This window comes from Centruroides vittatus, unplaced genomic scaffold (genome assembly GCF_030686945.1).
Source record: "Centruroides vittatus isolate TY-2023 unplaced genomic scaffold, ASM3068694v2 contig_12, whole genome shotgun sequence".
NCBI classification, from domain to species: Eukaryota; Metazoa; Arthropoda; class Arachnida; order Scorpiones; family Buthidae; genus Centruroides; species Centruroides vittatus.
In genome coordinates this window covers 807,321-951,499 of record NW_027120767.1, presented here as the reverse complement: position 1 = coordinate 951,499, position 144,179 = coordinate 807,321, and the positions used below count along the sequence as shown (strand labels likewise).

General features: G+C 30.2%; 3 protein-coding genes and 1 long non-coding RNA gene across 5 annotated transcripts; 1 reads left to right on the top strand and 3 right to left on the bottom strand.

The window, feature by feature from the left end:
* Nucleotides 1-25,637: 25,637 nt before the first annotated feature.
* LOC136983225 (uncharacterized) lies at nucleotides 25,638-31,729 on the bottom strand. Its single transcript, XR_010882001.1, has 2 exons — nucleotides 31,493-31,729; nucleotides 25,638-26,485 (listed from the first exon to the last, which is right to left on the bottom strand). It is a non-coding gene; the product is annotated as an uncharacterized lncRNA (long non-coding RNA).
* A 5,095-nt stretch (nucleotides 31,730-36,824) lies between these two features.
* On the top strand, nucleotides 36,825-38,685 carry LOC136983217 (uncharacterized). Its single transcript, XM_067279903.1, has 3 exons — nucleotides 36,825-38,073; nucleotides 38,154-38,243; nucleotides 38,371-38,685. The coding sequence occupies exon 1, from the start codon at nucleotides 37,017-37,019 to the stop codon at nucleotides 37,953-37,955; it is 939 nt and encodes a 312-aa protein (XP_067136004.1). The 5' UTR covers nucleotides 36,825-37,016; the 3' UTR covers nucleotides 37,956-38,073; nucleotides 38,154-38,243; nucleotides 38,371-38,685.
* A 6,025-nt stretch (nucleotides 38,686-44,710) lies between these two features.
* On the bottom strand, nucleotides 44,711-75,683 carry pav (pavarotti). The gene is made up of 24 exons (XM_067280338.1): nucleotides 75,527-75,683; nucleotides 65,910-66,099; nucleotides 63,624-63,729; nucleotides 63,298-63,434; nucleotides 63,102-63,214; nucleotides 62,866-63,030; nucleotides 62,564-62,798; nucleotides 62,364-62,466; nucleotides 62,224-62,303; nucleotides 62,015-62,134; nucleotides 61,705-61,846; nucleotides 60,829-60,887; nucleotides 60,627-60,726; nucleotides 60,503-60,561; nucleotides 55,723-55,872; nucleotides 55,530-55,640; nucleotides 54,041-54,221; nucleotides 52,651-52,742; nucleotides 52,489-52,579; nucleotides 52,108-52,250; nucleotides 51,924-52,024; nucleotides 51,803-51,842; nucleotides 45,064-45,104; nucleotides 44,711-44,855 (listed from the first exon to the last, which is right to left on the bottom strand). The coding sequence occupies exons 1-24, from the start codon at nucleotides 75,535-75,537 to the stop codon at nucleotides 44,840-44,842; spliced, it is 2,586 nt and encodes an 861-aa protein (XP_067136439.1). The 5' UTR covers nucleotides 75,538-75,683; the 3' UTR covers nucleotides 44,711-44,839.
* An 8,482-nt stretch (nucleotides 75,684-84,165) lies between these two features.
* cnc (cap-n-collar) lies at nucleotides 84,166-143,060 on the bottom strand. Of its 2 annotated transcripts, none has more exons than XM_067280325.1 (11): nucleotides 142,914-143,060; nucleotides 138,525-138,584; nucleotides 100,708-100,836; nucleotides 97,891-97,972; nucleotides 97,446-97,798; nucleotides 92,421-92,667; nucleotides 91,106-91,312; nucleotides 89,782-89,882; nucleotides 87,046-87,216; nucleotides 86,528-86,971; nucleotides 84,166-86,438 (listed from the first exon to the last, which is right to left on the bottom strand). In XM_067280325.1, exons 2-11 carry the CDS (start codon nucleotides 138,564-138,566, stop codon nucleotides 86,085-86,087), a joined length of 2,130 nt encoding a protein of 709 aa, XP_067136426.1. In that variant the 5' UTR covers nucleotides 138,567-138,584; nucleotides 142,914-143,060; the 3' UTR covers nucleotides 84,166-86,084. The 2 variants fall into 2 exon arrangements, with proteins under 2 accessions (XP_067136426.1, XP_067136416.1); XM_067280315.1 differs by lacking the exons at nucleotides 138,525-138,584; nucleotides 142,914-143,060 and adding exons at nucleotides 123,224-124,002; nucleotides 124,184-124,566.
* Nucleotides 143,061-144,179: the final 1,119 nt, after the last annotated feature.

The window sequence follows — 144,179 nt, the reverse complement described above, 5'->3', positions numbered from 1 at the left end:
ACAGGCCGCCGAAACTGTACAGTTTTCACTCACAGACGTTCAGGAATTCCTCAAGGCCAGGCCTGCACAGTTTTTCCTCAAAGGATTTCCTGAACGTGTATAGCAGCCTTAAAGACTCGCACAAGAAAACCCTCCCTTGTTCGTTCCACGCGCAAAACAACGTGTTTCAAGATGACAAAACGAAGATTTCTCTGTAAAATAATTAAGTCTTTGTGGTTACCGTTAAGACAATGACAAGAAATATGTTTAGAAAAAGTGATTGTTTATGAATTTATGTAAATTTAAAACAGGATAAGTAAAAAGTTGCAATGGAGAATGTTGTTGCTAGAACGAATTTACAAATTGTCTGCAATAATTTAATTCATTAATTATACATTAATATAATTGTGAAGAATTTGATTTATAAATTGCAAAAATTTCTGTGAAAATATCAATATACCGATTGACGAAACAATAAACAATCGACAATACAAATAATAAGAATGTAATATGACAATCGGGCGTTTTATTTGTTTGTCTTCATTTAATGTGGACAGACGAAATTCGCGTCTCCCCGGATTAAATGGGGGCGGAAACCAAAATCTTCCGAGCCTTGACCTCCTCGTGGTGCCCCCGGGGTTATCTCCTTTCTGCCGCACTCCCGTGTGATCTGACCAGGACTTTTTTCTTTTGTCATCTAACTTGGACACACTTGAGTCATCTAACGTTAGATGACAAAAGAGAAAGAAAAAGAAGAAAATATTTTGAAAGAGAAAGAAATTTAACTTTCTCTTTCTTTAACATTTTCTTCTTCACCCTGGTCGGTGTCGGGCAGATTGGAATAATGCAAACAAGGCAGGGGGTACTTCTCCTCGTCGTGTCTCCACCTTGTCGTGGTGGGGAGGCTTGGTGATCTGTGCTGTTGTGTCTCGATGAAATTTTTCGTCAGACTGTTGCGGCCGGATCCAACTAAGAGAGACACATGCCTGAACTTGGAAGGCACGGTGCAGAGGTAGCGTTCTGCCTCAAATTTAAAGTGCTACCCTTTTGCGAACAAATAGTACCGATAGAATTAATAATTTATTTAAACAAATTCAAATGCGCGTCATCCTATAAAAAGTAAAACTGAGGTAAATTCAAGGTTTTGCTTGTTTACGCTAAACTACTTCTTAAGACTAGAATCGGAATAAAATAAAATCGTAAGGAATAATAACAAATAAGTCATTACAAATAATTTAAGACAAATTTATAAAATATGATTAAAATTTGAAGAAAAATGTGCTTTTGGTCGAAAGTTTTTGAAAGTTTTCAGGCAGGGTTGTGTATTATGGTGTTTGATGCTATTAAATTTTGGTGATTAAAGATCGAGTAGGTGAGAAGATGAAGGGAGTTGCATCTCCAGTAGGGTCGGACTTAATGCCGATTTTACTCGTTATTAGCATTTACATTATCTTTTTAAAATAAAACCCATCACTACCCTCAAAATTACGCTTTTTGCCATGTTACAATAGTTAAAAATATAAAAACATTTGAAATATAATATCATAACAGATGGTGCCGCTAAATGTCGTTGGGAAAGTTAAGCAACTCGTTGCTGGATTTTTTGTCTCTGCTGTTTGGAAGTCTTCTGATGCCAGACATGCCAGTGCGACGGCCGGATGGCCGAGCGGTCAAGGTTGCAGCCTACCGCTCTGGGGGACCCGGGATCGAATCCGAACGGGTCGAACAATCCCCAGGAATTTTTCGGGGGGTGGTCCGTTCGGATATGTCGGGCCCCGTCCCTCACCACCCGGTCGCCCCATTGTGGGCCTGGCCGAACCCATAATGGGCCTACTAAAAGAGGCCCTCTTAGTGCCCACAGAGCGGAAAGAGTTTAAAAAAAAAAAAAAAAAAGACATGCTAGTGCGATACAGTCGAAGACTTCGTGTACGGCAGACGGAATTTGAGAAAGGCCGCATCATTTGGCTGAAGGAAGCAAGATCGCCATTTCGCCGAATTGTTTGCCATCTGCGGCATTTGATCTGATTGCGAAGTCATGTTGGGGCAGTGGATACGTGATGGCTCACATATATGCGAACTCCCGCGTATAAATTGCGCATTTTTTTCATTAATTTTTATTAGAGACGTTATTACTGACAGTTGTGAAAGATGACGAAGAGTAAAAATTCATAATGAAACAAAACTCAACAAAATATGGTTGGAAAAACTTGAAATTTAGTAGTGGAAAACTCGCATGAGAAGTAAGAATACATTAAAATGAGACCGTGAGCACCTTTAATAAACAGGTTTTTAACATCAGCCGAAAAATACTTTAAAAATCCAGCAACTACTGTAGTTGCTTAACTTTCCCGGTAACATTTGATGGCGTCATCTGTTATACTTTATTAAAATCCTTTTGTATTTTTAAGTATTATAAAATGGCAATAAACTTAATTTCTAGGGTGGGGACGGATTTTATTAAAAAATTGTAAATGCTACTAACGAGTAAAGTCGTAATTAAGTCCGACCCTATTCGTAATATGACACACGACTCCCTCTCTCTCTCCACCCTTCGACCTTTAATCACCAAAATTTAACAGCATCAATCTCCCTGATACATAAACCTTGCAAAATTTCAGAAGTTTTATACAGGAAGCACAGAAGTTATTAGGCTTCAAACAGTGCTCCATACGCTAATAACACACGTCAATACAGAAAACCCCAATTTTTTTTTTTTTTTTTTATATTTCTCGACGTTTCAAGTTTTCCTGAGTCCAATAATGTAAACATCTTGGGGGTTATTTTTTGACCGATAGCTTTCCCCCGCTCCGTTATTTATAACAGAGCAGAGAAAAGAAAAAATACAACGAGCAATTATTTATCGTGACATCGTCATTCCGGGTTGTAATTTTTAATCGTATTTTAAATATATTTAATTTAAAATATATTCTCTCCACCTCAAGTTAGAAGTGAATTGCCCTTGTTCATTATACTTTTCCTTTAACGACAGAGTCGTGCCAGCAATAGGGTCTAACACCTTTCAGGGAAACTTTTTGAATTGAAACAACATAACTTCCGCTTTGCATCGCAAGTTGTGTATAGTTAATCGGGGCCTTCCATCCCTAAAGTTCCCACGTCTGGTCTCTCTATAAATTTCATTAAACATTAGAACATGAATATAAATACGAAGAATAAGAAAATGCCACGAGCATTCTGTTACTCTGAAAGATAATGTATTTCCTACGAAATTGTTTCCTTTTATTAAGATTTGACAGCATCCAAATAACATTTATATTTAAGTAAATTTGTAGCTTAAAAGCCTGCTTTAATTTAAAAAATTTTCTTCAACTAACAATAAGAACGGCCCCTCATCCTCTGTGTCACTCATTAAAAACGGATGAATTCATTTTCTTCACGGCTGATACTTATTCGCGCTTCCTGGAGAGACAACGCTCTACTTCCGGAGATATCGGCTCCTATAGGGAACCCGAACATGTTTTTGAGTGGAGCCATCCGAGAGCAATGTGTTTTAACACAAGCTGAAGTCGCAGAAAAATAAAAGCATCTATTATAAATTTATAACTTTATTAATTCCGAAGGATTAAACTTTTCGTTTTAATGGCAACGAGAGAGAAATGTACATTTAAAACAATGATCAGACTTTGTAAAGAATTCTCCAAAAGGTCATTTTAATACGCGAATAAAATTTCATATATTTAATCACGTGATTTCATATTAAATGTAATTTCATAACAATGAATTACAACAATTCTTAACAATAAGCTGCATTTAACAATATTGTATTGTTGCTATTACGAAGCGAAAATGGTGCGCTGCCTAAAAAAGTTCTTTTCGAGAGTGTGGAGTAATAAGGAGAAGAAAGGGTAAATTTCCTCATTAACTACTTTTATAATTGAGATTTGTTTAATATTAATTACGATATAATCGAATTTCTTTACAGGGGAGATGATGCTGAACCAAGTGGTCAGCAAGTTACGGATTGTCCTACAAAGGTAAGATATTTATCTTTCTCTTGGAAAATCAGCGTTATTTATGACTAAAATTGAGTTATTATCTATTTTTCTAGAGTAGTTTTAAATACTTTTTTCCGATAACGTTGCAACTGTAAATGACTGTGATTATCGATTTTTCTTTGTTCCAAGACAATTTTCGTTCAACTAAGTGTTTCCCCTCAAACAAAGAGGATTCACAGTTCCCAGACAAGTATTCAAAGTGGAGAAAATTTATAGAATTCTGCAGAAATGCATTCTATAAATTCTGTTGTTGTTGTCGTATGTCGGGCAAGATTTCCGATTCACAGGTAAGTTCTCGTTCTTTATACAATCCTTGAATTAAAGAAGTTTATAATTAAAAGATTCTGCGATTTTAGAACTGCGAATCGGAAAATAATATTGATTCAAATAATCAAATTCGACTGGATTCATCAAAATATGACGAACACATTCTTAATGATAATTATGAGTTTGAAGAAATAGGAAATGGGAATTTCGGTACAGTTTATTTGGCTCGGTGTAAAAATTCAGACGATAAAGTGGCTTTGAAAGCCGTCAAGATGAAGCGCTTTTGTCTCGCACAGGTATGCTTTAAGCTTCGTTTTCGATTGTAATACGGCGTCAAAAAACAGATCACGTATATTAAATAATTCTTAACTTCAAAAATCATCAATTCACACATCATTTATGTTATTACACGTTTATCAAAATTTATTTAATTATTGATGATGCACTAAGCGATGTTCTATAAACATTAATTAATAATATAAGGAATATTCTTAATTAAGTGTAAATTAAGATAATTTTTTTATTTATAGAGGCGCGAGTTAAAGAGAAAAAACTGCATGGACGTCCGCATCGAGTCATCCACATATTGTGAGGACCACCATTTCCCCCCCCTCCAAAAATACCTCGATGTTAACATTTTGTGAACTACTGTTTACGACATTTGTAATATAATAATGTTTACTTATTTTTACCTTTTTTTGATAATTAAGTGATTATGTATTCGCGTGAACTTTAGTTGTATTTTAAACAACAACCGAAGTTGTAAGAGGAAATTTGCCTATTTTATCAATCTAGGGACCCCCCCCTTTTCTAAATTTTATTATTAACTTATAACGATTAGAATAAAATGGTTTATTATCCAAATCTCACAACATACCAATGGAAAAATGACAAAGCAAGCAATGAGTAATGATGAGAACTGCTCCAAAAACAAGATGAGTCACATCGACTCAACGATGACTCTACAAAAGCTAGATGTCATTGCCAAATAAAAACAACAGAAAACAATCATCTCAGCTGCGATGACAACACCGCAAATAAATCGTCACCCGATAATGACACCACAAATGAATCATCACCGGATGATGAACCTTTTTCATGCTGGAAGTATTTTAAAGGAGAGCTCCAGCCCGACAAAAATCAGTATAATTCCCATACTCAACACAGGAGTATCACTCTCATAGTCAGAGAGACAGAGATTCTCACCAGTATAATTCTCATACTCAAGACAGAGTATAAGTGAGAGCAGACTCAGGACAACAAACAAGAGAGAACAGACCAGAGGCGGTCAGACAAACACAGGACTTAAGCAGCCAGAGAGTGTAGTCCAGTCCAGACAATGCCAGAACAGTACAAGCAAGAAAGAGCGAGAGTGAAACAGGATCAAGAGATTGACCAATTGTCGAAATAGACGAAAGAAGACATCTTGTTCAAATGGTATGTTGCGAGTCGCGTAGTTCAAATACCCCCGTTAGGTACCCCCCTCGTTGTATAGATAAAGATATCCAATCCAATTTTGGAAATCCGCCTAACTTTGTTCTGAACTTTCAGGTTTTTTTTTTTTTTGCTAATAAATTCCTTTTAATTTATTATATATCTGACTATTCTTCCTCCTGAGAGGCTTATTCCTGGACTTCAGAGTGACTCTTACCCTCATGCCTTAGTCATTTACTTCATCCCAATCGGTGGTGTGTCCGGTAAAACACACCTGGTGGCAGGACCCTATCAAAAACGTACGTAATAAAACATCTTGACGGCCCCGAACCCCACAATATTGTGACGTTAATAACTTGTTTCAAAATGAGTGCAAGGTAAATTTTAGCCATTTTCATTTGAGTTATTAACAACACTATGCTTCTATGGACTAATAATTCTTTTCTCCAGTTTGTTTCGTCTCCGACTATGTGGACGGACAGGACTTGACCACTTACCTACACCACAACAAATTTCTGGAGGAAGCCGAAGCCAAAATACTTGCTGCTCAAGTGGCTTCGGCCATCACGTTTATTCATAACAAAGGTGATTTTCTAAATCTATTTATTCATGTTTTTACAAATGCAAATTGTATGACGAATTTGTTTCTGTCTTCGACAGGGATAATTCATAGGGACATTAGCTCCGACAATATCATGTTGCATAGGACAAAAGGAGCACAGTTAATCGATTTCGGTCTGTGCACAGTAAGTAGTGTATACTGTAAAGTACTATTTTTAGTATCTTAGGAAACCGACACTAACTGCGGCCTGTAAAACTTCCGTTAACCTAACGGGTACTTTACGCGGATTCGAGATTAGTTTGCCAAACCTGGGCTTTTACGCGTACACCGAAAATATTAGTAAGAATAACGACAAATATCAAGTCAAAGCAAAAAAAATTTCAAATATATTTAATTAGTAAATAGAATTTACTATGTACAATTGTCAATAATCCAAAACAAAATTTATTAACGAAAATCAACAAGTCAACCCGACAATAAACTCAGCTACTTAGCTTAACTTAATCTTAATTCCCCTTTGAAAATTCGACAAATCAAATGCTTATGAACTATGAACAAAATCTCTTCCGAACTAAACGTCTATCAGTCACCTCACTATACTAGGAAACTGTTTCCTCAATCTTTTCGCTATCGTCAAATCGTCAATCGAATTCCTCTTTAACACCGTGGATCGCCTAGTTCCCAATCTGGGCTTCGACCAGGAATAACCTCGCTCTGGAATTCACCTCGCTTTCTTCGGTTGACGTGCTGGTTTTATGCGGTGAGGTAACGTCACAACTCAGCTGGGTTACTCCCCTTATTTACGTACTTAGTTTTCTAACATTAAGTTTCTTTCTGGCAGCTTTAATTTTCCGACAAAAGCTTATAAACCGTTTACAAAGTATTTAGCACAATTTTCTGGGATGTTATTACGGTTTAGTAAGTATTTCTTTGCTAGTGAGTGTGAAGATTCCCCCTCCATTTTTTTTTTCTCCTAACTGTTTACTTCCGCTGGGCAGCACAAGTGCGCGAGATTTTTCCTACGGCGCTTTTTTTGTGAGTTGGTTTATCTTCTTTTTTCGTTACTAATAAGAGTGGTGGGGAACCTTCGTCCTAAATAAACATAAGCCCCAAACAAAACATAATAAAACGAATAATAAAATAAAAATAACGCTCGGACTCAGTTCCTTACAGTAATATCCTAAGTTACTTAGAGCTACACATTTGATATGACTTCGTCCTTTCTTTCCGTCAGTACGAACGTAATCCCAAAGACTATTGCGGGTCTATGTTCTATCTTTGTCCAGAAATTCTTGAGAGAAAGCCATACGGTAAGCTGCTCTATTCGAATTTAATCGAATCATTTCGTTTAACTCTTGTAATTAATACGTATTACTTACAGATGCTTATTGCGATTGCTGGGCATTTGGAATCGTGTTATACCAGAATATTAATTGGAAAAACTCCAATGGAAATTTATTTGAAAATATTTAACCACATTGACAATTTGGATCTGTCTGCCCTTATCGAGATAGCGAAAAGTAACTCATCGTTGAATTTGTTAAGAATAAAGAGAAACGTTGTGACTAATGTAAGCGTGTCTTTTCAGTGGCTCAAAATGTTCCGTCGCAGTATCCTATGCGACTGTCGATGAAGGCAGTAGACATGATCGAGGATCTACTACAAAGGTTAAGGTTATAATACCTATAAACGAGATGTTAATTGGAAAAACTCCAATGGAAATTTATTTGAAAATATTTAACCACATTGACAATTTGGATCTGTCTGCCCTTATCGAGATAGCGAAAAGTAACTCATCGTTGAATTTGTTAAGAAGAAAGAAAAACGTTGTGACTAATGTAAGCGTGTCTTTTCAGTGGCTCAAAATGTTCCGTCGCAGTATCCTATGCGACTGTCGATGAAGGCAGTAGACATGATCGAGGATCTACTACAAAGGTTAAGGTTATAATACCTATAAACGAGATGTTAATTGGAAAAACTCCAATGGAAATTTATTTGAAAATATTTAACCACATTGACAATTTGGATCTGTCTGCCCTTATCGAGATAGCGAAAAGTAACTCATCGTTGAATTTGTTAAGAAGAAAGAAAAACGTTGTGACTAATGTAAGCGTGTCTTTTCAGTGGCTCAAAATGTTCCGTCGCAGTATCCTATGCGACTGTCGATGAAGGCAGTAGACATGATCGAGGATCTACTACAAAGGTTAAGGTTATAATACCTATAAACGAGATGTTAATTGGAAAAACTCCAATGGAAATTTATTTGAAAATATTTAACCACATTGACAATTTGGATCTGTCTGCCCTTATCGAGATAGCGAAAAGTAACTCATCGTTGAATTTGTTAAGAAGAAAGAAAAACGTTGTGACTAATGTAAGCGTGTCTTTTCAGTGGCTCAAAATGTTCCGTCGCAGTATCCTATGCGACTGTCGATGAAGGCAGTAGACATGATCGAGGATCTACTACAAAGGTTAAGGTTATAATACCTATAAACGAGATGTTAATTGGAAAAACTCCAATGGAAATTTATTTGAAAATATTTAACCACATTGACAATTTGGATCTGTCTGCCCTTATCGAGATAGCGAAAAGTAACTCATCGTTGAATTTGTTAAGAAGAAAGAAAAACGTTGTGACTAATGTAAGCGTGTCTTTTCAGTGGCTCAAAATGTTCCGTCGCAGTATCCTATGCGACTGTCGATGAAGGCAGTAGACATGATCGAGGATCTACTACAAAGGTTAAGGTTATAATACCTATAAACGAGATGTTAATTGGAAAAACTCCAATGGAAATTTATTTGAAAATATTTAACCACATTGACAATTTGGATCTGTCTGCCCTTATCGAGATAGCGAAAAGTAACTCATCGTTGAATTTGTTAAGAAGAAAGAAAAACGTTGTGACTAATGTAAGCGTGTCTTTTCAGTGGCTCAAAATGTTCCGTCGCAGTATCCTATGCGACTGTCGATGAAGGCAGTAGACATGATCGAGGATCTACTACAAAGGTTAAGGTTATAATACCTATAAACGAGATGTTAATTGGAAAAACTCCAATGGAAATTTATTTGAAAATATTTAACCACATTGACAATTTGGATCTGTCTGCCCTTATCGAGATAGCGAAAAGTAACTCATCGTTGAATTTGTTAAGAAGAAAGAAAAACGTTGTGACTAATGTAAGCGTGTCTTTTCAGTGGCTCAAAATGTTCCGTCGCAGTATCCTATGCGACTGTCGATGAAGGCAGTAGACATGATCGAGGATCTACTACAAAGGTTAAGGTTATAATACCTATAAACGAGATGTTAATTGGAAAAACTCCAATGGAAATTTATTTGAAAATATTTAACCACATTGACAATTTGGATCTGTCTGCCCTTATCGAGATAGCGAAAAGTAACTCATCGTTGAATTTGTTAAGAAGAAAGAAAAACGTTGTGACTAATGTAAGCGTGTCTTTTCAGTGGCTCAAAATGTTCCGTCGCAGTATCCTATGCGACTGTCGATGAAGGCAGTAGACATGATCGAGGATCTACTACAAAGGTTAAGGTTATAATACCTATAAACGAGATGTTAATTGGAAAAACTCCAATGGAAATTTATTTGAAAATATTTAACCACATTGACAATTTGGATCTGTCTGCCCTTATCGAGATAGCGAAAAGTAACTCATCGTTGAATTTGTTAAGAAGAAAGAAAAACGTTGTGACTAATGTAAGCGTGTCTTTTCAGTGGCTCAAAATGTTCCGTCGCAGTATCCTATGCGACTGTCGATGAAGGCAGTAGACATGATCGAGGATCTACTACAAAGGTTAAGGTTATAATACCTATAAACGAGATGTTAATTGGAAAAACTCCAATGGAAATTTATTTGAAAATATTTAACCACATTGACAATTTGGATCTGTCTGCCCTTATCGAGATAGCGAAAAGTAACTCATCGTTGAATTTGTTAAGAAGAAAGAAAAACGTTGTGACTAATGTAAGCGTGTCTTTTCAGTGGCTCAAAATGTTCCGTCGCAGTATCCTATGCGACTGTCGATGAAGGCAGTAGACATGATCGAGGATCTACTACAAAGGTTAAGGTTATAATACCTATAAACGAGATGTTAATTGGAAAAACTCCAATGGAAATTTATTTGAAAATATTTAACCACATTGACAATTTGGATCTGTCTGCCCTTATCGAGATAGCGAAAAGTAACTCATCGTTGAATTTGTTAAGAAGAAAGAAAAACGTTGTGACTAATGTAAGCGTGTCTTTTCAGTGGCTCAAAATGTTCCGTCGCAGTATCCTATGCGACTGTCGATGAAGGCAGTAGACATGATCGAGGATCTACTACAAAGGTTAAGGTTATAATACCTATAAACGAGATGTTAATTGGAAAAACTCCAATGGAAATTTATTTGAAAATATTTAACCACATTGACAATTTGGATCTGTCTGCCCTTATCGAGATAGCGAAAAGTAACTCATCGTTGAATTTGTTAAGAAGAAAGAAAAACGTTGTGACTAATGTAAGCGTGTCTTTTCAGTGGCTCAAAATGTTCCGTCGCAGTATCCTATGCGACTGTCGATGAAGGCAGTAGACATGATCGAGGATCTACTACAAAGGTTAAGGTTATAATACCTATAAACGAGATGTTAATTGGAAAAACTCCAATGGAAATTTATTTGAAAATATTTAACCACATTGACAATTTGGATCTGTCTGCCCTTATCGAGATAGCGAAAAGTAACTCATCGTTGAATTTGTTAAGAAGAAAGAAAAACGTTGTGACTAATGTAAGCGTGTCTTTTCAGTGGCTCAAAATGTTCCGTCGCAGTATCCTATGCGACTGTCGATGAAGGCAGTAGACATGATCGAGGATCTACTACAAAGGTTAAGGTTATAATACCTATAAACGAGATGTTAATTGGAAAAACTCCAATGGAAATTTATTTGAAAATATTTAACCACATTGACAATTTGGATCTGTCTGCCCTTATCGAGATAGCGAAAAGTAACTCATCGTTGAATTTGTTAAGAAGAAAGAAAAACGTTGTGACTAATGTAAGCGTGTCTTTTCAGTGGCTCAAAATGTTCCGTCGCAGTATCCTATGCGACTGTCGATGAAGGCAGTAGACATGATCGAGGATCTACTACAAAGGTTAAGGTTATAATACCTATAAACGAGATGTTAATTGGAAAAACTCCAATGGAAATTTATTTGAAAATATTTAACCACATTGACAATTTGGATCTGTCTGCCCTTATCGAGATAGCGAAAAGTAAGTCATCGTTGAATTTGTTAAGAAGAAAGAAAAACGTTGTGACTAATGTAAGCGTGTCTTTTCAGTGGCTCAAAATGTTCCGTCGCAGTATCCTATGCGACTGTCGATGAAGGCAGTAGACATGATCGAGGATCTACTACAAAGGTTAAGGTTATAATACCTATAAACGAGATGTTAATTGGAAAAACTCCAATGGAAATTTATTTGAAAATATTTAACCACATTGACAATTTGGATCTGTCTGCCCTTATCGAGATAGCGAAAAGTAAGTCATCGTTGAATTTGTTAAGAAGAAAGAAAAACGTTGTGACTAATGTAAGCGTGTCTTTTCAGTGGCTCAAAATGTTCCGTCGCAGTATCCTATGCGACTGTCGATGAAGGCAGTAGACATGATCGAGGATCTACTACAAAGGTTAAGGTTATAATACCTATAAACGAGATGTTAATTGGAAAAACTCCAATGGAAATTTATTTGAAAATATTTAACCACATTGACAATTTGGATCTGTCTGCCCTTATCGAGATAGCGAAAAGTAACTCATCGTTGAATTTGTTAAGAAGAAAGAAAAACGTTGTGACTAATGTAAGCGTGTCTTTTCAGTGGCTCAAAATGTTCCGTCGCAGTATCCTATGCGACTGTCGATGAAGGCAGTAGACATGATCGAGGATCTACTACAAAGGTTAAGGTTATAATACCTATAAACGAGATGTTAATTGGAAAAACTCCAATGGAAATTTATTTGAAAATATTTAACCACATTGACAATTTGGATCTGTCTGCCCTTATCGAGATAGCGAAAAGTAACTCATCGTTGAATTTGTTAAGAAGAAAGAAAAACGTTGTGACTAATGTAAGCGTGTCTTTTCAGTGGCTCAAAATGTTCCGTCGCAGTATCCTATGCGACTGTCGATGAAGGCAGTAGACATGATCGAGGATCTACTACAAAGGTTAAGGTTATAATACCTATAAACGAGATGTTAATTGGAAAAACTCCAATGGAAATTTATTTGAAAATATTTAACCACATTGACAATTTGGATCTGTCTGCCCTTATCGAGATAGCGAAAAGTAACTCATCGTTGAATTTGTTAAGAAGAAAGAAAAACGTTGTGACTAATGTAAGCGTGTCTTTTCAGTGGCTCAAAATGTTCCGTCGCAGTATCCTATGCGACTGTCGATGAAGGCAGTAGACATGATCGAGGATCTACTACAAAGGTTAAGGTTATAATACCTATAAACGAGATGTTAATTGGAAAAACTCCAATGGAAATTTATTTGAAAATATTTAACCACATTGACAATTTGGATCTGTCTGCCCTTATCGAGATAGCGAAAAGTAACTCATCGTTGAATTTGTTAAGAAGAAAGAAAAACGTTGTGACTAATGTAAGCGTGTCTTTTCAGTGGCTCAAAATGTTCCGTCGCAGTATCCTATGCGACTGTCGATGAAGGCAGTAGACATGATCGAGGATCTACTACAAAGGTTAAGGTTATAATACCTATAAACGAGATGTTAATTGGAAAAACTCCAATGGAAATTTATTTGAAAATATTTAACCACATTGACAATTTGGATCTGTCTGCCCTTATCGAGATAGCGAAAAGTAACTCATCGTTGAATTTGTTAAGAAGAAAGAAAAACGTTGTGACTAATGTAAGCGTGTCTTTTCAGTGGCTCAAAATGTTCCGTCGCAGTATCCTATGCGACTGTCGATGAAGGCAGTAGACATGATCGAAGATCTACTACAAAGGTTAAGGTTATAATACCTATAAACGAGATGTTAATTGGAAAAACTCCAATGGAAATTTATTTGAAAATATTTAACCACATTGACAATTTGGATCTGTCTGCCCTTATCGAGATAGCGAAAAGTAACTCATCGTTGAATTTGTTAAGAAGAAAGAAAAACGTTGTGACTAATGTAAGCGTGTCTTTTCAGTGGCTCAAAATGTTCCGTCGCAGTATCCTATGCGACTGTCGATGAAGGCAGTAGACATGATCGAGGATCTACTACAAAGGTTAAGGTTATAATACCTATAAACGAGATGTTAATTGGAAAAACTCCAATGGAAATTTATTTGAAAATATTTAACCACATTGACAATTTGGATCTGTCTGCCCTTATCGAGATAGCGAAAAGTAAGTCATCGTTGAATTTGTTAAGAAGAAAGAAAAACGTTGTGACTAATGTAAGCGTGTCTTTTCAGTGGCTCAAAATGTTCCGTCGCAGTATCCTATGCGACTGTCGATGAAGGCAGTAGACATGATCGAGGATCTACTACAAAGGTTAAGGTTATAATACCTATAAACGAGATGTTAATTGGAAAAACTCCAATGGAAATTTATTTGAAAATATTTAACCACATTGACAATTTGGATCTGTCTGCCCTTATCGAGATAGCGAAAAGTAAGTCATCGTTGAATTTGTTAAGAAGAAAGAAAAACGTTGTGACTAATGTAAGCGTGTCTTTTCAGTGGCTCAAAATGTTCCGTTGCAGTATCCTATGCGACTGTCGATGAAGGCAGTAGACATGATCGAGGATCTACTACAAAGGTTAAGGTTATAATATCTACTGTAGTTATGACACATTCCATTTGCATAATTATTTTTCGTTACATCTCGAAGTATTAAATGTTAGTATATATGTTTTTTATACGAGAATTTCATAGTTAATAAGAAACGCGTTCATATAATGACAAACTTTACAGATAAAAATATAATTAAAACAGTATCAACTGTTGTGATTAATTTTTATGATTTCTTGTCTTTTCAGGATCCGAACAAACGTCTTCAAGAAGGAGACATCAGAGTACACAGATTTTTTGATGATGTTCCTTGGCCCGAATCAGTTCACACTTGATTAATTCGAACAAACGTCTTCAAGAAGGAGACATCAGAGTACACAGATTTTTTGATGATGTTCCTTGGCCCGAATCAGTTCACACTTGATTAATTCGAACAAACGTCTTCAAGAAGGAGACATCAGAGTACACAGATTTTTTGATGATGTTCCTTGGCCCGAATCAGTTCACACTTGATTAATTCGAACAAACGTCTTCAAGAAGGAGACATCAGAGTACACAGATTTTTTGATGATGTTCCTTGGCCCGAATCAGTTCACACTTGATTAATTCGAACAAACGTCTTCAAGAAGGAGACATCAGAGTACACAGATTTTTTGATGATGTTCCTTGGCCCGAATCAGTTCACACTTGATTAATTCGAACAAACGTCTTCAAGAAGGAGACATCAGAGTACACAGATTTTTTGATGATGTTCCTTGGCCCGAATCAGTTCACACTTGATTAATTCGAACAAACGTCTTCAAGAAGGAGACATCAGACATCAGAGTACACAGATTTTTTGATGATGTTCCTTGGCTCGAATCAGTTCACACTTGACTGATTCAATATACATATACTGTATATTCAAAAGAAATTTTTTTAAAGAATAATTTATTATATGATTTTCTTAATTATACTTAATTAAACTTTAATTGTATGTTTAAATGATTTCAACTAATCATTTCGAATTAAACTTAATTGCGTTCGATCGTTTTTGATAGTTTGTGTGTTGAATATTCGTATTGTGTGGGGGATATTAAAAATAATCGTAGGATTTGTATGGCGAATTGTGTGAACAAGCGCGAATAAAGACCAGGATAAAGAATACAAGAATAGTTAAATCCTTATCAATAAGACATCTAATGCAAAAGATATATAAAAAATACTATAAATACACGTTATTCGGTTATTTATAAATTAAATAGTACTTACTGTCTTCACATTGACAGAAATGGAAGGAATTGTCTTTAGAAAAGACTATTCATCACGTCAAAATGTTAGCTGCTGCCATATTTACGATATTTACATATAAACACATTAAGAGTCTAGAAAGCTGAAATTTCATACTTGAGCCTTTCTCGTATGCTAATTAGAACTTTTCATAACGAGTTTACTAAACGGCATTAGTAACATTACGATAATTTAAAATATATTTTGATAGAAACATAGATAACGTCATCGTTTTGTCACATTGTTTCTAACATCAAAGTTCATGTCAATTTCCGGTTAATGTTACCTATGGTAGCGAAGTCGGCCGTGGGGAAATTTTTTCTACCCTACATTCTAGACGGCGACCGGGAATTTTTTTCCTACCCTACATTATACGCGCCGACCGGAAATTTTTTTCTATCTATATTAAGAATACTAAAAACACGAATAAAGAAAATAGGATAAAACTTACTTTGTTACTGTGCTTTTCCTATTTTTCCACGTTTCCGGTCGACTGAACTTGATTTTCCGGTACGCGACGAGCCTTTTTTTCCCTTTCGTTTTAACAATGTTCTCGTTCTTTTCCAATTTTTTCTTGTTGGCAATAGGTGCGGGAGCCGCCGGAACAGTCTCCGGTTCTTTCCAACTAGGTATTCTTCCGTGATTTTTCGTCCTTTCTCCGTATTTTTTCGTCCTTTCTCGTATTTACGTTTACATATCACCGTTTCGTCTATTTCCACCGTTTTGCCAACACCTTCTATTTTAAACGATGTCAGATTGTGTAAGGACACTAACATAACGAACCGTATGTGGTTCTACCAGTCTATGCCTGCTTTTTTAGAAATACCAGAGGAAATTGCCGAATTACTCGTCGTGCACTCTAAACCAATATAGTGCCATATGAATGTCAAAAGATTCGCCCATGAAATATTGCCACATTTCCCCTCGAACGTTCCTTCGAATGCCGAACTATTCCGCCAGCTTTTCCGGCAACGCATCACGCAAGATTTCCGGCCGCAGCGATAACTCAATTTTTATGTTTGGCCCCATTTCTGGCAAACTTCCTCGGTGTGTTGGAGGCCTAATTTTACGGCAAATTTCAGTCCGCCATCAATTCTTTCGTCTACTCCTAACTCGGAAGACTCAGCTTCTATTAACTGATAAAAACGTCGCCCAGTACACTCTTTCCAAAATTCGTCTGACTCTAAATCGCAATTTGACATGACTAACTTGCAAAATATCTATTCCAAAAATTAGAGAAAACGCTTAGCCAACTTTTCAGTAAATAACTTCGAATCGCTTAAATTCACAATGAAAATTAATATTATTATTAATTACCGTATAATAGAAAAATTCCAAAAGTATCCAAACGTCACAGTAATCCTTTGGCACGACAACACGCCTACTTCACTATCGGGGAAAAAAATTTGCATAATTGCCGGTCTATCGCGATTTTCGGATCAAAGCGCCCTCTACGATTCTCATTAATTGATAACAAAATCCAGAAAAATTTCCCCGTCGAGGTGTAAAATTCACACGTTGCCGTCTAGAATTTCCCCACGGCCGACTTCGCTACCATAGGTAACATTAACCCTACAATTTCCTCACTCCTTAGAAATAAAAAATATGCCATCGAGAGAAAATAGTGCCTCGGCCGAAACAACTATAAAGGTTAGAAATCTAAAAAACCTTCGGAAGTAGGACGGTAGTTGGACTTCAACGAGATAGATTCTTTTAAAAAACACATTAAAAACATCCAAATTAAAACAAGAGTAAAAAATTCGGAAACTGGCGGATCTTACAGACATCTTCAATTTTTAACCTATCCAGTAGGAGACTTCCAGACTTTCATATCTACTTGAGGAGCGCTGTTTAATGTAGATTTCTGTGGTGTCCCTCTGGTGACGAATTAACTTTTAAAAAAATTTTTTTTAATTGCTGAATTTCGTCCTTAGGCAATTTTCTTAATCGATCCAAGAAGATAGATTCTGATCTAGTGGTAGTCTCTTTAATCCGAAAAATTGACGGTAGACTGTCTCACAGCTAAACGGATTCAAACTCCTTTATTGCCTTTTTACAAATGCATTTCGGATCAGTGTTATTTCTGATCCCTCTTCAGTGCTATAAAAACAAAGGTTTTATATTAACAAAACTAACGTGAGTAGGAAAAACAAAAAAACAAAAAAAAACTCTTAATAAACCGCTTTCCAATACCTTTAAGTTCTTCACATACTCCTTAACACCTATACAGTACTTTAGAGTTCTGTTTACATTGCCATCTAAAAATACGGTTATTTTCCCTTGCAACAGTGTACCACAGCAATACTACAAGTAATTACAAAGTTTTACATCTAATTAACAATTCAATATATTTTTATACAAAGTTTTAAACAATACATACGTACAGGCCTTTTTTAAAAATATTCCAAACCTTTACACATTTTTCAAAAAAGTTTACATGTAATCTAATTTTATAATGCTCTTTTAAAAAGATTTAAAAAACACCACGTTTTACAATTCTAGATCATTTTCCTCGGTACCGTTTTCACTCCTCTACGACGATTCTATTTATATAAACTATTGGCCTGTCGCGCCCTCTGTTCTATCACGTTATACCACTGCTGGTCGATTTGCATCCCATTTGACAAATTTACTAAATTATTATTATTATTATTATATTTTATTATTTCTACATGCTCTTTGAATTTACGTTTATAGATATTTTTTTCGTAGTGTAAAATTTTGGTCTTATTCCTAACTATTTGGCATTTACTGTTTATTATGTGGGTAAACCACGGGGAGGCATCATGTTTCAACCGTATAGCAGTTTCATGTTCCTTAATACGTGATTCCAACGTTCGCCCAGTTTCACCTATGTAATATTTCGGATGTTGGCAATTACAATTAATTTTGTAAACTAATCCCGTTTTTTCCCATATATTACTATTACTTTGCTTTGTTACCTTATATATTTGCTGTGATATTTTGTTTGTCAAAGATTCGGATTAAAGAGACTACCACTAGATCAACATATAATACAGCTACTAAAGAAAATTTAATAAAAAAACAAAAGATAGATTCTATTTCGTCGAGCTAGAGAGCGTATAAAAAGTTATAAGTGATGGTTTCTTCTTCTTCCAATTGTGAGACGAGTAAGATTTATCACGTCTTTCTTAATTACGCACAATTAACAGAGACCCAGATCAAAACAGTTCACTTTATTTCGTTTATTTAACAATGCATTTCGGATTGGTAATTTCCCAATCCCTCTTCGGGCTCATGGCTTCAGTGTCTAAAGTTGTTGTCTACAACATAAGATGAACTAGCCTTCTAGAACTAGATGAGCTGAAAAGTTCGTTAAGAACTTTTCAGCTCTTTCTGCCCTGTGTGCACTAAGGTTTTTCTAACGGGATTCCGGTAATCCCAGCTGTTTTTTAACCCGGGAAATCCACAAATTTCTTAAAAAGTTTACCTTTTTTCTTATTTTGTGTTAAGGTTGAGGAAATTTTACACCCTCTTTTATGAGAAAACTCATAAACTCTCGAAATACATTTGTATTTATTAATTTTAAGCCTGCTTATTAGTTTTTTAAATTTTTTCTCATTATTGCATGTCACAAATGGTCAATAATCAATACGTAGCTTATTTGTGGCAGGACTCCGAAATAAGATTGCTTTCATTTCTGTTGTGCAACGTGGCCTGTGTTTCTTGATATCAATTATGTTCGCTTCTGTACGGTTATTTAAACGCTAGAAATATGTACCAATAATCTAATATTTTGCAAATTGTGAAATATGTAACAATAAATGTAATGTTTGTGATCGTTTTTCCCTAATCTGGGGGAAATTTTTGGGATTACCCAGAAATAAAAGTGTAGTACAGTACATTTCATTTCATAAACTGTTCGAGTACTGCCCATCCCCTTGTATGCGCGGTACTAGAAAGGATGCTAGATTCTAATTTTAAACAGCACTTACTCTGGTGACTTCTCACGGCAATGTAATTTTTACTGTTTAATTAACTCGTTTTTAAGGTTTTAGTCGATTAAAAAATTGTATATTTTCAAATTGCGATATCACGCATGAAATTCGCATTACATTTTATTTTAAATCAAATACGTTATAATTTATGATTGAGCCTTTTTGTACATTTTTTTCGTTCTGCCAAAAGACTTTTCAAAAGGCAAGTTTCAACCGCAAAAGATATGCGACCTGAAACCAACATACCTTGAAAAATTCATTATTTTAAGTCCCTTGCCAATTAAAGTTCTACATGGCATTGCTAAAAAAATAAACCACGTTCTCGATGAATTTTGGATTACAAGGACTTGTAATAAACCATTACAAAATATGATTTTTCCCTCTTTATATGGTTTTAAAATCATTTAAACAGCGCGATCTCGATAACTTTGAAAGCCATAGGTTCATGGCAATCATGTTAAAACTGAATGTGGTAAATAGTTCTAAAACTTAGTTTTAACCAATAGTTCTGTCAATAAGTTTCTTAATCAAATAACTTAAAAATTAATGAAAATTTAAACTTTTACACTAAATAATTCAAACCTGGAGGTATAATTATATCCACAGTCTGGAGCCAACTTACTGATGATCCAATACGTTATGATCACCCTGCTAGAATCTTGTAGGACTCTCTGGCCTGCATACTGCTGCAACCTGTTGAGACATCAACACTAAAAGTTACTTGAAGGTTGATCCAAAATGAGATGATTGTATCCCACAATTCACAAGGTTCTGAGGATGAAACATGATTCAACATGACATTCCATAAATGCTAAATTAGATTAAGATAAGAAGACTTTGATGACTGAAAAATTATTTTCATGCTGCTAGAAGCATTCTTATGCAATATCAGCATTGTGAGAGTGCATTATTGGAAAAGTCCCAATCTATCTGAGAAAGTTAATATGTATGGATGTACTTGATGCCCAATGATATTGAGATAGCTATTTTCTAGTAAACATTGCTCTCTATCTGTTTTCAAATTATGACAGCTAACATCTGATCATACTTGCTGTTTTCAAAATGCTCTAACCCAATGTAATCTGGCTGCTTTGTGGGCAACCTCAAAAGCATATAAATCCTGTCTGACTCATTCTGTGATTGACTGATTCACTATTAAGTTACGACATTCATACATTGACTTTACATATCCAATCAGTTTCGAAAACTCATTTACATACGGCCTACATCACTACATCAGGGTAAAACAAATCTTCTCGATGTTTCATATTTAAGTGTATAAGTAATTAAATAATTTGCAACTTGATACAACAAGTCATTTATAAATTCTATTTTCTCATCATTATTTTATGTTCTTGTGAGTTTATTACCTCTAAAAACAACCAAATGTAAGAAATATCTATAATTTTAGTTGCAAAAAGTAACCCCTCATTTTTTTAATCTTATTTTTTCTATATTATTGTGACCGGAGGGTCGGGGTCTCTTTGACCCCTCGTCAGGATGTGACACCACCGAGTCGGTCAAGGCTCGGAAATCGCGACGCAGAGTTTACCGTCGCGCGAGCGGTCGCGCGGGAGCGGGTACGTTCGCGGTAGAGGTGGAGGTAGGAGAACCGAGGAAGTCACTCAAGACACCGGTTACGTAACAAGGCTAATTTTAATAAGGGAGTATAACAAAAGTACAACAAGACGCATAGCTAATTACGTTTAGATCCGCGGAGAGAGAGAGTTTACAAAGGATTCGCGAGTTGATAAATACCTTAGAGAGTCTTGGAGCCGACGTCGGATATCCCAGAGATGATCCGGTCCACGGACGGTCAACGACTGCCGGATTCGTCATTGTTCGTTCGTTTTTATTTTTTCACTTGGGTTTTTCCCATGAGGGTTGGGTGTCCAATACATAAATTTTTCGAAAAGTTCCTGGTGGCATACGTCCCGAGGATGGATCATCCTCAACGAGGAAGCAAATTCGTGGAAAATAAGTTTTTATGGGTTTCCAACTGATCTTGTGATAAAAATGGTGGAGAAAAAAAATTCGAAGTTTTGATTGAACACCTTCGTCCTTTCGCCCGTCACATTATTATTGGTATTAAAAAAAGTTCAGATTTTTCTCCAGAATTCTAAAACCTTAAAGTCTAATGCAATTTTTAAATTTAATTTCTTTAAAAACATACTAAAATTGAGAAATATTTTTTTAAGCATTTACAATGCTTTTTATTTTATCAAGTATATATACAATGTATTTTGGAAAAAACAATCTAATACAGAATATATAGTGGTATATATACAAAATATTGCAATAATAAAAGACAAAATATAAATAAACAAATACAGTAATTTGATAACAAAACATTTTAATAATATTCAAAATTATTCTTTAATTTGGCAATAGTGAATTTATTTACAATTAAAGTAAAATTATGGATAATAATAGTTACGAATTTTCCTATATCGCCTTGTACGCCTTGTCAGAAAAGACATATGGCTGCTGACAACCACTCTTTTTATTATTGGAATTTTATTACTTCAGTATTTATATTAACCGTAATAATTTATTTATTTCAAATACAATAAAAAATGTCGTTGGACAATAGATTTCACTTTGATTTCAATAAAAAGTAAAAATACCCTTTAAAAACAATTTAAAAGTCAAAATATATGCATAGCAGCAGATGAGCTCAGCGTTTCTCGGGCAAAAAGTAACGATAGCGTATGATTAAGATTATAGATTATAGTCGATCTTACACCTTTACACCGGGGAAAGAATTTTAGAAATTTCCGTGGACCCTGGTCTTAAAACGAATTAGCTAGAAAACAAATGATGGACAATCTACTTAGTATTAAGTTTAACATATTTAGATTTTCACAGCTATGGTGAGAAACGTTTAAAATTTACAACCCTGTTGCGTTCTTTGATATATACTAGTAAGCGACAAAAGAGGCATTTGACATTGACCGGTACTGACACCCTCGGGATTTGGCACGCACGCACGCACTGCACACCTACCCGACCGTCTCTGATTCCATCACTAGCCACTCGTATCGAGCTATTTGACTAAGTGGATTGTTTTAAAATTTAAAAAGTAAAGAATATTTTATGTTATTTTTATGTACGTTTCTTTACAAAGCTACATTTAATTATAATTTTCTTTAAAGTATATTAATACAATTGAACAATATATTGTACCAGGTATATATATATCCACCGCACATTTTATTTCACCGAGTAAGTTTTTATAATTTATTTTTAATTTTAGCCCTTATATCGTGGCAAGCGATTCAGAATGTAATTGTGATATTAAAAATACATTTAGAGAAGTCTACAGTTTTTACTGGCTTATCGAACAAATGAATACGAATGGAACCTAGACCAGGGATGGGCAACCTTTTTCTATGTAAGAGCCGCATTTTATGACTTTTGAACTGATGACGGCCGCATACAACAGAAAGAGAAAAAAAAATGTTGGTAAATCAGAATTATTTATTCATATATAATTATAAATTAGCATAGGTATACTTAATTTAGCTTCTGAAACTGATGTGAATGTAATATATTGGAAATATTTGGTTAAATATTGTCACTGCTAGTTTTAAATTAGTTTCGATGTGTCTGTTAGCCGGTTTCTTGTTTTAATTTTTACTAAATTCATTGCGGGAAAAACTATTCACATACATCAGTTGTAAAAATAACGTTTGAATTTTTGCTGCATACTTCCTTAAGCTGGGAAATTGATATATTTATTCACATTTTATGTGTCGCGGGCCGCAAAATATATGAATGCGGGCCGCAGGTTGCCCATCCCTGCCCTAGACCATCACTGACGCGTAATTAACTGATTGCCCCTGGAAGTCGGCTTCTTACAGAAACGCAGCTTCCCTGTCATCAAATGTCACGGCACGCCACTGATTCATTGAAACGAATAAGGCAAATCGATTTATTGACACAAAGAAAAAAGAAAGAGCTCTCTAGCAATTGCATGGGCTCAAGCTATTCAGCTTTACATCTTTATTCCGCTCGTCAAACAGTCCGTGTTTTACTTCTTATATTCTGATGACAATCGTATTAATTTCTATTGTACCCAATTTAATGTTTCTGGATAGGAAACTGTAAAGAGATTTATTCCAGTTTGTATTTCAATACAAAAGGCAACTTTGTGCTGTTTGTGCCAAGATCTTTTATCCAGGCCCATTACGAGACTGGCTGGGGTAATGAAGGATGCATTCAATATATCGAGTACAGACCTCTCCTGAAAAATTTCTGAGGTTGCTGACCCAGGCATGAGCAGCAATACATCATATTTGCCCCTTTGTCTGCCTACACCATATACAAAACCTATTATGACAACCTATGTAGGCTGTCATAATAGGTTTTGTATTATAAGAAATCAGTAATAAAAACAGTAACAAAAAGTAGGTTCTTGACTAAGTACCCAGTTTTATCGATATATCGTTAGTAAAAGATCTGCGCGCCCGCAAAAAAATTTTTTCGTTCTCTTGCTTTTGTAAATTCGAATTATTAGTTCTTAATTTTTAATTTTGTTCGATTAACTGAAGAAGGCTGATCAAATCAGTTGAAAACGTTTTTATAAGATTAAATTTGTTGCTGGAAATTTGTGAAAGGTGTTGATATATTAATAAATGTAAAAACAAAAAAAAATTATATTTTGAAAGTTAGTTTTAATATAAAAATTATAATGACTAGCGACATCTAGTTTCCAGGACGTTCCGGTGCCGAAACGAGATATTTTGGGTCAACTGGTCAAGTCATCAAGTTTCAGCCCGAAATATTTCGGGAGTACCAGGGAACACATTAATGTTGTTTAGAAGATTGTCGTTAGTCTCGAATCTCTGTCCTCCTAGCCATGTTTTCAGTTCAGGAAAGAGGTGGAAGTCTTCACACATTAAAGGTGTGAAGACTTCCACCCAGCTTGAAGCTTTTTAAACACTTGGTGTATAGCCCCAAGCAATTTCCGCCTCTTTGCTGAAGTGAAAACGTGGCTAGGAGGGCAGAGGTTCCAGACTAATGACGATCTTCAAAACAACATTAAGGCCCATCTCAAGTCGTTGGCGACATTTTATGAAGAGGGGTTGCAATGCTTGTCCACAGTTATGACAAATGCCTCAATCTTCACTGTGATTATGTTGAAAAGTAACCATGTTTGTACTTAACTTTCGGTAATAAATTAATTTTGTTCTTTACACTTGTCTTTGTTTTATGGACCATTGGAGATTGAAAAAACACAGCCTATATAATTCTTTTCTTTCATATAACAGTAACTGTTGGAAGATCATCAATATTGTAAAATGAATGCTAGCGAAACATCAACTTATTGAGAGGGAATGAAGCACCTGAATCTTCATTATGCTTTAATTAATCTCTATTAATGCGAAATCATAAAGTTTAAGAGTGTCTTATCTTTTGGATGAAAGTTTTATGGAATGTGCGTCAATTTTATAGCTAAATAATTTACATATAAATATTAAGTAATGTAAGATTGAATCACAAAAGCCTGAAAAAACTTTTCAACTTTTGATATAATAATCTAAAATATAACAATAAATTATCCTTTAAATTAACTTTTTACATAATAATTTATATTTTAATTTATAGTAAATATTTCTTTGAATCAATCTTCTTTACACACCGGGATTCATACAAAAACACACGTAAGAACCAGATAACCGGAGTGGTTGATATTAGGGTCGCAAACGTTTTCGTAGCCCCGTCTGGGCTCTTCTTCGGGCTTTGTATTAATAAATATAAGCCGAACGTTGAATTTCGAATATATTTCCCTTTTGGAAAGAACCGTGTTTCGAATTCAGCCACGTGTAAACGTTCCAACAAATTTTTAAATGAAACGATCGCCGGTCCGTGCACAGCGCATGCGCTTCGAAACGATGTTAATTTTTTAAAAATTATCTTCTAGCAGGATCTGCCACGCTGCTGAACGGGCCAACTCTTCTTTAAAATTGATGCACGTGGTGTTACATCCTGCTCTGTATATTTCCATAGCTTCCAATAATTTGAGATGTTCCGGGTGGTTAGTAGTGAGGATAATGCGGGCTGTGCTAAAGTCCTCACTACTAACCATCCGGAACATCTCAAATTATTGGAAGCTATGGAAATATACGGTATTTACGTTTTAAAAATGTTTGTTTTAAAAAAGTTTAAATATAAGCGCGTTTAGGTTATTGTCGACGGTCGCCATTTTGTATACCTAACACATTAACCCATTTTCTTCTGCTTTGGCTTTCGGTTTAATTGTCAGAAAGCTTACTTTCAACGTTAATTATAAATTAGACGAAAAATAAAACGTGCCGATAAAATATTTAAACTGATACACGTAATCAATTACTATAAACTTAAAAAGTTTTATTAAGTAAAAGTTTATATACATATTTAATTGTTCCACATAATTATAAATGTGGCTTAGATATATGCTGACAGTAATGTTTCTCTTTTGTTTTTATTTTGGTCCAACGTCGAGACGATACTTCAACAGTGTTTACACGCACTTTTTGGCGAAAATCCATTATTATCCGTCAGAATTTTACCAATCGAACATCCTCACGACCGAAGACGGTGCTAAGTTGTCGCCGTCGACTTTAATTAACTGAAGTGGAAGGACACGTCCCTCGTTAGCAATGACAAAAGGACACGTATCATTCCAAGTACCGTCAGCAGGAAAGGGAAGACGCCAAACAGCCACGAAAAGTCACATCCGATGAATGAAGTCGAGTCCGGTACATTAGGTCACAGCCAGGTAAAAGTCCAAATCCAGGTAAAAAAGTCACAATCGGGGGGAAGTCACATCCGGTGAGAAGACCTTGAAGATTTATTTCTTCCAGAAGAAGAAGATCTTCTTCCATCAAGGCTTCTTTTTCCTCTTTTTCAGAATCGATTTACACTCCTCTTCCGGTCCTTCCTCGCGTGCCTGTCTCTGCACCGACCACTCCGGAACTTCCGGATACCTCTTTTCCAGGTAATCGATGACAGACGAAGTGCTCTCATTAGGAGAGATGACAATGACCCGTTTCTTGTCGGGTTGACCAGATTTCTCCGCACCCTCCACCACCTCTTTCGGACGCACGCGAATCACTCGAAATGAAGAGGAAGTCGATTCCGATGTCGCGGTGCTCTCCTCTGGACTGTCTCCTCCAGAGGTATTCCACTTCTTTAACGCTTTGAAATGATCCATTCTGCAAGCAAAAAACAAACTACTGTTAAATATTGTGAAAGTAGAACGAGCTTTAAGACAATATTAAAAAAGTACATGAAAATTTAATAATATAAATATATTTAAAGCGATCATTTCCTATCGTATAAGAAAAATTCTAATCACAAATTAATATAAAGTCGTAATGGAACAATAAACTTTGTCGAAAACACTAAAATTATTCAATTATTATGTATAATAATTAAATATATTATGACAATAAAAGTTATGCTATTCTGTTGATTGTCATTAAAACTAATGAAAATATTCTAGAAGAAATTAAGAGAAAACAAAATGACGAATAAACTCATTTATTTTAATTCATTAAAGGTTAGATTAATTAAGCAGGGCGAATGTCATACGGAATGTAATGTGTATGCATAACACGCAAAATTCTAACGGGAAATGACAGAATTTATTATTTGAAATCATTTTGAGTTTGCTTTACGGTTGCAATTAGGTTCGATTGACGAAAATTAACAATGAAAATATTGAATACACTTCCTCAAAAAAAGCCAAAGTCTCGATTTTTCTCTTTGAAGAAACCACACAACGATTGTTATCGAAATATTCGTTCTGGAGAAATTATCGCTGCTAATTGTGATTTAGCGCCTAACAATGTTAAAAAATACCTAAATCTAATAAGATCAGCTATAAACTTACCCAAAATAATCGCTTCAACTATAGCAAAACTCAAAAAATACTCCAAACAATCGCATTCCAAGATAGCAAAAGACAATTGTCGAAATTCTATTGTTGCGTAGCGACTCCGTTTAATGTTAAAAATTTAGATTTTCTGACAGAATTTCGGAGTTTCCGTGTCTGTCTTTTTACAGAGACAGGTCGTTCTGCTTTTTGTTTGTAGTCTTCCCCTCATCCCCACAGAGACGAGGAATAATCAATTTTGTTAGAGTTCAGATGTTCGAAGACCTTCATAAACTAAATAGATTTGAGTTCAAAATGGAGCAATGGTAAAATCTTCTGGAACTGTTGTTTCTATATTGTTGTTGGGCTGCAATTTGAAACCATTGTAAATCTATAAATACCCACTGTCGTCCACCTATATGGCCTTCCTTAATCTCGAGAATGCAGTTAGGTAGATGAGACCAGATAGATAAGGGGCAGGAGGTCCCGATTAACTCCAGCTACATGAACTTCCGAGGCAAGCCAGAAGTCACTTTATTTCAATTCAAAACTCTTTTCCTGAAAGGAGTTAAATAGACGATAGGCATGACTTTACTGTTAAAGGAAAAGTATGATGTTCAGGTGCGAGACACTACAGTACTGATTTGAAATTGAGAGCATCTATTTTAAATTAAATAAATTTAAAATTTGATTATAATATTTAACAACTAAAAATAAAGATGGCAATTTTTAAAGATTTGAGAACTTACGGACAATTTAAACTAGTTGTTAAAAATTGAATTATGTTTTGTGTATTTTTATATTGTTTCTTTGTTGATTGTTTGTGTTTTATATATGTATTTTTTTTTTTTTTTTTTTACACTTGGAAAAGGCCAATGACCATAGTGTTGTTTACTTTAAATTTAAAAAATATAAATAAATAAAATACAGAAGAAGGATGAAAAGTTGTGCTGTTATAAGAATCACATGACTTATCAATAACTAACTTTTAAAGTAAAGTACTAACTTCAGTAGGATTTCAGCTAAAAACATTTATACATCATAGGAGATTTTTTCATGTTAAATCTTGTGGTAGAGCTGAAATTTTTCATTTTTGACAATATTTTACAATGGCACAGAATTAAAAGCTTATCTCAGCCAAAACTTTAGATATTGCAAAAATAAATATTAAAAAATCTAGCAACGAGTGGCATAATTTTCCCGGCTATTATGAGATTTTTTTTAAAAAAAAATAACTTTTCTAATTATAATGAATAAGATTTTTTGGTGCTGTCTGTCGCAAGACTTTATTATAAAAAATTTGTTATTATTATAAAACGACAAAGCACTTAAGTTTAAGGACAGAGATAAGTTTTATTTTAAAAAATTGAAAATGTTAACAAGGAGTAAAATCTTCATTAAGTCCTATCTCTCTCTAGATATGATATATAATAGCATTGTTACTAGATAAACTAGTTGGGCAACTGCTATTGTTCTCGCCCTTCGTTTTCGTTCTAGGGACAACTGTTTCCAATAAGGGCAGTCAAGTAAGCTAAATTGGCGAGAGTCGCGTTAGCGTGTGTATTTTTAATTGGATTTTTATATCGTTTTTAGTCATTTCAGATTTATTTTTTTGAATTTCTTGTAACACACAAAGACGAGCCTGAAATTGTCGGTTTTTACGAAAAGGCACGTGAATTTATAATTGGTGGATTTCTAGCAAGTTGGATGTGAAAATGTCAGGCACAGAGTTCTTATAACAGCAAAAGTTGTACATTTTTTACATCATTTACAGACTGCATTTTTTGCAAGATGCAAAAACAAGATATTTGGCAAGAAAAGTGGAGACAGAGGGAAAAAAAATTGTCCCTCTTACATTAAATTTGTAACCGTAATAAAATTTTGTATAATTTTACGTAAATATTGCTAAGAAACTGGATATCGAAGTATATACTGTGTTTAACTTTCATTGTTTTAAAACTGGAATAGTTTTATTTTAAAAAATCATTTCTAACTTTTGATCTCCTATCCATTTCTAACTTATTAATTAAAGATATCATTTTTCTCTTCAAATATTATTTTCTCCCTTTCGATTTCTATGCCATTAATACGAATTTCAACAATGGAAACTATGACTCGTTTATGGAATTTTGTTGTTATAGAGTAAGCCAGTGGGGCGATAAACTTTTTCTAATATTTTTAACGCAGTGCCTAAATACTATATATGAGAATGCTTGTAGTTGTGTAGGACATTTTTATTATTTTATACATTTAACTTAAGTCATATTGAATATCAAAATGTCTTTAAAAAAAAACTTGAAATTACTGTAAATAGAACCACTTTCTTTAATAGCTTACACCTACCAAGCTAATATTTCGATTTCGCTTCTACTAAAGTGTTGACATGAAAAATAAATTTGAGTTTAATAGAGAAAATGTATTTGTATTGGTTTACTTTATGTAATATTCATCAGTTTTTTTTATTGTCCATTCTGTTGCATTTTTAAAGAAATCAATTACACTATTTTTATTAAATTATTTTGGCTCTTTATGTTCTATGTTGTAAACAGTGATTTCATTTAATACATAAATATAAATTTAGGAATTGGAGTGTATATATATATTTGAATGAGTTTTGCTTTTAATACCTTTTTTATACTAGATGTTTCAAAATTCTAGAAGTTTTGGACTCCAAATGGAATTTTGATACATCCAGTATAAAAGAGGTATTATAAAAGCAAAACTCACTCAAATAGTAAAATAAATAGATCTTTATTTAATGAAGAATATATTTTAAATTATTCTTAATCTAATAAGTAAAATATTAAATTCCAAACATTAATAAATATTTTTAAAAATTGCTAAAAAATTCTCATTATAAATATTTAAATCTTAGAACATAATTAGACTATTAATGATACTCATAATCAAACATATTAATGATTTGCAAAACCATATTCATATTTTCCTGTATCAAAATTTTGGCTCTAAATCCTATTTCAAACCTTTCCAAAGTTTTCTAAAACTATTTTTTACTTGAATTATTTAACCCTTAAGATTATAAATACATAATGAGAAATTTATCTATGTTGTTAAATTATTCTAACTATAAAATAACTCACTATAATTCAATACAATCTGACACATCATTAATGAATTTGATATAGAGCTTAGGATCTTAATTTATCCAGGATTGATATGTGCAGATTTGTGTGTTGACAAATTGTTAGGTTAACTTTTGGATGTATGAGTAATTTTGATTATTAATGTACTGTACATATTATTTTTATTATAAAATTCATTGTAGAGCAAATATTAAAATGTTTTAATGTAGACACAAAGAAAGCAGAAATACTTGTGTATGAATAGTATAGGGATTGTGTAAAACTAAAAAATCTTCTAACTCACTTAACAAAATTATAACCATAACAGGAGTGATGTCAAGCATATTTTAACCTTTTAAGCTTCTGGACAAACATCTGGACTATTTGGAATGGAACATTAATTTAGGCAGAATTTTAAGTGGTACCTGCTGACACTCAAATCTTGTAAAAAGCAAGACTATACTATATTTGACAGACATGAAGGTTAATCTTATTGAAAGATCTGTCTAGTTTATATAAATGTATATAATCTAAAAAAAATAATTTGATTTTAACAAGAAATTACCTTATTCTTTGGAAAATGTCTAAAAATTCCAGACTAAATAAATACGAAGTAGTGTTTATGTCTTCCTTGTGTTGAATGCATATATATATATACAGGAAACTATAAAATGTCTTTAATCAACATATTTTAAAATAATTTAGAATGTATAGAAATTAGAATAATGCAAAACTTATAGAAGATAATGTTTTGCATTATATAAATTGTGAAATGAATATTTGGATATTTCTTGCAATCAGAAATTAAATAAATTGATATATATATACACATTTTGGACTCAATATAACATGGGTCTTGTGATCCAAAATGTCAGTCTACATTATACACGATCCACGATTCTATCAAGTTAACATATTTTAATCAAACAAAAACACTCCTGTTGTGATTACTGATAATATGAACAGGTGAAAATACATATATTATTATAACAACTGTATATCCTATAGTATATTTTATTCTATTTCATGTATAATGTAATATAAATGCAAATAACTTTGGCATTAAATGGTTAAGTTAACTGCAGTACAAAGCATTATCCTTTATACACACATGAAAGTCAGTGAATGGTTGGATGTAACAGATGTTAAAAGATACAAAAACCAAACTACTTTGATTGAAGTGCAACACAAAGCATATCTGCTAAAAGTGGATGCTGAAATTCAAATCAACATGTTCCTGCATTTTAAGCAATACTACATACCATTGGATCCCAAGTGTAGTCCAGGTAAGAGAGGTCACGTCCGAGAAAAGGTGTTGAGTCCGGGTGAAAAGCATCTAATCCAGGGCACTTGTGTTGTTTAGGGGGTACGGCTGTTTGAGAGGTTTTCTTCCATAAAATTAATCAAATCTACACTAATTTCACTCGAATATTGCCAAAACACGTATAATTTGTTGGAAATGATCGATATAAAATATGCTACGAACAAAAAATTGTTGGAATACTTATTGAATGTACCCCGTTCGAAGACGCCATTGCTTAAGCTTATTTTCGTCACAGAGCGTCACATCGGACGGGGACGCGTACGAAGCGTGTCACGTGACAGTTGTCGGCGCTATTCGATCACGTGACTACTCATCTCTGATGTGTTTCCTGAGAACTTATTCTTTTTGCGAAGAATTCGCTGAACTTTGGAGACATCATTAATAGAAATATTAAAACATCATTCCATTCTAAATATGGATTAAAATCATATAATAACATATGATAATGTGATATATAATAATTCTGCTCTGTTTTAAATGGTCTAATCTCTTTCATGTCTTAAACAAAATTGAATTATATTTATTTACATCAAGACATTAGACATCTTATGTTGCATCTGATATATATATTATGACGATAAATATTAATCATGATAGAATTATTGTCGTTAGCCAGCGGTTTTACCTTTGCTGCTTCATATAGTCAATAATAATAATAAGTCGTTTCTAATAACAAAAAAAATTTAATAGTATATTATGATCTATCGCGTGATGTCTCCAAAGTTCAGCGAATTCTTCGCAAAAAGAATAAGTTCTCAGGAAACACATCAGAGATGAGTAGTCACGTGATGGAATAGCGCCGACAACTGTGACGTGACACTCTTCGTACGCGTCCCGTCCGATGTGACGCTCCGCGACAAAAATAAGCTTAAGCAATGGCGTCTTCGAACGGGGTACATTTGATAAGTATTCCTACAATTTTTTGTTCGTAGCATATTTTATATCGATCATTTCCAATAAATTATACGTGTTTTGGCAATATTCGAGTGAAATTAGTGTAGATTTGATTAATTTTATGGAAGAAAACCTCTCAAACAGCCGTACCCCCTAAACAGCACAAGTGCCCTAATCCAGTAAGAATGTCGCATCCGGGTGAAAAAGGGGAAAATCGAAGAGGTTCATCGCCTCGGCCAAGTGCGTCGGTCCCAGAGTGTAGCGTTGCATAATCCTGACTCCGGGAGGATGCCACGCAACGCACAATTGGGGAAGGTCTTCTTCACCCGCTGCCTCTCGCTCGAATCTCCGGTCCAGCAATGTCTCTTCGGACTCGTTCCACGCCACCCGAGGAACCCCGCCCTCCGGCATCACTGCCTTCCTCCGCCGGAACAGTCTCCAAAACTGCACCGTCTTCATTCTGTAAAAAAGAAAATTTGCAATTAGTCCAGTTAAAACAAAAGCTTAAATCAATAAAGCAAAACGCTTAGAGCTTAAAATGCTCACCGCAGCTCACTTTTTAAATATAAAACATTCGAATCGAAAACGAAAACGGCCGATCGTCGAACGATGGATGGCCGAGATTTTTCCGGGAATATTAAATTCTTACGTCTAGAGTCAATATAGACTAAGACTTACCTGAAAAGTCTTTAATCTTCTTCGGAAAAGTTCGCACACAGCAAAAAATAGCAAACAATTCACGAGCGCGGGAAAACACGTCCAACACCACACAATCGAACCGTGGATCGTTATCAGTGTTGCCACTCGCGACATACGAAAAAACTTGGCTCTGGGAAAGAACTCGGAGATTTTAAAACCCCAGATTATTTTCCCAAAAAAATTAATGATTAAAATGTAATTATAAATACTTTATCATAGTACATTTATTCGATTATAATTACAGAAACTATAATACAAATTTAAAAAACCATTTATTACCTAATTTACACAGCAGTTAATGTTATTTCACAGCTACCATGTTCTTCTTTTTCCATTAACAGTACTGCACAATCTTTATGCTCTTTTTGCCGCTTCTTATACCTTTTGGCGACAAACTTCTTGTACTGCATCTCTAGTTCAGGTTCGGGTTCATACAGCGAACGGCTAAGATTTTTCCTACTGATCTCTTGTTTAGCAAGCAACCTGTTCTTTGACGATTCAATAGTTAAGTCATTTTATATTTATTGAAATAAAATGACTTATGACATTTTCTTCCTGACAGTGACTACCAATCAGATCATCCGAGAATGCAATCGGTCCATGATAGTGAAGTAGATGCCAGAGTTACCGGCAAACACAGAATCATCTGTCATCAGATTCTGTGTAATTTACTATGTAAAAATGGAACCACCAAATGGTATAAAGAACCAATGATTGTAGAAATGAACTGTAATGACTGTAGAAATGAACCAGCTGGAAATGACTGTGTAACATTATCCTGTAATGATTTTTTTTTCTGTTGATTTGTTGTAAAATACAGGGTGCGGCGCGGGAACTTCCTTATTTTAAAAAATCATAGAACAAAAAGTATTGGAGATATCAATTTAATTTTTTTTTCTTTACATAGAGGTACACTTAAAGTTTTATTTCATTAGGTTTTAAAAATGATATCTTGAAGGTGGCCTCCGTTCTGGTCAATTTGGAGAGTCGAAATCGGAAGATTCGGTCCACGTTGTCTAGCATGTCTGTGCCTATGTTGGCAATAGCAACACGAATATTGTTCTTCAGCTCACCCATGGTCTTTGGACGATTGGTATACACCAAGGATTTAAGATATCCCCATAAGAAAAAATCGCAGGGGGCTAAATCTGGCGAGCGTGCTGACCACTGAAGATCGCCCCCTCAAACAAACTCGCGTGGACTAAGTTGTTGCACCACTGCCAGTTTGTATGGATGAAATCTCAGGTCTTCATGAAGAATTCGTCTCATTGTGCAATCAGAAATTCTAAGCGCAGCTGCATGTTTGCGTGCAGATCGCTTCGGGGATTTCAAAATCACCAGCCCTACTCTCTCGACGTTTTCTGGTATCCTGGTGGTTCTTGAAAGTCCTGGTTTCTTTTTCTGCACACTACCAGTATCCATAAACGTGTCCACCCACTGAACAATCGATTTTCGATCAGGAACACGACCTGCAGGCGCGATATTAAACTGTTTCCTGAATGCACGCTGGGTTGCAATGACCGAACGGTTGTTTGAAAAGTAAGTCGCCACGGCGAACGCGCGCTCCTCTCTCGTCCACTGCATGATCGTTACTAAACTAACCGTACAAAAAAACATTAGGCCCTGCCAGTGGTGATATTCAGCGGGTTCGCACAGGTTCGGCCGAACCCGTTGTTAAAATTTTCAGTTTTCCGAACCTTGTTAAACACACGGAACATTTCTCAGTGGTTTTGTTTTTTTTAAATATATTAAAATATACTTATTATACTCTGTAACACTACTAAACTAGAGCCTTATACCCCGTTCGCACCGAGCATTTCAATCTAAATTGTGAGCAAGGTCGGGGACTATGTCTTGGTGCGATCTCTCTCGACCGTTTCAATCTCGACCGAAACGAGGTTTAATCGCGATCGATTCAAGACAGTTCTTGAAACTAGATCCAGTCATAAGAAAGATCCCACAATCTCACGCGCGCGAGATAATACAAGATGGCTATGGAACATGTGTCGGGCTATGGACAGCGAAATAAAAAGGATATTGTATTTCGAGAGACGATGACTTCTGTCTATTCGGGGTGAAAAATTTCTCTGCCTAAAAAAAGAAAAAAAAAAGGTCGACAGCGCTAATATACTATTGTTACCTGGTCTTCGCCCAGGGCTCGTTACGTTCCAAATACGCCAGTGATTATTAGATATATCGCAAGAAAATCTATTGTATTTATTTCTAGCCAAAACTTCCATTTCGTTTGTCGGTGAATGTCAGGGAAAAATTTTCTGCTAGCGAACCCTTTGTTAACTATTTCGAATATCACCACTGGGCCCTGTGGTGATATTCGGGTTGAGCGCATCCGAACACCCTTTCGAATGCGCTCAACCCCACTCTCCAAGGGGTAACGGCCGCTGTGTGGCGCGCGTTTCAAATAAGGAAGTTCCCGCACCGCACCCTATATAATGTTTAGGTGCTTAATTTTTAAAAGTATAAGTAGTTTTACGTTTAATAAACTTTTTCTTAATTCTTTCCTATTATCCGACGTTTTGCCCTCCCGTTTACATCGGATAATCGAGACCATACTGTATATGTAAAGTCATATTTTTTTTTAAAAAAAAACCCAGATTTTATGAAAATTTAAAAAAAACAACCTAGAAACCAAGAGAAGGTCGAAAAACTCAAATCTGGGTTTTAAGGTTTTTGCAGTTTTTTCAGTCTTTAATTCGGTACAGTTGTGCACTGTATCGTATTGACACAGATGAAAAGTGTGCGTAAACAGATTAAAAGTATAGAGTAGTGCAAACTGATACAAAATGTACAGTGATGTAAAATGTTTTAACATGTTGTTGTTTACACGTTCTAAACACAGTACACAAATTATTTATAACACAACAACAACACTATTTGTAATTTATTTTCAACACTAGTGAGTAACACTCTGGCACTCCACAAGCGAGTAACACTCAGGCACCCGACAATTAATCAATAAAGGCACAACACTGGTTCTTTGCCAGCCACACAGCCACACACTCTGGTCAGCACAGCTACACACTCCGGTCAGCACTGCCTGAGACACCAAAGGAAAAACACAATTTTTCCCTCTCTAGGCAGGAAGATCTCTCCCCGCATTCCCAAGTCTATAGTTACACAACACACCTGATACGTGTGACAGAGCTGTAGACTGTACATCAACACTACGTAACATAAACACACGTGTTACAATTTTGTTAAATTGAATACCGAACTTAACATACAGCATATTTTTTAGACCATAAATTGTTGTATCTCGATTATAAAATAAATATCACAATGAATATTTTTGATTAAGCGGAAAGGAAGGATTTAAATAGAGTAGTTTTACAGGTTATTTAATTTACTTTTCTTTTAATCATATTGACCAAAATAGATTGTCTGGAATATATTCGAGAAAACTGAATACCGCATTAAAATTTCTAGCGTATCGATTGATAAATTAAATATTGGCGTAGCAATCAAGAAACGACTTCATTATCAAGAATTTCATTATCGTTATTCGATCGTAAATTTGTAAAGAATTGATTAAAGAGAAGAACACACTTCGTATAAATCTATAAACACGAAGCATTACATTGAAGTTGGGCAGTAAAAATGATACCTCGTTAAAAAAAAACTTCTGTTTGGAGGTTCATTTAAATAGGATTAACTGTACAAGATAATATTTTAAGACACTCTTTACATGTCTCTTTACATCTAATGGCTTTTAACTTTTATTATAACAATTCGAAATTTGTAGAGCGAGGTGAGTTTTTAAAACGAAAATTTTATTGAATCATTTTCCTATCGTTGCTAAAGTATTCTTTGTATTATTTGAAATATTTTTCGAGTAATCGTAACATACTACTATGGAAATTTGTACGGAATCTTATCTTGATGACATTTGTCTCGTTAGGCAATTCGATCCTTTTATTTCTGTATGTGAAATTTTCGGATTGAATTTTATAGAACCTTGCAAATGTAGAAAGAGTAAAATATCTGCCTCTCTTTTCTCCACATACGAAAGAATAATTGAAATATATGCATGGCTCGTTGTAGTATTTATTGCCATCATTTTCGTGGTCGATATTCCATGCGCTAGAATATTTCGTGTGTTCGAAGAGCACGCTTTTTATTCTAAACTCGTGCCGTTAACTTGTTCTTTGTACGTTGCCTTGCAATTCAGCATTGTGAAAAGAAAAAAGTTTAATGTCCATTATTCCATGCTCAAAAGTAGACACGAAGGTGAAGAAAAATGCCTTGATAAAGCTCAACCATATGTACTGATTTTCTTTTCGTACATAGTCGTTATACTCGCTTTGCTTGCCGTTTTAATACCATTGATTGGTTATCCTTACGTTAATATTGGAAGTAAATACAAAATTAGAGCCATTACATGTTTGGTCGCTATCCAAATGTGGTTTATGGTAACATTTATTCATATTGCCTCTATGTTTACTATAAGCACGCTCACTGTATTAGTCGTATCGAAAAAATTATCTAAAATCTCCTCAGAATTACAAATCGTAAATAATGCGACAAAATATTATCTGCAAAATCTAATTGAAAAATTTATGGAACTATGGGAAGTTTTTCAACAAGTAAACGAAAAATGGGAGCTTCTTTTGCCTCTCATTTACATACATTTTGTATACGAAACCTGCTTTATTTGGTACGGAGTCCTTTTTGCTAAGACGAATCTTGTCGTTCGCCTACTTATGGCTGTAATTGCCTTACAATTATTAAGTTTAAGTCTATTAGTCTCCTGGGGAGTGTCGACTTTAACATCGACCGTAAGTAAAAATTAACGTAAATCATCTCGTGATTTTTTATGAAAATGTAATAATATTGTTCCAGATATACGACAATTTCATCTCTGTCGAAAAGTATTTCTCTGCTCCTCTGACCTTAACATATAAGTTAAAGGTATAATATGTTATATTTCTCTTATAATATCATGCAATTTTTATTTTCATTGATATTTTAATTGAAATTTTTGATGTTAGGTCGTTTGCTTCATGAAGATATTTGGAGGATTACCCATTGGAATATCCATTGGAGGATTTTTCTTCGTGAAAAAGAATTTCTTGATTCGGGTAAGATGTCAGTTGTCTAGACAAATCTAGCCTTTTGCTTTATACGTAAAAATATCACAAAAACAAATCTTATCATAACTTAATAGTAAAAAATTTACAATAAAATATTTCTTTATACTATTTACAGGCAGCCAACGGTTTTCATTCGGTCTTCTCGACTTTAATTGAAGTGACAGGAGTGCTTGACAAAAATAGATGCGCTTCAAAACTGTATGCAGCTACCCGTAGCAACGACACAATTATTTAGAAGTCACGTTTCATAGAAGATTGGATCAAATATAATATATTTGTGCACCCAGGGCCTTTCAGAGAAAATGCGAGGCTTGGGGCAACTAATATTTTAGAGGCCCTTCAAAATTTAAAATAAAGTTGTAGACAAGAAAATAAAGTCAATGGTATTTAATATTTTTTGGATTATTATATTTAATTATTTTACAGAAGCTTTTCTCCTATAGAAATTTAGAATTTAATTTTATAAATGTTAAAATTTAGCAAATCGCTTTGCCTTCTATATTTTTTTGTCTAACATTATTGAGTTGCCCCTAAAATTGCAAAAAATTCGGGTTTTTTTTCTGCGTGTACAGATTGATCTAGGTACTGTACATGGCTGTACACTGTACAGTGATATCTCGGTTTTCGTCGATAATCCGTCCGAAAACAATCGGCGAAATCCGAAACCGACGATAACCGAAGTATTACTGTATATTACACTCGAGTAGGACGCTTTTCTCAACCTCCATGCCATTGAGCCATTGGCACTCTCTGTATCAGAAGTAAATTAATACCTCTGATAAAGCTTAAAAATCCTAAGACATTTTAGTTATTAAAATTTTTAAAAACAATGAATTAAGAATTATTCTGATTATTATTTCACAGTAATAGTACAGGGATCTGTGCAGCTCCCAGAAATGTTTTAGCTATTGTTACGAGCATTAATCCATCAATTAGGAAACAAGGAAGGTCGTCTCGATCGACTTTACGCTCGTAATGAATTTAGTTTCTGAGAGTAACTCTATTAATATTCGGGACGTATCCTCAACTTCATTAACCCTTCGCTCAGCATCCGCGTTAACATCCGGAAGTAAGCGAGGGTTTATAATGTGTCACTGTAAAAGATGCTGTATTGATAAAAATGAAAATGTCTCTCAAAGAACATAAAATGCAACTCGAAATGTCACGGTAATAGTTCTTGTAAAAATAAATAACTCTGAAACATTCTCGATTCTCATAAAAAAGACTGATTTATTAATAAAAGTTCCCGACAAAGTAATTATTTTTAGTAAATTAGTTGTTTGAAATGTTGACATCTCGAGCACCGCAACAGATTTTCACGAATAATTAAATGTTGTTGAAAAGTAACCAAGTTACGTTTCTTTATGTGGTGAATAATTTTGTTACCTACTTATATAAGATGATTGAAGATAAATAAATCATAATGAAAAAGAAAGCTTTATTTTCTTATCACCACCTTAACATCCAGAACGTGCGGTGGCTTTTAACCATAATAAATCCGTTGCACAGTGGTTTTTAACTTTAGCAGCTGATTATTATTTCATCGTTTATTGTATATCAACAGGTCTAACTACATATACCTACAGGTATATGTAGTTAGACCTTTAGCACTTTATTAATTCAAACTACGTTAAAATATGAAAATTTATATCTTAGAAAATACAAGGGAAGCGGCGCTTCCACCGCTTCCAATGACGGCACGCCACTAGCACTAGGTAAATTTTAACTCTGCATTTGGTTTATTAGTAATACTTTGTGGTTTTATGCAGTAATAATTGTCTTCTTGAGTTTCTGTTTCGTATCCGACTTTGTGGACGGACAGGACTTAACTCATTATTTACAAAATGATGGACCCTTGGAAGAAGCCCGAGTCAAAATGATCGGTGCTCAAGTGGCTTCGGCCATAATGTATATTCATAATCGAGATAATTTTTTAAATCATTCATTTATTTAACAAATGTAAATTGCATGATGAATTTGTTTGTGTCTTCCACAGGAATCATTCGCAGGAACATCGGGTCCAATAATGTCATGCCGGATAAGATGCGATGCTGAAAAATAGCATCAAATTGTCCATCTCATTATATTTTGAAAGTCGAAAGATGCGATGCTGAAAAAATAGCATCAAATTGTCCATCTCATTATATTTTGTAAATGCTATACATGTCACGTGTTGTACATAACTTTGTATAAATTAGTGATTGAATAATAATAATAAAAAAAAGCGTTGGTGGTCGAGTCAGATGCGCTCCACCCTCGTGCGTTGCAGCTTGCAGCGCTGGCTTGGATTCACCTGACGCTTTTTTTTTTAAACGTTTCACATATCATTTATAGTTAAATAATTCAGATGTTTCAATAGTATTTAATAGTACATTCTTTTTACACACAAACCATTTATATATGTAAATGAGAATGTTCCTTCAAATGTTTCTTCGCTACACACGCCCAGGCCGTTCGACCAATTGCTACGAAACTCGGCAGTTACGTTCACGTACAGCTAACTTAGATAATGTCGAACATCGCATTCCAAAATATCTATTGGGTTTCTGTAAATCAATTAATTTCTATCTCCATTCGATTTGCTGGTTTACACGTTGCGCCATCTATTGGCAGGAAATTTAACAAAACGATAAAACTAAAAATAATTTTTATAAAAAGCCCGAGCGACGCCGGGCTCATCCAAGGTCCGACCAATAGCTAGAGATTTAACAATTGATTTTTATTTTTAGGATCTAATAAATAGTTTTTAGTGAAATTCATGTTTTTCAGAATGTGAAAAAAATTAATGTAAAATTATTTTCAAATTCTGAAATTTTACAATTCCTTATTGAAATATTTTAATTATTACTAATGAAAGTATTTGAATATTTTTTTATTTAGTTTCTTAATTTATTTTATCGTTAATTATTATAAAAAATGGGCAAAGAATAACATTTTTATTCTACAAATTGTATGTGTAATATTAAATATAATTATATTTTTTCAGAAATAAAGAAAACATACCATTTCTATATTCAGTTGTATCTCAAGAAACAACAGTATTTGTAAAATATGCAAGTTGTGCTGGAAATTTTTCAGAAGTTACTGAACAGATTATTGAAAAAATATCACCAGAAACACCAAAACTAACATATTCTCATGGAAGATAAATAAGTTTTGAATTGTAAATTATGTAAATTTTCAGTTATTTTTTAAAAAAAAACAAACTACAAAGAGAACGAAGCAGCAATCATACAAGCGAATATTTCCCCAAATCTCGGGATTTTGGGAAATTTTTGCTTGTATAATAAGTGATGGTAAGAACTCTTTCGTTTTCTTTTTCTACGCATCTTATTCTCGTATCGTAATTTACTTGTTTTTCTGTTTTTATACATGCCGAATGGGTAAGATTAAAAGAGGACTTTTTAATCTTACCCATTCTGGGTTTCTCAAGATCTACAATGTGGGCTGCCGAACTATGAGAGATGGGACTTGACACATCAGGTAAGATCGCCCTGGATTCTTCAAAAGCCCGAATTCGATGTCAGAGCGGTAGACTGAAGTCTTAATTAACCGCTCAAACATCCGGCCGTCACCTTGTTATACTAGGTGTTGAAAGTATAACAAGTAGCGACACTTCAATATAAATAGTTTGTTATTGTACAGTACACTAGACACTTGCAAATAAATTGCTTTTAGTTGATCTGCAATGTACTATCTCTCTGAAATAATATATTATTTGAGTGAGAAATTGATATACGATGATATACAGTATACCATTTTGTTCACGCGTTTTAGGAACTTAAGTATGACATATATGGAGGACGTTCTGTATTTACTAACAACGGATGAAATTTGGTCCAATAATCTAGTGTCTTACATCAGGAGTCGCGGTAGTGACTGTCCGGAAATGTAAAAACGTCGCTGACTGACTACATCAGTTGCCGATTTCTCCGCCCCCAAACACCTATAGTAATTTTGAATATCTCGTGTCGTTCGAAGGAAGATTGTTTTCTTAAATAATGTGCTAAATTTCAAGATTTTAAAAGCGGTTGCCGAAATATAAGCAATCAAAAAGTGCAAAAATCTGCAAAAAATCTGCATTTTCTTCTCATTTTTCTTCATCCGACACCGCAGACGCTCGTAGAGAAGAAACTAGTGGATGTAGAAAGCTCAAATTTTAAAATTAAGCCTTTCTCGTTATCAGCGAAGTGCTGGCGAAACTTCCAGGTCTATAGGTCAAAGTTCATGGGAGTTTCCCCATACAGCTGTTTCGGTTTTGCGGCTTAAATTTTATGCTTGTAAGCATGGAAACACATGAATTTTATTCAAAATGTTACTCAGAATTACAAAAGCTCAAATTTATACCAATTAACTTTTTACGACTTGACTAAACGGCGTTCAGTAACGTGATGATAATTTAAAATATATTTTGATAAACATAGAAACAATAATGTAACGAAACGATGACGTCATCTAACATCAAAGTTGACGGCAATTTCCTCTACAGCCACTTTGCTAAATTGTATGAGTTAGGCCTACAGTAACAATATAAATGGACTGTCTATATTCATTCCGTCCTTATATGGAACGGTTTGTAGATAACTATCCTTTCCGAATGTTTCAGAAGACAGTTCTATCTCATGATTTGGTAGTCACACACAACAAGGCTCTCTGTTCCATTTATAAGGAGATAGAATCCTGTGCTTACTACATCAGGCTAAGGAGGGAATTGTAGGGTTTTAGAACCCTACAATTTCCTTACTTTTCAGAATTGAAAAAGACGCCATTGAGAGAAAATAGTCTTGGGGAAACAACCTGAAAGTTTAGAAATCTACAAAGCCTTTGGGAGAAAGACTCTAGTTAATTTCAAGGAGACAGACTATTTCATCGTGCTGGACAGCTTATAAAAAGTTATGAGTGAAGGTTTCTTCTTCCAATATTGAACCTAGTAATATCCATTGTCTTTCTTAATTATGCCACAATTAACAGAGACAGAGATTAAAACAATTCTCTTTATTTCGCCTATATAACAATGCATTTCGAATTGGTAATTTTCCAATCCCTGTTTGGGCTCACGGTTTCAGTGTCTAAAATTGTTGTCTACAACATAATGAACAAAAGGATAATTTGTCTTAATATACTTTTGTTATCCAGAATGATAGATACATTGCACAATTTGTACTGTACATCCTAATGGTGCAGTTTCTACATGTTTCTTTCATTGTGAATTTATAAGACAAAGTTTATCTTAGTCTACGGGCAGGAAGCCAGAAATTAGTAAAATGTTGTTGAAGTGCGTAATGGAACCTAATTGTCAACCCAATTGTTTGGTAAAGAAGTTTCCTTTATCGCTTGATTAACCCGAATAATTTATCCTTTTTTAAAGATATTTTTTAAAAATCCAACTAGTTGCTTAACTTTCCTGGCAGAAAAGTTAAAATTGTGTGTGGTGCCATCTGTTTAGATTTTATTTTTAAAACTTTTTTTTATATTATTTATTTATAAAATGACAAAAAGCTTATTTTTGAGGATATAGATTAGTTTTATAAAAAAAAAAAACTTATAAATACTAATAATGAGTAACATCATCATTAAGTCCGACCCCACTCCATCTCGACTTTTAAACAGCAAAATTTAATAGCATCAATGCCTCTAATACTCAAACCTCTCTTCACAATTTCTGAAATTTTTGAGAAAAGGCATGGGATTTATCAAGCTTCAAAAGTTAATAAATGAAATTGTACCCTCATATACACACCAGAAAACTCCCGACTTTTTTTTTTTTGCATTTCTTGACATTTCGAGGTCTCGATTCCAAAAATGTAAAAATCTTTGGATCATTTTTGACCAATTGCCATATACTTTCCCTATTATATATAACAGCCAGGAAAAGTAACTGGTCTTGTTAAAAACCAATTAACCTAGTGTTTCTCAACCTTTTTAAGCCCAAAAAGCATTAAAATATCTAAAAAAAATTCTACAGACCACTGGTTTTGTATGCTTAATTTTTTTTAAACTTGTGGGTATTACCAAATTTTGGGACATACTGTGCCATTGATAACATAATAAATCTAAAAGCATGTTTTGAATGCATATAGATATGAAAGCTTAATTAGTTAAATTGGAAGTAAACTATTAAATGTGAATGGTCATTGAACAAAGTTTTAAATCTTTATTAATTAAATCTGTTTGTGAACCATGAGTTGAGAAATGTTGGGTTAATTAACCAATTTCGAGAATTTCCGGTTTTTGCTGGCAATAGAATACGCAGTAACATTATAATTATATTACATATTGTAAATATAGCATATTATATAACAAGATATTTATTCCAAAGTTTAAAATATACAAGAGTTAAGTACTTATTTTACACACTGTACAAAAAATATATAAAGTTAGCACTTCAATAGTTGGAATGAACCAGAATATAATTAAGTTTCGTTTTATATAATTCAATACAAATTTTACAATAATTGTATATAAGCAAAATTTTATACACGTTAAAATTTTACAAGATACTAAATTTGTTTAACACAAAAATTCGAATTCTGCTCACACACACAAGGCAAAAGTCCACGTTTGATTAAAAGTAAAATTTATGATCAATACCTAGGTTTTCTGAAAAGATGATTTATTTTGTATAAATATTTCAATAGAAAATGTTAAAAAAAAGTCATTTAATTATTATTATAATCTCAATAAAAAATAATAAACATTTAATAATCAACATTTTCTATTGAGATAATAATAATAATAATTAACTTTTAATAGTTAATAAATTAAATAATAAATAACATTTATTATTATGCACACTTCTAAAACTTACTTTGATAATGCTGGCGGTTTTCCTTCAATACCTACAAAACACTAGATTAAAGAAAAAACAGAAAATTAGATGATAATGATAGTTACTTGACTGTAACAGTCAAGATCATTTCAAAGTTAACAACTGAAAAAATTGTTTTTTTTTTTAACATTTTAAGGAAAAAAAATGCATTTCTGATCTGTTAACTACTCTGCATATCTGTTAATTGGCATAAAACAATAGATAACTGATTAGAGTGTTTTACCAATAAAGAATTGAAGAGAAACAAGTAAAATGTTGTTGTATCAATTGAAAGTTGACAACAAAGAAAACATTGTAAATACAGTAAGAAATTAATTTCAAATTGGTTATAACACAAAATTTAATTCCAGAGTTGTCAATTACATAGTTTTTTTAGTATCAATAGTCTTGAAGAAAGAGTGCAGATTGTACAGTACATGAGCAGAAAAAAATGGCAATTCTCCTTCTATTATTGCAAAAAAGCATCAAATATGAGGAGGAGTCAGAAAAATAGTGGTCAAATATTTAAATAACAATACAATGAGAAATTTACCACGGGGACACTGCTTTAAGGCCACATAAAGAGAAAATGCCTTGATTTTCTGTGAGACCACCAAAATCTCTTTTATAACAGCTAAAAAAAGAGCTTATGCTTGAAACCAGTGTTTCAACTATTAGGAATAAATAAAAAATTTTCCTACACCTTAGAAAGTACACCTGCCCAACCCTAACCAGAAATGTATAAACTGATAGATAAAAATACATACAAGGTTCCTACTCAAATTTTTGTTTTGAATTCCCTGACCAACTTTGTTGAAATTCCAACCCTCACATTTCTTATGGTGTGGAATATCAACATAATAAAACAGCATTTTACTTACTGTGAACATCGAGTACATCTATCTCTCCTTTTGCACAGTTGATACGTTCCAAAGACTGTGCAAAAAAATATAGTACATGCATCCTGTAGAAACATGTTTGATAGGATCCACAACTTCAATATAATGAAAAAATAAGCAATTTACAAACAAAACATAAATGATGATAAAATAAAAAAAGCTCATCATTATTACTTGTATGTAAATGTAGTAAACACAAGGAAGCATAAAATCAACAAACAGCATTATCTGATATACAAATAGTATTGTGCTTAAAAAAAATGAACTCTTGACTTTGCAACATGTAATTTTAAAACTAATCTTTCAACAAAAAAGGCAACTGTTTTTAACAGCAACATAATTTAAACAAAAAGTTAAATTTTAAAATTTCCAAATAAAGCGATTTTTCCCATGTAAAAAATGCAATCAGGCTACAGTGTTTTTCAACCAGGGTGCCGCGGCACATTAGGGTGTCGCAAAGTTTAGGGCCTTTAGGCATTTTCTTGAAAATTTATTTAAGTGTAGTTCAAGATAACTCATTGTCAGTTCTATTTTGCTACAAGATATCTAGCAAGCAAAGAAATGATGACTAATCGCATGTTAATGTAATGTTCTATGCTACAAGTACGCACGATGTGTCATGAGTTCGCCCAAACCACATTGCTTGGACTTTACATTCCCAGTCCCAGGCCAACCAGCAGAGAAGAACGATGTGGACACTTGTGTCTTGTATATGCTTTAAAAAGCATTGCATTGTACTTTGAAAAGCGTGTGGTTTCAATCACAAAGTAGGTGCATATTACAGTATTTTCATAGTATTCAAAAGCAATGATGACAAATAAACAATTTTTTAATCATTTTTTTAATTTAAATTTTTTTAAATTGATATGAAAAAGATAAGAAAAAAGTAATGAAATATTTATTTTATATATACATCAAAATAGTACAAAAAAAACTTAACAAAAATTGTTTATAAATAAAATGATAAAAGATTTGTTATTCATTAAACCTTTTTTCCCCCCAGATATAAATTTAAAAATTTTTTAAATTTTTTTTATTTGATTGATCATTGACCATAAAAAGGCAGTACCTTATATTACTCTTGGGCCCAAAATAATATTTACTTATTTTTAGGAATGGACAAATTTCTCATTAAGAAAAAACAATGTAAAGATTCTACAGATGAGTGTGAGAAAAGTTTAAATCAAAATGACTGCTTGAGTGAGAATAGGAAAACTTCAAGTGGAGAAGTAACTGCTTCATCTTCACAATCTTCAAACTACACTGTTCAAAATGCTAAGAAGAAGGTGAGCCTATATTTAGAAAGTTACTTAAATTTGGGATTCACATGGTGCGGGAATAAGGACTTTCCAAAGCCAAGCTGGCTAACGAAGCAATGGCACCTAATAAATTAAAAAGGCATTTATTTAAGCACATACATCATTTGGACAAGTCTAGATCTTATTTTGAAAGATGCTTAAATTCCGAAGAAAAACAATCCGCAACTTTTACAAAAATGGTAAAAATGTCTGATAAAGCCCAGGAAGCTAGTTATTTAGTTGCCAAAAGATAATTGTCGTCCTGTATTGCTATAGTGAAGACAACGTTCGGTACTGATGAAAATGAAATTTAAAAAATTCCACTTTCCAATAATACAATCAGCAGACAAATTAGAGATATGTCAAGAGATATAGAAGAAAATGTAATTGTTGCCATTAAAAAAAGTGACATGTTTACAATTCAAGTTGGTGAGTCAACAGATTTAGCCAATATAACCCAATTTATTGTTTTCATTCGATTTATCCACAATGAAAAAGTAGTGAATGAATTTTTGTATTGTAAGGAACTTGAGAAAACTACTACAGGCCGAGATGTATTTAATACAGTAAATTGCTTTCTAAAAATGCATGAGTTAAGATGGGAATCATTTATCAGAATTTGTACAGATGGTGCACCCTCCATGGTCGGTTCGATAAAAGGGTTTATTGCCTTGGTTAAAAAACATAACATTAATATTATAACAACACTGTTTTCTTCACCATGAAGTCCTTATAGGAAAAACCCTAAACAGCAACTTAAAATCTGTACTGAAGCAGTAGTAAAAATGGTAAACTTCATAAAAAGCAGACCACTTAAATCACACCTATTTGCAGCTGTGTGTGAAGAGTTGGGGCAAAATATGTTAATCTGTTGCTGCACACAGATTAACATCCAGATGGATATCATGTGAAAAAGTGTTAACTCGCATATTTCAATTGAGAAATGAAATGAATTTATTTTTTAATATGGAAGATAAAGAAGAATTTTGTTGCCTGCTTGCTAGTCGTGATTGGTGCAGCAAATTAGCATACTTGGTAGACATATTTGAAATATTGAATATGGTAAATACAAGTATGCAAGGCAAAGAAGAAAATATTGTCTTCAACTCACAAAATAAAAAGTTTGCAAGATAAATTAAATTTATGGTTGAGAAGTAAAAGAAGGGAATGTAAGCATGTTTAAACATTTTTCTACTATGACAAATGTTAAAATAATACCTCTTATTTCGGAACATATATATATCTTACTCATAATATAAGTCACTATTTTCCTTCTTTACATGTTGAGGATTACAACTGGATAAGAAATCCATTTGTTGTGGACATTAATGAAGTAAAGATAAATCTTGAAAAGCAAGAAGCACTAATTCATTTAAAGAATGATGGCAATTTAAAACTAAAATATGAGGAATTGAATATCAATGAATTTTGGATACACATAAAACCAGAGTATCTTAAATTAGCTAAAAGGACTCTCACAATAATATTGCAATTTTTGACTTCATATTTGTGTGAATTTGGATTTTTGGCTCTTATGTCCGTCAAAAATAATAAAAGAGAACGTTTGCAAATGATCGAAAAAGAAATGAGAGTCTCTCTCTCCAATATTCCGCCCAGAATTTTAAAAATTTGTGCATCACGTCAAGCTCAGATCTCACATTAATTAAAATTGTTATTATGTAAGTCTTTACGCATCTTTGTGTAATTTGATATATTTGATAATAAAACTAGATTTAAAAAACAATAGCGAGACTATTATTTTACATGTAAGTATTTCGACAAAATTCAATAGACTTAAATTTTGATATTGATCACGTAGAAATGCTTTTTTTTTTTGCATTAAAATTCTACTTCAAACTGTCAATTTTTAAAATTTTTCTTCCCGGGGAGAGGACTCCCTCCCCGAACCCCACCCCAGCATTGCACATAATATTTGTTTTGCAAAAAATTCACCTGGCCCATTAGCCCCCCTTATTCAGATTCTAGATCCGCTGCTGGTCAAGGGTGTCACAATTTTTTATTTTTCAATCAAGGGTGCCACTCGATAAAAAAAATTAAAAAGCACTGGGCTACCTAGTTGATATTCAAAACTATAACATACTACAGTGTTACTACAGGTGTAATCAATGTTGACAGTTTTTAAGTCTTAAATTTGCCAAAATCTGTGATATTTGTTACCCAATTTTATGTCTATAAACCTAATTATTAAACGATGTATCAAAGTGCAGGAAATTAATGAATTCTATAGTCTGTTACAAAAGTATAAATTTATACCTTAATAAATTTTATAAAATTTTAATATACTGGAAAGAAATTATAAATTATGTTTTGTTACAAATAATAATTATTAAAATAAAAAATGATAAATAATATCAATAAATTACAAATATTTATCAATTTTTGCAGTTTGTTCTCATTTTTTAAAATCAATTCATTGACACCTTATCTTGAATTGAGGGTGCAAAGGATAATTATGGGAGGAGGTTCAGAAAGGGTTAAAATATTTTGGAAAAATTTTAATCAATGTTACATTATCAAGAGTATTGCAGATTATTCTCTCAAATTCATGATAAAGCTCAAAATGTTTAATTAAAATTTAAAAATGCTGATTGATCTGGCAGTATATTATATTAGGGACTGTTTGATCCCTGGAGTTTTGCAATGCTCTCCTTAGTGTTGCATTTTATAATAATTCTTCACATAAACAATTAATTACTGTTGGTTTTAAAAGTGTGCACAGCAGTAAAAGTCAGTAAAAGCAGTAAAAGTAAACCTTTGTATTAACTGTCAAAACATTAAAACAAAATTTTTAAAAAATTAAATAATTTGATGTGATTTAAAGTTGTGATTTTAATATATATTCTTACTGAGAGAGCCTGGACTTGACGAAAATTTTGGGAAAACAATTTTCTTAAACTGGTTTTAAATGCCAGCAAAAAATTTCAATTTAATTACCAGAGAATGATCACATCTTTCACCCCGGAGTCACTCCCTTTCCCAGGTGACACATTCAATGTGTCACCGGGAACTAACTACAAATATTCACTATTGGTCAAAAATGGTAACATGGCCCAACGAAAGGCATGAACAGTGAGCGGGAGGACCCCCAGAATAAAAGAACAGGTCTGATGACAACACAGAGTTCATCTGTCCTCGAAGGTTGATCGTGTGCACTAGGATACGCTTTGCTGTGAATACTCCGCCAATAGCCAGCGATCAGAAGCTTAAAAAAGGCCCAAATCAAGAGTGATTTTCAGGTAAATACCTTGCACAAATGTTTGTAAACTCTCTCTCTCTCTCAGGCTTAAAACTTATATATGTAAATAGTTTTATATAATCAATAAATGGGTATCCTTTTTTGTAATCAAGTTGTAAAGGGCACTTCTATTGCCCAATCTGTCTCCATCCAGAGTCCAAGTGCCTACAGACACTACTGCTCACATAAAAAGATTTCTGTGTCTGTCCAAAAGACACAATGGTGTCAGTCCTAACAACTTTGTCATTGCAAACATGGTGTCGACCCTTCTGTCAAGCGGTGCCAAAGCATAGGGGGCACTTTGCAATTGTCACATTAAAATACAATAGAACAATAATTAAGACTTGTTACACACACAAAATTAAACTTAATTCATTACATACGATGTGCAAGGTTCAGCACTAAGCACCAGAGAAAAATTTTCAGTGTTTTTGGAAGATGGTTTTGATGATATCAAATAAGGAAAGCAGTTATGCACATAAAAAAGACACAAAAGTTTTTATAAAAGATGGATTTGTACATCTAGTGGTGTCCTGTAATACTAAAAATGTTTCAATAGAAAAATGGATTCTGTTACACTCAATGAAGGTTGCAACATTACTTCTTGCCACTTGCAGATGGCTACACTTGGCCAGCCATATTCCCCAAATGAAATCAACAAGGCAGCTAAGCAGACAAATTCCTGACTTTTTGACAATTTTCAACGAATTCCGACTTTCCATGACTTTTTCCGAACACTAATAAAAATCCCCGACTTTCCAGGTGTGTAGGAACCCTGTATATTCTGTTAATTTCTATTTAATCAAATTAAATTTAAACATTGGTGGGAGTGCATATGTTCTCCATGGCAGCATACATCATCAAAAATACACAGCACACAATCTCCATCAGCCAGAAATTACATTTTATAACAGATTCACTGAGTACTAAACAAACACTACTCTAAACCAACTAATCTGTTCAGAAAGTGAGCACCCAGTTTCCAATAAGACTCATTTCTTGGTTTGATGAAGTTAATGCTTCAGAAAACTCCTACATATTTACACACTCACTGCATCAATTAATCAATTATTTTGAATAATTATGTTTCATGGAAGTTTGCACCCCATGACATTAACATGGAATGCAAACTTCCATGAACATTCCATGTTTTTCCTGATCATCTTGAATCATGTTACTACAAGTCTATTACAAACATGATGTCTAATAAACATTATTAAAATAACTTATTTATTTTGGTATTATAAATTCTTATAATATTCTGAAAAGTATTAAAATATACATACTCTGCTTTCTATGTCAACTTCTGTGCTATTATTGCGTTTTCTGAAAGTAGTTTAACGAACAAAACCATGGTTAGCTTTTGTATTAAAAAAATACTATAGTTCACTTAGAAGAAATATTTACCTTAGATTATAAGGACCGTTAGTAGGTGATATCTGTCGCAATGTCTCAACATCATTGAATATAACTTGTGCACCACCAGTTACTGAAGGAAGTACATCACCCTAAAAACAAAAAGAAAAAAATCAAGTTATAAATTATTGTAATAAAGTTAGTGAAAATTTGTTAAACATATTTAACAAATTACTTTATATAAGTGTGTTTCAACCTCTCCTTGATTATCTTGTTCTTGATGAACAAGAGCATATTTGGATACATCTTTAGTTATATCTTTGACATTAATTTTAGTGACAGACTTCTTTTTTTTCATTTTTGGTTGAAAAACTGTACCTAATCATGAAAAAATAAACTTCATTCACAATTTATTATATTTAAAAGTATATAACAGATTATAAATATATTATTTAATAAATAAATAAGCAAAATAATGATGTTTTATAAATTATCCAACAAATATATATATATATATATATATTATAGTTAAATTAATATTACAATTTTTAATCTTGTCTATAGTTTCAGATAATTCTTTAAATTATATAACATATATAAATGTTTTAAAATTTACCTAAATCTAAGTTACCAATAGGACGATGATCTAACCAAGTATCACCTTGAGACGATGATCTTCTGTGACGAGGATTAGCAACAGCACGATTCTAAAACAAAAATAAAATAAAACATCTACCAAAATGGTTAAATTGTAACATATACAAACTTATAAACATACTGATAATGGAGTGCTTTGATTATCTAACTTAGTATCAGAATTGGAAGGTGTTAGATGACCTATTGCATTTGATTTTTTGTTATTTGCACCATCTAGAAAATAACAAAATTTGTTAAAATTATCAATTACCAATTATTTACAACTAATTTAAAATGATGATAATTCAAATTCAAAAATAATTACAAATGGAAATGACAAACAAACAGATAAAACATGAGAAATGTACTAAAATATAAAATAACATGTTCAATTAATCATTATTTTAATATACAAGTGAAGTTTAAAGTAAACCTTGAACTATGTTAATGATTAGTAATTTTAAGTGCATAAGTTTAAATTCTAATTTTGACTTAGCACATATTCTTAAAAGAAAAAAATAACAGTATATAGAATAGAATAAGGCAGACTAGACTTTTGAAAAAGCAAAAAAAATTTATTTTATTTTTAAGCTTAAAACATTACAATTATAATGCAGCTAAGAGAAAGAATAAAAAAAAATTGATTGTTTTTTTATAAAGATAATTGTGATACAATCTTTTTTATTACTAAATTATTACAAACTGTATAAGAATCAAATTAATGCAAGTAAAATATTTTTTAAATTGCAATTTTTTAATTGTCTAGAAACAATGCCGGCCAGATCCAGCTCACATGCCATAATTTGGAGACCTCTATCTAATTATCTTACTAGAGATAATTTGTAATAGATATATAAACATTATTTGGCTAAAAGCCTCAAAACAATCATATCCTTATATTTTTGGAAATAAGTTAATTCATTTCGGATATTAACCTTTATCATTAGAAATGATAATAACGTTAAAGTTCATATTAATTTTAATGAAATAATAAAGGTACAAAATGTAATTTTTAATAAAACTTTATAAAATTTACAATTCATTTTATGAAAACCCAAAAAAATAAAAATCAGTAAAATTTAACCTTTAAATTCTTATCTAGAACTATATAATTAATGACAAAAGTCATTAATTGCTTTTGAACAAACAAGATATTTCAGCTTTCAACAGATGACAAATTCATCTAATGTATCTCAATTTATTTTGTGACAACTCAAAACCTAATTACAATATAAATATCCAAATTTTTCATATAAATATATGCAATTGTAAGCAATAGTCTACAAATGTTAATATAATGTCAATGTTAATTGTTTTGTATCATTTTAACCCAAATAAATTAAGAAAAAAGTAACAATGTTAATATTTGGAATAAACTCATTTTTCTGTAAGTTTGAATTTAATATTAATTGTATTTACCAGAAATGTAATATTTTCCAAATATGAACTTTTACTGTAAATAAGAATATAACAAATACTTACAAATAACAGTTTGAAATTTTTTCCTTATAACTTAAAAACCATAACTTTACCTGAGCAAACTTGATATATTCTAGGTTCTGAGGAAGATGAAGTATATATGGGTGTATGAAGATTTTCTAGGTGTTCTTCCCAATCACCTGAATAAAGAATCTCTCTTAACTGCTTAAATTTTTCTTTGCTCATGCACATTTTTGCTTCTAATTCAGCTTGTTTTTCAGCCAATCGAGAAGCCTGTAAATAACACACAGAACTTTAACAATCATAATAATTAAGATAGGATTAAAGTGAATTCTCTATCAGTTATTCTTAATTTTTTTAACCAATTTATAGATGCAAAAATTAAGATTTATTCAGAAAACAGAAATATGTTTCATCCAGTATTCTGCTAATACTTTGTATGGACATGTTTGGAAATTCTAACCAGTAACACTGTAGTAGTAGTGACTGATGTCATCAGTCATAGCCAGTTATTTTTGGCAATTAGTGCATTTTTAAACACACTGGTTATTTTGTGGTGTTCAACGTGGTGAAAAGCAGAGGAGAGGTGATATCATTAGTTCTGTCACTGTTCTCGAATATTAATTTGGAATCATATGACGGCAAAGATTAGACAAGTTCAGCAAAAGGTAAAAATGAACTTGTATTTTTTGGACAAGTGTCTGAGAAAAATTTACCTTTGTTTCGCTTATACTGTAAAATCAATAATTTCATAGCATTAGCTGGTCATTGATAATCCTGTCTTGCCCACCTGAAATTTAGAATGACATGGCTTTCTGTTCTTGTCACTTTGTGCCACAGAAATAAAATGTTTTATTTCCTGTAATTTTTAAAATCACAGCTACATTCATCACAACAATACAATGTGTACACCATCTTATAATTCAACAGAACCATTGTAACCACTTTGTCACTGCAGTTACTTCTGTAAGTAGCATAGAACAATCAGTGACGTCATAACATGAGCTTTAAACATGGTTGATTATTCAAGTTACATTTTCTAAATGATCTAGTAATTACACCGGTAACACCAGTTAGAATTTCCAAATGCATGTTATGTTTCAAACTGAATTAATGAACTGTGACATACCCTTGAAATTATTATAGTAATGATTTCCAGGGTATGTCCTATAATAATATAATATTAATAATATATTATTATTAATTATATTATTTTTATATAATATATAAATATAAAATGAATATTTTTTATAAAAATGCAATTATTTATTCTAAAACTAATATGTTAATTTGTTCTAGAAATACTATATGAATAGTTCTAAAAAAAAAATTTTAAACATTCCCAAATGAAGAGTACATTATTTTATTAGGATAAATAAGTGATTTAGAATTATATAATAGCTAATTTGTCAAAGTTTACATTTCAAAAACATTCTTTTTTCCTCATGTAAAACATTTCATTCAATAGTTGTCATCAAATGTATTACATTATGTACAATGAAATTAAGTAATTTATTAATTTTGCATCAGACAAAAAAATATAGTAGCCAACTTCAGTTTTACTGATTATTTAAATCTTACCATGATACGCTGCATACGACTTCTTTCTATTTCAAGACGGTCATGTAGTTCTGATTTGATTTTTTCTTTCTCCATTTGTCCTTTATTTAGTAACATCTCTTTTTCATCCAACTGCAAATTTATTCAAAAGGAAAACATTGAAAAATCTTACTCTAATTATTAATTTTATTTTTATTATTATCGTCATAATCACCTCATTTTCTAAAGCTCGCTTATTCCTCTCATTTTCTCCAATCTTTTTACTTAAAACATCATTAGCTTCTTTCATATCAGATATTTTCTTCTCTAGACATTTTACTTGTTGTTCTCTGGCTTCTAAATCCATTTGAAGAACTCTAACTTGCTAATTTTAAAATGTAAATAATTATCAATATTCAGCATTTACTATAATATGTTTCTTGTCTAGGTTAAAATGTTTAAGTGAGCTGTATAATGGCTTCTTTATTTCTAGACTTATCACACTCATCAGACACAAGACCAGCCTCAAAATATATTAAAGAGGTTGAGACCGAAGTTTTAAATGCGAAAATGTGTGCGTCGAATGTTCAGCACCACTTTCCTGTAAGCCTAGAAGTTTGACAATGGCATTTGGATAGTCAGTGGAATCATGCTCGACATTCCAAACGCCATTGTCAAACTTCTAGGCTCACAGGAAAGTGGTGCTGAACATCCGACGCACACATTTTCACATTTAAAACTTCGGTCTCAACCTCTCTAATATATCTTTAGGCTGGTCTTCTGTCTGATTAGTGTGATAAGTCTAGAAATAGAGAGACAATTATACAGCTCACTTATATATTCAGCATTTAGCTACTTTGAAATGGACATTTAGAATATGTATTTAGATAATAAATATACTACATAAAGAAATGAAATTAGATTTTAAAAATCTAGAGCTTAAATATTAGTTACTATTAAAAAATAAATTATAAAAAAAATTTTAATAATTTACATATTGTGTCTACAAAAAGTTTTGGTCTTGAGCCGAATTTAAAACCACATTTTGGTAGTATGGCAATAGGTTAAACCATTTAAGCAAAAAAATAAATGTTTATCTTGTCTAGAGCCAAATAATTTATTTTTCCTATTTTAGTCGAGTGATTTCTTAAAATGAGGCACCAGTTTATTGAAGGCTATATGGTTAATCATATTTATATTTTATCCTTTTAATTCATCTTAATTTACTGTAATATGAAGAGAGGATTTTCTAGCATCAAGGCATTACCTCTATTGTGTAAATAAATTTCACCCATTGTTGATAGGCTAATCTGTAATAGAACTAGCCAATATGGATGAATGATGAAGAGCAATGTTGACCCATGCAAATTGTTAGAAGTTATGGAAGTTTGGATCAGATAGATCCCACTAGTAGTAAACTGGCATTTCACCAAGCACCTTACATAGCTGACTTAAATGTTGATCTTAAATAGTTTTATTTAGTTTATATGTTAAAGTTGTATTTTAGGCATAACTTATTTTATATATTAACTGAATGGATAATACGATTAATAAGTATTTTAGAGAGAAAAAAAAAACTTCAAAAATTATGATTATAAACAAAATCAAATTCTCTCAATATTATAAATGTGCTTTTATGTAATTTCTATGCAAGAAATTGAACTTTTAATTTAGTCTAAAGCAAAAATGTTAAATGTACTTTATAACACAATTGTAACATTATGAAGACATTTTTCAAATGCAATTATATTTTTATTAATGCACATTTATAATCTTCAGATAACTGTATCTATTATCATAGTATAATCTCATAATTAAATATATTAAAAATAAATCCTCGTAATTAAATTTTATATAATTAAAATATTTTAATCATCAATTTTAATTTCATTTTACTATCTATCTTTTATCTCCTTTGGAATGATACTAGTATTCATTGATTAAAACTGATTCCCTGAATTCAAATATAAATTTAAAATGACTAAAGATTAAACTATCAATTTCAAAATCAGAGTTTTCCTTACAGGGATATATTGTCTCATTCATGAATACTGTATTTACTTCTAACTTAAAAGATGTACATATGGGACAAATGAATCGACAATCTCACATATGGGACAAAGTGTAACTTTAAAGATCAAAATAAGGAAAATTAGATTTATTAATACAATTCTAATTTTATTTTGTTTAATCACAAATAAAATATTATCAAATTGAAAACAAAACCAAAACATTATAATGCACATGACTGGAAAAAGTTTATTTTCCATGATTCAGAATGTGCTAATACTCATTAAAAATAACAATTTAACAAATATGAAATAACTACATTTATAATCATTGCTATGTGACCTGTATTTCATTAATGATTTTAAAAGTAACAAGAAACTATTTTCTGCAGACAAATGAAATGCAATGCTGTTTTTAATTGTTGGACATAGGTTTAAACTAGGGTTTCTTATTTCCCGGTCTTTTGCTTGTCCCGGAATTCCGGGATAAAAGTGAGCTGTTTCCCAGGATAAAATTAATTATTTTTAAGATATACAAAATATCTTGAAATCAAATGATATAATTATTTTTCATTTTTTAAAGTAATTTAATAAGTTCGGCAACTGCCAAAATCATAATAATGCAGTGTAAGTTATATATAAAAAATTACCTTTGAATTACGTAAAAATTTTCAAATAGAAAAAATTCATTAAAGTTTGCTGGAAACTGCATACAACAATAACAACAAAAAATGCTTTGAATTGAGTTGAAAATTAAAAAAAAATGAACTTAGATCAAACTTCTAACTTAAAAGATAATTTTTGTTTTTTAAATAAAACGTATAAAATTTACAATAATATTTTGTATTAATAAGTTTTAAAAAGCAAAGATGGTCAATACTCCGATCACACAATTTGATTCTTATTTTAGTAATGAAAAGTCCTGCTACCAAGAATGTCCTTTCCGATTCAATTTATGTGGGTAGAATTGTCTTTAATGCATTTAAGAGAAGACAGATGTTATGTGTTTTTCACCTGTAGCCTGGAAGATTTCTAGTTCGCTTTCGAGATTGTAGTAATTCTTTTGCTCTCTAGTATTCTTGATTTGTTTACCTCATCTGCTTTAATAGCAGCATTAAGCTTATAACCCAATAATTCGGCAATTCGTTTGGCTTTAATAATTAGGTTTATGAAGAAAAACTCCATGCTCGTTTATATCCTTACCCAATTTGCACAACCTGGCCTTATGCAGTTATTGAAGCTACTGGGCATGGATAAAACTTAAGACAGCATAAGCACAATTATTTCAGATATTACAGGTTCTGATAAGTAAAGAATTTTCAGTGTTCTGCCACAAATAAGCTATGTATAGATTATTGACCATTTGTGACATTCCATAATGAGCAAAAATTAAAAAAACAAATAAGTAGGTTTAAAATTAATAAATAATAATGTATTCTGACAGTTTATGAGTTAATCATACTTTGTTTGCAAAATTTCCACAACGTTAACAAAAAAAAAAAAAAAGTGAACTTTTAAAAAGTTTGCGGGATTTCCTGGGTTAAAAAAACAACCAGGATCCCATTTGAGAAACCCTAGTTTAAACCAACAAACAAAGGTGATGTATCTTAGTTTGTCTACAGTAGGTGCCAACTTACAATAAATAGATTGTAGACCTATAATGGCAGCATGAACTATATACAGTTCACAGAAATTATTGCAAAAATGCAAAGAATCCTTCACTCGCACGCATAAGAGAACCTAGGTTTTTGAAACCATGAAAAATGAATAAAAACCTCGTCTTATATGCAAGTAAATATGGTAATATGTGCAATACAGTTTCCATATCATCATTCAACTTATAAGCATATCAGTGTAATAATAATGAGCACTTTCAGTCTAGTCTAGACTATCTTCAGGTTCTCTACCATTACAATGGAATAAGTTAAATATTACATTACTCCAGAGATGAATATCTTTATATTTGAGTTATCCTATTATGCATATGACAACTTTATAGAAGAAACTTTTATATAATGTCAAAACTAATCTATATATATAAAAACGAATGTATGTCTGTCTGCCTGTCTGTCTTTCATGCATTACCACACCATTTATCCAATTGCCATGAAACTTTGGGAAGTTGTTTAATACACTCCCGCGAAGGTTTCTGGCATATGTGAAGACCACCATTTCCCCCTTTCAAAAATATATTTATATATGGATTAAGGCTTTTATGTCCAACAGATGGCGCTAATTCCGACGACCTAAGTTTGCTTTTCTGTGAGAATGGACTAAAGCAGATCATTTTCTATCTATCTATATAAATAAAATATAACGTTCGTTTGTTCCTACCGATTCCTTTGAAATTTTGACACAACATTGCACTCGAATACGCCTGTGTTTTTATATAATATACATGTCGAAATTCCCCCTACTGGGGGAGAGATGGACAGGATTAAGGCTTACCGTGAAGAACTCTGCTTCTATTATACTATTTTAGATGCGTGTTTGATTGCGTTTTAATAGGGTACATCAAGAGAATGTATACTAAGAAGAGATTTTTTGAAATTCCCCCCACGGGGGAAGTGTTATACATTTATAATAGATACATTTTGAGCGACAACAACGCGTGGCCGGGTCTGCTAGTCTTTATATAAAAATAAATAATGCTTTAGTAATAACTGTCCTCTTATAATTTCTAAGTAAAAGCATGAATTAGCCATTTCTTTTTACAAATCAGCAAATGGAAAAGCATTTTTTACAAATCCCAAATTAAATTTCTAAATTCTATATAATGTGTGTGTAGACACAGACCATGTAGAATTTAAATTCCAGTTTATCCTTTGTAAAAAAAAAAAAATTAATTAAATTATATTTATCACAGTAAATTTAGATTTCTAATTAATCAAATGTTCAATTAATAATTGTTATTGACATAAATCTACACATATAACATATTAAATCCAATATAAATTCAGCATTGTAAATTTGAAATTATGTTATAAAACATTAAAAAAACCATACCTGACGAAGAGTCATCATTTCTTTTTCATTCTCACTCAACTGTCTTCTAAATTCAGATTCTAGTCAAACAAAATAAAATGTCACAGGTTCTATTATTAAATCAATTTTAAAAATGTATACTCACGTTTATTATTCAAGTCTTTCAATAAACTTTCTCGGCGAATCTTTCTATCATTCATAAAATTCAGAAGATTTGTTAAAGTTTCACTATTCATATTTTCTATCTAAAAATATTATTATTATTATTTAGTTCAAAATTTCACATTTATGAATTTTATAGCATAAGTGTTTGGCCAATTTAAAAATATTAAAATAATAAATCTTACAATTGGAAACGCAGGTCCCATTGTATAAACTGTTGTGGCCAAATAATCATCCAAATTTGCTGAAAAATAAAACTGGACTATGAATTTGAATTATCATGAATACTGAATAAATTACTTTAGTATTACTAATTAAAGTATTTTTAGTAATAAGTATTAAAGCTAAAAATACATTGTTAAATACATACACACACACACAAAAGTGCAGCAACTAAGTTTGGGGATTGCATTTGTAAAAAAAAAAGTTTTTGGCAGAAATCATCCAATTTAGCATCAGTCTTCAATATATTCTTGTGTAATTTATAAAAATTTTGCATCCTCTAATAATGTACAGTACATATTCCCTCATTAAAGGATCTGTTTGAAACACTGTTTAGTTCCATCTGTACAGCCTCCCGATTTCCAAAATTGCCTGAAATTCTCTCTTTTTCAAAACAAATTTTAATGTGGGGAACAGAAAGTGGTCAGTTGAGATTTGTCAGACTGTTAGGGAACATTTTGTCTTCGATTACATTAGTTTTAAAGAAAATAGAATTTTGTAAGAAAAAATTTATGTAAAAAGACTATATACTATTGCATTAATTTAAAATATAGAAAAAATAATCTTTTTACGTAAATTTTTTCTATATTTTTTATGCAAGTATGTAATAAATTATTTTATAATTAAAGATTTATATCATATAAAGAAAACTTAAAATTAAAATATAATTTAATTTAATAATGACTAATTTTCATTGGTACATATTATATTAAAATTGATGTAATTTGACTTATCAAAATATACTTATGGAAGGCACATAATGAATAATAAAGTAATATTTTACTTAATCCGGAACCAACTAAAGATAAAATTGATTTTATTTAAGTAAAACATCTTACTTCCTTCTTCCTCAGCCTTTTTTACAGCTTCTCGGTAATTATTGCCTCTACCAGATTTTAATCCAGAAGACAAAACATTAGACAGTGGGGTTGGCCGAGCCAGAAGCACTTCTTGAGCAAGTTCTGCAAATCTCATAACATGCTATAAAAATATTTTATATTAAATTATATTTGAATTCTTTTAAAATAATAAAAATCAAGTTATTAAGAATGAATTATTAGTCTATAAAATAAAGATTTTAAAAATTAACACAATATTACAATATTTACATTAATAATAATTTAAAATAAATTAAAATTAATTACTTACGATAATTTCATCATAATCATCTACACGTGGGTTGATACAAACCACCATTCTTACTTTCCCTTCTCCTTCAAAATAATTTTTAAATAAATGAGTCAGCTTGCTTTTTCGATATGGAACTAACTGTAATAACAAACGGAAACAACATTAACTTTCAAGAACTTTAAATAATTTCTGTGCATGTTTTTAAAATGGCATTGTTATATTCATACCTTGCAACTATTTTGATTTTGGTTCTCTCTTAATATTTCAATACATTCTCTCAATGCCATCAAAGATGTGTTTATATTTCCTAGTAAGTTTCAAATATTAAAACTTAATTTAAACAATTTATATATTTATTTTAAATTACCTGCTTCACGTAGCCTGTCTCCAGTATTTCTTGTTCGTACTGTTCTTTCACTACCAGCAAGATCAACTAGAGATAACTGGCTAACAATAGTTTGATTTCGATCCTGAAATATATATATATCATATCATATCAAACAAAGTCATATAAAATAACTATAAAAATGTTTAATAAAAAAAATTAAATCATATACATTGCAATACCTGAATTATTTCTGCACCCACTGGATCTAAAGGAGCCTGAACAAGGCGAACATTAAAAACACTATGACTTCTACTCGATTCAGTATTAAGAGCTGTGTGTGCTACTCGTCTACGTCTTTGACCTTTACAGAACAATTCAAAAGCTTCATCTGCAGTTTTTACTTCTTTCTCTGTCATTCCAAATACATACATATTGTGGTTGGCATCTTCTCTCAATATTTTTGACTGTGGAGGTCTTTTGAATAAATTTTAGAATATGATTTTAAAATATGCTACATTCTGTTTTCAAAATTTTTACTTACTTTGGTTTAATTGGATCAATTGGAATGTCTTCTAACAAATCATAAATATAATTATTGTAAATTTCGATGTAAGACACAAACACAGCATATCCATTATCAGAATCGACATCTAGTATTTTATCATCACCTGGTATCCTCTGACTCCAATCTAAATCACAATCTTTTCTAGAATATTTCAAAGTTTATTATATAAATACATCATTAAAAACTATTAAATATATTTTTTTAAATTTTACTTTTTTGTCTTGGGAGTTTTTGGGGTAATTAAACCAAGGTCTTTTTGCAAGTCCACCAATGATTCTGCTATAGACTGTACATCAAATCCATTCAGTTTATCTGGTTTGAATATCTAAATTTTGCAATAGTTGCATAATAATTGTTAAATGAATTGGATAAGTAGTAGTAATAAATTTCTTTAAATAAATAACTTACATATTTTCTTGTTAGGTATTCTCCAACACTATTGAAAACTGTATCTAAGCAACGAGGTAAAAGTCCACCGTCCTGTGGTGTTCCTGTCATTGTATATGTTTTTCCAGATGATGTGATTCCATAAGTAAATAGCAAACCTATATAAAAATACAAGTTTGAGTTATTTTTATAAAAATTTAATATGTTGTGCATTTTTTCCTAAACTTAATTATCCTTTTAATAATTAAACATTCTTAAAATATTAAGTGTGTTAAATCACATTTTAATATTAATTAATTATCAAGACAATTGAATAATTTTATTAATTTTAAAAACATCTTACATACCATTTTTTCCATGAATAAGATCTTCTACTAATGGTAATGCAATATTATCAAACAAAGTTTTCTGAGAAACATTTTCATCAAACACATACTTGAATGTGTAATGAATCTATTCATAATTACAAAAATAAATATTAGAAAAATTATCTGAAAGAGCTATACTAAATACAGAATTTCATTTAGTTAAGAGTAATTCTTTTTATTTGTATTGTTAAGAAATTATATACACAATCATTGATTGTGTTTATTATGTTTAAAATATATGTATACCATGTATTTCTGTACTGTGTAATATCAGTTATATATATATTATCCTCAAATTTAAGATTTTACTTTTGGTGTATTAAGTACAGCAAGACCTCATTTAAGGTTTAGGATGCATTCCTAGATGGCAAAGTGCTAAATGAAACAGCACTAAATGAAGTCATTTTAACACAAAGTAAATAGGGAAAGGGAAACATGCAACCAAAAATAAACAAATTTTACTTTAATTTTAAATTTGTAAGTTTTTGTCCAATGGAGATTATATAATTTTTTAAAAATGAAGACAGTCTGCCCAAATGGGTCCACCATTTATTTTCTTTGTGTTCCAGACAATACACTTTCTTGGTGACTGACCTTTTAAGGCTACTTGTCAAAAGCTAAAAAGTCCTTTTAAAAACAAAACAAATCCAATTAAAATTACAAGTAATTTCTAAAAAAGGAACTGGTGACATATGGACATCTTGCTTGCTTTTCATCCATACCTTCTTGGGGATTATTTTTATATTAATTTGCATAATAATATATGTTAAATAATACACAAACATATGCATACAGAAATGTAAAGTTCATTTTTTGTGACGAAGGTCCTGGCTTTCCTGAGGTTCTAGTTTTTTTGCAATAAAGTCACATAGTTTCATTTGTCGCATTTCCTAAAGCAAATCACATTCAGATCGATAGCAGATCACATTCAAAACACCTTGTTTTGGTTTTGTACTCCTTGATCAATGATTTTGGTTATCATTGCCAAACTTTTACTAAGGAAATCTGTAGAGAAATTTTTTGGGTTCTTCATTTTCAGAATCTCTATTTTCCAGTTCTACATGAATTCCTTGTTCTGCCAGTTCTTGAAGGTCGTCATTGGTAAGGCTCTTGACAAAAACCTGCAGTAACTCGATACCCTACTCATCTCGTTGAAAATCTTTGGATTTCTCCAGCCATACCTTCTTTTACACTCTGTTCATGTACTTAATCAGTTAATTCTTGCCAAGCAAAGTCGATATGGCATCCATAATGTTATATTTTTTCCAAAACTGCACCAAAGAAACAGATTTAGGGGAAGTACAGCACTATGATGAATTGCCACCTTTTGTTGATTGGTTTGTGTTCAGGAATAATTGTATTATATACGAATCAACAAGATGCTGCAATAATTTGAATAGGCGTAAATTTTGAGTTTTTTTAAGGATTTGAGCAGACTGCATTATATCAAATCATCATTAATCAAGGAAAAACTAAACAAGGTCTTACTGTATGTAAATTATCAAGCACAGTCCATTTCCAGCTGTTAATGAATTATTAAATATGTAGCACAACTTGTCATATAAATAGAACTTTTAACAGACTACAACAAGATACATTTGAACATCAAATGGAAATACCTAAAACTTACTATATATAAACAATGTAAAAAATCTCTGTAAAAGTTACACATAATCAACATAATTTTTTTTCTTTATTTAATAAATGTTAATATAATTTCCTAGGCTAACAGATATGCAAATTTCAGTTAATGTTATGTTTTGAAATAAAAGTAAAATTTTTTATTTTTAAATCAATTACAATAAAACATAAAAATAATGAACTATATTATTAAAAATTACAAATTCAGAACTAACACTCAAATATAAAATAAAAGTTCTTCATATATCACCCCCTTCCACACTCCTGCAGAACAAAAGTTTACATAGTAGAGTTGACCTTTATCTTGAGGCTCTTCTCTAACTCAATATGCAAAACAAACTTTGCATATTGAAGCAATATTATATCAATTATAAATTTTTATACTATGCCACAATTAGAAGGTCCCACTTTTAATAAGTTTTGTATATTAATGTGACAGAAAGATAAAGATAAACTTGTAAATTTGTGTTCCTGAGCAGTGTGGCTGGAAATGAAATATGAAGACACCTATTCTTGACACTTTTTTTTAAATTTTTTGAATTTTATTATTAGTTATCATTCTGGACTTTTTTAAATCAAACTTTAATACTGTTTACAAACTAATTTATTAAACTGAATACATACCTCTTTTGTAAGTCCATTTTTTGTAAGAGTATTTCCATCACGCTGCATTAATTTCACAGTACAGTTATCTAAAGCTTTTACACATACATCATCAGTCTGATCCTCTAATGTTCGAAGTCTGCAATAAACTTCAACTGGATCGACTACTCCATTTCTGAGTTTCAATTGTCGTTTTGGTGTTTTATGACGACTAAATAAATAAAAAAGATTAAGATTTTAATAACTATGTTTAAATAAATATAGGAAATAACAACTTTAAACAAAATCTTTTATAATTTTTTGTTAATTTAAATTAGTGGTGGGACGATACCCAAATTTCTCCTGATTTTGACATGATTCCAGATTCTTATTCTTTTGAATTTATTTTAGTTTAGAAAAATTAACAATTTACATTGCAAGCACGGTAAATTCATTAATTAATAAATGACAAGCTGAAGAATGAAAAATGATTGGGAAATCTAAAATCAATTTTTCAAAAGAAACGTGAAAATTTTCATTTATATGGATATATTTAATATGGATTATATTTAAGTGGATATGCATGCTTTTATTGTGTACTATAAAATAAATTTGTAATCTTATTTTGATAAAGTTAATATTGCAACACTACCCTCAAAGAAATTACAACTAATTAATCCACTTTTACTCGAAGAATTATCCCATCCCTGGAAACTGGTTCACTGGCCTATGCAATGCTCACATGGAGGGGAAAATAAATGAGAAGATGCATTTTTTTCACACCCTTTGTGCAATGGGCATGTCTTGTATATAATTTAATTCCATCATATTTAATACTAAATAAAATTTGGCAAATGAGCCAAATAAATGTCATCATCACAAGTTAACCAATTTTTGAATTCATTCACCCAATCCACAAATATCTAGACTGACTTGTCTTGAAAAAAATAAATTTTTAAAACTCAAAGTGACATTAAACAAAAGTTCTGTCAAAAAACCAATATGTATAACTCAATAATAATCAAAATCATCTTTTTTTTTTGTTGAAATCGTATCTTCTTTTTCTTGTTTTGGTGTCACGACTTGGTGAATTTATAGAGACTTGGCAAACTCATCTATTTAATCCATAATCTTTATAGACACGTTTCGGGCTTTCGCCCCTCTTCAGTCTGTTACATAATATACATATGTTGTATCTGGTGGGCATCTGTCTGGCATCTTCCGCACTACATCTTCCCACAAGAAATTACTACAGACAAAAATAATATTAACAAGAACCTAAGCATAGAAATTCATAAAAGATGGTTACAACTATTAAACAGAATATCCTAAAAAGTATAGTTATACAGTTGTAGGTGTTGCTGTGTGCAGCATTCTGGAAGGGAGAAGTTACACGATATGAGACATGCGGGGGAAGCAGTCAAGTTAGCAGGGAGGGGAATGTAAGTGGGAAGACATAGTGCAGAAGGTGCCGGACAGATGCCCACCAGATACAACATATGTATATTACGTAATAGACTGAAGAGGGGCATAAGCTCGAAATGCATCTCTGTAAAGACTATGGATTAAATAGATGAATTTGCCAAGTGTCTATAAATTCACCAAGTCGTGATACGAAACAAAACAAAATCATCTCATTACTTAGAGTTTGTTTTAGTACAAATAACAAAAGATATTTAGTTTAGATAATTACTTTTAATTGCAATTGGTATTTTTCCATATCATAAATAAATACTACACTAATATAATTTCACAACAACAATCTTTATGCACATTTGCACATGAAGATTGTTGTTGTGAAATTATATACTAGTAATGTAATTGTTGTTATGCTTCATCATTGTTCTTTTTATTCAACAAATTTATTTATCATTCCTACTGATCTTATGATAATTCATAAAAACTACAAATGTTAGATAAGCTTGTCATAAACAATGATTCAGCAATTCAATTCAATGCAATCTGTAAAATTAACTTTAATCAATTAATAATTTTAAATAATTTGAAATACTATCAGATCAAACCTGTTAATTCAAAGTTGAAGGAACTTAAAAACTGGCACTTTGTGTTAACCAAATTCATTCAAATACCTAGCCTCCCTTGTTCACAAATCTGCAAACCTACTTTGCATAGACTGATAACATAATAATGTGGGTTTGACTGTAATTAACAAGAAGTTTGTCATTCTTCCTTATACACATCTATATTATAAAAGTCCAAGTAAACTATAAAATACAACATACATATTGTTAAATATATATAACTGTATTGTTGTTATTATAATAAGAATGTTTGATCCTTCTATTTAACAGGAAAAATCTTAGTAATCCAGTCTCTTAACTGATGTTTATTATAAGGATATCATGTGGCTACTATTAAATGGCAGAAAAATGTGCCCCAATCCATAATGACATGATAAATTATTGGCAGTACAGATCCAAGTTACTGACAGTAAGTTAACACTGATGACATGGCTAACATATACAAAAATAATTTTCTTAGATTTGCACAATATTTCTTGAAATACTTTAAAGTATTCATATTTTTTAAATTAGAAATAAAATATAATACTTATTTTTTTAATTCCTAACAGAGAAAATGATTCCAAATCTCACTAAAATTAGAAAGCTTTAATCCTGATGAAATAAATGTTAAATTAACCTCCTGCTTATTAAATAATTAATTTTGAAAATATTTAAAATTAACATGTGCTATTTAAAATATTGAAAATGGTATAATTATTTGAATTCTAAAGTATTAAATTAGCAATCATTTATATATTTATATTATTAAAACTTATTAAAATATGACTTCTTACATAAAAAATTTTACAACATGAAACTTCTTTATAAGTCAAGTCATATTTAAGTTTTAAAAACAATATTTATTTATTATGACATTAAAAATTGCAGCCCAGCATTGTGACAATCATATTTTTAATTTATTTAATTTAAAATATATACTCTCCACCTCAAATCAGTAGTGGCTTGCCCCTATACATAACATCATATTTTTACTTTAACAACAGAGTTGTGCCAATCATCTATCTAACATCTTCTGGGGGAAATTTTTTGAATTGAAATAATGTGACTTTGTTTGCATCAGAAGTTCATATATAGTTAATCAAGGCCTTCTGCCACTAAGGTTTCCATATCTGGTCTCATCTTTCATTTATCTACCTCCATTCTAAAAATTAAGGAAAGATAGATGGATGAGAAACAACCAAACACCTTAAGTTGCTGAGTTTTCTCAGCAACTTAAGGTGTTTGGTTGTTTCTGATTTAATTTTTGCTGAGTTCACTTCAATGATAGATGGATGACAATGGAAATTTATAAGTCTATAATTTTTTTCAAATTGCAGCCCAAAAATAATAAATCAAATTTGCAATTGAAAATATTACTCTGTTAATATCAAACTTTTTTCAACTGGTGTCAGAAAAAGTTCTGTACAGTTTGTTGTTTTGATAAAGGTAGATTAAGTAGAAAAATATTCAAAATTTTATCATTCTCTAATGCAACTTGGCATTCAAAATTCTTTTAACAGTAGCAAATAGTCAAATTCAAAGATTAATTTTTGATTTTTAGCATTAATTTTTACTAACAAGTAATTATGTTATTTTAAAAAATAGAAAAATAAAATAACATTTCAGTAATCAATTCTTATAAACAAATCTTGCAAAACAACAAAAAAATAAAATAAAACAAAATAGAGATTTCAACCAAATAGTATTGAATTGTCACTGGCAAAATCTCACTTAGTATTAGATCATTTATTAAAACATCTAATTTTTTGATAAAACAAGAAAATTCTATCATTATGCAAATTTTATCAGATATGCAACCAACACTTTGAAGATGTTTACATAAACTAATTAAGATGCAAATGGATTTTATTAGTTGAACTCCATCATTACCAAGAGTTAAAGATAATTATTTTAATGCTTCTAAACCAAGTATGATAAATGCATCTATCAGATCCTTCCGATATAATCCAGCAAACATTAGGCTTTAATATGATAAATGCCACTTCCTTCTTAACTTTGACTTCAGATTCTAAAACTAAAAACAATACATCTATAACAAAAATTCTTTAAGCATCTGAAAGTGGCCCATTAATCAATCAAAAACATTTTCTTCTACAAATCTATCTACCGTTAACAGTTTATTATTTACATAAGTTAACTATAGTAGCTTATTTAACCTTATTCTGAAGTTAAAATCATTCATATCAATTAAAGAAACTATTAGTAATGCTGTTAAGATAAAACAAATATAAATCTATGTTTAAGCTATATATATGTTACTGAGAATGACCAAAATCTGGCAAATGTCGACTTTCTCCGGTGAATGTCAGCATTCACACAGTCGTTTCATGTATGTACAAAATATTTGATAAATATCATTATTTCTTATTTACACTGACATTCAGCATGCACTGACATGAATGTTGAATAAAAATATTGTTCCTAGCATTTAGTTGTGGAACAATTTTTGTTGTAATTACAGCATGTATAGCCTTGCCTTCCACTTCTTGAATTAGTTGCAGCTGCTTCTGAAGGACATTTTTTATCTAACCTAACCTAACATTAATAATATAACCAAATATTCGGTCTTTCATCAACGGTCTCTTGTATGTGTTAACATTCACTGGAGAATCTCGACATTCTCTATTTTTGGTCTTTAGGGGGTTTACAAGTATATTTTTTTATTAGGAATCTAACAGTTTGATTTGACTTTGTTAAAATGATGCCCTGGTAGCAAAACTAGAACTAACATTTAATAAATGACTAACAGAGCTTCCAAACATCACTTGCTATTGCAAGAGAGTTTTTTACACTACATATCTTCTTCATACTATCTGACGTGTCCTTTCAATTTATCAAAACTGTTTGGTTGAGTTTTGCCATGTCCAATAACAAGTCACAATAATAAATGTTAACTGTTCTAGTTTACAATTAGACAAGTGTTGCTTTTATTGTGAACAATTAAATATAAGATATTCACGAGCTGGAATTCTATACATTCTTTTCATTCCTGTCCCTTTTAGAAAGACTGCATTGATGAAGAATTCATGCATTTTTGTTGAGCTGCAATTGAAAAAATTGTAGACCTATAAATTCCCACTGTCATCCATCCATCAGTCTTTCCTTAATCTCAAGAACAGAGTTAGATAGATAGATGAAAGACAAAACTAGATTTAGAAACCTTAGGGGCAGGATTCCCCAATTCACTATATACAAACCAGAGTCACATTATTTCAATTCAAAATTTTTCCTCTGAAAGGAGTTAATAGATGACCAGCAAAACTCCATTGCTAATGGAAAAGTATGATGTACAGGGGCAGAACACTACTTATAACTTGAGGTGGAAAGCATATATTTTAAATTTAAAAAATTAAAAACATGATTAAAAATTACAGTCCAGCATTGTGGCAATGTCAAAATAAATAATTGCTCGTTCACCAATGAAAATCCATATTAAAAGTTTGGTTACATTTTAGCTCTGGATTTGTCAGGTATCTCTCCTAGTGTGTGTGTGTGTGTATATATATATATGTATTTGTTCCTATGTTTACTTGACAGTATAAATATATAATCACTAAGTTTTCTGTAAAAAATTCAATTTTATTCTTATTTTTACATATATACAGTAGAGCATCGATTATCCGACCCCCGATCAACCGTCACATTGGTTAACCGACCGCGTTCTAGTCGGCAAATTCAAATGTCCGCTAGTGATGTGGCGCTACAATATTTGGTTATGTCTTGGCTACTTTAATATTATTTTTGTTAAATTTTTGCATGTTTTAGCTGGCAGCACTGGCTCGACCATGAAAGGGAGGCTAGTATTTAAACCAGGCCTAATACACTATACTAATAATGTATTTTTTCATACTTTTTGGTTATTGACCAATCCCAGTCCCCAATTAAGTCGGATAATCGATGCTCTACTGTATGTATATATATATATATCAGTTTTGATTTGCTGTATAGAACAATTTCATACAGTACTGAACCAAATAACTACCAAGCTTGAGACTGAAACTGAAATTTTCTGGGTTTCAGGACACAAGCTAAATATATACTTAAAATATAAAATTAAAATGGAAAGATGAGCAAAAGTGTTTTTAACACATCACTGGTCAACAGTCACAGTAAAATTTGTCATCATGTGACACATTAGCCACAGAAACCAAAACAAAGCGGCCACACAGCAAACTATAGCCCACAAAACTCAAAATTAGCCAGTTTAAAAACAGCTGGTTTTCTAGTAATTCCAAATTTCTGTATACCGGATGTTCAGTCTGGTACTGTATAAACATAAATGAAAACACAAATTAATGGTAAAGATTGAATGAGCTTTGAGGAAGCAACTTTTATACATAATAATCATATCAGAAATGTTCTATAATGAACTCATAATTCTATTAGTATACTTTTAAGAAAATAACTACTTGATTAGTAGTTATTTTCTTAAAAATATACTAATATGTAATACAACTTTCTAATACATTTCTTGGATAATCCAGAACTACTCTGTGGACCGTAGTTTTGGAAATGCTATCCTAAATCAAGAATCCCATCACATTTAAATTACATTTTACAATTAAGGCCAAATGATCTACCAGATTATATCAGGCTACAATACGGCTACTAATAACAATTAATCTTAAGTAATTTCGTTGAGATAAGGTTAGGCAGTATATTTGCTGGTTTAATTTTGAAGGTTTTAAGTGGAAGAAATTATATAAAATTATCATTCGAAAACAATTTAAAAGGATACTATAGATTACCACCTATGGAATTTCGGGACTTTGAGTATATATCTGAACTGAGGGGATCGAGATGGGTTCAATGATACCCTACTTTTGGACTGGAGACGAAAAATAAAAAAGTTATCATACTTTTCAGTCATCACGTGATCATCACACGATCGCCCAATATAATCCAGCAAATTGTTTGGCCCTAATCAAAAATTGGATATTTATACTTTTACAATATTCTGGTACACCACACACATTTTTACAGCAAAAGAAGTTTGCGGAATAATCGTTTTTGGTTTATTTTATAAACTACTTCAGGTTTTAGAGTTTAAAACAAGAAGCAGGTTTATAAAATAAACTAAAACGTTTGTACAGTGTTCATTTTATTACAAGTTATCTCTTCCAGTTTTAATTTTGGACTTTATTCCAGTACATGCCAAAGAAAGTCAAAACAAATGATTTTGATCAATTATACAAGTTTTTTATGTGCAGGACCATGCAGTTATCTTGTTTATTTATATAAAAGTAACATTAAATTGTGCTGTACTATAGATTGCCACCTATGGAATTTCGGGACTTTGAGTATATATCTGAACTGAAGGGACTGAGACTAGTTCAACGGTACCCTACTTTTGGACCGAAGACAAAAAATAAGAAAGTCATCATAGTTTTTAAGTTATCATACTTTTTTAATGCTATCATGAGACAGCACCGTAGTTGCTAGTACCACCATCTTGTGGTAAAGTCTGCAAACCATGACGTCGAACTACGGTCATCTCCCAGAGGGATAAGTTAGGTTTGTTGGACAAGCCGCAAAAGCAGTGCACAGTACTAGCAATAGAGAGCGTGTCGGCGGCTGAGGGGCCGCAGGCCCCGAGGTTGAGGAGCGCAAGGGTGTGTGAAAAGGACTTAACTCAAACTGTAGACGATCAGTGTGCTTGTGGATCAACATCTGCCTCTGTTGAAGGTATATATGGCTGACTTGCCGAACTGCCTGTTAAACACGCGATTGGCAAGCGCCAAATCCGACAGAGGGCGTTCAAAATGGCTGCCGAAACAGGTAAGGAGCCGACAGGAAGCGTCTTGTAGAAGGCGAAACCGTTTTGGATGCTGGACACATCGTATTTTGTGGATTAAACTCTAACAACAACACTGAACATAGTTTTATTTATCACAATAGTTATGTTTTTATATTAGAACATGGTGTATACTGCTTAAAATATTTAAACACTTCTCACCTGCTAACGTGTAACAGGTGAGAAACGTTTTAATTCTACACACGATAAGAATTATTATTTAAAAATAAAATAAAAGACTATGTAGTCATGACGTAGCGGTAATATTCCTATTCAAGTTTGAAAATTATTCTTTTGAAAATCTGAAGCCGTCCACATAAAAAGAAAAAAAATGTCTAATTTTTTTTTTGTAAATGGACATGCCTGTCGAAAAATTGTTTTTGTACGCAGATCGGAAAGAAAATAGGTAAATTTTCTATCTTCATATACATATGTCGAGATAACTTTCCAGTCAAATTTTTAAAAATATTCTTAATTGAAAATATAAGTTAATTTACGTTTTTTGTTTTCATTTTAGTATTATGCTCGGATATCACATGTTTACGAAAACCAGACAGCCCCGCTTTGCACGTGCATTCTCCCTGTAATTGAGATGTATTAAAACGACAATATCTGAGATTGCAACACTAAAGCAACAACGCGAACTTTCAGTGTTGTTGTTAGAGTTTAATCCACAAAATACAATGTGTCCAGCATCCAAAACGGCTTCACCTTCTACAAGACAACGTTTCCTGTCGCCGATACAGTCTAGAATTTGACATAAATTCAATGTATTTAATAAATATATAAAAATATAAATACAACTATACAAAGATAAAACTTGCTTCTGAAAGACAGAAGCAAAGTTTCATCTTTGTATAGTCGTATTTATATTTTTATATATTTATTAAGTGTAAATAACGCCGGCCATGTACTTTTTATTAATTATTTACTTTATAAATTCAATGATTTGTTCTCCATTTGGTCATCGCAGTAGTCGTCACCGATGGAAACTGAATCGGCTCAGGCATTGAACAAACACATGGTCAGTTCCTTACCTGTTTCGGCAGCCACCTTGAGCGCCCTCTGTCGGATTTGGCGTTTGCCAATAGGCTTAGCAGAGAGAGAGTGAGGCAACTCCCGATCATCACACGATCGCCAAAAAAAGTATGATAACTTTTTTATTTTTCGTCTCCAGTCCAAAAGTAGGGTATCATTGAACCCATCTCGGTCCCCTCAGTTCAGATATATACTCAAAGTCCCGAAATTCCATAGGTGGTAATCTATAGTATCCCTTTAAATTGTTTTCGAATGATAATTTTATATAATTTCTTCCACTTAAAACCTTCAAAATTAAACCAGCAAATATACTTTAATATAAATATGCTATGACAAGCACTTTTGATTCTAATTGGGATCTGCTTCAGGTCAAAACGTTTGATAAAAATTAGAATGCTAAAAGAGCAATTTTAAATTTTAAAATCACTGGAACGATTAAATATTCGAACATTGTGATTTTAATATCGATTAAATATTCCAACGATTCTTGTTCGAATATTTAATCGATATTAAAATCACATCTACGTGTTAACATAAACACTAAAAATTAACATAAAAATTCGGCAAATATATTTGTTACAAATCCTAACGGAAGTAGTAATGATAGTAAATATAATTAAGAGGGGGGAAAAAAGTGTATATTTTATAAACTTATACCAAATCATTAACATCTTACATAAATTATATTTATTATTTAATAAATGGAAGATTCATTACTCTGTTATTATGCCTAAACAATAACTTAAATATCAATATTAACTTCAGTCGCAGGTTATACTTACGTTGGTTTCATTTTGATTTTAAAAATAAACCTATTTAATCCTAAAATTAATTGAAGAAATATTTATAAAACCGAATAAAAAGTTGAACTTTTCATAAAAATCGAAAACTCTTAAACTTCTTTTCAAATTTGCCAAACGAACTTTGACGACCAATCACAGCGCTTGATCGATCGAAGCGACATTACTAAACATATTTTAAAATGATAATAATAAAATTTTCGCTTTCGTTTTTTCTTTCGTTAAATTTAATTAAGTAATGATTTAATACATTTATTATATTACTTTTTATTATTAAATTAAATATTTTAATTTTTAAAAATAATTTCGAAATTTTTATTTTTGTTCGTATTGATATATAGATTATAACTATATTCGTTCCGTTAGTGGGTAAAAACGTATATATATATATATATATATATATGATCTTTGATATCGTATTTTCTAATAATGAAGTTTACATTCAATTAAAATTATTATTATCATTTTCTTTCGTAATAAAAACAAAATGTTAACTCTAGAGTTTCGTTTCTCAACCGGTGGTCACACTATTATGTACTGTATAATACCCTAGAGATGCGGCCGGATGGCCGAGCGGTCAAGGTGACAACCTACCGCTCTGGGGGACCCGGGATCGAATCCGAACGGGTCGAGAAATCCCCAGGAATTTTTCGGGGGGTGGTCCGTTCGGATATGTCGGGCCCCGTCCCTCACCACCCGGTCGCTCCATTGTGGGCCTGGCTGAACCCATAATGGGGCTACTAAAAGAGGCCTTCTTAGTGCCCACAGGGCGGAAAGAGTTAAAAAAAAAGTACCCTAGAGATCCGCGGCATATCATGATGGGGGGTTTTAGTGACTTTTATTTTAACAGATTACGTTTAGAAAAATTAACTTTATTTCAAATTCAATTAATAACAAATACCTTAAATTAACTTAAAGCAAAATATTTTTAGTTTGCCAGTAATTCACCGAAAAACTTTTCTTTAGATCAGTCGTGTTCGGGTCTATTAGTCACCATTAATTGTGCATTTCCAAATTACTACAAAGGTCGATGAATCAAAAATTTAAAATTACTTATCATTACTCTATAATATGTACTATTTTAAAATAAATAAATAAATATATATTGCTTTTTCCGCCCTGGTGGCACTGAGAAAGTCTTTTATCCATACCCACTGTGGGTTCAGACAGGCCACAATGGAACCCAATATTTTCGGGCCAGATCGTTCCTGAAAATTTTGGAATATTTTTTTTTTTTTTTCAAATCTCCACAGCGCTACGTAAACTGCCCTTTAACTGCTTCCTCCTCCATACGGCCGCCATGTTGCCAATAAAAAAATTCAATGTAAGATTAAAATTATAATATGCCAACTTAATTTAAAAAAAGATAAGAAATCTGAAAAGTGTATAAAAAAATCTAAAAGTATACTGATTTTAGCTGTCAGATTTCAATATTATCAAAAAAAAAAAATCAAGCCACCACATACTATATACAGTACATAAGCCTTTATCAGCAAGCATGGTCAAAGACGTTAAAAAATTATAGAAAAATCATATTTTTAAGCAAATATTTCCCTTGTCATTTTTAAAATTTTTATTTTTTGTGAGAAAAATCTAAAAAACAAAACCACGAAGTATGAGTCGGCAGATCGAAAAGAAAATAATATAAATGAAAGTCCCGACTTTCATTTATATTATTTTCTTTCTGCTGATTCATATCCTTTTAGAATAAAAGTAACATAGAGATGACTTGTTCATTCGAACGAATTGATTCACGATATAACGTTTGGCCGAAAACTTTAATATTTACGATGGACGCACTTAAGTTCATTAATTCGACATTTACAATTCACAACTTTTGCTCATTAATTATTTATATAAAATTTTTTAAAATTGATTTCTAACTCGTAAGCAGAAGCCATCTCAGGTGTAGATAAAATTCCTAAGTGAGAGCGCACTTTTTTTTTTTTTTTCTTTAACTCTTTCCGCCCTGTGGGCACTAAGAGGGCCTCTTTTAGAAGGCCCATTATGGGTTCGGCCAGGCCCACAATAGAGCGACCGGGTGGTGAGGGACGGGGCCCGACATATCCGAACGGACCACCCCCCGAAAAATTCCTGGGGATTATTCGACTTGTTCGGATTCGATCCCGGGTCCCCCAGAGCGGTAGGCTGCCACCTTGACCGCTCGGCCATCCGGCCTCTGTGAGAGCGCACTATGAGCGCTCTCGGAAACTCTGTACAGATTACTTTTATAAGTCTATTGTACTGTATAAAGGACGTAGAAAGCTTCTATGGGACCCAGGATAAAGTGGGCTCCTACGCCAATAAAACGCTTTTGATTGTTTTTTATTAATAAAATACAATCGTTTTGTTAGTAAAAATAACATTAATTTGTAAGGGGTTTTTTTGCAACTGTTTCTGCCTTGTGGGCACTAAGAAGACCTTTTACAGCAAACCCATTATGGGTTCGGCCAGGCCCACAATGGGGCGGTCGGGTGGTGAGAGACAATTTGTAGGGGTATGAACCACTACGTATCCTAAGTTTTCTCCAAACACGGGAAAAAATTCCCAGTTTTCCTCTGAGAGAAAGGGCAGCTGAACCCTGACTGTTTTTGAATCTTTCTGCAGGAAGTGCCATTCACTTCTATATCGCTATCAATATCATAATTTATTAGAAAACTTCACAAATTTAAATTATATATATTTTTTTAAATCTAGTGCATTGACAGCCGAATCGTAGCAACTTCTCAGAAATCTGCGTGCCGGATATGTCGGACCCATCCTTCACTATCGGCCGACTCCATTGTAGGCTTGGCCAAACCCATAATGGATTTAATTTAAAACGCTCTCTTGGTACCCAACGGGAGGAGTAAAAAAAAAATAGAAAAAAGTTGGGACAAGATGCTGCTACGGTCTAAAAACTTGTTTACCTCGTAGACACTATGTCAGATAAGTCTGGAAAATCACATGTTAGTAGAGGTTGGTAAATTGACGATGAACAGGTGATAAATTAAACTTGAATAGTTTAGTTTACCAATATTAGGTCATTTTTTCCGCATCCTTCTCAAAGCCTACATCAACCAGACGGCCGAGTAGCCGAGAGATTAAGGGCCCATCCTTCAACTCACGGCTGAACCAAAGTGGCGATAAAAATCTGCTTGTTTCGACATTCAGTGTGAAATTGAATCACAAATCACCAGTGGCGTGCCGTGACATTTGATGATAGGGAAGCTGTGTTTCTGTAAGAAGCCGACTTACAGGGGCAATCAATTAATTGCGCGTCAGGGCCCGTTCGTATTCGTTTGTTCGATAAGCCAGTAAAAACCGTATACTTCTTTAAATGTATTTTTAATAGATTATCTGACGTACTTAATAAATAACAGAGGTAATTATATCGAAATTTCTTATTAGATTCAATAAATTCTCTACGCCCTCTAAATGCCAATTCTCTTTTCGAGAAAAAACATATAACATCTATTAATTTAGATATACCTATTAATCGTAATTATCTCGTTATAATTTTCAATATTTATTTTGTATTGTCTACCATTGTTAAATTCTATTCTATTTTGATTTCCAAATTGCTTCAATTTTACGAAAGAATCGTCATTCGTCATAAATTTTATCGTCAAAATGTCGAAATTTTTTGTCGACGTATTTATATTTAATTTAGGCATTGGTCTTTCTCTTTTAATAATGTTTTCTTTTTCATTATATGGTCTCGAGCCAAAACTTTTTTAAAATAAATTTTTGAATCACTAGCCACGATATAAGGGCTAAAATTAAAATTATAAAAAACTTACTTGGTAAAACAAAATGTGTGACGAATATACATACCTAGTACAAAAAATTCTTCAATTGTACGAATATACTTTTAAAGAAACTTATAATTAAATATAACTTTGTGAAGAAACGTACATAAAAATAACAAAATATTCTTTACTTTTTAAATCTTAAAACAGTCCACTTAGTGAAATAGCTCCCTACGAGTGGCTAATGAATGAAATCGGAGACGGTCCAGGTAGGTGTGTGCGTGCCAAATCCCGAGGGTGCCGATACCGGTCAATGTCAAATGCCTCTTTTGTCGCATCACTAGTATATCTCAAAGGACGCCACAGGGCTGTTGTAAATTTTAAACGTTTCTCACCATAGCTGTAAAAATCTAAATATGTTAAACTTAACAGATTGTCCGTCGTTCGTTTTCTAACTAATTCGTTTTAGGGCCAAGTGTCCACGAAAATTTCCAAAATTTACAACTTTTCGGTCACTCTCATTGAACTGGAAAAATTTCTGTCTTTATTACATCTAATATTATGAAGAGATCAGTCCCCACTGTACTCGGCAAGAGATTGGTTCGGTTAAGCTTCTGTTTAAGTAAAATTTCGGCTCTTTCATCGGGGTTTTACTTATGTTTCTAATTCCCTAATCGCTTAATTATTTAACTACTACTTAAATAGAAATAAGTCGAAACCGGTTACTTTGTACTTGAATATCTCTAGTCTTGGGAAAGAAGTGGAAAGAAATTTTTATGACAACCGATACATAAATCGTAAATTTAAAGAAAATAAATTCTAGAGCTTTTTTGTACCATTGTACAGTACGTCTCATTCATTAAATTTGGTTGTAAATGATGCTGCCAAAGTAACAGTTAATTTTTTAACACTGTACTAGAATTGTACACGTTTTTTCTGCATCCCCTTACAGATGGGACATACTAAATCGTAATATCACCGGTTTAGCATTGAAATCCGTAAGTAATATAAGATGGGAAAGCGGAATAAACGCAGAATAAATATATCAAATATTTTAATGGATTTTTTTTAAAACTCCTGTCAACTATACGGAACTATCATAAAAACAAGCCAGTAAACTTCTATCGGTTGGGTTAAGTTATAAATCTAGTCTAGGGTGGGCAACCTTTTTTATAACGTGGGCCAGAATAAATTTTACGTTATTTCCGCGGGCCGTAGTAGTTAATTGACGCCTTCTTGTGACTCGTAATTTTTTTAGTCTGCAAATATGAAATAAATAAATAAAAAGTTAATTACTACATTTATTTCTCTTATCGTTTTCGAAAATTACAAAGAATTGGAAAAATAACTATTAATTAGTTATTTTTCCAATTTAATAATCTATTAAAGATCTCGCGGGCCGGATAGAAACTTTTCGCAAGCCGTAGCTGGCCCGCGGGCCGGGGGTTGCCCGCCGTTGATCTAGTCTACTCATGATTCACATAATCGGGCGAGGGGGCCGAATATCTAGCAGGCAGGCGGCTAACAGCCCACAACCGGTCCGGGATATAAAATTAGAAGCTTTATGTGTGAAGCATCCACCAGCTAAACCGGGTGACGTTGGTGCTCTGTAAAGCGCATGCGCCAATGCCTATAATCTGGCTGCTTGGAAGTTGACGGGTAGGAGGCTAACAGCTCAGAACCGGTCCGGGATATAAAGTTAGATGCTTTATGTGTGAAGCATCCACCAGCTAAACCGGGTGAGGTTGGTGCTCTGTAAACCGCATGTGCCAATGCCTATATAATCTGGCTGATTGGAAACACCTGGTTTCGACATTCCTTCCGCCACTAAATTATTCGAATATACAATAGCAACCTTATCGTTTTTTCACATGTAGTATAGAAATTTGTAAAAGATACATAATGCAGTTATAATAAAATATTAATTTTAATTAATGCAAAGCACGTTAAAATATGAAAATTTATATTTTATAAAATACAAGGGAAGGTCATTGGAAGGTGGAATCGGCGCTTCCATCGCTTCCAATGACGGTACGCCACTGCAAATCACACGCGAAAAACAGCAAGATGTCGAGCCTCTATACAATGGGAGTTCCGGGCACCACACAACTAGCGTTTCATGACGTCACGTGGCAAGTTCCAGCAGAAAAGTAGGAAGTCACGTTGAGAATCAAATGCAGATTTTTGCAATGCTGCCTGCGCTTCCATATTGGGAATTTTTTGGGACGACTTTTTTCACTTTGATCTTTTTTCAGTAGACTAAAACAAACATTTTGACGTGACAGAACCTGTGAAATACTGTTTAAATAGTGTGATCAAATGTTATTAGGAATTATTCATTAAAAAATTATTCAAAAATGATTCTATTGTTAACAAGGGGAGAACCAGACGTTCGGGTCTCCGATTCTAACGAAACTTGATGAGCACAGACTTAAACACAAACAGCTCCTTGTCCAAATAATAGGACCCGTAGCCTACGTGAGCTGCACACTCCATATTAACCATTCGACAAAGACAAGTAATAGGACCCACTTCTCAAGCGTTTCCAAAAATTGGGCCTCGGAAAATTTAATGTTTATAAGTCGCCTCATTACATGGAAGGCATAAAGCTGCTTATTTCCATCAAACTCTATTCTTTACTAAAACAGAGAAAATCGTTTAGCTAACGGAAAAACTTGAAAGCCCGTTTTACTACCGATATTCTTTTTAAATTTTAACTTTATAAAAATTATTTCTAAAATTATAAAATGGTATATGTGAGCACATACAATTATTAGCGAGGTTGAGGCCGAAGTTTTAAACGCGAAAACGCGTACGTCCAGCGCCGCTTTCCTATAAGCCTAGAAGTTTGACAATGGCGTTTGGAACGTGTGGAATCATGCTCGACATTGCCAAACGCCATTGTCAAACAACAAGAAAGCGGCGCTGAACGTCCGACGTACAAGTTTTCGTGTTTAAAACTTTGGCCTCAACCTCGCTATTTTCTGGTGTTAGATTAACCTATTTCTTGTTGTAAACAATTTGATTTACTATTATTTTTTAATGAGAAAAGTCAAATTTTCTGTAAAAGTATCTGACAAGTCTTTTGTTACTGCGAATCCATGTGATAGGGAATTTTCCAGTTTACATACAAATTGAGAAAGAATTGTTCATGAAATAAAACTAACAATATTTTAATTTTTTTACCAGGGTGTTGTTAACTCTATTGAAGCATCAATGTTCAGGTTGTGTGTGACTAACTGCTAAGTAGTACAGTACATGTTGGAATCTTCTAGATCATTTTAAGAACACTTCTCAAATAAAAATGAATAACGAACCTACTGGAACTGGTATAATAAAGAGAAAACAACACCTTTTTTAAATTCCAGCAAAAGTTTAACTATATAAAAACGTTTTCAACTGATTTCATCAGTCTTCTTCAGTTACTCGAACAAAAAAACAAAAAGAACGAACCAAATTCAAATTTACAAAATCACGAGAATGGAAAGAATTCTCGTGATTGCGCAGACTATGCAAAAACGATGTACCGATAAACGGTAAAAAATGCAAATTCTTGACAAAAAAATGCCGATTCTTGACAAACTATATATAATATCACAATCTTACGTTATCCAATGAATGATTTCCAAGCAGACGATAGCCCATCTGCGTCCCTGTGGTTGATGCAATGGGATGTTAATTGTGCCCTATATATTTCTAATTTCTCCAAATGTCTAACGGCCTGTTTAGATCTAGTGGCTTTTATGATGGAAGCACTATCCCAGTGTACCGTGATCTCCTGTTGCTTAGCAAATGCTGCTAGGACTGTGCTGTCAACTGTCCTCTTAACTGATTGCTTATGCTCTTTTATTCTTTGCTGTAAACCACGCGAACTGAACAGAAAAAAACAGTGGTCATGGACTATATTCCGTTTATTAAAAGTATTGTTAAGAAGGTATCCAAAGAAAGGAACTTACGCATAATATATAGGCGCAACCCGACAGTATACCGTCTGTTAAGGAATGATAAGAGGAAAGAGAAACCAAATGAGCTAACAGGAGTGTACTCAATTCCAATCAGGGACCAACGTTTTAAATCCGATCTAGTGTACATTGGGGCCACCTTGCGTGGTTTACAGCAAAGAATAAAAGAGCATAAGCAATCAGTTAAGAGGACAGTTGACAGCACAGTCCTAGCAGCATTTGCTAAGCAACAGGAGATCACGGTACACTGGGATAGTGCTTCCATCATAAAAGCCACTAGATCTAAACAGGCCGTTAGACATTTGGAGAAATTAGAAATATATAGGGCACAATTAACATCCCATTGCATCAACCACAGGGACGCAGATGGGCTATCGTCTGCTTGGAAATCATTCATTGGATAACGTAAGATTGTGATATTATATATAGTTTGTCAAGAATCTGCATTTTTTTGTCAAGAATTTGCATTTTTTACCGTTTATCGGTACATCGTTTTTGCATAGTCTGCGCAATCACGAGAATTCTTTCCATTCTCGTGATTTTGTAAATTTGAATTTGGTTCGTTCTTTTTGTTTTTTTGTTCGAGTAACTGAAGAAGACTGATGAAATCAGTTGAAAACGTTTTTATATAGTTAAACTTTTGCTGGAATTTAAGAAAGGTGTTGTTTTCTCTTTATTTAGAACACTTCTCAATCTTTCATTGAAATTGTAAGAGTATACTTTTCATTCTTAATGCCACTGTTATTGTTTGCACCTAAAATTCAATTGAATTTCCATATTCTTAAGCTTTATAACATTTTACAGCTCCAATGATAAATTTGTGTTTAATACATTGCAACGTTATTTGCTCTTTTCAACAATTATATTTGATTACGACTGTCATATTGATCTAAATCTATTGTCATGTAAATAATCTTTAAGATTTAGAAACTTTATTAAAAATAATTTATTTTCATGAAAATGCCCAAATTACACTAGTTGGTATGCTGTATCATTATATGCCCAGGAAGAAATTATACAAATTGAAAAACTGCCAACAAAGCAAATAAACGAAAACAACAATACCTACTTCAAATTTTGATGTTGAAATTTCTTCTATGAGTTGCTGTTTTCTCATATTACATGTAAAATTCTGAGTTAAAACAACATTCAATGTATATATACTTCTGTAAAATTAAAAAAAGGAACATAGGAGTAAAACATGTAATAAACAAACAGACAAATCTTTACAAATATCCTTCTTTTTATATTGCTAAAAATATAAATTTTGTTAATTCTCACTCACAATCATTTCACCTTTTTTTTTTGTTTTGATAAAATTGAGAGAACAACAAATAATAAATAGTATTCAAACAATCAAGATAAGATATATATATATTATAGACAATTACATAAAAACTAGTCAAGTTTCTTATCATTTCTTTAAACAGAAATGTCAACAAGAAAACAAAGATAAAATTTCACTTTTGATACAAAAATCATATAACTTTATTTATCCCATAAATGCATTTAAATACTTAACACATCATATCAAATTACATAATTTTATCTGATATATTTCATCTCTCATAAATCCATTTAAACTTACAGAATATAATATATATATATATTTTTTTTGTTTTTTCAAAGTCAATAATGCATAATAATATACATCTATATTTACAAATCTCATTATGCACCTATTACATGGTAAAGGTTAAGAGAGGCAATATGTTAAAATATTTTTCTCTATGATTATAGATTTGTTGCAATATTAATAAAATTAAGTACATTGTAATTGATAATCAATAGTTTATAAATATTGTTTATTCTCTAAACAATAATTGAATGCCGACATTTCTAATTTGATATTACGCTACACTCGTGTAATATTGAATTAGAAATGCCGAAAATCTATTATGATGTAATGCTTATATTTATGTACATGTATGGGGTTATGTCATAAATCAAGTTGATATATCTGCCAAATGCTAAAGAATTATCAAGTAGATACACATTATACCCATACATAAAATAAATATACCCAAAATTAATGATTCGTAAGAGTAAAATGCATTTGACTTATTTCTTAAGATCACTGATGTGTCTTATTACATAAAAGAATTAAGGTACAATTAAACTAGTTACTGTTAAACATCACTATAATCATCATTAAGTAAATAAAATTTACAGTAGATACTTTAATTATAGTGCAATATTTCTTACTTTTATATAAATAACAGTTATGCTGTTGGTATTATCAATCTAAAAATATCATTATTAATTACATAACTGAATAATTAATAATATTTCTTAATAAGTAATATTTTCTAAGCTGCCATTAACATTTGATGAAGGATAAGTAAATTTTATTTCTCTCTTTATTCAATACAAAGTAAATTAAGCTGTAATCTCAATTAATGGAAAAATAATCTGGAAGCTGGAGTAACAAACTTAATATATTCTTTAAAATGCTTTACAAATAATTCTTGCTTTCTTTTAATTTCTTTGACTGATTTTTTCCATTGAGCTTGAATTGGATAATTCAGGAATTGAGCAATAACTTTTCTTAATACCTTCATCATTCTTGTATCTACAAATTTTCATTTAGTAAGCTGAAACATTTAATCTTAAAATATAATTATATTTGCTCTATACTTTTAGTATCAACTGACATATCACAGATTATCCATCAAATCACAAATTATGAATTAAAATATATTTATATCAAATAATTCTTTTACATATGGCAGATGCATTATAATGATTTAGGATATGATTATAGTATAATTGTTTTGATGATTTATAAAATTATCACAAATTTTAATAGACCTTATTGCAATTCATAGCAATTGACTTTTACAGAAATCATTTACGGTTCACTTTTCTTTTTGATCGAGCACCTTTGCTGGAATCTACGTCAGAATCTATGTTTAAGGAACTTCTATTAGATGGAATGGATATATTTCTGTCTCTTTCATTCAGTGTCAACTGAGAGAAGAAATTTGGTGGTCCTGATGGCTGTGGATTAGATGATGTACTTTGTGCATGTGCAATAAGATTATATAACTGATTATATTTGTCTTTAACTAATCGCCTGTATGAAAGCATTTGTTCCTGTTCTGCCTGCAGACTTGCTTTTTCTTCTAATAAACTTTGAAGTTCTTCTTGCAAATTCATAATCTGACCAATTTTCCTTTTCCGACAATTTTGTGCAGCAACCTATAAAAAGAAAACTTATGTTAACAAATTTAAAAAGGGTTATTTAATATTAAACATAATAAATTAATTAGTCTAAAGATGAAAAGCACCTTATTTTTTCCTCTCCTCCTGATATCTTTAATCAATGCTAATTGTTCTTCTTTGAGTTCATATTTAGATAATCTTTCATTGAATTCGTCAATTGGCAAGTGAATAATATCTTCATTTGAAATAGGAATTTTAAGCATTCTGGCTCTTCTCTCATCCCTTGATGCTTCATCTGAATAATCTTTATCTCTAATAACAGGTTTTTGTTTTGTGCTCATTGCTTCAGATGGTAAATTATATGTGTGATTATGGCGAATACTTTCTTCAAAATTTTTAAACGTACCAATATTTTGATAATGGAAATATTTATCAAACTGTTCATTAACAATATTCTCAGATATTCCAGAATTAACGTGAGTATTGTGTTTTTCAGGAGAATCGGGTTTTCTATTATCAGTATCTCTCTTATTCTCGTGTTTTCCGTAATTACAATCATCATTTTCACCCTAAATAAAAATTAATAGTTTATAAATTCTAACAACAAAATATCAGTTATTAATAAATGTTATAAATTAAATACCTTTTCATTAAAATTTAATGATTTCTTCCCAAAATACTTATATTTCTTTTGAGCTATAGGTGGATGTCTACTGGAAGAACTATCTTTTGAACATGATCGAAATGAAAATGTTTCTGCTTTAAAAGTGTTATTGTGAACAGAAGACATATCAGATGATGAATCATGAAATTCCTATAAACATAAAATTTAAATTCAAAATGCATAGCTATTACTATATTAAACAGATAAAATAAAAACATTTTGGATTGAAATTATAACCTGCTATATTTAAAGTTATTTTACCTGTTTATATTTTTGCCAAAAACAAGGAAAACAAGACAATAGAATCCATTTATTGTAATCACAATTATCATCATCAGTACTCAATATCAGATGTGAGCCCGCAGGTTTTGAAGGCATAAATTCAAGAGTTAAAAGGGGGTTCATGACCCGCAAGTTCGATAGGAAATCGATCGAATGTTGATTACACATCCAATCTGATCAGAAAGAGAAAACAAAAATCCAAGTCATCGTGATCAGATAAGAAAGAGAAAACAAAAGTCCCAGTCATCGCGAGTCAGCAAACTAGTCATCGAACATTAAATAATAGACTGGCTCAGCGCCAACAACGATGGTATAAAAACCCGATCGACTCTGGAAAGAGCACAATCATCCAGGAAGGTCTGAATCCAGTGTCTCCAGTCCCGGACACAAGACTGATCCAGCTTCCATAGTCCAGGAGGTCGTCGCATACGGTCATCAGACCACATATTAAGGTATATCGATTTGTAAACTCTCTCCCACTAGAAGTTAGGCACGTGACCACTTTATTGGTTAGATCGCAGTTAGCGATAGGGATATTTTATCCGCATTTTAGCAGTAGTTATCTTTATATCTTTATTGTATGTGTACCTTTATGGTATGTTCGCTTTTGTTATTTAATAAACCTTTATTGTTATTTGTTAAACCTGTCTCCTGTCAAAGTAAGGACGCCCGTTGACTTACTGATGCACCTCCCCACTCACTTTTGCCCTCCTAGCCATCCAACGACAACGAGGTCGGGTTTTACCAACCCGTGCAGCGTAAGTGGTCAGCGAGTTTCCCCCTGACCCTCTGCTTATCTCACACAGGATTAGAAAATCCAAAAATAAATGATGTAAGTTAAAATGTATTTATAAAACTTTTCTTATGTTAATCAGCGTTTGGTTATAGTTTTTATCTCCAAGTAAATAATCATTTTAAGTTGTCTTTTCCACTATCAGCTTCAACATGTAGCTGATAATGTGAAATTGTTATCATCTTCAGTTATTATTGGTTTAACCAATGTTTTAAACATTAAATGCTTAAAAATTTTAATAGTTATTTACTTGCAGTACAGTGATTTAAATTGCTGTGTTTTTTACTTGAATCACATGCTTGCTTTTATTAAAAATTCAAAAATAAAATAATAATGATTAACAAACCTTCCAAGTTATAAATTTTTTAATGCTTTTATGATATTCTTTAAATATCAGAGTCAATAAAACTATAATTTCCATTAATTAGTCTTATTATTTACTTGCTTAATGATATTGATTTGTTATCATCATCTATAATGGGAGTCCCAAAGTGATTACATCAAACAAATTCTACTATAATTCTTTTTAATACAAAACTGGGCTGTATTTTAAATAACTTTACCATGTAAAAAGCAAATAAGTGTACTAATACCTAATAAAATTCTAATTTATAAGTAAACAGATATGAATTAGATGCAAAAATTAGTTTTTACATTTGATTGTTTACGTCAGGATTGTCCAGTAAATATCAACCTAATTCTATTACTCCACAAGTATTATCATAAAAAATAAATTAAAACATTATTTTTGAACAGACTTTTGCTACTTCTAAGCATTTTTTCTTATCAGTTCAACATCTGTATTCAGGCAAGATAGAATTCTTTTGGTTGACCCTGAAACATTTGAAGAACTGATTGACCATCTTATTATCTGCAAACTTTTTTATTGAGATATTCCTTCAGGAAATCAAATAAATTTTAATCAGGACACATCTGGAGTATAGGAAAAATGAGGCAACACTTTCATTTCAACAAGAAACTATATTATTTGCTTATGAGGTCTTGCATTATCCTGAAATATTTTTGTACAACTTTCTTAATCTTTCCCCGTGCATGTTTCTTTCAACATTGCCAAATAATAATTCAAAATCATAGGCTGCATTGAAAGTCTTCTACTTCTTCAGGAAATCCTCATGCACACCATCACTATAATTCTAAACAACCAACACTATCACTTTACCGTCAGAGAGATGAGTGTAGAACTAGTTGCAAAACAATTTTACAATTCAAAATACAGATGTTTCAGTTATACTACTGTCTTTAAATACTGCAAGGATTTGCCAAGCTGATAGGACTTGCTTTTACGAAAATGAATCAATTTGCTATTCCTGAGCTTGTGTTAAGATGTTCTGGCATAATCTTTAACAACAAGATGGAAAAGAGCCACAAAGTTCATACTTCATCCATTCAATTGATCTATGTCACTATTTATTTGAAATAAAATCAGTTCAGATATTTACTGTACAACCTACATATTTATATATAATTATTAAAGCTTTACATGACTATTATACTAACATAAATCATTCAAAATATTAATAAGAATAAATATTTTTAAGCACTGAACATTAAAGAAAATTGATTATTATAAAATAAATAATACATTTTCTAAAAATAAAGTAAATAAACTTAAAACATACACCATCGGAAGAACTTTTATCAGAATCCATAGATGAAACAGCAGAATCACTTGTTTCTGCGAAATCTTCGAGTTGTTTAATTATTGGCATGTCACAATCATCTGAAAAAAATAATTTTTATAAGGTATCTAGAATAAAATATTTTGAATTCTTTCAATTATTTATTTCTAATACTTTATTAATAGTCTTCTGTTAACAAGAATATTAGTTTTAACAAACTTTCCAAAAGAGTATAATTTTTATAACCTATCATAATTTTAAAATCTTTCCATATTTATGATGTTAATATAGTTTCATTTTGATATAAAAATATAGAAAACAAAAAATCATTAAAATAAATAAAATATAGGATCCAAAAAACATATTTAAGTATTAAAACTGAAACTAAGTTTCAAAGATTTGTCATTAGAAAAATATTCTTACAATATTGACAATTAAAGCATTAATTGTCAATATATTAAAATTCTGTAACAATATTAATCAAGAGTGCTGATGACCAGATGGCCAAGCGATTAAGCAACAGCCTACTGCTGTGGGGAACTCAGAGTCGAATCTGAACGAGTTCAAAAACCCCAGGTGATTTTTTCATGGGTATCTTAGATGCACTGGGCCCCACCCCTCACCATCCAGATGCCCCTGGCCAAATACATAATGGCTTGATAAAAACACTATCTTAGTGCCCTCAGGACAGAAAAAGTTCAGAATAAAGATCAAGTTTAAAAAAAATAATAATTCAAATTTCCCCATATCATGATTTAAAATTATGCAAATACATTGAATGTTTATAACATTTAAAAAGTATCAAAAACTCAAAACTCAATTTTCACAATAAAAAAATAAATAATTTCATTAATTTTGTTAAAGGATTGTTTGTTTGAGTGAAGTCAAATTCAAAATTTTAAATCTAAAAATCAAATAACTTTCTCCTTCCTAAATATGTAAATGCATAAAAGCAATTATTCAATATTGATATTTTAATAAAAAAAATTAATTTACATCAAAAAGCTAAATATAGTTAAGACTAAACTGACTTCATATATTTCAAAAAAAAAAAAAATTAATGGATAATACATGTTTGTTAACAAAAGTATCTATATAAAGCAGAAAAAATGGGCATTTTCTTTCTTTCTGTCATGGTATGCCAAAAGCAGCCACTAGGGCACCTCTAGCTATTATTTAAATTAACAATATAAACTATTTTATATTTATTTTATATTTTTACAGTATAATACTCAGTATATTATTATTTTTATTTGTAATTTAGTATGCCCCAATGCCTGCATCAGGCCTTTCGACTTGTAATTTTATAATACTTAAACAATACCTTCTTCACATGACATATCCATTAATTGAAGATCCTCATCAAGTACAAAGTTTTCCAAAAATTCTGGAATGCTGCTGTTGTTAGGACAGAAGAGTTCGGGAAAACTTTCATTATAAGTAATATTCATCATATTTTCAGCCATAGGATCACTGTGATTAGATAATGCACTAGATGATGATATGGCACTGTCTTGAATTATATTTCTCTCTAAAATTTAAAATATAGAGATTTAATAAAAAATTAAACATTAAACTAAAAATTAAACTTATAAAACTACATATAATAATTAAATTTCAATTATTTACAAATTGAAAAAACATAAAAAATTATTACTGCCAGAAGTAATCTTATTAAAATGATACTAAATTGAACACATATGTCCAAAACATAAGTATAAATGACATTTATACATGAATAAAGAGAATAGTAGATGAATACCATATTTTCTGGCATATAAGATGACTTTTTAACCCAGGAAAATCTTCTCAAAAGTCGAAGGTCGTCTTATACGCCAAGTGTCGTTTTACAGGACTAGTATATCCCAAACTCTATATTTTAACTAAAAGTCGAGGGTCATCTTATACACCAGAAAATACGGTAGTTGCAAATATAGCAAGAACCGTATTATTCAACGTCATACACAGGATAATACACAACTTGCAAGATTTTACAAATCAAAGCAATAAAAGTAAGTATTTGGTGAAAAAAAAATACATATAACAATTGGACATGTATAAAAAATGGGTGGAAAGTGCTTATCAATATCTAGGCAAAGAAAATTGTCAGCATGGAATATGCATTCACTCTCTGCTTTATTCATACATCTATGCAAATTGCCACCAATTGGCTTGGTGACTTTTTCTACCTATCACCACTACTAATCGTGTTCATCATTAAGTTTTGGACATGTGTATATTTAAAATCTGTTGAGATTTAATGCTAACACACTTTTTTAACGTAAGCATATGAAAAGATTTTGAATTTGTAAATTCTTCAAAAAAAGTATAGCTTACAAACTATTTATTTGTATTTAATTTCTTATTCGGTACAGAATAAAAAATATTTTGAATTGTTTAGTTAATATAAGTTACATATTAAAAGTGTCAACAAACATTATGATGAATCATTCAAAAAATGTAAACAAAATTATTAAATTTAATATTTTTTTAACTGAAAAAAATGTCTCTAATAAGAATAAATTTGTTTTTAATATGGAAAAATATAATTCTTTATATAAAGTAAACTATTTTTAGTAACTGACAGTTATTAGTTAAAATTTAAATCAATTTTTTTTTATTGACGTCAAAATTTATACCTGTTTCTTGAAAAGAATAAGATCCTAATGTTGCATTTTGAAATAGCACATTTGGAAACAAACTGCTGAAGTTTGAATTCACAGTAGAAATGTTAGATAGCATTCTATTATGCTCTGGAATATTTATATTATTCCTCATGTGTTCTGAAAATTGGTTTTGATTATTAGAAGTGTTTGATGAAAATGCCAAGCATGACGTAAAGTTTTGCCAAGTTTCATCAGTAACTGGAAGACAAGCTTCATTAATCTAAAAAATAATAAAAAAGTAAATAAATAAATAAAATATAGAAAAATAGGAATATAGTATTTAAAATGCTAAAATATACCTAATATTCTGTATTATTAAAAGATATACATGAGTAATAAATCATCAGAAAACTTAACATCCAACACAAAGAATTACCAAATGGTCTGCCAGATTATATTGGACTACATTATGGTTACATTTACTAATTAGATATAAACTAATTTTGCCTAGTTTGGTATTAATCAAGAATTGGGTTATTTGATGTTTATGTTTGCAAAGAATCTCAACCAGCACTTGAAAAGCATATAAAAAAAATATAAATAAAGTTTAAAATTTATTGGTATAGCTGAACTACCTTTAGTTAGATTTTAAATGGATTCTATTTAGTAACCTATTTCAACTTTAACCCTTCAAGCAGTCATGTAAAAAAATAATGAGAATAGTTGTATGGCATATGTAAAAGGCAACTATTTTAACTAAAAGTTACAAAAAAAAACTATGATTTCAGTTTAAAAAAAAAAAAAACATGAATATAAATTTTATTTCCATCATTTCTGATACTTCTACCAATACAAAACACACAAATTTATACAGGAAATCCTCATTAGTTTGAAATTCAAGGGACAAAATAATTGCAACTTTAAATTATCAAGTTTCGAATTTCCAAGATTTACATATTTCCGTACAATATGTCAAATGTCATTTAACTGATGTAAAATTCCTCTAAACGTAGCCCAAAGTATTTTTAACGTGGCCCAAAAAGTACTAAGTCACCCGAATGTAATAGCCTAGAGCCCCACAAATACCTCTATCTGCTACTTGTAGCTCAATCTTGCAATCCTAAAATGCAACTGTACTTTATGAGATAAAAAAAAAAAGGTAGTCCATACGTAAGGTGACACCCAAAAAGCAAAGCAAAGCCAAATTAACCAGATTAGAGTAGTTTTTGGTCTTTTGTTCTCTTACAATATGTAGGCATTTCGATCTAAACAACAAATTAACAGTTTGGACAGAATTTTCACTTTGAATTTTGAAGTAGCTGTATTTTGAACTAACTCAACTCCTTAACACGTAAATCTCTATATCTGACAAATAGTACCGTTATGAACTGATGGGATTTTGAACTATGCAAATTCAAATTAATGAGAACGTCCCATATTATTAATTGTTTAAATATCCTTATATATGATATGGAAATGAAAACAAATAATCATGTGAAATTTCAATCTGTCATTATTCCTTTCAAGTTATCATCATCTATCTGCTTTTTATGTATTTTTGTAGTCTGAAAGGTCCTATTACAAAATCAATATTGAGGGGTGTCAGATTTAAAGATCCCAAAAAAATAAATGGACATGACTACACCCCCTCTGAAAATGTATACAAATGCCTCAGACTGTAATGAGTAAAAATAATTGTTCGTGATTGTTTCTACCGTTAATAGCTGTAATATTCTTTTAATGTCTTCTTTCTAAAAGTGTTCATTTATATCTATCTAAAAATTAAAATAGTGTTTAATAAAATAATTCAAGGACACATGAAAGGTATTTATTCTATTTTACATGAAAAATAATGAAAAGTTGTAGTCAGATGTTTGATTCCTAAAAAATTTGGCAGGTGATCACATACCATTTTATCACCTAAATAAGCTTAAATTAGAAAACAGAATTAAGTCTATTTTTTTAAAATGTGAAATGATATCTTTTATAGACAACTAACATACATTTTAAAATAACAGTTTTTATTTCTAATGATTTGTTTTTCAGGAGGATAATTTTTAGTTATTGATGCTATGATGCATGTTATTTGTTATTAAACATGTCCTCATGATCAAAGAAAATTAAAAATTTATTCATTACAAATTAGCAAGCACTACTTGTTGCTGCTGCTTCACAACAGGCAATTGTATTAGCAACATAAGGCATTGATCTATTTTTAGTATGATGTACTAAAATAAGAGGAAAAAAATATCATGATGGCTTATGTGACCTGGCTTATCACAGAAGTGAGGTGAATAATGCATGTCTTCTGTGAGAAGTCATGCATTATTTTCTGAAAAATGATAAAAACCAATGCAAAAAATTTTTATCACACAGCTTAACTGTTTTTAAAAAGGTAACAATTTTTCAAATGTTAAAAATATTAATCAGATTTTCAACTTGTGAAGCAAATTAGTGTCTTGCAGAAATAGTTAAGTATAAATCAAAAATAATAATCTTTCTGTTTGAACACTTTACTGTTAAGCTTTTCAAAAACTGATAAAAATTAAATTTAAGTATACAAGAAAAATATTCTCTCAATAAAGTAAAACAAAAATGATCAAATTCATGCATTTTAATATATATATTGCAATTTATAACTATTACTGTAAATCTGTTAATAATGCATATTCTATCATTAAAATATCTCTTATTATGACATCTATTTTTAAAAATATACATAGGTAAATATAAATAAAATGATCATAATAAAATAGAAATCAGTTACTTTAAAATGATATTTTCATGATAAAAATATAAAATTTGTGGAAATTTCTCCTTTTACTTAGGAAATTCAATAAATAAATAAAATTCAAATTTTAGAAAAACATTTTAAATTTCTGCTATAGTCTAAAAATTATGTTCTTATGTAATAATTTATAAAATTCTACATAAAGGAAATGAAATTATTCATTATTTATCCACTAAGGCAGTGGTTCTTAATGTTTCTCATGTTGCAGACCCCTAAAATCCCAGTACCATGATAGTCCATGAAACACCAGTTGAGAAATGTAGTACTATGGTAAATATTTATTTTGTTTTCACAACTTTACTGATTTTGTAATAAAAAAATTGGTTATAACATACAACTTAAGAAATTGGTTATTTTCATAACAAACTTCATTCATTTCTATAAACCAATTAAATCAAATTCTATTTAACAACATCTACATATATATAGTTTTAGATATTTTACTAAAGATTATTTATTGGACATGACAATCGCATTATCAAAGAATTCTAAATCTATACTTTATTCTGAAAATGTTCCTCAATCATTTGAAAATAATTCAAAATTTTCATTCAAAATTTCATTCATTCAAGTTTTCATTCAAAATAATGGTTTTCACCATTATTTTGAATGAAAACAGAGTTGATCATTGTGAATTTTTCAAAATTCCAGAAGAGTATGATGATTAATTAATTATACCTTCTTTTTCAAACAAATTTTCTTCTCTATTCTTAATTATTTTAAATCATATATAAAGGATGATCTGCTTAGATAAGAAAGAAAAATTTATAACATACAAAGTACTAATAATAGAAGGTAGATACCAGTGTAAAGAGCAACTTTGAAATTTATAAACTCAGTAAATTTTGATGCATTGTGCATGTATAGAAGGAATCCAAAACATTTGCATTGCCAAAGAGATGCCAGTTACTTCCTGGATGTCATAGCAGATGTTTTGTGCACTTTTGCTTGCAAAATTGAAACCCATGATGCTTGTCCAGTGCTATTTTCACCACAAGTACAAATTTGGAAAGACATCTCAACTTGCATGTCCATTATAAAATGAGATAAAAAAAACCCAGAGAAGTAAGATGTTTGTTAATAATGACTGGTAAACATGCAAAGTGTAAAGTGTCTGAGAAAAATATTGATTGGATTTAATACAGTTAGTGTAGTTATTTTAGAAAAAATCCATCTGACAGGCTAGTGTGCAGTTATAAATTCCAACAACAACAGTGCATAGAGTATTCCATATAACATTGTGTTTGTGTGTACAAGTGAAGGTAAAAAACAGGATGCTCCAAAAAAATTTGCAGAAACAAAACTGCCAAAATTGATGCTAACAACATATTCTTAGACAGAATATGCTTTTCAGACAAGGGAACATTCCATGTCTGGAAAAGTAAACAGACAAAACTGCCACATCTATGAGTCCAAAAATACAATATAAATGTGTATAACACATGAGATTCTGCACAACGTTTGGTATGAAATCATAAAGAACAAAGCCATCAGTTCCCCTTCTTTTTGCAGAAATCATGATAACTGAATTAACATACCTGGATAGCTTACAGAAATACACTGTGCCTCAGCATCCTGAAAGAATAACTTTTCAACAAGATTTCTCACTCTGTCAATGATGTGTGGATATTCTTGGATAACTACTTCATTGCAGAATGACTGGGAAAGAACACTATTCATTACATGGTGCCCAGATCACCATCAGACTTTTCCCAGCAAGGATTTGTTAAAGACCAAATGTATGTGTGTAATGTGGAAGACTTGCAGGAAAAAAATTTTTTTGCTAAAATCAACAACATGACAATGCAATTGCTTCTCAACACATGGATTAAGATAAAATACTAATTAGACATTTTCCACATTCACCATTCTTTTAGAGCTCATATTAAAGTTTAATAGAAATACAAAAAATACAAATGTTTTCTAAATCTGGAAGAATAAATCTCCAGTAATGCAGTAGACAGATAGATACTTTCTGCACAGGTACAATGTGCCAAAATACACTTGGTTTATAAATTTCAAAACTGCTATTATGTTATGAATTTTTCTTTTACGATATATCTAAGTGGAGATCCAGTATAATATGCACATAAAATAAAATTGAATTTTTTTTAGAACAAAGTCAAATTTCATTATACTGTTTTTGAATTGGCAACTTCATTAGAATTTATATATTAAAACATAATAAAAATTTATAACATATCTATAAAGACAAAATACAATAATAAAACAATAAGCATATAAAATTTTACTTTAAATTTGAATACCTGATTAATATCATTGTTTTCTTCAATAGTTTTCTCAAGAAGAGATTCTAGATCTTGCATTTGATTAATTAAACATTCATTGTTTGAATCACCAAGAGTCATATTAATATCTGATGAAAAATTTTCATATCTCAATTCTGGAAATGTGGCTTCAAAATTACTACTTTTTGGTACATTTTCATCTGATACGTCATCTGGTTTTCTGTCATTAAATAAAAATAAAGCCTCATCCAGAGGTATATTTTGTAACTCTTCTGCCAATTGCTGAAAATCCAAATCATTTAATGTGCAATTTTCAGAATTTGTGGCATCCAAGCCTTGATTTTCAGAACTTTCCAATATAATATGTTCTCCTAAAGTTTAAATTATGATAAATATTTAATATTAAAAAAATTCAATATATTACCGTAAAATTTTTAAAAAGATGATAATGTTGATAACTGACCAGTTTCTCCATCAATTGTATAATCAATGCCTTCCCAAGGATCTAAAGGTGGTGGTATTTGCGGTTCTTCTGTGGGTTCCTTCTGATGGATTAAAAATTTAATTATAAACTTTTTGTTCAAAATAAATGAATACAGTAAATTAAAATAAATATTAATATTGTTCTCTAATAAAAGATTTTTTTTTATTAGAGAACAATCTCTAATTTTTATAGTGATTATATCTAAAAATGTTATCCTTCTAATACAATTATAAATTAGAAAGCAGGTGTAATTAATTAATAATTATTTATTATTAATTAAATATTCAATATTTTTCTTCTCTAACATTTGTATTCATAATCCATGATTAATTTTAAATCAAAATTCAGTATTTTTAAATTAGAAACTGATACTACAATAATCTTTAATTCAATAACTGAATAATTGTTTTAGTTTCATATTCAATTAATTATTCTTATAACTGTTTTCATCAAACATTTTATGAAAGTGGTTATAATGTAATATGTAATTTATATAAAATAATATTCTATTTTCTTTCACATGCATTTAAATATTAAATTAGAAACTTTCATATACAACATATTTAACTCAAATTTCTCAAATAACTTGTATGGAATTAATAAATAGTGTATTTCTGATTTGTCTATCATGAAATATGTCATTTGGTTTTATTTAGTTATTTTTTTATTGTATGCATTTACAATAGGTAAGTAATGTATGTTGTTTTTATATTGTCTTCAAATACATTTTATTATTATTTCATGTTTTTCTTTGACTTTACATTCATATTCTTATATTCCAGTTCAGCCTCTTTACTATCTATCTTTTTGTTACAAATTCGTTAAAAATTTATACTAAATAATGAAAATTTACTTAATTTCTAATTAATTTACACTTAATACACAACTTCCACCACATTAACATTTTCAACCATAAATTTTTTGGCTTCATTCAGAGGCCTTCTGAAGGTGAAATAATAGAAAGGTTGTGGCCAACGTTTTCATCACAAAGATGTATACATTGGATGTTCAGCACCGCCATTGTAAACCTAGAAGTTTGACAATGGCATTTGGAATGTTGAGCACGATTCCACTGATGCTCCAAATGCCATTGTCAAACTTCTAGGCTTACAGGAAGGCGGTGCTGAATGTCTGACATACACGCTTTGCAATGAAAACGTTGGCCGCAAGCTCTCTAATAAGAATTATAGTTTTACTGAGCTTCAATATATTCAAGATTATTCAAATAGCCTGTTCTAGATGTTCTAAAATTTTTCAAAAGGACAAATTATGTTCTTATAACTGCTTTCATAAATGTTTAATAAAAGCTGTTATAAGAATAACTAGAACAGAATATATGGAATAATTCTTCCTATCAAACCCCAGTTATCTCTGCATAGAATTATATGTAATGACAGAGATAAATTTTTTGAGCTGAAATAAGTTGGCTATATCAGTAGTTGGCAACCGGTGGTCCATGGACCATTGATGGTCTACAAGAAAATTTCATGGTCTGTGGAGAAATTTGGACATTGATCAACTGAAAGTTATGCGCAGTATTACAAAAGAAATGCAAAATGCTTAGTTGCTTTTTTTCACTCATTGGGGTTTTTTATTCAAATCTAAAACCAAATACGAAGCGACTGTTATCAATAAATAATGAACAATAAACGATATTGTGAGTGCGATTGTCATCCTTCGTGGAAAGCGCTAAGAATCCATAAACTTAATTCAAACAAGTAGCAAATGAACTTTAGGCTTGCATTAATTTGTTATAATGAAACATGCAAATTTCATATTAATATAGTAAAATTGAACTTTTATGATCATTATTTTACAGATTTTGTATCGTTTAAAAAAATTCATGATAGTAGTCCGCAGGATTCAAAATTGTAAGTTTAGTGGTCCGTGAGGTCAGAAAGGTAGCAGACCGCTGGTCTATATGATCCCTATGCAAGGTTCAAGTTCTGATTAAAAAATTTTCTATATAGGAACCAGAAAGTTAAACTACTGTTTAAGATGTCATTTTGAAGAACATCTTAAACAGTAGGCTTTCCATTGACCTCCCCAGGAAAGTATTGGAACATAATTTTATACCATTATGGTCGGAAGTTTCCCTACTCAAACAATGTATAGATCTTAAAGTTATTTTCTTCTGGTAGACTTTTTATATAACAACATCAAGCTCTTGCAATAAGCCTACGTTTGGAATCCCAGATTTATGGTTGTCGCTTTTCAAAATTTTACTTTGTAATTTATATATTTAATTTCTTTATGTTTTTATATTTCCTCGGTGTTTCCTCTTCTATCTTTTATATATAGCTCATATCATATCAATTTCACTTGCCTTCAAAATTAATTTTATACATTTTCTTTGAAAATCATCAGGTAAGTGCAAAATTCAATAAGAACTATTTAAAACTCATTAATGTATCTGTTAAATTTTATTCTTAAAATTTCATTCTATTTCATCTGAAGACAGACATTTATTCAATGTTGAAAGTACTTGTGTGCATAAAAATTGAGGTATATTAACACCGAAAGACATATATATTGATTAATTAATATTCATTTGGCATAGTTTTTAAGTATTTCTCAATTTTATAGTACATGCAATAATTGAATTATTTAAAAAACTCAGCAATTATAATTTATACAATAAATTATAATTGCTGAGTTTTTGCTGAGACTACACTTTTATGATTAATTTTTCTTCACTTTTCATTTTCGGTTTTACTAATTATGCACAGAAAATTCTGTACATAATTAGTTTAATTAAAGCAAAGAATTTAATTTAAAATGTATTTTATTTCTTACCTCTGGTTTTACAGAATTCTCATTCTGTTTTGTTTTGCTCACTTCTCCACCTCCTCGGCAATCAAAAGCATCTTTAGTTATTCCAAGATCAATATCTTGCTTCCATAAAATTTCAATTAAATTCATATCCTAATCATAAATGAAATAAATTAGAATTAATTAAACTTTATAAACCAACAAAGAAACATATAAAAATAATATAATGATATGACTAAATTCATCATAAAATGATTTCTCTAATAATATTCCCATTGCAAAATAGTTATTCTGACTTTCATATAATGATGGAATTCAGAAATTTTAATGCTTAAAGGTTTCTTAATAAGAATTTCTTTTTGTAAATATGTGGCAATTTAGATTTTTTTTTAATTAAGAAATAATCTTTGTATAAGGAAAAACCACTATTAATTTTTAAAATTATCATCCATTTTTATAAACAGACATTATTAATATTAATATACACATTTTATGTGATATCATAAGCTCATAAAATGCAGGAAAAATAATGTAATTTATGAATTAATACAAATTTTTAAAGTTTATATAAAAATAGTTACCTTATGCCAGCTTATAAGTTATCTGGCATACTGTATACGTCAACCCATAAATATATGATAGGCTACTGATAGCCAGAATTGAAACGTGAATACAATACACAGTAGTCTAGGTCAAAAACTTATTTGATGAAAATGGTGTAGTTTTATTATAATGCTAACTGTAATATCTTTCATTATAAGATAAATATATTATATAGGTCATATAGAAAGGGATGTGAGAAACAGGAAATATGTAGGACACAGTAACCACTAAAAATCTTAAGTTATCTTGGCAAGAACTCTAAGTACTCATTAAGATCGATTGGTAAAACAAACAAGCAAGAATCAACACTTTCAATAAAATTTTAATAGTTTATGTAACATAGTACCACAATAGTACTACTACATATGATATATAATAGTTCTCTAGTGTGCCTTTGCATATGCTCTGCCATTTACATCAGTGATATACAATTAGTGTATACGCTCTTGGAAATGTATAGTATCATGTTCATTTATACTTTAAAATTTTATTAATATATTAATCTCTATGTTAAATACGTTCATCAAATATGAGTTCTAGTTGAAAATGTTGGTGGTGGCTTGTTGGAGTTACATTAATTGATGCATAGCAATTATTAACAGTGTTGTTCTATTTGTTTACCTCTCTGTGTGTTTTATATCCACTATATAAGTTGACCCCTATGTTTAGGAGACACTTTAAAAAGTCACCTTAAATGCTGGTATATACAGTATATAAAATGATTAAATTCTTTCAAAATTCAATAGCCATAATTAATGTAATAAATTTTGATTTTAATGACTTTAAACTCTTAGGATTAATTTAATAATGATATTCAAGACAAAGAATTTTTAATTTATAACTATTTTTAAATTTATGTAACACAAACATTACCGCCCTGTGGGCACTAAGAGGGCCTCTTTTAGTAGGCCCATTATGGGTTCGGCCAGGCCCACAATGGGGCGACCGGGTGGTGAGGGACGGGGCCCGACATATCCGAACGGACCACCCCCCGAAAAATTCCTGGGATTATTCGACCCGTTCGGATTCGATCCCGGGTCCCCCAGAGCGGTAGGCTGCCACCTTTACCGCTCGGCCATCCGGCCGTCGACTTTAAACTCTTAGGATTAATTTAATAATGATATTCAAGACAAAGAATTTTTAATTTATAATTATTTTTAAATTTATGTAACACAAACATTACATTAGTTTAGAATTATTATATTTTATTAATTTATAATTAGTGAAAAACCTTATGAGTATGTATTTAAACAAACAACCTATAAACAAGTATTTGGTCTATGAATATAATTTTGCAAAGATTATCATTTTAATTACAACTCCCTATTAATTTATTACATTTCCAAAATATTTCATCTGAAACCATCCTTTGATTTATAAAATTTCATTTATAAGTTTCAAAAAAAATTAATTATCTCTGGAACCAGTATATTTTAACTGGTTCCAAAGGACAAAAATTTTCTGTATGTTATGATTCACTTTAATACATAGAAAGTTAATGATCAATTAGTATAATTAAATAAAATTTATTTTAAAGCTTTAATGGGCTGTGTAATTTCATAGAAACTTAATTTTATTTTGATTCCTTGAACTTAGTATTTTTAGACTCTAGGATAAAACTAAAAACTATTTTCAATTTTTCCTAGTGGCTTCTTTAAACAATGTGTTTATGTATGCATGCATGCATACATGCACATCCAATCCAAAACAGTTCTACTAGAACTTAAACTATTTTAAAAGAAACAGTTTGAGATACATAATAATAGTTTTCTAATAATTTAATATGTTTTAACATCTTTTTGTAACAACATACATAACCCAATATTTTAAAAATATCAAATGATCTGCAGGATTTTTATCAGGCTATATTAAAGCTAATTAATATAACAGAGCCAGGAAGGGCCATGGACTTAAGTCATCCCCTGTCATCACCATAAATGACCAGTATGATTATATCTAAATTACTTAGTTAATTAATAGCTCTGAAGATGAAAATCAAATGGAGGTCCAAGTAGTATAACTAACTAACACAAATTGCACTACAGTTTACATAATGAGTTTTTTCTTCTAGAGTACTCTAAATTAAAAATTTATATATTTTGTATCTACTGGATAAATAAAATACAACAAAAAACACACCTTTAAAAATCCAGCAAAGTAAATTTTCTTTGATGGATTTTTAAAGGTGTGTTTTTTGTTGTATTAAAAATTTATATTTAATACACCAACAACTGCCATAAATGATTGGGCTAAATTTGTGTATATTTGTAAATTTATGTTTATAATTATTAAATTTGTCATGAGATGGCTGCTTAACTGTCTACCTCTAGCCAAATTGCTCGTTGTTTTGGCTTATTAACTAGTGTTAATATAGCCAAATAAAAATCTAGCAGATCACTTGGCATCTTTTTTTAACTTAAATCATTTTAAAGGATATTTTGGTCATTCTAAAAAAGCTTAAGAAACTTTCTATTCAGAGGCTGTTTTAAAATTACTCTAACTAGTCAGTTTCAAGGAAGTTTGCAAGATACACAATGAAACTTTTTGAGATTTCCTTGAAAATTATATTTATTGAGAAATCATTAACATCCTAGAAATAACATCTGAGACTTTTTTAATCTCAAATGTTTTGCAGGTCAAGGTTCAATGCTTATACAAAATTCTAATATTAACTATTTTAATGCAATTACATATGATTTTTTTTAAATTTATTGCTGCATCAATTAATGGTGTTAATAATCAAGCTACTAACTTATAAAACTTTTCTGCACTGACTTGAATATAATGTTTTTTCTGCATTTGTCATTGCTTTTACTGAAAAATTAATTTTAAATTATCAACAAGTGAAATAAAGTTTGAAACTCATTGAATACAGTTTCATTTATTATTTGTGCATATTACAAAATTACTATGACATATAAATGCATATTTTCATTAAATCATACATATATGGAGTAAAAAATGTTTCTAGGAGAAAATAAAAATGTTTTGTGTGTTTTATAACCATCAAACCAAACATAGAAAAGAAGAATGATGAAAAGTAATAAATATACTGTAATAGCTTACATAGATGTTAGTATTAAATTTGTGCAAAATAACATATATCAACATACAGGTTGTTATCTACACAAAGAAGCTTTGACAGGAACTTTGCTTTTGAACTTTTTACCATGAGATTTGTAATTTATACTTGTTCTTATTTTCAAAACAAACTAAGCATATTGATTAATAACATTTTTCAATAATTCAATATATGTAATTTAGATAACTGTGATGTTTCTTATTCTTTTTTATCACATTTTTTCTATTCTACATTCTGGTAATTAAGAAACATATTAAGCTTTTAATTTCCCATTACTCACTAGTCTTTATTATTTTTTTAACAAAATACTAGAGAGAATATTTATATTAAAATTTAACAAGATTTATTTTATCAATATAAACTTTCCAGAACAAATATACAGAGTGCACAGTAAAGTTCCAAATCATCCAAATAACTTTTGAACAAAATATCTAGAGTTATGGAAATGAAATATTGATAGGTTGAAATGATCGTGCTACCAGATGAGATTGATGATAGCACCCCTAGTCATTGATCGTTTGTAAGTTCTTAGAAACTGAGCAATACAAAAAAAAAAAAAAAAGAGAAAAAGTTGCAGAGCATCTTCAAACTCTTTGGTGATACTCTGCAATTTTCTCATTTACTTGTTTCTGTATCTCTCATGGTTTCATAGACAGGAATACCAACTTCCAAATTTGACCACTACGAGTATTGCCATTGGTCTAATCTGGTGGCAGACTGTCGTTTTATAATACCAATACCTCAGTTCCATAGCTGTAACTATTTTTGTCCAAAAGTTACTTGAATGACTTAGGTCTTTTCTGTGCACTCTAGATAATTGCCTGTAAGATTTTACTAAATTGCTTCATTTTTCAAATTCATAATATATTTATTATTAAATTGTAGCATTCAATAATGCACACTAAATAATACTGTTCTTTCTAGCTTAAATAAATGCAAACCATCTGCTTTTTAAGAAAATAGTACAAAATGCTTTTAAAATATTCAAACCTGAAGTGAAATAATAAGTAAAAATTTAGTTGAAAATGGAATTTTTATGTAATAGGTTTTTCAGATATTTCATTATACAAAAATAAAGATATCCTCTTAACATTTTATAGAATATAATCTCATACAGATTTCAATTATCAAATAAAACTTGATTTTCATAATATATAAAATTTTGTGCATTATGAACTGTCACAAGCAAAACCTATTTTACCAGAACACCAGATTAATTAGACAGACCTTTCAAATAGATCATATTCGTCACCCAGAGGCCTTGGAGATTTATAAAGCCAACTGTATTAACTTTAAAGATGGTGAGACTATTGCGCCTGCGTGGAGATACCTGTTCAAGGAATTTGAAATCAGGCAAAAGGGTAAAATCAAACAACATCGTTCTAACGGTCCAAGTAGAAAGCCAGTTTAGTTCAGCACCCGAAGCAGGCCTTGGTGAAGGCCAAAAACATTCATAAGTTTTGTTTAGTTCAATACTGGTAAAAAAAAGGTTTTGCTTGTGACAGTTCATTTCTCACTCCAGTATTTCTGATTAGAAGACTTATTATATTTTGTGCATTATTTATGTAATATATTCTATAAATAATATACAAAATGTTATATTCTTTAAACAATAACAGTGACAAAATGGGCATTGCATAATTAACAGCAATGTTGAAAATTGGCTACCACTACTATAATTGCATCAGCTGAAAATAATAGAATCTTAGATATTCTGCCAAAGATTAAATTCTTCTAAGAACTACTATTATTTTTAAATCTTTCATTTACAGTATTTTTAAAATTTATAAGTATTAAATATTTATAATAATAGTAAGAAGTTTTAAATAAATGTATTTTCAATTTTAATGTTTAATTTGAAATATAAATTGATAAGTTTATATCTTGTAACACTGAATCCAAAACTCTTAAATCAATTTTGGAATAAATGTTCTCTGAAATGTTTATAGGTTAAAAGAATGTATCTTCAAAGACTTAAAAAGTTTCAACTTCATTTTTTTTTTTTTTTTTAAACTAACACTTTAAATACTTTTTGTAATTAGAGCTTTCAGGGAAAAACAAGAAAAGGGTTAAAGAAATATTTTTAAATTAACTTTTGGTAGATATCTTTCATATTCTTATAAGTCATTTTTTTTCTTTTTAAATGAAATAAAACTAAAAAAAATTATATTTTGCTTTCACACTACGAAAACTTTCTAATCTGTTAGTTAACAACTAAAAATTTTGAGTTAAAACTTAACACAGATAATCAATTTTTATATATTCTGGAAATCCCTAAGCTTAAACTCTCTTCTTTGTTTTCAATTAAACTATTCCATCCAAATTCTAATAAATACTATCAATTTCAAATATTTTAATAAATTAGGTTTCAATTAAATTTGTATTTCCTTCTAAATAAAATTTTGTTTAAAGGTTCTTGGAAAAAAACTTATTTTTTTTTTTTTACAAAAAATCCTTTTATTAACTTCATTTTAATAAAAGTATATTAACTTAATAAGTGTGTATTACCTTATTATTAATTGTATGCATTAACTGTAATGTACAGTACTGTACAAACATGCATACAGGCTTTGAATTAAACATTAACATAGGTTTTTATAATTCATTTGAAAAAAACTAGAAGCTATTTTTATATGTCCTATATCTCAAAAGATATTATCATATATTTTATACATCTACATTAATCATAAATCCTTGCACTCTTGGAAATGAATTCACAAGCTTCAAGTAAATTTTGCAGACTAAACATCAAATCCACATCAAAATTATTTAGGTTCAATAAATGACTAAAAATAAACTATTTAAAAAAAAATAATCTTTATATTATTGCAATATTAATAGCAACAAAATCAATATTTTCATACATGATTTGAAACAAAAATACTGAATATATAGCGAATTTTATTTTCTTTATATCAAATTAGTTATTTCTCAACTTACATTTACAAAAATATTTAAATTTTCTTAAATAAAATTCATAAAAAATAATTATTAAATTCTGTTTTACAATTCCAAATTTAAAAACTGCTAACATTTAATTGAAATAATTTCTGAAAGTACTCACACATAAGTCAAAAACAAAAATCCATCCTCTATCTATAAAACTAAGGTTGACTTCTATGAGTATTGCTGATTTTAAAATGAATTTTTTAAAAAATATCTCATTTTATAAACCATAAAAGTTATAAAAGTCAATTATAATTACAGCAGAGCATCAATTATTGGAAATATTCAAAGCAGGAATTTCTGGATAACTGATTTTTTAGATAATCGATCACACTTAGTAGAGAAAGATTAATAAGATAAATATCACGAATAAAGTAAAAATATTAATTTTAATTCTAGTAAAATAGTAAAAACTGATTAAAACACAGAAATTTTATATATACAAATGATGTACAACTACAAAAAAATTGTAAAATTTATTAAAAACAAGCACCATTCTTTCATTTCAATGTACAGTGTACTGAGGAAACTTTGAATTCAAAATATAAAATACTTAATAGTAAAATTAATTATAATGAGATAGCTTAATAGTGGATCTATCAATTGTTACTGCATAAAAACCTTGTAATTTCTGGAATTAGTATTCTCTGAAGTTGATTTCAATTAACAGATTTTTCAGATAATGTTCTACTGTATTAAATTCTTATCATCAGAACTTCTTGGCTGTCTTTAAATCTTAAGTTTAATAGAATATAATCAGAGTATTAAGTATATCAGATATTTGATGAAGTTATATTTAGTATTTTATATGAGATCACTATTCATTTACATAACATAAGCATGAACTTAAACTAAATGTAATATTTAAATCATCAAAAATAAAATAAGCATTTGAAATTTTAAACTTTTCAAATATATATTCTGCTAATTTTAAAATCTAAAGATAGAACCAGGAACTGCAGAAAATATTAACTAAACAATTAAATTTGACTTCTGTAAGTACTGATGTTTTTAAACTGAGACATTCATATTTAAATTCACTCTCAAAATGAACTCAATTATTAAATTTATAAAAACAATATTTAAACATGTTTTATTTTTATAGGAAAATGTTCAAATAAAAAGAAAGCTTTTAATCTCAAATATTAAAATATATTCAAAGTCTGAGTAAGAGTAACAGAAACAAAAAAAAAAAAAAAAATTCTTTTGTTTGCAGGCAAGCTGAAAATTGCACAGGTCATGTAAATTGAAGGAAAATTTAATTTATTACAACAGTTTCCACATTAAAAACTGGTTATACTTTAGAAAACCTCACATAGACACCAATACCAGTTAAAAACTTCAAGCAATTTACTAAATACTAACATTTTCATCCATTTAATGTTTCATTCTGCATCCTTTGTAACGTGTCTGATGACGTCCATTTTAAATGAAATTCTCTAAATTCTCTAATGTGCTGAGAACTAAAACAATGTATATCAATGTTTAACTGTAAGCTATAACCTATGTTAAAATATGTAAAAAGATGGAAACACGTATCCTCTGCAAACAGTGATAATTTAAAAAATTCTTAAAAAAACACCTAAAGTGTAGTCAGTCCATGATATTAAACTTTTTAATCATCACCACTGGCAGGAAGCACTATTCTTTCTTCACATGTTTTAATGTAAGTCGGATCAACTTTTTACTGTATGCTACATGTCTTATGTTTTTAGGAATTCTCTGCACATTTGAGGTCTTTTGTACAAAAGTTTTTTGAGATTGTATGTAATGTTAAATGTAGTTAGTCCTCTATTTTTTCTAAGAAAATTACCAACATGAAAAAACTGGCCGTCTTATCAATAATGACTAGTTTTATACAGTGGACTATTATTTTCTGTGTCATTTTGAAGGCAGTGATTGTTGATGAAAAATTGAAAAAAATTTTTAGTGGCCGAGGCCATTTTTGAAAGTGACTATTGTTTGGAGATTATTTTGTTTTTATATCTGTTAAAAAAATGGGCCCGAAAAAAAATAAATACCATTTAGAAGTGACCGTTACTGGAAGCTTGACTACATTTTAAAAAGTACTTTAAGCTTATCTTATGAAGTATGTATCAATAAAAAGTTATCTATTTTTGTTTTAATAACGATAATTTATAAAATATCATCATTTATATTACATTACTGTAATATAAACATTCATTTTATTTAAAAATACCCTTTACTATTTTTTATTCCAAGCCTTCATCCTATCTGAATTAAAAAGAAAAATATTTAATTCCAAAAATACTAAGAATAATTTTTGTAATTCATTCCTCAAACAAAAAACAAATAAGTGAACTATTGTTATATTAGATTTTTTTTAAAAATGCTTAAATTATTACAGAATAAATTTATACTACATTGAATAATTAAAAATTGTAAATTTTAATATAACACTGAATTTTTGATAAAATGTTTTGTTCAATTGTTACTTTAAATAATGCAGCTGTAAACTTCCTTTCTACATCTTCATGTGTCATTATTCATAAATAATAAATTTAAGTGAAGTATTATATAGCATTACATTACATTCCTTATACACTACTATTTAGAGAACTTTTGCTTTTGTATCACTATTATATTAACCTATAATTAAAAATTTTAATTAATTCAGTATTATATTTAAAAACAAATCTTAAAATAAGTTAAAATTTGACTTTGCATTAGTAAATAATGTAATGTAAAAATGATTATGAGATACAGTTACAGCAGTACAACAACAATAGATCCATTATTATTTATTTGACATAATTGTATTTTAAATCGACAAATCCATGATAAGATAATAATTTCAAATTAAAATATAAACATTTGATCAATTTAACTTTTTATATCCAATTTTTATAACTTCATTTCTTCTGAATATTGATTTTTCTTCTTATATTATGAAGCTGTTATTTAAGTATATAAATTCAGACTTGTATTATATCAAAAAATTTATGAAAACTTATATTCTTTCTTGCTAAATTTTCTAGTCAGATATACATTCATCTTTAGTATCTTTTAATATAAAACAAAATAATACTTTTAATTATATATTTATAATCAGTACTAGTAAATAAATCTAAGTAATTATAATAACTATTCTAATGTATAAAATCAATATTAAACAGTAAAATTAATGATGGAAAAATATACGTTAACAAATAAAAATACACATTTAATATAATGATTTCATCTTTCATAATGTTCAATAATATAAAATAGATAAACCACCTCATTACACTAAAAATGTCTTATTATTCTGATCATTTTTACAATATGTTTAGTTTCTACAAATATAAAAATATATAAAAACTTATAAGACATTTAACTGTAGAGAAACATTTTATTCAAACTTTCATTTATGAATAAATGCTAACAATAATAATATAAGAAAGGAATTTTATCATCAAAGCAAAGCTATTTTACATTTATACAACAGAATCTGATAAACAATAAATTATCATATTATTAACGGATAAATTTAACGGTGTTATTTATTAACTGATTAAGGCAATTGTTAGAATAAGTTTTCTTGAAACTAAATTTATATAAAAAATTTTGTATAAAAAATAAATAAATGCTAATATAAACATAAAAATTACAGACTACAGATATCAGAATAATTCATATTTAAACTCCTCATATTTTATAAAATTAAGCAATTTTCTGCAATATATATGCTATTTAATGACTTAATAATTACTAATTAGTATTTTTATTATATTCTAAAAAATTAGAATTTATTTTTATTTAATATTGGCATTCATGTATAAGAAGTAGAAATAATGGCCAATAAATATAACAAGACGATGATAAAAGAAAAAATAATAAGTAATTCACTGATTATCACATTTCTTTTTGCTATTGCATAACTGTTTCATTATGTATGCAAACAATTAATCAAATTACTGTAAAACATTTGCTATACCCCACAGCATATGCAAGCTTATATTTGTAAAATTCATCATTTGTAGCTTATGCACAGAGGGCAACTAATACACGGAAAACATGATTACCAATAAAAACTGTATAAAAGAAAAATGCAATAAAATATACTGGTAATAATACAATGATATACTGATGATAATTTTAAAGCATTTGTGAAAATAGACTATAACAACTAACAAACTGGCATACAATTAACTCTAGTACATAAAACAGTGAAATTTACATAAATAATGTTATTTCTGATGCAGTTCCTTTCCTATCAGTTTTTATTCTGGAGTTGTACCTAATACCTTGGCTACAGGTTACAGCCTCTACGCAAGAGTAACTTATAATTCCTTTATAATTTTTGCTTTTTTAGCTACTAGAAATTCCCCCATTAAGCATGACAGAATACTTTTTGAAAAAGTAGAGATTGAAGAATTGAGAAGAGTAGAGATTTCAAGAAATTTAGTTTCAAGAAGAGTTGCTAATATTTCTATAAATTAAGTAGTTTATGCTATCTGTTGTACCAAAGAGCAACTAAACAAAATTTCACCTGGAGTGGACAAAAATAGTAGGAGTTACAGAGAATTCACTTACACACACAAACGGGTGATGGTCTTTATACTGTATTAAAAAAATATGAAAATCTTTCTTTATATACTACATTGAGTTAACAGTTTATTGTCTTAACAGGTTACTTACTGTCTTCCTTTAGTATGCAGATGTTGGCAACACTGGTTCCCCAACCTATGTGACGTCAGACCCTCACTTTTGCTTTTGCTTGATCGTGTCTTCACCTCGCACCTCATACATTGTCTAGAGGTCGACATATAGTTGTAAATTTTATAGACTTGGAAATAAATACTTAGCAACTGCCCAGATATAACAAAATTTTATCAGGATTGGACAATAATTACAGGAGTTATAAGGAATTCACACACAGAGACGACAGCTTTTATATTAATAATACACGAGGAGAATCTATAGCCAAAGTTTTAGGGTAAAAAATCTTATGTTCAAAATTACACACGAATTTAGTTTCTTTCAATTACATTCAAGGATTATTAAGTTTTGCCTCATTTACTAATTTCTTCAAGCATTAAATTATACATTACATTTAATTCTTATTACATATAATTTAAAAATAGAATAATTAATAATTTAAATACTTCATATAGCTTGAAAAATTAATTGGTCTCTACTGAATTATTACAATTTAAATTTTTTATACTTGTTTAAGTTTATATATTTTAAACCAATTTAGTATAGCTGAAATATAAAAAACCAAACATATTCAACATTCAGTTTACTAACAATGTTCTATTATTTATAAAACTGTAATTTTAAATATTATAGTAGTAATTTTATCTACTCAGACTTTCAATAAATAATATTAATGAAATCTAACACATCTTAATATGAAATAATAATGCTTGTATTACAAATTTTTTGATTATTTATTAACTCTTTCAATATAAGCATGCGTGTTTGTATGTTGATATACATAAATTTAAAAATATATATATATTTTTTAAAGTTTTTTAAGTTAAAAAAAAATGTCTTTGTGTCTTTATCTCTGTTTCAAAGATTGATGTACAGTTACAATGAAATGACAACTGCAATATTACTCTAATGCATGCAATCAATAATAAACATCTGTTTCCAAAATACAAATAGTAGTTTTACATAAAGTTATTTGTGTAATAAAAATTATTATATAAAATAAATATTTATGTAACAATAATTTTTGGTAAGATTTGCTTGTATAACAATAACACCCTACTAAGTTTTTTACAGATTCTGATTTAATCTTATTTCCTAGAAATAATTAATTCTTAATTTTTTAAAAACATCTAATCCAATATTGATTAAATATACCATTAAAAACGCTTTTAAAAATGAAAAGAATAAATCATGCAGTTCATTTATTCTTCTCTAAATTCACATTATTTCTTTTAATCAGGTATAAAATGCTATTTTTATATAATATCAATCATAAGCATTTGAATGGTTGAAATATAAATCAAGTTCTTGGAAATATTTCCTTTGATGAAATTCCCATTACATTTATAAAAGTATTGGGTTGTTGAGCACACTGCACTTTCAAGAAAATCTGAAAAGGAAAATTATTGGATTTTCCTGAAACAATTGTTACAGTGTTAGCATATTTCATTAAATTAAGAAAAGAAATTATTATACTAATACAATGGATTAGTCAATAAAAAACCTGAAGAAGTGTCCAAATCTATACTTTTTTAATTCATACTAAAGGTACTTATAAAATTAACTAAATTTAATGAGTTATGTTAATCTACATCACAAAGAAATTGTGAATTTCACTTTGATATTTAGTTAATTTTGTAATCAAATCAATTAAAATTATCTATGTTCACTTACCATAACTATTTTATCAAAACTAGTATTAATAAATACATTTTATTGTTTTACAGTACAACCCCAATTTATGAGTACTTGATATATGAGAACTCAATACAATTGGTTGCTTTATTTTCTCTATCTCCCCAACTTACAAAATGAAGTATTTCATACAAGTGCTGACTAATATTTAAAACAAAATATTCTAATACTGAGTGAAATGAGTCTGAAATTTACACAAGCTCTGATTAGATGACTTGTAGGGTCCAGTTTTCCTTTCTTTGTTTCATTCTGTGGAGGTAGTACTATTCAGTCTATCATAGTTGTACTGTTTAATAAAGTTTATCTTTACATTACTATTCCTTCTATCAGTGATTATAATTACAGTAACTAAAAATCAGTTTTATTTCACTTGCTTTCTGCTTATTTATTATCTTAAATAATTTTTTTTCTTATATATATATATAACTGTGCTATAATACATAACTATCAGGCTTATGAATGTTTATTTAATGGTAAAAAAACAACATATAATATAAAAAAATGTCTGAAAACTTATGTATTTGCTCTACTCATTTCATGTTAATAATGCTTTTATATTGAACAACTTACTGCATAAAACAAAACATCAAAACTTGCAACCAGACACCCATTCTTTCCAGCAGTAAATTTTACTGAACTGAAATATATTTGCATTCGAATTTTCATTATAGAGAACATTCATTTTGGTTTTTTGAACCTAATAAAAGCCTAACTTGAGGTCGAAAGTGTTAGTTCAGTAAAGAGTTTTCAGGAATAACCAAATCAGAATTTTCATTTATTTAATTTTATTTCATTTAAATTCATTGGTAAATAGATAAATAGACATTTTGTACTACTTTAATTTTATTTGGAAAACATCACTAGGGTGACTGGGTTACACCAAAACCAAGTATAAATTTCCACCATAAGAAATAATGGAAATGCTAATTTCAATTCAGTATTTTTAATTATGATTGTTAATTAATTATTGATTAAAAATAAATTATCAATTATTTTAATAAAACATATTTCTCTTAGTAACAAAAAAGAATAGTATACTTTTGCTAACTTCTGGAACATAACCCTATGTTTTGCATTATTCCTTTGTTTCATATTGCATGGATTTGCATAACATGACACTTTTTCAGAACATAATTACCGTTATAAGAGGGATACCTGTAATTATAGTTCTTACTAAAATGTAAAATTTAATTATTTATATTAAGAAAACTGTATAAAAATTATTTTTTTATTTATAAAGCATTTTATTTTTTTTTGCTTTACTTCTAAAAATAAATAAGTGACTCATGCTTATTCACATACAGTAGAGCGTCGAAAATTGGAACGTCGGTAATTGAAATGGCCAGAAACTGGAACGATTTTCAGTCGGACTGTGTCGTGCTGAATCGAACATTTTTGATACTAAATTTACTTCTAAAGTATAATTTTCATGTTTTTATATTCTTCAATATATTTATTTTGTTTGTACAAAATAAAGAAATAATTTTTAACGATACGATAACCTCGATTATTATTATAAAAATTTTCGTTAGGCTTAAAATCGACGAAAATTCAACACGAAGCGACACGCAACGGAGAAAAATTCAACAGGAAGCGATACGCAACGGAGAAAAATTTGAACATCGGACAGGTTAATATATTTTTTCGTACATAATCGGAAATTGGAAAAAATCACTACTTGGAACGACCCCAGTCCCCAATTGGTTCCAGTTATCGACGCTCTACTGTATTTCCCATACTATAGGAAATATGTGAATAAGCATTAAATAAAACTCCAATAACCACCTTATAAGTTGCTGAGGGAATTTTTAATTAAGAAAACAAACGTTTTCGATCTATTCCATAGATCATCTTCAGGTTTAAACTGACGAACAAAAATAATTCCAAAGAATGGAACACAAAATATTTAAATTCAAAAAAACCCGACAACGGAGCAACTAATTAAAATTAGAATTAAAGCGCAAAAAATACCCAAATGTAAATTAACAAACACATAACAATATTAAAGTTATTAGTACACGCTAAAAATCATTTAACAGATAATAAAATATTAAGGTTCTCCAAATACGAAACACATCGCAAATCATGAGCCATTTGTAAGTCTCTTAATTGCAAATTTCCAAGCTGACGGTAATCCCTCAGCGTCCCTGGCGTTAATGCATCTATTCTCGAGTCTACTCTTGTAAATTTCTATTTTTTCCGCCGTCTTTGCTAAAGTTGGAGAATATATTTGTTTGACGATTTCCGCCTCTTCCCATCCAACGACGGATCCTTCGGCCTGGGCCATCTGGGCCAGAACAGTTGCGTTAGAACTTTTCCTTACATCATATTTATGCTCTTTGATTCTTACACCTAGGTTCCTTGTTGTAACCCCTATATACTCCTGTTTTAGTCCTAATTGCTGATTTTCATAAGGGATCCTATAGACCCCAGCTCTATCCTCTTTCTTAATCTTCCCTTTATCAGTTCTCAGAATTTTGTAGAGGTTCGGGGCTCGTTTGAAGATCAATGTTGATTTTTTAATGTCCGCTATCTCCTTCATAATGCCCCGTACATTTTTGTTGAAAGTAAACTTGGTATATCCACTAGGTCTTTGTTTAGAGGTTCTTGTGTCACTCTTTTCAAACTTCCTCACGATACCATTAATTACGCTTCTTCTGTAGCCCAAGCTCTCTGCTATTCGCATGATCCTGTCGATCTCGTTAACCCTGTCCATAACGTTATCGCAATAAGTAAAAGCCCTCCTGACTAAGGTACGAAAGGCTGCCAATTTATAACGAAATGGATCATTTGACTGTGGCGGGATGTAGAGTGGGCTATGTGTGGGTTTAGTATACACTTTAGTGGATAGATGCCCTCTCTTAAAAGTGATATTGATGTCTAAGAAGTGTACCTCCACTGAACTTTTTTGCTCTAGTTTCAGACGTAGGCCGTCTTCGTTATCGTTAATCCTTTCTATAAAGGTACTAATTCCTCGATTACTTCTCCAAATTATAAGGATATCGTCAACATATCTCTTGTAGTAAACTATACTGTTTCTGAAGCTGTGCAGAACCTTTTCTTCAATTTTCTTAACCACTAATTCGCACAGAAGCCCCGACATAGGGCTTCCCATAGGAACTCCCCTATTCTGTTTGTAAGTATGGCCTTCGAAGCCAAAGAAGGATTCACAGCATACCAGGTTAGCCATCTCCAAGACATCGTCCCTGTGGTGTAACAACTCTGGGTTTACTTTAAATAAGGATTCCATTAGCGCTTCCAAACAGGACTCAATTTTTACGGATGGGTACATACTCTCGTAATCTAATATAGTACCCACTTCCTCATCCATCAGAGTTATGTCTTGCAACTCTTTAACTACTACCGTAGGATCCTTTGCAACCAATATACTGTCTTCCAGTAGGGAGGAAAGATAACCGTGCAACCTTTTTCTCTAAGAAAAACGTAGGGGCTTTAATTTTTTCCACAATTTGGAGAAGTAATCGAGGAATTAGTACCTTTATAGAAAGAATTAACGATAACGAAGACGGCCTACGTCTGAAACTAGAGCAAAAAAGTTCAGTGGAGGTACACTTCTTAGACATCAATATCACTTTTAAGAGAGGGCATCTATCCACTAAAGTGTATACTAAACCCACACATAGCCCACTCTACATCCCGCCACAGTCAAATGATCCATTTCGTTATAAATTGGCAGCCTTTCGTACCTTAGTCAGGAGGGCTTTTACTTATTGCGATAACGTTATGGACAGGGTTAACGAGATCGACAGGATCATGCGAATAGCAGAGAGCTTGGGCTACAGAAGAAGCGTAATTAATGGTATCGTGAGGAAGTTTGAAAAGAGTGACACAAGAACCTCTAAACAAAGACCTAGTGGATATACCAAGTTTACTTTCAACAAAAATGTACGGGGCATTATGAAGGAGATAGCGGACATTAAAAAATCAACATTGATCTTCAAACGAGCCCCGAACCTCTACAAAATTCTGAGAACTGATAAAGGGAAGATTAAGAAAGAGGATAGAGCTGGGGTCTATAGGATCCCTTATGAAAATCAGCAATTAGGACTAAAACAGGAGTATATAGGGGTTACAACAAGGAACCTAGGTGTAAGAATCAAAGAGCAAAAATATGATGTAAGGAAAAGTTCTAACGCAACTGTTCTGGCCCAGATGGCCCAGGCCGAAGGATTCGTCGTTGGATGGGAAGAGGCGGAAATCGTCAAACAAATATATTCTCCAACTTTAGCAAAGACGGCAGAAAAAATAGAAATTTACAAGAGTAGACTCGAGAATAGATGCATTAACGCCAGGGACGCTGAGGGATTACCGTCAGATTGGAAATTTGCAATTAAGAGACTTACAAATGGCTCATGATTTGCGATGTGTTTCGTATTTGGAGAACCTTAATATTTTATTATCTGTTAAATGATTTTTTGCGTGTACTAATAACTTTAATATTGTTGTGTGTTTGTTAATTTACATTTGGGTATTTTTTGCGCTTTAATTCTAATTTTAATTAGTTGCTCCGTTGTCGGGTTTTTTGAATTTAAATATTTTGTGTTCCATTCTTTGGAATTATTTTTGTTCGTCAGTTTAAACCTGAAGATGATCTATGGAATAGATCGAAAACGTTTGTTTTCTTAATTAAAAATTCCCTCAGCAACTTATAAGGTGGTGGTTATTGGAGTTTATATTTTTTGCTGAGTACGTTTATGTTCAATAAGCATTGAATAAACAAATCTCACTCCAAAAAATTAACAATAATCTTTATATAAGAAAAAATGCATTTAAACTAAATAAATGATATAAATATTATATGAAGGAATTATAAGTCTAAGTAATTTATAAATAGAAAATTACAATTTTAGTACGTCTATTCTAAAAAATGAAACTGATTGAAAAATAATCTAATTTTTAAATCTTTAACAGCATTTTTAAAAATACAAAGTTAAGATATTGCATTACTTTCAAACTAACATCCAAGAAATACTGATAACAATTGATTTCATAACACTGAAATATAATATTGATAGTAGAAAAATACTTTTAAACATATAAGTATAATTGTATTCTGAATGCTTGCTTAATGCCAATATGATAAATTCAGTTGTTTTCTTTTTTTCAAGATTAAAAAAAAGTAAAAATAAATATAGTTTTGTTAATATATTCAATAAATTATGTATATTATATTAATATATAATTTATAAATATATACCGTATTTTACAGACTATAAGACGCACTTTTTTCTTTGAAAAATTGCCTCCAAAATTCAAGTGCGTCTTATAGGTATTTTTTTTTTTTAAATTTCTTAAAAATTAAGGTGCGTCTTATAGTCCATAAAATACGGTATATAGTTATTTTTAAACAGAGGATAAAGTATTATAATTTTTTTAAACACATATATAATTTTATTAAAGATTTATCATTATATGTTTACAAGTAAAATGAAACACAAATATTTGAAAATATAAAAATGATATTTAAAAAGTTCTTACTTAAAATATCAAAGTTTTATAATTTAATAGTAATGTCTATTCAAAAACTATATAAAAAATACATTTTTTGTTCATTTTTTAAAAGCTTTCATAAATTAAATTATTAATATTAGTTTAAATTAAAATTTAACGTGTATCTATATAATTCTTTTTATTAAAATGAATAAACAAAATAAAATAATAATAATGTAATGAAAAACAATTTGTTATCTGTAAAAATTTTAAATTATAAAATTAGGATTGGAAAATTAAAAATGTAAATAAAATCATTTTGGTATCCAAAGCAAGCATAGTACTATTTGTAGACAAGAATTACTGTAATTCTTATCTGCATATACAGTTCCAGTTTTCTGGTACAGTTGGTGTTTACAGTACTATTTCTATCATTTTATAGGATTAGAGAACTTCTGAACATTTATTTTGTTTTGCTAAATAAAACAGTGGTTCAATTCCAACTCAGTAAACAGATAGTGAAATCACCACTAGAAACAACTGTACACCTTTTAACCAGCAAATATGTTTAATAAAATAATGAAACAAGTGTTTTTGAAATATTGATCAAATGTTGAACTTTCCATTCAAATTCTCTTAACTGTTTAATGTTTGAAGCTGTAACCTGAGAAAACAGTTTAACAGATTGAAGAAGTTTGTTTTGTTGTTTTCTTAAATATATTTGTTGGTTAAAAGGTGTAGTTATATAAAACAGTGATTCTTGTTTTATTAATTTAATTCCATTTAAAGTTTGAAAGCTATAACAGATTTCTTTAATTCTAAATATTTTTGTGTTCAATTAATTTTTCAACTTTTATCCTCTTCCAACTTTATCATTAATTAACAATAGAACCAATCATGCAAAACAGAGTCAAAAATGAAAAAAATAAATGGAACCAATTTGGTGTGAAATTTCTAGATTATTTAAATCTTATGCAAAGAATTGTCTACATTGATAAAGATATCTACATCAATATAAACTATGAAATTATTTACTCAATCAGACAATAAACTAATTTTGCTAATAACAATAATGGAACTGTGGAACTAAAGCTTACAAGTAATGCTTTAATGGAGTTTAAAACTAAATTAAAATATTACAAATGTTATTACTTTTAGCCCAGCAGACCTACTTCGGATATTCTAAAACATTATCCGAAGTAGGTCTGCTGGGTTTTAGCCCAGCAGACCTACTTCGGATATTCTAAAACATTTTGTTTAATAATCACGTGATTTAATATATTTTGTTGTAGAAATTTTACATCCCTATAATAATAATAATTTTTTTTAAAAATCATTTAATCTAAACATTTTGAAAATTTTCTACAATATCTAGATAACTTTATTAGAGTAATTCTTTCCTGATTATATTGCATTTTATATTTATTATTACTTCTTTTATAAGATTATAAAAACTAGACTAAATATTCAAAAGAAACTATAAGTTAGATTATTATTATTATTATTATTATTAAATCATAAAGTTTCTAATCATAGGTCTATAGGAATGAATTCAAGTTTCAGATAGTTTATGACAAAAACCTGTAAACAATAATGTGGAAAATGATAATAGTGAGGTTGCGGCTAAAGTTTTCATCTGTAAAACAAACGTCGAACGTTGAGCACCGCTTACAAGACAGAGACGCTCAAAGTTCAACATTCATGTTTTACAAATGAAAACTTCAGCTGCAACCTCGCTAACGTGACATCCAATTTAAAAAGATTTATTTTATTACAAATGTCTAAAATTGTAATTTGTATACTATTTCTAGGAAATTTATTTTAGAAAACAAGTATAACAATAAAAAAAAAACCCAAAATTTTACAAATAAATTAATTTTTGTAAATTCAAATTCTGCATTGACAAAATTAATTTTATAAGCCCAAGATTTCTAATTTATACTAAAGATAACATAACAGTCTCAAAAATTGACAGATAAGTGTAAACAACAAATGATTCACACTGGATAAAATAGTGAATAAGAGTAAAAAAAAAATGCATGAATTGTGTGTTATAAAAAATATTTTCAACTTATATATGCTTAATAAATTCTAGATTGTTTATTTACTTGTTAGTTGATCATTTCTGATAAAAAACATATATGAATTTTACATACTCACAATAAGTATTTCCTTTGTTAAGAATATCACTTTCTTGAACTGAATTTTTAACATTGATAGTTTGCAAATTATTTCAGTTAAAGATTTCATTCATCTGAAATTATGATGGTTGAGCATGTAAATAGTTAACATAATTTTCTATTTGTAACTTCTATCCAAATTCAGGTGAATGAACCAAAATAATGAATTTTCCAATTATCTCTCAATTTAAAAAAAATTTTTGAAGTCAGTGATTCAATTTTTTTTAAATATAGTAAAAAATGATTATCTTTGTAAAATTAAAATATGTTTAAATAAAGTTTAACATATTAAGTAAACTCAATTATAAATTCAATCATAACTGAAATTTGGAAATAAAATATACAATTAACTTTATAACATTATTAAGAATCATTAACCAAATGAATTATATTTAAAGAAAGTTTAATGTACTATGACAACAGACAATTACTATACTTTGAATTCAATATAGATTTTTATATATTTATTGAGTAACAGACCCATGATGAAATATATCAAAAACAAATTCAAAGCATATAGACTAACAATCCATACAAAATTTCATCATATCAAATGATGAAATCACTCTATTTTTAATACAATTCAAAGCAAGTTAATCATTACGTTATTTCACAAAAGGTTTGTCTTTTTCTTTTAATATTTGGCCCAAGTTTCTTAAAATTTTTTCAATAAAATAAATGTTTCTTAATTCATTACTTTTTATTTTCAAGCAATAACAACAACTATTTTCAGAATTTAATTTAATTTTTTAAAAAAATAGAACACAGTTAAAACAAGTTATTCTAAAATTTATTTTAATATAAAATTTGAAATTATTATATATCAAAATAATTGATCATTATAGTAATGTTCGGGAACACAATCTCTCCATTAATTTTCTTTAATAATTATAATCAGTAGAAGGATTACAGTATTAACGTAATGTATTTTATTCTAGATTTTTCCTTTGTGGATAAATAAATATTTTTTAATCTAAGCTATATTTTATTTTTAATGATGATATATTTCATACAATAAATTATCTCTAAATTGTATTATGTAATAGAAATTGTAATTAATTTTATTGAGTCCAGCCAAAATTAGTGATCCAAAAAAAGTTAACCGACAAAATAGGCCATCGCGTAAACTGATTGATTTTTCTCATTTTATTCTACTTAAAGGGTCATCTTTTATTCATGTGATCAATTTAATCTTATTTTATGATGATGAAATAAGAGTTATAATTTTATTTTAGAAAACCAGTATGACAACAAACATCAATTTCATGACGTGTTACTCTCAAATCTTTGAAGTGCAGTCGCCTATAAAAATTGATTTTGTGCCAAATTTGGAATAAATCTGTATAATCAGGGAGGTCATATTTTTATAAAAGAGCACATCTATTATAAGACACAGTATATTTCCTTCAAATATTTAGAGCAAAAACAGTTCATTTGCTTGGAGAACCTTTCATAGATAAACTATATAAAAGTTAACAATTTTTAACTTAATTTTTATTATTATTTGAACTTATAAAATTATAATTTAGCAATAAAATAAAAAAATATGAATGTATAATAATTGCAATCAAAACTTCTTAAAGTGTTTTCTTGTGCCAAAAGAAAAATTCCAACCTATTTCTTTACAAAAATAGCACTGTGTACAAACATTCATTATAATGTTTACAAGTAAATAAACTTCAAAGTTAAATATAAAGATAACAAATTATAACTCCTGAGTGGAATAAACAAAAACAATATAGGACAATTTTATTTATTTTGTATATACGTTTCATTATAAAGTGTTCAAAATTTTCGTTTACAACTTAAAAACTAAACAATTTAAACAAGAGATATTCCTAACAAATGACGTATCATCAATTTATCATATAGAAATAATTATATTCAAATTTATATAAAAAATACTGAAATTTACAAATACCTCAAAGCTAAGTTCTGAACTGGAAGAAGTTGAAAACTGAGAATCTCTATGAGTATCACTAGTAGATTCACTCTCAATCACCTCATTCCGGGTAATCTCTTGTTCTTCATTATGAATATTTGCACTTTCCGGAGGATCGTTCGATCCATTAGGAATAGACTGCTGAGAATTATGCACTTGTTCTTGATCTACTAAATAAGCAAATATATCATTCGACCACGACGGAAATCTATCGTATCTTCCCAAAGAATTCAACTCGGCAAATATTGAAAATCGATCGTACATTAAGTCGATGCTTTTAGAATGCACATAATCACCGTAAGAATGATGTAAATGATGATATTGAGTAGGCGAATACGCTAAATTTGTTCCTAGAAAGATGTCGTGAGTCTCGAAGCGATTTTCCAATCGTCCGTCCAAATACATGTCCAAATCCAACCGCAACAGACTGACTAACAAAGCCAGCTGCAGCAAGTCCGAATTTATTATCTTCTTATAACGAAACATTTCCTTTACTATTTTTGAACGAAAGAAGACGATACCTTCCGATTTCCTCTATTCAGTAGTATAAGCTCAAATAATAAACACGCAGCTCTGTAATGAAAATCATTCATTCAGAGCCCATCACCGATCACGAATTCATCTTAAGATCATCACGAGAGCATCTTCTTTAGGTAACAGTACAACAGATCTTCGGCTATCTTCTCCGGAGTGACATCAAACAAATCAGCTGACGGCGCTCTTATATTGTTCTCATACAGTTACATCAGGAACGAGACCTAAATGTGTCAAGGATAATAAATATATACGTCGATTTCCACACTAATTTTTCCATTTAGTTAGTTTGTAATTAACGACAAAAAGATATTAATACGTACACAAGATTAAAGGATAAAGAAGAGTAACGTTGATTAAGCTAATGGAATAAACAGGCCAACAATCGATATAAAGATCACCTACCACTCTCGACGCACATCAGACGGATTGAGTGAAACAAAGAATAAGCTTCAAGGTCGTAAGCTGCCTTTAAAAGACGCAATTTACGTCTCTTCATATACCTAGTCCAAGTTGAACGAACCAAATCCCGTCCAAAGTTTGGCTCCGGTTCTGTTTACTCGACTACTTTAAAATCTTGACTAATTACGTATCGAAAACGTATCCAAGTTACCTCACGGGGTACTATATGGGTTCATTCGCTTGACTTTTCATATATAATAACGTTTAATTAACTGTTTACAGAGATTTCGAGTAGAGAAATTGTCGCTAAACCACCGACGTCGACTCGATAAATGACTCAGCATTCGGGTTTACTGCGCATGCTCGTTTCTCTAGCTCTTACGAAATCGACTTTTTTAAGAGGAAAGATATCGTTCGTTTTTTTTTGCCCCAAGTGAAACAATAACAATAGGGAAATTTTTAATTTCAAATAATTTACACATTAAATTTTATTTTAATAACTTGTGGGAAAAGCGGATCATTATTTTAAGTTCGAGAAAAACCCAAAAATGAAAAATAATTTTATTAAGTTTTTTAATAAAAAAAATCTTATTTTTGGCGCAAAATTTATGCCAAAAGTTTAAAATAACTTATGAAAGCGCCTATTGATAAAGCGGGTTTAAATTATACCGCTTGTTCTTCATTACATTGAGGGCTTGTGTATATTTACAATTTTATTTATAGGGAACAGTTTTAAAACATTTTATACACACAAAAAACAAATCACGCAATGACCTATATACAGCATAACCATTTTTAGAAATTCGCATTTTAATAAATTACTTTTAAAAAATGTTATGACCTATATCATCAACCACTGTCATTGTCATTTTCTCCACCTGAACATAATGATATAATAATTCATATTTTTTAAAATATATTGATTACAGTCTATAGTAGTATTTAAAAATAAACTATAATACATGCTTTATAAAAAAATAAATTATTTTTTTCATAGAAACAATACATTGCCAACTGATGTTATCTGTAAAATTTCAGATCTGATTGATTAGGATTATTTTTCCTTTGTTATTTTTATCTGAGATACAAAAATATACCAAAATTTTTTAAGTACATTTTATGGTAAATTAACTAAGTTGTGATTACGAAATTTATCCTACATTACAAAATTAACCAGCTTCATTTAAAGTTCAAAAAATTATTATGAAAAAATTATGGATTGCTAGAAATTGTTTAATGCAGATATTTATAAAAATTAAAGTTGTTATTATTATTATTTTTTCATTAAATTAACGTTTTCAGCATTTGAAAAGCTGGAAATTATATATTCTTATTCATATATCATTGCTTTGATGGTTACATCAAAGCAATGATATATGAATAAGAATATATCATTGAAATGAATATATCAAAAAATGTCTAGGGCCCCCAAAGTGGGTTAATCTGGCCCTGATGACCACTATCAAAAGTGGTCATCAGGGCCGGATTAACCACTTTGGGGCCCTAGACATTTTTTTCTTACTGAGCCCTCTCTCTTTCCCACAAGAAATAGAGCACACAAAAAATATAAAACAATAAATAAAACAAAACTAAATAATGTGTGAAAAACTAAAACAAACCTTAAATAAACTTTATTTACAAATTCAGAAAAGTAAACTATCTTATTTACAAATCTTTTCAAAATAGACAGTTTGACCGCGCCCTTCAAAAAACTGGGCCCTAGACATTTGTCTCGTTTGTCTATGCAATGATCTGGCCCTGGTGGTCATGACTAGAAAAACACTCATTTTGATTTTTTTGCGTAAATAAACACCTCAGGTACAGTACTTTTATCATGTAAAATGGCATATTTTTACCTCCATTAGATTCCTATCAGAGATCATATGTGTGTCATCAACTTGTATTCAATTGTTAGACAATTAGAATTTTTAAACACTTTCCTTGTAAAATTAATATTTTTCTTAGTTATGACATTATCAAAGCAAAACTACAATAGTATGTATGAGGGCAGTTTTATTTTCAAGCTTTGATGGTCCTTAAAACAAAGACAAGTGTAGATAATAAAATGAATTTATTACCAAAAGTTAGGTACAAACATGGTTACTTTTCGACATAATCCCTGTGAAGATTGAGGAATTTGTCTTATCTGTAGATGAGCTTTCCCATCCTTTTGTCATAGAATGTTGCCGCCAGTGAATTGAGATGGCCTTAACAACGTTGTTTTGAAGATCATCACTACTCTCAAACCTCTGCCCTGCTAGCCACATTTTCAGTTCAGGAAAGAGGTGGAAGTCTTCACAGATTAAAAAGTTCCAAGCTGGGTGTAAATCTTCACCATCTTTAAACACCCAGCATATAGCCCCAATTTAGTGCAGAGCAACTTCTACCTCTTTCCTGAACAAAAAAAGTGGCTAGGAGGCCAGATGTTTGAGACTAACGATGATCTTGAAAACAATGTTAGGGCCCATCTCAAGTCGTCGGCAGCAACAATGTATGAAAAAGGAATGGAAAAGCATGATGATTATATAGTAACCATAAGTTAAGTAACCATGTTTGTACTTAACTTTTGGTAATAAATTCATTTTGTTATTTACACTTGTCTTTTTTTTTATGGACCATGGAGATTGAAAAAAAAAAAACAACCAACATATATAACAATTTTCAGATGAATATACAAATTCATGATAAATTTATTTACTTTACAATTGGGTAAAATAAATAAATTCAACATCTATTTTCTTACTGACTTGTTTATTTATACAAGAAAATAATTTTTTACAAATTTTTTTAAATAAAAAAAAATATAATGTTCAAAATGAAAATAAATTCTGTTTTTGTTTTCTGTATTACTTTTGCTTATAAAAAAATTAAGTATTAATACAAAAGACACGCATACTTATTAAATAAAATAAGCTGACAAAAATTGCTAATAGAAAACTTTTTTGCCTATTGCAAAATGAATCGTGTATTTCAAATAATAATTTTCAGATAAAATTACATATGCCTATTGTATGCGTAATTATGTGTTTTGAAATAATTATATTCATAATTTGTATAACAATATAAGGAAAAAATTCAATTTTGAAGTAGCTCATTAAAGGATAATATTTATATATTTTAGAACAACAAAGGGATTCTTCGCCTTTTAGAATAGAATTTCAGTGATGAGAAGTTTACATTTGTATGTCTTCAGTTATAAATACATTTCATTAAAATTATTGCTAGACTTATTTTTATCAAAAAATAGAAAATGTAAAACAGTTTAATACATTAATTTTTTAAAACTTAACAGTCAAGTTAAGTTTTCAAAAGCAAATGATGACCTACAAATATTAATTTCATAAAAATTGAATTTTTAAAGTAAAAAATATATAAATATCTTTTTTATTTATACTTTTATTTATAAATAATTGCTACATAATCTAAGAAATAATATTTTTTTTAAAATCTGCAGTATTTAATAATAAAAAACATTTAATTTAAAACTGTGTTTTTTAGTTATGTAATTTACCTATTTTTAATAATAAAACTAGTTTGCTTGGAAATAAAATATTTATTGCTGGTTAGATTTTATTACAAATTTTAACACAAAAAAAACTTTGTGTATTTTATGTGTTCTTTTATAAAGAGATTATTTTAATTAATTACAGATTATTGTTTTTATTATTATTATTATTATTATTATTATTATTATTATTATTATTATTTTAATCACAATATACATAATACAATTCATAATGAAATTTCCATATTGTTAAATAGCATTTAAACTTTTTTATTTAGATTTATGCATTATCATTATTTTATATTCTTCTAAATTAAAAATATATGTTAAATTTATAAAAGTCATTTATATAATTTTCATATTCTTTGGTTTTTTAGAGTTCATTAATGTTTTAAAACTGACATATATAAATGCAATCCCAATGAGTCAATTATAAGTCATAGATAATCTTGATTCGTAATCACCTTAGATATAAATTTTAAATATATCTTCAATAGTATATTTAATCTCTAAACTTGTTTAGAATTTAATATTTACAATATTATTCATAACTGTATAACTGAAAACAAGTTTTAATTATCTTCTCATCTATGAGACAGTTATAATAAAAACTAAAATCAAGCATATCATAAGTTTTATTGATATGATTAACAACAGAATAATGTTATAAATTATCATGATTTATAATCTATATAATACTGTATTTGATAAATTGATAATGGTAACAAGTAAAATACAATAAATAGTACAAATATGAATTAAATTTAACACAGACTGAGATTTTAACCTGACACTCTATGTAAGGATTTTAAAATTGATCATAAAAAATATTTCCCGAGAACCCCTGCTCTACACAATATTCTAATAACAGTCTAAAAAATCACAGAGCAATATATATATTTTTAAATTTGAGTAGAACAACATAATAAAATATAAAATAAATTGTAAATTAATTTTATTTATGATAAACAAAAATTTCTACAATATATTTTAATATTACGTAATTATTAAATAAACTTATTTAGCTTATCATCAAAGTAAAACTTCATACGCAAAACCAACTTAATGTTTATTTACAGAGGTTTTTTTTCTTCCAGATTAACTGCAATGTTTACTAACAGAAATAGTTTATATAGTTTCCAAACTGAAACTATTAATACGTCTGTTTGGAAAATTAAGAAATTATATACCTTGTATATAATTTTCCAAATTGTATTAGTAAGGTGACCAACCTTTTTATAATGAAAAGGAGGACACATAAATTGAAGGAAAAAATATTGTAAATAAAAGAAACATTTTATTCATTGCAATAATAATACACTATAATAATCTCTGCATGCGCAGTGGCGTAGCTAGCATGGGTGACACCCGGGGCAGATATCGTGGTGTCAACCCAAGTCATACCGTGGGTGTCACCCTTCTTAACTGTTTTATAAAACAGTATCGAATTACAAACTTGAACGCTATATCGAATAAGCAATATCATCACATAGGTTTCTATTGACTAGCATGAATCCATTTACCTTTTTTTTTTAGTCGTGGGTTGTTGAGTCGGTCGAACTTTCCATGACTTAATGTTAAAGCGCGTTGTCAAGGTTTATTTCGCAACTTATTTTTTCACAGTCAGGTGTCAAGGGAGGACAGAACTTACAAAAGGAGGACGGTTGGTCACCTTAGTATTAGTATATAATTATCCTAACAACAAATGTATTTCTTAATATATTATTTTTTTCAAAGTTATCAATCAATCAAACTAATACTAAAATTAGTATTAAAATGTTTATGTATATATTCATATATAAGTAAATATGAACTTTAATTATTTTCTATTTGTATCTACTACTAAAACATTTTAATAAATTTTGAATTTGAATTATAATTAGATGTAAAATGTATTAACTATGTATAATATCAAAATAAAAATTAATAATAGATTTCTTATACATTCTCTATAGTTAAATATGATCAAGATTATATAAATGCCAATTCAATGCAACTCTTCTTTGTTTTTAAGCTGTCATAAATATTAGTTAAAGTACAGTAAAAAAATTAATCTATCTAAATTCATTTTTATTTCTTTAAATATTTCAATCTTTTCTCATTTAATAAAAAATCCAGCAACAAGTTACATATCTTTCCCAGCAAGAGTAAAAAACTGCACTATCTGTTATGAGATTTGATTTTTTTTAAATTTTTATACTATTAATCATTGTAAAATGACAAAAAGCTTAATTTTGAGGGTATGGATGGGTTTTATAAAAGATTGTAAATGATAATAACAAGTAAAATCATCATTGAGTCTGACCATACTCAAGATATGACATACAACCCCTTTTACCTCCCAACTTTGTCAACCTTTAACTACCAAAATTTAATAGCATCAATCCTTCTAATACACAAACCTTCCTGCAAAATTTCAGAAATTTTCAATGAAAAGCATAAGAGTTATTAAGTTTTAAAGTGAATGAAGAAAATTGTGTCACCCCACACCAACATTCATTCATACATATAGAAAAAACCCCCAAATTTTTTTTTGCATTTCTCAATGTTTCAAGGTCCAGAGTCCAAAAATGTAAAAATCTTAGAGGAGGTCATTTTTGACCAATCACCATACTTTCCTTCTATAACAGCTCGGAATGTAAAAATACAGATTAATATTTTATTGAAAGACCATAGGTCAAATTCAAAATGTTAAAAAAATACAGTGGACCTTGGTTATAGTGCTGCTCGCTATAGCGCAGGCGATATTTGCAATGCAATAAGCTCAAACATGTTTATACAGGTCTGTGCGGTGTGAGTAGTGCATTTTATTGTTACTGCATATTGAGTAATTGTGTATGTATTGAGTTCCTGCATGTATTTTGAATAGCGTTTAATTATTGTATGCATGATGAGTAAAACAAAAGCTTTACAGTGTGAAAGAAAAGCTTGACATTATTGCTAAAGTAAAGAGCGGAGTTTCAAAAGCAAACATAAAAAGAGAATACGGCATACCTGAAGGAACTGTAAGGGGTTGGATGGCAGAGGAGACAAAACTGAAATCATTTGTTGATAAGCTTGACCAAGATGCTGGGCTTACTTGAAAAAAGACAAGACTTGGAAAAAATCAAAATGTTGACGATTGCCTCTATGCATGGTTTGTGCAAAAAAGAAGTGAAGGTATTCCCGTATCTGGAACTGCTTTAAAGTTGCAGGCTGAAAAATTCCATGTAAGCTTAAAAGCAGGAGATTTTAAGGCTTCTGATGGTTGGTTGTGGAATTGGCAAAAACGACATGGCATCTTCCAAATTTCCATTTCTGGTGAAGCAAAGTCTAGTGATATTGAAGGCGCTGCAGAATTTTTCAAAAGTTCACAATTTCCATTAAGAAAGAAGGTATACTGATGCACAAGTTTATAACTGTGATGAGACTGCATTATATTACAGAAAGTTGCCAAGTAAAACCTTAGATTTAAAAAGTAACCCACAAAAGGCAGGATTAAAACTAAGCAAAGAAAGGAAAACAGCTTTATTTTGTGTAAAGCTGGTAATCACAAGATGATGCCACTCATTATAGGTAAAAGTGAAAACCTACAACGTTTCAAGTCAATCAATATAAAATCTCTGCCAGTTGTTTATAAAAACAGATAAACGCTTGGATGACTTCTAACATATTTCATGACTGATTTCACAATTCCTTTGTTCCCTCTATGCAAAAATTTCTGACAGGATTGAGCCTAGATCCAAAAGCTTTGCTTCTCTTAGATAATTTTCCAGCTCATCCACCAGCTGATAACCTTGTGTCTGACGATGGTAAAATAAAAGTAATGTATCTTCCAAAAAATACTACTGCTCTTATACAACCCTTAGATCAAGGCATTATTAGTGCTTTCAAAACAAATTACCAAAGAGAAATGATGAAGTCATTATTAGCATTAGACATTGACATCAACATATTTTTAAAAAAATGGATCTCAAAGACGTGTCCTACAGTATTGGACTTGCCTGGCAGGCAATCACATCAGAGACAATTAGAAACTATTATTTATAGTCGTCTACGTGGACGTTATTTATTAATAGGACCTTGTACTGGTGTATTGGCACAGTAATGAGAGTTAATTCAGGAAAATTTCTTTATTTTATCACCTGTAGTAGCAATATCCGTAGTACAATACGGATATTGCTACTACAGGTGATAAAATAAAGAAATTTTTCTGAATTAACTCTCATTACTGTGCCAATACACCAGTACAAGGTCCTATTAATAAATAACGTCCACGTAGACGACTATAAATAATAATTAATTTTTTAAGGACAGTAAGGCTTTTCTAATTACAATTAGAAACTGTTGGAAAAAATTAAATGAATCTAATAATCAAGTTGATCTTGACCAAACCACAGCACATTCAGATTGAGCTTCAGATAATATCTTCATTCAGGCTGAAATTTTTCATGTCCGGGAAATGTTGAATGAGCCAGAAATAACTAATGATTCTTTAACTGATTGGTTAGATGTGGATGCTAGAGAAGATATTTGTCAGAATATGACTGATGAAATGATTATCGAATCCATTTGTGGTGACAAAGATTGTCAAGAAGAAACAGAAGATGATGAAGAAAGTGCCAGTGGGATAGCTGATATACCGCCAACGACCAAAGAAGCGATAACACCCATGGAAACTGTTATAAAATTGGCTGAATCACAAGAAAATATTAACAGTGTCAGATTGTTGCAATTAGCATCTTTAAAAGGGAAATGATACAAAAGTTATCAAAAAGCAAACAAACAGAAATTACTCACTTTTTTAAGCAATGTTTTGTAATTGAAATGATGTCGAATACATAGATTTTAGTCAAGTTATAGATAGCGTTTGTTTTTACATACAGTACTGTATTTTCAAGTGTGCCTTATATACATAAATAAAATAATACATATACAGTATGTACTTACTAAGATGTATAACTATGTTATGTGACTTTTAATAAAACACTTAAAAAATAAATTGGTTTTTTTATTAAAATACGTAATATGTATGTAGTTGATGGGATGTTTCAGTATATAGCTCAAATCGTTCTGAGTAAATTTATTGTGTCACCACCATGCCGCTTGGTATAATGCGGTTCACCTTATAATGTGGGTGTTGTTTCCCACCCAACATGCGAGTTATATCGGGGGTCCACTGTAACTTGAAACCAATAGAAAAGCAGTGAAAAAATTATTTAGTCAAATTAGTAAAAAAAAGATTGATATCTAAAATAAAACATCCAAGATATAAAAGATGTTGTGCTGAGTAAAAGCTATGGCACCCTAATTAAAGTCAAAATTTTTCTTGAGTGCTTCTCCTTTCATAACAATAAGCTTGGCACTTCCAAGCAATACTATAAGCGATTACATCCAGCACATTCCCTCAACTAACTACAAGTGTTCAGTGGTTTTATCCATTCTGTCACTGATGGTACTTAAATTAATAAAAGTATTTTCTGAAAATATAGAGCACATTCCTTGAGATACATATAACATTGCTATGAAATGGCCATTATGGGTTAAACTGATTTCATATCAACTAATTTTTCAAGAAGATTCCTTGAGTCCTCTTTGATTCTGCCTTGTACCTAATCTAACACATTAAACAAAACACAATATGGTTACAATATCAAACACAACAAAACAACACTGTTCACATTATCACACCTCATATACAGTACATGAACAATATTAAACTTTATACATCCACACAGAATCAGCTGCATCTCTTGTAATCTACAGACACATATTCAAATGATATACAAATGGAGTTTGGTCTAGAAAAATGCAAAATACTCTACATTGAAAAAGGAGTTCTAAAGAAAGGAGACTTTGTACTCAGAGATGGAGATATTATTATGTCCATGGAAGAAGACAAGTTTTACAAATGTTTAGGATTCCAACAGGTCAAACTTACAGAACATGCACAGAAAAGCAAAAATTAACACTCAAATACCAGAACAGATTAACTGCAATACTAAGAACACACCTAAATACAAAAAATACTATTAAAGCTAATAATACATATGTTGTCCCTGTACTCATCATTCTTTTGGAGTAATAAACTGGACATGCACAGATCTCAAGTAACTCCAAAGGAAAACAAAAACTATATTTACTAAGCATAAACAATGTCACCCAAAATCATCCACAGAAAGACTAACTGTTCCTCATAAAGAAGGTGGCCATGGCTTGACTAATATTGTGTGACCATACTCCATGATTTTGTATATATGTCTTTAGTGTTAAGCCTAATATTAAGTTTCCTTAGTCTTTTGTTCCATATCTTTTCTCAAACTTTCTAATGGTCTTTCCTTCCTGCTGGTGGGAACACATTTTCAGAGAATTACACTGAAAAATAATAGTGTGTAAAAACCCTGAGGCGAGTCGGTGAGAGAGATAACCATTCTTGAGCTAGTGTTCAGAAGAAGCAGATGGAAAAAGGAAAAATTCCAGGTCATCGTTGCTGAGTGAGATGTACAGGAGATCTTAGGTCGTCTGCAGGGAAACGACTGAAATAGACGGACACTAAAATCGAAAGTTTGGTGAATACTTAGGAACCATCAGATCAGAGATAGTAAAAAAGGGAAAAAAAGATGGTGAAAACTGAATTCGGCACAAGTCTCCATTTTGAGAAGAGTGAAGACCAAACAAAAGGAAAACCTGGGTACCCCACCAGCACTCTCTTTTTTTTCTTATTATTCTTACCCCTCATCTCATCCTTTCCTTCTTTATTTCTCCTTTAGAATATAAGGTAGTTTTAGTTAGTTATAATATTTCAGGAAAATATCTCAACAGGAAAGAACCATTGTTGTGAAAACATGTCACCCTCCTTTGTTCACACAAAGATCTATCACAGCAATCTTGTATATATTGGTGTTGCATAGTTGGAATCCTAAAGAATCTAGTGTAGCCGCAAGAACAGTTAATAAAATATTTTATTGTGTACAACCTTGTATTGTATTGTTTGTCCGCGTGTTCACCACAATTGATAACCTTCACTATAAACAAAATTTCGACACTGTGGGAGTTTTCTATAAAAAAACATCAAGATTGCATAAAGCTATAACTCTGGCAGACAATAGAAACAAGTCTTTAAGCCAGTACCATAGGCCTGGAAATATTATTTAGAGTGCCATAAAATTTAATTTTAGTAATAATTTCATTTTAACATTATACATTGTAAAAATTTGCTTATTTTATTTACAATGTAAACTGTGTGTCATGTAAAGTCTTGTTCAAACATGTTTTTGAAAGTTTTAAAAAGTTAGAACACAGCAATATTTGATTGATATAACCATTTTTTGTACTCATTCCTGGTGAAGACCAATAAAGTGTAGCTGAAAACGTTCGAACAGTAAAATTTTTTTACTTGTTTGCAGGAAATTGTGTTTAGGTGTATTATTTCTTTGAGTATTACAGTTCCAGTTTATATGTGTGCAGTTTTTGTTTTATGTCTTTAAACTTACACTCTGACCACCTGGACATAGCTCAATGCATAAATAACATAGACACCATTAAGCAATCATGGGCCCAAATGGCACTTTGTGGCAGGCATGCCTATGACATAATCAGTATCATTCAAGTGTCTGCCTTATCAATTTTCAGTGATAGGTTATGTGCCTATCATGGTCATTACAGGTAACAGGGAATCAGGATTCGATTCTGGAGAGGGAGCCTGAGAAATAGCTACCACATCCAAGGAAGGCAGCAGGTGCACAAATTACCCACTCCTGGCAGGACTAAATTGACAAAACTGCATCAAACAACTGGCTGACTAGGGACTGCATGTTTACAGAAACAGAGGGATTTATGGTTGCCATTCAAGATCAGATCATAAACACTGAAAACTACACAAAACATTCTAAAAGATACATCACTCACAAATGACTCTTGCAGAAATGCCATATTCTGCAAGAAATAATACAACATATAACCTCTGGTTGCAAGCTCTTAGCACAAACAAATTATTTACATATTCATAATCAAATCAAATAGCAAATATAATACACCAAGAGCTTGCACACAAACACAGATTATTAAACACCCAGGTACATACTGCAAATATATTCCATAGTCAATATTAGAGAATGACACACAAAATATACTATGACAGAGCCATAATCACAAATAAAGCAATTCATCACAATAAACAATTGCAATGAGTTTGCTTATATAATAGACATCTCCATTCCAAACACTCATAACATGAAAAATGCTCACATTGAAAAAATCAACAACTACACTCCACTCATGCAAGAAATAATACAACTGTGGAAGATGAATAGCATATTTATTGTGTCTATTTTCCTCTCTTCTACTGGTATCATACCACATATACTACACAAAAGTCTAGAAACATTAAACCTTAATAAAAACATATAGATGATACTACAGAAAGCCACAATATTGAACACATCATACTGTTACGAAATTTCCAGACAGGAACACACAACAACATAATGTTAACTTGTTTGGGTAGCTATGCCTTGACTTTAGTCCAGCATAGCAATAGGCACTACTATATGTTGAGATTGAAATTTGCAACTTAATAATAATTATATATATATATATAATTATTATTAAGTTGCAAATTTCAATATATATAATATACAAATATATATATTGAAATATATATGAAATATATATATTGTGTGTGTGTGTGTGTGTGTGTGGTGTGTGTGTGTGTGTGTGTGTAGATATACAATATGCATTATTACTGTAAGAATATACTTTATCACCAATATCAGCTTCTTTATAATTAGGCTATACAAAAACAATTACTTGAAAATTTGAATTAAAGTATGAAATTATTACTTTAAGTACTAAAATAACAATTTTATACTACTTTAATAATAAAACATTTTAATTGGTACATTTCTCTTGTTTTGGTCTAAAGGGAATAGGTAATGCATTGTAATGAATAAACACTAGAATCATCAGATTTGTGAACTAACTATAACCACTGTTGTTGATCATTAGTTTATGTAAATAAAAAAATTTTATAAAAAGTTTCCATTTATAAAAAACTTATATATAAAATTTAATATGAAATTACAATAATGAAATGGCATAAACTATTCTTAAACACTTTCATTTATATAGTTTTATGTTTAGAACAGTTGGAAATACAATTTTTTTGTGTTGCAGCAGTATATTTTTCACAAACTTTTTAGTTTGTTTGCATATATCCATGGTTTTATTTTCTCATTTTTCATTTGATAAGTGCTGCTATTTATTTTTCATCGTTTGATAGTTCCTTGATCAGATATATATTTAGAGATTTTGTTCTATTTTCTTAAATTTGTAAACTGTTTGGATAATTGTTTTGAAAGATATAATAAGTAGTCTCGTATTTTCATGGTGTTTTTCAGTTAGTTCTTTGTAAATTATAAATGCATATTTTAATAGCAGCAAGGTCAAGAATGTTATAAAAGGATTGTACTGGCTGTCTTCTAGAACTTGTTTTCACCAAATATTTTTACCATTTCATAGATAAAAACTTAATACTTCATGTTATTATACAATAATATTGTTTTTGGTTTTTGATAATCATTTGCAATGAAAACAGATTAATGTAAACTATTTAGTAAGAGAACATTTTTGTTAGCCTTTCCCTGATATATTGTTAAGAAACAACACAGTTATATCAATTATACACACAGTAGTAATAAACTGTGGTCAAATTAATCAGTTTGGCAGTTTTAGGCAATAAAGAACTCACTATAGATGTTTGATTTCATATCAGCTAAACCTGACACAGGCCCCTGAATAAGGCTGAAAGCATTTATTAAACAGTTACTGCTAAAAAGTGTGAAAAAAGAGTGAATTTTCTTTATTATACGATAGTTCCAGCTTAAGATTCGATAAGTTTTAGATAGAATCAGTCTACTGTTTCAAATCATGGTTAATATTACCCTAGGTATACAAAATGGCAGCTTGTCTCTGATTTCAGCAAGGAAACAGTGGGATGCATGTTCTAACTTAACCTAACCTAACCTATTCTAATAAATTACCATAATTATTAGCAACCAAATTATTAGAATAGGTTAGGTTAGGTTAGGTTAGAACGTGCGTCCCACATAATTTTATGACAATTTCAAAGATATTAAAATAATTATGACAAAATTATGAAAACTACAGCAAGTGAAACAATGAATACAGTTGAAATGTCCTATACAGAGTTTCTGGTATATTATTTTCAATGAAATAAATAACTTGTATCTAGAAAATTTATATCACTATTAAGTAATGAAATTGTATTTTGAATATATTAATTGTTGAAAATTTAATAATAATTTTGGATATTTATTTAGCTTGATATCTGTATCATCACTAATAACATTTTAGAAGAAAACATATTCTTAATGATTAGTTACATTAATATTTCAAATATCCATCATAATTTGGATGTTAAAGAAACAGTAAAATCCAGAATCCTAGAAGCACCTATCTCTTAAAATCAAATTTCACAAGAAATGTCAATAAAAGCGAATATCTACATTTCTTAATGTTTATCGGATTAGAAATTCCATTTTAATTCTTTCTAAAATTTATATATTTAATTCCATATGTAAATTCTAATGAATAAAAAAATCTGACAATGTCAAAGTAAAAACAGACATGATGTAGAAGTAATGTTTTTATATAAAGTACTAGTACCTTTATATCTTTTTAAATAGTAAAACAGTTGAAATGATTTATACATAACAACTGTATATTGTTGAATAATTTTCCTTAAAGTAGTAAAAAATCTTTGAAAAAAACATTTTTTCAGTTTTCTAAAATATGTATAATGCATGCTACTGGATATTAATAATAAAAATATCACATTACCTTTTGCAAAATGTCCATTTCTAATGGTTGCAAAACATCCATTCTATTCAATATTGTATGCTGTGAATTAAATAAAATAAACATTAAAAAAATTATTTTACATATTAATTCAAAAAACCCAACATTTTCCAGTTCTCAACAGAAATAAAATTACTTCTCATTAATATTTTTTGTAAAAGAAAAATAAAAAGGCAGTGAATGTCTCTTATAGACAAAATTTCAATTAAATTGTTTAATTTTGTAAAGAAATGGAAAAATTTCAAGGAAAACATCATTTATTTCTTTTGAGTACAATGAAATACTTGTTTTTTAAAACTATAATTTATTTTTATATATCACCTTATTGTAATAATTTTATAAAAATATAAAAATTATAAATAAAAATCATCTATCAAGTAAAACACTAAAGATTAAGATAAATAATTTTTGATAATTTTTTTAATAACTATAAAGATTACGTTTTGAATCTAATGAAAATTTAATAGCTAAAATTTTCATTAAAAAGAATCATAAACAATTTTTTACAGTGTCGTATACAACACTGTAAAAGGTTTTTTTGTCAGTGACTTTGTGTTACTCACTGCAGTGTTGATAGTAGAAGACGTTTCTTGTGTTTTAAACAATTTTTTAAATACCTAATTTTTCACAATAATGCAAATCAATTACTAATTCCATGCAATATTATGACCAATTATCAAGCATCATTAAGAATTTACTTTTTTATTTTGAATTTTTTACATGAATAAATATTTTGTGCCCATCATGTGTTGAACATTAATAGTTCTACACTCTTCAATGTTATAGTTATATCTTTCAGAATCTCGATAAAACGAACAAAAAGCTGCCGACGTATTTGATAAACTTTTGTAATTGTGAATTGAATCAAGCTTATTTAAAAATACATTTTATACAATTAACCACAGGGTGGAGATCTGGTAATTATGCAAGTTGAGTAATTGGAAAATGACTATTGATGACATTTACTAAAAATATTTATAAAAATCTTTTTATGGATTTTTATTAAACTTTAAGTTTATAAAAAAAAAAGACAAATTGAAATTGAAAAACTGTTTTCATTAACAATGCATAGTGAAATGTATTTTTAGATAGGATGATGAAGAATATTTCTCTATTAAATTTCTTAAATATCTCAGTGTTGTTAGTTTTGTGAAATAGGATCAATTCTCAGTTAGCAAATAAATTTTGAAAATCATGTTTATTCATTTATTATGGTAAGAAATGAAGCCAATGAAATATTTTTGCATTTTATTAAAAGAACATTAAAAATTTATTCAATGATATTTAATTTAAGTATTTCATCGCATCTTTCTTTACACTATAAATCTAGAGTTATAAAAAATTATTAGTTTTAAAATAATTTATGGGCCTACCTAAGAGATATGAATTGAATAGTTTTATCTTACTACATTTAAAATTTATTATTTTTTTCAAAGATTTTACTGAATATTATCTAGACTAAACTCTGGAATCTGCTTTTAAATAGGTTACTATGTATTCCTCAATGGTAAATATTTTCCTAACTATAATAGATTTTTTTCATCTATGATATTCAGGAAAATATTTAGAATTTGTGGAAAAAAAAATCATAAAATCAAAATATTAATAGTTAACGTATAATAACATCTTTTAATGCCCGTGCATGGAATATCGAAATTAAAACAATAAATATCTATGACTAGTATATATGGATCTTTATGGTATAGTTTTAGAATCACAAATGAAAGAAAAAGTCACTTTAATTCAAGCAAATATGTTTTTAATGGAATAAAAATGTTTTTGATATTGATTCTTTCTCAGTTAGAACACAAATAATTTAACTAAATCAAATGTAAATAAAATTTCAAAATAAATAGAATATTTAGAAGCTTCAAACACAACTGAAACCAATAAGGAAAAAAAACAAAAATAATAGCAAAAAGAAACTTAAAAATAAAATAGTAAAGAATAAAAATAAAATAAAAGTGTATATACAAATTAAAATAATAATTATATTTGATTCAGTTAACTTATTTATGTTCTAACTTAGAAAGACCTATTAATTGAGGTCAAAAATGTTTTTATTCTATTAAAAACTAATTACTGGAATTAAAAAGGCATTTTCTCTTTTATTTTTGGAATCTTATCCAGTTTTATAGATATATTACATCACTAATCACAAATGATTTGACTAATTGTTAACAGCTTTGCCATCTTCTTGAATCTGCCATTAATTTTGACTGTTATCTCATAGAATCTCTAACATTCCAAACAATATTCAATATCTATAAAGCTATAACAATGTATTGAATAAATGAATCACTACTTAATGCTTTGATACTACCAAGTACTATATAAATAAACTATTTTGAATATCTTGCTACATTTATATGTATATTATTAAACAGCATCTACTTAAAAAATGTACTCATATATAGCATTAAAATTATTGTTTAAAATCTTCAGAAAAATATTTTCTCTTCTGTTACAATAAATCAATAACAATTAATAGCTGAATCACATCTTAAAGAATGAATTAAGTATAATAATAAAGTTTGACTCTTTATACTAATAAACTTTTTATTTGTAGAAAAACAAATATTTTTGTCAATTTTTTGCTATCTTCAGATTTTAAATTTTTAGTTACAGGTGTTATAAAACAGTTTCAAATTAGCAAATAGTTTATTCTAAAACAGCGATTCTCAATCTTCTTAACTCTGCAACCCCCAAATAGTAAATATAAATAAAATTAATATTTCGCGACCCCCACCCAAAGGAATAATAACAGTAAGCCTTACTATTACTAATTGAATTTTGATTGTAATTATAAATGTAAACAACTGCAACCATCACATTACTTTCTTTTCTTTACATACGTACTTATTGTAAGTAAAATGTTTATAAGTTTATAATAAATGATTTTTTTCTCATAAAATGATTTCATTATTGTTTTACGACCCCCCCCTTTAATATCACCGCGACTCCCAGGTTGAAAAATGCCATTCTAGAATATTAAGATCTGACATACACTTTTAATTTTCTAAAGAATTTTGTATAAAATCTAATGAAATTGTCTCATTTATAAAGCATACAAGTAATAATAATAATAAAGTGAAAAAAAGAACAAAATTACAAACTACAGTTACTATGTTATTTGAATATGCTACAAAAATGGTTCTTAAAGTATAGATTAGTAATGTTTTGAATCTGAAAAAGTAAATAAATTAGTAAAAAATTTGTTGCAAATAAAGAAAATATCATAATTTCTAAGAAAAGAATGAACAACTATACTATTTTTAACTGACTTATATATTTATAGTATATTATCAAATATATTTTACTAAAATATAAACTTTGGAGTTGTAGCTAATTGCTTAGACTTTATTCAGTTTTTCCAAATCAATTTTACAGTTAAAAAATTTAATAAATTTCTTATCCATATGCTAAACTATTTATAAAATTTATAATTAAGTTCTTACATATTTTATTCAATTTCAAATGACTACTTCATTAATTTTAAATCCAACGGTAAAGTCCAACAAAAAGTTAATACTCGAAATAATTTTTCAAATAAAGAATGAAACATAAAAGGGGAAAAAAGGACGAATTTGTTATAGTTTATTAATTATAAATCAGCCTTAATATGATATTAAGTACACAAACATAAATTCTATTTTTGTTAATTGCTAATAAATTTACATATAATTTCATTTATCTCTAATACAACAGGATATAGTAGAATAATTACAGTGTATCTATTATAAATCTTATCTAAGAGGTTATTAACTTAATGAGAATTCATTATTAGGCATTATCTATTCAAAATTACATCAGTTTTAATTAATTAACTTTATAATTAATTTTTTTAAGTAAACTGAAAATGGATTATGAGGAAGAAATGTCATGTTTGGATAAATTTAACAAGGAAACACTTTATTAAATACATATTTTCCTGTAATATTTAGTTTAGAACACTAAACTCTGGTGTCACGTGTCAAAGAAATAGATATATTTTTTCGAATTTAAAAAAAAATAATTGAGGAATATGTTAAAAACATCTTTAATATCAGCTGTTACGTTGTTTACGTGCCTTTTTGAAAAACGATGTAGATAGCATTTTAAAATTAAGTTATAAATAAAAAATACTGTATCAGGAACCACATGTCACGCTGGGTCAAAGCCAAATCACGTGACGAAATTGACATATAATTACATATTAAAACAATATTAACTGACGTAAACGACTTGTTAATTACACTAATTATAATAGAAGTGAAATAAAAATAAAATCTTCCATAAAAACATTCAAAAAAATTAATTTAAACACGTTACAGAACACGGCATTTGTTTACGTCGACCTATCACCGATTATTTTAAAACGAGTAAACTTACCTTTGTAAAATTTAATTAATTAAATCCCTTTCTTAATTACTCTTAAAAATTAATTTAAAAATTCGAAATAAATTATTTCAATAAATCAAACTTTTTGATTATTAAAAAAATCAAAGTCAAATATCAACTTGTGTTCGTCTGCGATGATGTCATAGGAGAGGAAATTACCATATGCGCTTGCGCCGGTTTACGTAATAATAATTCGATGACGTCAATATAAGTCTCCGAGAAGTTGAGAGGAAGATCGGGTCTTAGAATTCCCCTTAAAAACTAGTTTATTGTTAAATTTCCACCTACCTATTTACTTAGATTTATCAAACGGTTAAATTTACGTGTTTACTTGTAATTTTTTTAGTAACTATATATTTGTTAGTGGTTAGCAAATACTGTTATCAGTTATCAATCCGATGTTATAGATATAAATGTCGCCGACGATACTTAACTAAGGTTATCATTTTGGACTGTAAAAAAGTCAAATTACAACGAATGAGGAAACAGATATAAGCGAAAAAGTATTTTTTTAAATTAAAAACTAAAAATTTTACTAAATTTGCATTTAATAAAACAGCGAATTTGTAGAATTCCCGATTTTTACATAACAGACAAAAGTTTAAATGTCACTTAAACTTTTTTTTTATGAATAAGCGTGGTTAGTTGACTAATCTAACCGCATAGAAGGTCATATACTATGCGCTAAAGCCACAGATAGCAGTATACCTGACAGGTATACTTGAGCACGTGGATACAGAACGGTCGACGAGAGGGAATGATGGGGGTAAAACTCCGCAGGACATCATACAACAAATTTTTTTTTTTTTTATGCGTTATTGTAGTATTAAATGCTTAACAATAACTATTGTTCTTTATGAACATATTTATTTATTTACATGGGTCTTCTTTAAGTACAGTACACCTGTATGTGTGTATCCTAAGCATACACATTTGAATTTAAATATGCTATATAGGCTACTATTCAAGTTCTTCTAACCTAAAACAATTTCGGGAATAGATTTGTCGTCTTGCAGATTTTTTTTTCCGATCCTTTTCTGGTTAAAAAGCGAACAAAAGCCCAATTCATATCAGAAAATAGATTTGTGGTAGGGTTATAAAGATTTGTTTAAAAAAAAAATACTCGAGGGACATTCTACTCAATTCCCAGTAATGTTGCCAAAATGGAATCAAGGTCTGTTCGGTTCAAGGATGCTTAAATTTGGAATCAAAGGTTAATAGTAAAGGTAAGAAACCTTAGAAACAGCCATTTCTATC

Bases quoted from the DNA above. Each gene is read 5' to 3' on its own strand.
- LOC136983217 (XM_067279903.1), top strand. From the start codon at position 37,017: ATGGAAATTTGTACGGAATCTTATCTTGATGACATTTGTCTCGTTAGG.
- pav (XM_067280338.1), bottom strand. The intron at 60,888-61,704 runs GTAAGATGTTTT...TTTATTTTTCAG, and splicing joins AAAGGCTGAGGAAGAAGGAA to CAAATTTGGATGATTATTTG. The intron at 54,222-55,529 runs GTAAGATTTAAA...TGTTATTTACAG, and splicing joins GTCGTATGCAGCGTATCATG to GCTTCTCGATTGGCTGAAAA.
- cnc (XM_067280315.1), bottom strand. From the start codon at position 123,730: ATGTTTCGTTATAAGAAGATAATAAATTCGGACTTGCTGCAGCTGGCT. The intron at 100,837-123,223 runs GTATTTGTAAAT...ATTTATGATTAG, and splicing joins GTTCAGAACTTAGCTTTGAG to GATATGAATTTAATTGAAAT. The intron at 91,313-92,420 runs GTATAAATTTTG...TTTAAATTTTAG, and splicing joins TTATTCTTTTCAAGAAACAG to AGAGAAATATAATTCAAGAC.